A 141,536-nucleotide genomic window follows, 5' to 3' on the forward strand; every position below is an offset into this window, starting at 1 on the left:
ACACACACATAGTATTTCCCCCCTTTCTGATTTATTTTGTTGTTTTTTCTGCATATTTGTCACACTTACATGTTTCAGATCACAAAAAAATGTTAACACTACACAATAAATACAAAATGCTATTTTCAAATGATGGTTAAGGGAAAAAAAATGACCTTCTGTCCCTTCTTTTAAACCTAATAAGTGATTATTCCCTTGGCAGTGAGAGATAAATTCTGATAAGCGGCAATATGTTTTTCAAGTTGCTTCTTTAGATTTAAGTCTGGACTTTGACTGGGTCACTCCAAAACGTTATTCTTTTGTTGTTGTTTGTTCTTTATGCTGGAGTGTTTACATAACCCCAGTACTCTTGAGTTTCAGTTCAATTCAGTTTTATTTATATTGTGCCAAATCACAATAATAGTTGTCTGAAGATGCTTCATATTGCACGCTAAAGACCCTAAAATAACACAAAGAAAACAGAGAAAACCCCAACAATCATGTGACCCTATGAGCAAGCACTGTGGTACAGTGGGACGGAAAAACTCCCTTTTAACAAGAAGAAACCTCCAGCTGAACCAGGCTCAGGAAGAGGCAACCATCTGCCATAATCAGCTGGGGTTGGGGAGGAAGACAGGAAAAGGGCCAGGATAGTATAAACTGCATTCTGTACTTCCTCTGGCTGGTCTAACGTTAAAATGAATTTGATTGTCTGTAAGATGTAAATGTGAAAAATATGCAAAAACACAAAACTGAGAAGGGGACATATACTTTTTCACGGCACCATATATTTACACAGTACACTAAACATAGTTTATGCAGAGGGCAACTACAAAACATCAATGTTTATCCCTCTATATTGCCAAATGTTCAGCTGTCCTTTTCCATTACTCTACGTCCAATTACGTCCAATAACTGATCAGATTTGTGCATTTAAATGTAAATTTTTAGTCATGCTAAAATATGCAGATTGCAGGAATGTGTGAGTGGGAGTCATACAGAGGTCTTCTTTCTCATCACTGCCGTCTCCACAGTCGTCCTTCTTATTACACAGCACTCCAGCATAGACACAGTAGCCGTTGTCACAGCGGAACCGAGATGGCATCTCACAGGTGATGTTCACTGGTTAAACACAAGCAAATGCGACTTGAGCCCAATGTCTATATCTATGTGTGTGTGTGTGACTTTCATTTAAAAGAAAGTCACATATATATACACACTCACACATCTATCTACCTATCTATATAGATATACATAAAAATAAATAACAAGCTTCTCACAGCATAAGTTGAGTTGCTCATCAGATCTGTCCCCACAGTCATCAATGCCATCACACACCCAGCCTTGGTTCACACAGATGTGGTTCGCACACTGGAACTGGTGCTCAGGGCAGTAACGGCCTCCAGGGTATCGAGTAGCTGGAAAGATCGGAAAAATAAGAGAGATAGTTTGCACATTATTACTAAAATCAGTTGATTTATTTTCCTTTCTTTACCAAGGTCGTGTTTTAAACTGTCTTTCTTAAAGAGATATATCAGTGGAGAAATAAAACCAACCAGCACTGCACACCATTCTGGTCACTGTTTCTCTTAAAGCTGCCCCTTTTCAAAGTTGGTCCACTTCTTTTAACTTTCTTTTTAATGCCACAGTTATTTGAATTATCGCTGGTAACTTTTCTCTGATTTGTGCCGTCTTTGGACATGCTGGTGGGTAGATTTTTCTATTTTCTACAAATATGTTATTACCACTTTCCTTCCACAGCCCTGCTGCTGTTGCTGCTGCTGCTGCTGCATGGCAACCAGAAGAACAAAAACTGACATGTTCCCAGAAATCAAAGGACGACATGCAGAGAAAGCATAGGGGAACCAAGTGATGAGGCAAAAACAGATGGGTCCAAGCGGCAGAGAGTTTTCTTCAATCATCACAGACAATCTGAGATTGCTGGATGCGAGAAGAGCTGAGGGGACTTTTTTTTCTTTCAGTGTATGGTTACATATTTTACAGAGACAAGGATACAGCAATTACTCTGAATTCCCACTGTTACCATTTCAGAGGCGCTTTGGGCAAACAGGAATAAATCCAAGTGTGGAAAGTGAAGACACGGATGGCTTGCAGCTTTCATCAACAGCAAATGAAGCCACCCTGGTTACATTACCTTGGAGGAACATATCAACAGACATACACTCAACAAAAATATAAACGCAACACCTTTGTTACTGCTCCCATTCCCCATGGGATGGACGTAGAGACCTAAAATTCATTCCAGATACACAATATAACCATCCCTCCCAAACAGTGGTCACAAATCAGTCCAAATGTGTGGTAGTGGGCACATCTGCTATATTGAGATAATCCATCCCACCTCACAGGTGTGCCACATCAGGATGCTGATCTGACATCATGAGTAGTGCACAGGTGTACCTCAGACTGCCCACAACAAAAGGCCACCCTGGAATGTGCAGTTTTGTCTCACAGCAAAATGCCACAGATGCCACAAGCAATGAGGGAGCGTGCAATTGGCATGCTGACAGCAGGAATGTCAACCAGATCTGTCGCCCGTGCATTGAATGTTCATTTCTCAACCATAAGCCGTCTCTACAGGCGTTTCAGAGAATATGGCAGCACATCCAACCGGCCTCACAACCGCAGACCTCGTGTAACCACACCAGCCCAGGACCTCCACATCCAGCAGGTTCACCTCCAAGATCGTCTGAGACCAGCCACCCAGACAGCTGCTGGAACAATTGGTTTGCACAACCAAACAATTTCTGCACAAACTGTCAGAAACCATCTCAGGGACGCTCAACTGCATGCCCGTCATCCTCATCGGGGTCTTGACCTGACTCCAGCTCGTCGCCGTAACAGACTTGTGTGGGCAAATGCTCACATTCGATGGCGTCTGGCACGTTGGAGAGGTGTGCGCTTCACGGATGAATCATGGTTCACATTGTTCAGGGCAGATGGGAGCTGAGAATGTCCCAGTTCTTGCATGGCCAGCATACTCACCGGACATGTCACCCATTGAGCATGTTCGGGATGTGCTTGACCGGCGTATACGACAGCGTGTACCAGTTCCCACGAATATCCAACAACCTCGCACAGCCATTGAAGTGGAGTGGACCAACATTCCACAGGCCACAATTGACAATCTGATAGACTCCATGCGACGATGTGTTGCACTGCATGAGGCAAATGGTGGTCACACCAGATACTGACCGGTTCTGGGTCCCCAGACCCCCAATAGCGCAAAAGACTGCACATTCCAAGGTGGCCTTTTGTTGTGGGCAGTCTGAGGTACACCTGTGCACTACTCATGATGTCAGATCAGCATCCTGATGTGGCACACCTGTGAGGTGGGATGGATTATCTCAATATAGCAGATGTGCCCACTACCACACATTTGGACTGATTTGTGACCACTGTTTGGGAGGGATGGTTATATTGTGTATCTGGAATGAATTTTAGGTCTCTACGTCCATCCCATGGGGAATGGGAGCAATAACAAAGGTGTTGCGTTTATATTTTTGTTGAGTGTATCTCTGACTTTAAACTGTTAGCTGAAAGAATACCTTAACGCTCCACCCAAAAGGGTGTTCTGATGGATGGAATGCTTGTATAATTGTCCAACTTTCATATATTCAAATAGCAGTTACAATTTATCTAAGGTATTCTGGATTTAATCTTAATATCTGGGAAAATTGGCATTTACAGGATGCACATAACAAAGACTGGTTTTCAGTCTACAATCAATTTGGAAGCATGTTATGGCTTTATTGGATAATAGTTAACAAAATGACTGGAGAGAAAAGGAAAGAATGCAGGGAAATGACTGCAGTTGATGGTTTGATCTCACTTCCTGGATGACCAGAGCCCTACAGGTGCAAAGTTCAACCACACCAAATTATTCAATGTGTGTTCAAATGTGAAAAAAGGATAAATCTTGTATAGCTACTCTGTGGTTTAATTACTGGGGTAAACTAATATGCAGTTTTAAACCATCTTATTGTGTTTCTCACCTCATTTAAGCTTTAAGCAAAAACTGTATATCCCTGTCTGCTGTTAGACTGTTGTGCCACATTTTCATTCTTTTGAAGCCTTAAAGCCTGAATAATTACCTCACACACATATAAACAGAAAAAAAATAAATAAATAAATCTGCGGGGGCCCAGAGTGCCATTAATTTTCACGCTGTAAACTTACGACAGCTGGTCTCATCTGACAGATCCAGACAGTCGGGTCGGTTGTCGCACTGCAGAATAGCGGGGATACAGTGACCCGAGTCACATTGGAAAGAACCTGGACGACATGTCTGCAACTCTGGAAGAGAGCCAAGATGTTATGTTGATGTGTGTGTTTGCGCCCGTGTGTGTTTTGTTTACGGCTGGATGTAATTTTAAGGAGGCCGAGGAGTTAGCATGAGGAGGAGGCGTCTGCTCACCGCAGTCTCGCTCGTCCGAGTTGTCCCCACAGTCGTTGACATGGTTACACGTCCAGCTTCCGGGAATGCACTGCTCGTTGTCACATCGAAACTCACTTTCAGAGCACGGCCTTGGCTCTAGAGAGAGACACACACACACACGTGTTCAGTATGAGATGTGTGGCCGCTGTGATATGAGGCTTCAAACTACATGAGTAAAAAGCAGTCAGAAGAAACATTTTTAATAAGAAGACATTTTTTGAAACAGATTGCACTGAAAAACGTACGGCAGTTTCTCTCGTCTGAGCTGTCGCCACAGTCATTAGAGCCATCGCACTGCCAGCGGATGGGAATGCAGCGGTGATTGTCACAACGGAAATCTCCCAGAGGGTCACAGGTCACTTCCTCTGTTATAAAGCAGCAGCACAAAAGGTGTTTGAACATGTGGTCATGAGAACATTTTGGGAAATAAGATTTTTAACCTGCTGAAACCAAAGACTTAAAGGTAAAGTGTGTCAATTTTTAGGTTACTTAATAGAATAAAAGAAGGTTGTACTCATAAATATAAATTGATCAGTGTGTTATTACAGCTTCCAACAGATTGATGCATTTTCATAAACTTAGAATTAATCCATTAAAAATACATAGAAGTCGGCGCCAGTTTGTGGAAGCCCCACAATCTTGCAAATAGTGGCCAAGATGTCATCGCGGTCAGGGCTCTGAGACATGGAAATATAAATAAAAGGACGCTTATTTATTCCTGACATTGTCAGTAGACTGCAATCTGTATTCTACTGACATCTGGTGGTGATATCTTATACACTAGCTTTAACTTCATGAGTTTTTAGCCTTTTTAACACAGCTTGATACATTTTCACTAATAAATACTAATTGTGTGTGACCACCTTCTTACAGTGTAATTTCTGTCTATATAGGATGATGCATCTTTGCTATTTGTTTCTACTGTTCTGCATTACACCCATTATTATTTAATCTTTGGAACCGGAGCTTTAAAGTCGTCTACAGCCAAGGCTGAAACGAATAAATATGTTATTTAATGATTGAGTGGTGCAAATGATCTGTAAAGGTATTCAGATTTCTTTTTCTGGATTAGAAACTACAAGCATTGCAGAGCTTGAACTTTTAAAGTACACCACAATATCATCAGATCTTTAGGAACTAATTTAAGATTTTGACACATGTGCAGTATGCAGCTGGTCTGACAGCCCCGACACGTCTGCTGACACATGAGCACTGACCGCAGCCTTCCTCGTCGCTGTTGTCGATGCAGTCGTTTGAGCCGTCGCAGCGGGCCCACTGAGGAATACAGCGGTAGTTTGTCTTGCAGGAGAACTCTGTATCCTCATCGCACTTGTAGTCTGGACCCACTGTGGAGACAAGGCGACAGAGACATCAGGCAAAGGATGGAAGGAAAGTGGTGAGATTAGTAGTAAGATCGAAAATAAAGTCTGCAAGGTGACAAGAGGGTGAGAAATAATGAGGGAGGATGAGTTGAGACAGAGCCAGACAGACAGTAATTAGAAGCAGACGGAAGAGGGGGAGGAGGGATTGACTGTGCAACTTAAATTTAGAAAAATCAACACTACGTGCAGCTTCATTAATTCACCCAGGTTACACCTGCGCTGTGTCTGAATCGATTGTATATCTCTGAAACAGATAAGTCGTTGCTTGATTAAACAGTCGTGCGGTTCTGCAAAGTGCACGGCTATTATCAATTAAGCTGCTCCTTTTGTGCTCATCACAGACAGACATGGGGGAAAGAAAAGGAAATCATGGTTGGCACATATTTAATTCGCGTGACAGTAACACTCACTGCAGACTTCATACGGCTCATCAGATCCATCACCACAGTCGTCCTGGGCATCGCACACATACATTGACGGCACACAGCGGCCGTTTGCACACGTGAACTCTCCCGGTTTGCAGGTCTTCTGGGAGCAAGTCTCCGCATCCTCATCGCTGCCATCTGTACAGTCAACTATTCCATCGCAGTGCCAGGACACAGGAATGCACCTTTTGTTTTTACACTGGAACTGGTTTCCAGCGCAGCGGTGATCGCCTGTGAGGACAGGAAACAGGTTTAACATTGAACCCTCTTCCTGAAAACAGGCTTTCATTTTCAGCAGAAAGAAAGAAAGAAAAAAAAAGAGAAAAAGGAAAAAATAAAGGCCTAAAAGAATCATAGTTAAAAACTTGAATCTGGTAAACGTAAAGTATTTTTTTCTGTTCAATTTTTATTTGATTGAGTTATTTAGAGTTCGTATTCAGGATTCAGGAAACTGTCATACTGCAGAGAGCAGCATCCTCATCTGAGCCATCAGGGCAGTTTTGGTGGCCGTCGCAGAGGAAGCCAGGGTAGGTGCAGTTGCCATCTTGACACTGGAACAGGCCAGCTGAACAGTAGCGAGGTGGGCAGGTCTGAGGTTCATCCGAGCCATCACCACAGTCCGACTGACCATCACACTTCCACCATATCGGAACGCACCTAAGAACAAGAAAATGTACAAAATTTTTTTACCCCTAATGATGGTTAATAAGCAGTACAGTAAAGTATCATGACTTTCTGTCACACTGACTTCTCATTGTCCCCACAGCGGAACTGGGTACTGGAGCAGTCAGCAACACACTGGATCTTAAATCCAACAGCCACACCAATGAAGTGATCGGGACACTCGCAGGTAGCTCGCTGCCCTCCAGGCGCGATCAGACACAGATGACTGCAGGTCAGGTCATGGGACGAGCAAGGGTTCTTACCTGGGGAATAAGACGATTAAATATAAATTATCTTCTGCCGTCCATTGTGATGCCGGGAATATAATAGCACACAGCTGTCATATACTTACTTTGAGGCTGCCTGTAGGGATGGTAGACGTGAATGTCATAGGGGCGATGGGTGTTGTTTCCCATAACTGTACGCTCCTCGCCAGTGTACTTATGAGCTTTTTCCACAGTATGCGTGTTCCAGTCTGTCCAGTAGACCCAGTCCTCAAATAGAGAAACAGCAAATACATGGGGAAGCGAGCCAGCGATGGCCCGGTGCCGATTCTGGCCGTCCATGTCTGCAAAGCTAAGATGCACAGAATAGGGAGGTTTATACACAATGTGATTAATTCACATGTAGAAACATAAAGAGAAATCAATGTTTAGATAATTCAGTGCAACACAGAATAAACGTTCTGTGGGATACTTCATGAACTCACTCCAAAAAGTTAAGGTGGGAATCAGCAAAGAAGATCTTGTTGTTGGTGTAGTCTATAGTTAGAGCATTAGGCCACTCCAGCTTGGTTGTGATAATTGCACTGATATTTGTTCCATCCATGCCAGCTCTGCCGATATATGCTGCGTCACCCCAGTCGGTCCAATACAGCCATCTGGGCAAAAGAGGGCAGGAATGAAGGAATGAGGGATGAGGAAAAGTCGAAGCAAAGGAATGGGAACAACTAAAAACCGGGAGGCAGAAACAACTGCACACGTTTGGTTTTAGAGTCAATCATAGATTTTCTCTGTATGTGTGTGTGCGTGTGTGTGTGTGTGTCTGTGTGTGTGTGTGTGTGAATACCCATATTTAGGGTTAACAGCCACAGCACGAGGTCTGGTGATAACGTAGGTGTGATTTCTATCTGTAAAGTGTCCCGACAGCAGTTTCTTCTGGTAGCGCCCATCCAGCTCCATCACATGAACTGAGCTGTAATACCTGTCCACCCAGTACAACTTCCTGCAGGAGACAGGAAGGAGAAAAATTAAATAAATATATAAATTAAAAAGATGTTGTTTGTGAAACACATAGATGCAAAGTTAATAAAAATTACCCCATTCATATTCTCTTTTTCTTTATTTTATATATGGAAGTGTGCGTGTGTGTGTTTACTCAGGATGTATTTTGTGCTCTGAGAGCGATTTGCTAGTTATAAAAACTAAAATAGGAGTACATGTGCAAACAATTGTTTTCCAATTGTGCGAATCACTTCTTGTTACTTAATGACCTAAATACTTATATGTAACAGATTATTATCTATTAGGTTTCTCCTGTTTTACAAACCTGCCAACCCAGTCCAGCGCCAGGCCTTCAGCTCCTCCTATATCGTTGCTCACCAGCGTCTCCCTGTCGCTCCCATCGAAGCGCATCCTCTCAATCTTTCCTGCCCCTACATCCAGCCAGTACAGCCTCTTCTCATAGTGATCAAATTCTAATGCCACCACATTTGTCAGGCCCTGCAGGACTATGCTCAACTGTAACCCGTCAGTGGTCAAATTGCGGATGTAGTAGCGATTGGTATACAAGAGGTATGGGTTGATGCCGCTGTTCTGACGGCAGGTACGTCCATCCGGTTCGCGGATGTACCCTGGGGCGCATTTGCAGTGGTATGAGCCAAAACTGTTCTCGCAGATCTGGCTGCAGACGGCGGGTGTGCTGACACACTCGTCGAGGTCCTCGCAGGCTTTGCCATCTGGCATGAGCTGGTAGCCTGGGTTGCAGGAACAGTAATAACCGGTGAGGGTGTCAGTGCAGATTTGGGCGCACTTGTGGACTGCTGGGTTGAGACACTCATTAATTCCTAAAGAGAATAAAGAAAAAGTGAGAAGCTGAGCAAAGACAGAATATGGATGAGGTTTTAAGACCTGCAGCAAAAATACAGGTAACAAGAGCACTCAAAGAGCACAACTCTGCATGAAGGGCAAGAGCTATACTAAAACTCTGATGGTTTATCATAGTGAAATTGTATAATTTTGTATTGAAACAAGAATGTTTTAAAAGAGCTCAAACAATGACAGTGCTTATGTTTTCCACTGACTAATATATTGCTTTAAAATGTGGAGATTAACCAATGGAATCTCAAATGAGCCTTTTTCCTCATTTGTGTCACCCTGACCTTTGACTCATGACTTTAAAGTATTGTGTACTAAAATTGTGTATTTTATTATCTTTGCCCACATGATTGGAGGTGATTGGAGGTGATTGACTGAAATCTTTGGTTTCTATAAACTGTAAAAAAAATTCGATTCAATTTAAATTAACTTTTGGTGCAAACATTGAAGGTCAAGATTGGCCTGCTTAGCCAACCCAGGTACTCACGTCCCCCAAGGCCCTCTATATTATTGTACAGTTTAAGGACAATCCATAAAACATTTTCACAGATATTCATATTTGACGTGACCTCTGATTTTCACCAAAATTAAATCATCCTGAGCTGTTTTTTGTGTCTACTGTCACAAAATCTGCAAATGTGTATCTTGAAAACTGTGGATGTTGGACTGCTAACAAACAAACAGACAGACAGACAAATACGTCTCATTACATACTCCATCTTTTCAGAATAAATCATCAGTATTTATAATATGTAGCACAAAGAAACCTGTATAAATATACATATATTTATAAAAGCAAACATTTTCATAAAATATGAAAGCACATAGGCTTGGTCTGATTGACAAATATACTTTTTGTGACACCTTATCTTTTTTCATTAAATATACTTTAACCATATGCATGTGAAGATTTGTGCAACCAAAGTTTCTTTTAGATGCTGTATGACAAGGAAATACAGTTCATAAATTCTATCAAAAATGTCCCACAGTTTTCCATATTTGTTTGCCTCTTACCGCAGCCTTTTTCATCACTGTCGTCCTGACAGTCCTTCTGTCCATTGCACACCTTATTGGAATCGATGCACTCTCCCGACTTGCACATGTACTGTTGAGGAGAGCAGGTGGGCTGAGGCGTGAGGCACAAGCTGTCCGCCTCGTCCGAACCATCCAAACAGTCGTTCTGTCCGTCGCAGATGTAGAAAGAGTAGATGCAGGCTCCGTTACTGCAGGTGAACTGGTTGCTGCTGCAGGTATCATACGTACAGCGCAACTCATCGCTGCCATCTCCGCAGTCATTCACGCGATCACAGCTACAGAAGAGTAGTGATTAATTACTTGCCTGACAATAGAATTTGTCTCGAGACCAGTAAACGCATCTCTACTTTTATTCAATCACACATGTGCCACACTTACTGGAAGGGGATGAGGATGCAAAGCCCGTTGGCGCAGGCAAACTCATTCATGTGGCAGGTCCGGTTGGGACAGTTCTGGAGCTCATCAGCTGCATTGGCACAGTCTTTCTCCCCATCACACACAAAGCTTAAAGGCACACAGCGTGGATGGCCCGGGTACCAGGTCGGACAGGTGAACTGGTCAGAACTACAGGTTCGTTGGCCTCCAGGTGACAATATGATATTAAAAAGCAAAATTGATGAAAGTGTGTGAGAATGCTAACCTGAGATTATATAAACGAATCAAAATATTGAGAAGCCTAACGCTGCACAAATAATGACGACATATCTAACTGGTGTCTCACCACACTCCAGCTCAGGAGCCTCGTCACTGTTATCCCAGCAGTCATTGTTGCCATCGCACACCAGTGACTCAGGGACGCAGTTTCCATTGGTACAAGTGAAATGGTTTGGACTGCATGTTCTGATTATATCTTCTGCACAGTAGAAAACACAGAATCACATTTTAATGACGATGGGAAGTGTGAACTGAAAGAGAAAAAAAGGGCTGGCTTGCTTCATACAAGTGTGTCTTCCTTATGCAAAACACGAGTCACTATGGAAACTCACATCAAACCTAAAGTATAAAAGTCTTTGAATTTAAGTTAGCTGCACTAATGTTGAGCACTCACCACAAGAGGGAGGTTCATCTGTCCCATCAGTGCAGTCTTTGATGGAGTCACATACCCAAGTCTGAGGGATACACTTTCCTACATCACAACGGAACTGATCGGGAGCACATGTACGCCCCGCTGTAACACACATAAGCGCAAGTTTGCATAGATTTACATCTTTATTGATGTGCAGTTCAAATCAGCTGAAGCTACATTCTTTGACTCAGCTCACCACAGAAGAGAGGATTCTCATCACTGTTGTCTCCACAGTTGTTAAAGCCGTCACATAGGTTTCCAGGGTAGATGCAGATGTTGGTGTTGTCACACTTGATCTGGCCATTGGGACATGTACGATCAGCTGGAGAGATGTTGTAAAGACACCAGATCGGATCATTCACCCAAGGCCACTGGCAGCCCTTTGACACTACATACGTAACATTATTTATAACATTATTATTTAGCAATATAGAATCATTTTAGGTGTGAGTACGGGCACAGTATTTGACTTGAAATTGTCCAACTTTAGTTTCTGGGGAGGAACGGATGGAGAAAACAGTGACTTCAATCTCATCTTTTTTTTATTTTTTTCTGTGTTTGCAGTAACCATCTCATTGTTTAACATAATCAAATCTTAAGCCCAACAATTAGTCTCGTCATTACTCACGGCAGTTGATTTCGTCGGAGGTAGCGTTGTCCCGACAGTCGTTGTAGCCATCACAGACAAAGCTGGCGCTGATGCAGCGTCCGTTAGCGCAGGTGAACTCGGTAGCAGGGTTACATGTGGGGAAGGGGCAGCCCTGTTCATCACTGTTGTCACCACAGTCATTTGTGTAGTCACAGGTGTAGCTGAGTGGGACGCAGCGCCCATTGTCGCAGGTGAAGTCTGTGGCTGAGCAGGTGTGAAAGGCTGGGGAAGGGTTAAAAGAAACATGAAGGCTTTTGCAGATGTTGGTATAGCTGTTTGCTTCTTGGCTGGCTAAGTTTGTCTGTTTAAATAAGACAATTTGAAAAAAAATGTCCGGATTTCTCACCACAAACTCTCTCGAGCTCATCACTGTTATCGTGGCAGTCATTGTAGCCATCACACTTCCAGCGTGCTAAGATACAGTTACCATTGAGACAGGTAAACTGATCTGCCTGACAGCGTTTCCCCGTGTCTTGTATACAGTCTTTGCCATTGTTTGCCAGATACCAGTTCCCCTCATGAGGACACTGGCACTCAGGGCCGACGGGACCTGAAAAACCACAGGTAACACAGATACCTGAGGTAAGATTCCTTGTATATTTGCTGTCTTTTTCCTGTTGTCTATTACACAACTTAAGGTGGGATTTGGTGCCTTTTTGTGCATCAAAAAGCCTGCTCTTACCAGAAACACAGACATGACTGCAGCCACCGTTGAACTGCTGACAGAAGCTGGAGCAAATCTCCTGCTTTGATTCAGCATGAACGTGAATGTCTTTTGGTAGGTACTCCAGATTCTGGGCTAGCACTGTAAAGCCAGAGCCATCATTCTTACTAGCCCTGAAGACACCTCTTTCAGTCCAGTCGGTCCAGAAGATATCCTGCTTGTAGACAGTTATACCAAATGGATAGCTGAGCCCTTGCATGATCACTTCTCGATTCTCACCAGTCAGGGTCGACCGCTCAATCTTGTCTCTGTAGAAAGAAATTTAAAAAAAGAAAAGAAAATCTGCTGCATAATCTGTCTCTCTCCTAATTTTTAATTTATATGAGAATAACTAGACATACTGTGAAACATCGACCCAGTAGAGCATCCTCTCCTCATAGTCTATAGACAGTCCGTTGGGTGATGTCAGACCCGTGCTGATGATGACAGTCCGGAAGCTTCCACCCAGTGTTGCCCTCTCAATCTTAGCTGGAGATCCCCAGTCAGTCCAATATAAGTAACTGGAAAGTGAGAAGCATCAGACAGAGTAATAAGAGGGAGCTCAAAGCTATACTTGATAGCATGTTTAATATCTGAAAGTCATCTTCAATCTTTGGACATTTGAGAATATTAGTTTGCTTTTACCCATAGCATGGATCAACAACGATGCCTTTGGGCCAGTTTGCAGGGGCTATGATTGACCGGTTACCTCCATCTACTCCGATCGACTGGACATTACGTTTAAAGTAGTCGGTGAAGTAAAGACGCTTGTTTATCCAGTCAAATGCCAAACCCTCTGGATTGTCCAAATCTAAGCAGCATTTAGAGGATTTGAAATTAAATAAAGTCACAAATGAGAAAAATGAAATGATGAATGTGAAGAGTGATAATGCTTAACTCACTTGAGATGATAGTGACAGGGGGGCTGGTGACAGATGTTGTGGTGATGTAGCCAATCCTGCTCCGACCTATCCCGACATACTGCATGAAGAAAATTCGTTTCTCTCGGAAGTCATAATCCAGGCCCATTACGCCATTGCCCAAGGTCACAGTTGGATAGGGTAGACTATGATCCGTTGGGTCTAACCTCTGGCTATTTAGCGTGTAGCCTGTGGAGAAAACTAAGAACTCATCCGGTTCATAACCACATGATACTCCATTACCAAGAAGTGTCCCGTGGGCACAAGCGCATTTAGGTCCTTGCTTGTCTGGAATGGCAAAGCAGAGCTGCTGGCAGCGTCCGTTGTCTTCGTGGCATGGGTTAAATCCTACCAGATTGGCAGATGTAGGCTGGACATGTGCGTCAAAGATGGTGACGTCCATCAGCTCATCGAGATTGTCTCGGATTACCTGGTAACACCAAAAGTTGTTATTTCTTTGTCAGATAGCATAGGCATAGCACAAGTGAAGAATGATTGTTAAATGCCCACAACTAATTCCAACTGCTATCACAAAAAGTATGCCAATTTTTTGCTCGCTGTTAGCTCAAACTTTCTCTTACAATACTACAGACAGAAAAACGGTTCTTATGTACCCAAGCTAAATTTGACGAGCACTATTATATTATATTATGTTATATTATAGCTTAACTATTAAGCAAGTAAACCAAAAACTGACATCAGATGTATTTAATTTCCAGATTCTTAAAAGAGGATTTTCTGTTTACCTGTACTTTATATTATTGTAAGCTATCACTGGAGAGAATGACAGCTAAAACTACAACTGTGTGCTAAATTAGGCAAATTCAATGTTCACCTCTGGCTGGTCGGTATTGGCTGGGTCCTTACTGGCTTGGAAGAGCTTTCCAAGCCTTTTATCCACCCACAGAATGTAGTTTCCTAATATAGCTAGTCCCATTGGAGATGGATACCGGCTCCCATACCGAATAATCTGCCTCTCTGTGCCGTCTATGGCCATGCGTGAGATCATATCAAGAACATCATCTGTCCAGTAGAGGAAGTTATTACTGTAATCAACTGTTAGGCCACGAGGTGACGCTAAGCTCTCTGATGCCAACACTGTGCGGTTTGTGCCATCCAGCAAGGCCCGCTCAATCTTCGGTGTCTGACCAGCATCAGTCCAAAAGAGGTAGCGAAGTTTAGGGCTGACAGCCACATCCCGGGGCTGATCCTCAGAGGACTTAATGAGAATCATTCGGAAGGTCGTGTTGATGGCCATCACCTCCAGGTAGGTTTCGGTTTTATGAGCATTGGTGAAATACAAGTTATCTGAAAAAGTAAATAGAGAAATTCTACATTATTTTTGTAGATTCTTTACATTTTACATTAATGCTAGTGGAGGTGGATGGATAAAATTGTTGGTGGATGTTGCCACATACTTGCAATCCAGTCAACAGCCAGACCCTGAATGCCTCTTACGCCAACTCCTGTAGGGAGAACTCTGGTGTAATGCCCTCCATCAGTTCTGGCTTTGAAAATACCCTTGTATGTGGAGTAGGTGCTGTTCTCAGTCCAGTACACATAGCCAGATTTAATGTGGGCATCCACCTTATCATGAATGACATATGATGCTGAGAAAAATATCAGAGAGGAACTTGGGTTAACGGAAAGTTGATGATTATAATCTATGCTATATAATATGAAAACAGGTTTGAACTTCATATTTCACAACAATAAGAAGCCAACATACATCCGCCAACAGGCACCATAGCTTCAGAGTGGTCAGAGCTGTTTACGTGGAAGCCACGGATATATGAGCGAGTGGAGACAACGGCGAAAGATTCATACTCTTGGCAGCTGGAGCCATCTGGAGATGGGTGAAACCCTGTAGTGCAGGCACAGGTCTTCTTATTGTCGGGTTTGGGCAAACAGAGGTGCGGACAGCCGCCGTTGTTGGAGCTGCAGGCATTAGTGGTTCCTGCTGAGTCTGAGGTGGAAAAGACAGGGTGGCGAAGGCCAGCGTTACTGGATGCCCATATTTGACTGGAGAATAAGAATTTATACCAGATCTCCTGACATGAAAAGGGTTTGACTGATATTATACAAGTAATTTTTGTGTTGTGCCGAATCTGTGACTTTCAGCAAGAGAAAATCTTTGATCATATAAACTAAGTTTGGACTTTTTTTTTCTTTTAATTAAACCTGCTTCCCAATATCCTCACATACTTGTCTTCTTCGTATTCTGCGATCTATCTCAAACACAGAGGTGACGCACCCTTTTTTGTCAGGAGTCCTAGACTTAAATGCATCTTAACATAGACAAAGACATAGATGTAGACTTGATTTACACAGTGGGGAAATTCACTTGTTCCAGCAGCACAAAGAACAGGAACAAAAAGTGAATTAGAGATATATTAGAAAAAGTGAAAAGTGAAAAAAAAAATGAGTAAGAGAATAGAAAAAAGGCCAAAATATAGTACTACGTACAGATATGTTCAATAAAAAAACCCCCACAAACATAGACAGTATTGTATATTCTAGTATGCACACACAAGTGAAATCTCCCAAAATGAAAGATCATTTACTTTTTGTGAAAAACAAGAAAATGTTATGAGCAAAACACAAAAAGCTAGATTCAGAAAAAGAAATAAAATTAGCCCTAAATATCATTCCCTCAGTCACTGGCTGGTATTAATTGTTATATAATCTAACCAGTCTGCATGAGAACACCAAAAACCCAAAGAACGGACACTTCTGTAGTTATTTGAAAGACACTTGATTCACATACTGTCTCTTGCATGCACTTTGAGACCATGGAGGCCAGACATGCCGCTCCTCATCACCACCATATTGGCGCCAGTGTCCTTCTCCACCCTCTCAATGACCTCATAGTCCAGGTCAGTGTAGTAGAGGTAATTTTGGTAAATAGTCAGCCCCCATGGATGGGACAGACTGCTGACCACTGTCACACGGCTTGCCCCGTCCATAGTGCCACGCTCAATCTGGGAAAATAAGAACGAACTGAAAATATTAAAGTGATCACATTTCTAGTTAAAGTCTACATATTAAACAGGTAACTTGTACTCACCACCCCTGTGCCAGCCACGCCCCAGTACAGTTTCATGGTGGAGATGTCAGCAGTGATGAACCCTATGTTAGCCATGCTGCCTGTGTAGAGGTTCACAAGGTTGCTGCCATCCATGTCAGCGCTGGCGACCTTTGGAGGAACTCCACTGTCCGACCCCTTGTCTGACCAAAATAACTTTCTGTGGATGGAAAGGTTAAACATGACAAGTGATGTGATCTCAGCGAGTCATACCGCCAACTTCTCCTCCCATTCAGTCAAACGTCACACCTATGCGCAAGATTTGCTGCTGGTGCCACACTAATGCTGATAGGTAACAGGATGTTAAAGTCCAAAAAACAGAGATTTCTTAGATTTTACGCTAAAAAAGTTACATTAGGTTAGTTTCACTAAAATGGAAAAATATTCTAATATCATGAAATAAAAAAATCATGTAGACATTCAGTTAAATGACGTCTTGGACCAAGTTACTGTTTTAATTGGGTTATATATGTCACAGGAAGCAAAAGTGAGGGGAATATATTGCCAACATATTCACCAGCCAACTATTGTCTTCTTAATGGTAATGAGGGTGCTGTGTGCTGTGTACTATCTACACTAACTAAAACTAAATAGCGCTGATCAAGGTAATTATATGTATTTATTAATTTTTATGAACATGTGATTTACCCTCGGGCTGGATCCAGCACAATTCCAATGGGCTCTCCTACTCCCTCTGGTTTTCCGTTAGAGGTGATAAGGATCTTCCTGTAATGCTCACTTCCATCAACACGGATAACCTAAGTGCGACATTGTATTTTATTTACGTCTACTAAAAAAAAAAATCCCCCAATAAATAATAAATGCAAAAGAACAAAAGGCAAATCATAACCTGCAATCAAAAAGATACAAAACCTCTGAGTTAACCATGCATAGCATTTTTAATTGTAGGTTGTTGTAATAATTTGCTAAACTAAACTTCTTCAAGTAACAAAAATTTGAAAATATATCAATTTAATAAATAATAAAAATAAAAATAAAATAAAATAGTAATATACCACAATAATATCCAACAAAAAAGGAAAAAAAAGGAAATGAGTATATTTGATTTGGGGTATTTTTGGTAATTAAACACAACATCATGACGACATCTGTATTTAATCTTTTTTGCCACGGTGTTTTCTGATCTCTTCTAATTCAAGTGTTGTTTACTTGTTTGCAGGTACAAGTGAGCCTAGGCATGACAGCATCTTATCAGTAATTGATAATCAAATGATTCTGTGTCTCACTATGCTTACTTCAATGGTTTTGGCAGTGGGATTGGTGTAATACATTATTCGGCCTATCCAGTCAAAAGCCAGACCGGCCGGTGAGCCCATGAAAGCAGCTGGAGCAAACTGAGTTTTGTTTGTTCCGTCGGTTTTCACTCTCCAAATCGAATCCTAGCATGAGAACAAAAGAGTCAATTAATTTAAAATAATTATTCAGAATCTGCAGGTACTATTGATGTGCACTGATCTCATTTTTCTTCTGTTTTAAACTTATTCAAATTTAAAATGAAATACAATTTCCTTCCTAATATAATGAATTGATTGTAATAAGACATCTTAGAATCTATGCATGTTTCACACTCAAATCTATTGCATGTTATAAAACTCTTTCCGCCTCTTCAGTTTAAGACCTCCACTCACAGTGCTCTGCACCCAATAGACAAACTGCTCCTGATCATCAAAGTCAATATCCTGCCCCTGGCTGATGCCAGACACTGGGGTCATTGCATTGTTGGAAGGGTCTGTGGGATCCAGGGGAATGCCAAAAATCACAGTATCCCTAACCACCATTAAGAAGGGAGTCTCATCTAGAAATGAATGGAGAAGAACAAAGAGATGCACAGTTGTAGGAGAGATTTTTTTTTAGCAAAACATTTACAAAAGGAATATTAACCATGAGCAGAAAACTCATTACTGACACTGATTTGTATTCAGCACTGTTAAATTCTGCGAACAGTGAGTCAGAGAAAGGTGTAAAACCAAAATTACCTTTAACACAGGTGCGCTTGTCAGCATCCAGCTTCCAACCTGATTGGCAGTGGCAGGTGTAGTACCTGGGTCTCAGTGTTGACAGCAGGCACAGCTGAGTGCACAGGTGTTCGCTGCATGGGTTGATGGCTAAACACAAAAGCGCAGAGTCACTTTCAGCCTTGAAATCGGATTCATTAAACTATCACACTGGTATCATTAAAATAAGAATTTAGTGAACAAACAGATGACAAATGAAAGGAACAAGCTGAGCCTTCCACGCTCACAGTGAAGGGATCTGGTGCCTCTGGGAGCATTTTGCTGGCATGATTTGATCCACCTATTTTCTTTAGGGTATCAAAATTGTGCCCCAGGGGACCAGAACTGATAAGGACCTCCTCCATATCCATTCATACTACCCCAAAGTAACCAAGTAATACATAAACATTTACATGACAGAAAGTTGTTGTTTATTCACTATTTACAATATAAATTTCTACTTTTATAGTGGGTTCACAATAGAAAGGAAAAAAGAACATTCTCTGTGAAGAGTTAAACTTTGTTTAACTATTACAGTAGAGCATCACTGTAGTGTGTGTGTGAAACTCATGTACTCAGTTATTATAGACATCAACACATTTTAATACACTTCTTAAAGCTACAAGTATCCAAGTAAGATTTGTTTTTTATTTGAAAACTACCTGTGGGTTGTTTGATGGGATGAGCCATCACAATGCCCATGGGCTGGTAGACATTGTTCATGTGAGTAGTGATGTTGCCACCATGGAACTTGTTGGTACTCATCACCTTGCTGGTATAATGTTCTGACCAGTATATGGTGTCTTCAAAGATGGTCATACCATATGGGTGCTGGAGAACCTGGTGTTAGACACACAAAGGATAAAAACTTTTTGTGAACAATGATTATATTTTAAACGTAACACTCATTGTATTTGAATGGTTTATGCCAGTAACCTCCAATAACAGACATGATAACACCCCTGGCTTTAATGCATGTGGTGAGGAGTGACACCAAATTGTCTCAGTTCTCTAAACAGTGTTGAAAAATGATTAAAAGGGTATAAACTTTAAACAAGTAGTAAATATTTCCTCCTTATAATGAAAAACAGGAAAAACTAAACTTACCACATCGCTTGCCATAACCTGATATCGGTTGTTTCCATTATAGTCACAGTAGTCAATATATCTGAGATAGGCATCTGCAAAGTAGACTCTTTGTGTGGTGTAGTCCAGGGCCAAGCCATTGGGCCAGTAGATCTTAGTGCTGACGATGACTTTTCTCATGGTTCCATCCATGCTGGCCTGCTCAATCCTGGGGTTCTGGCCCCAGTCTGACCAGAACATCAGGTTGGTACTGGCATGAATGAGAAAGACAGAGAGGTCAATGATGTACTTCTTGAGTATGGTAAAAAAGGGTGAAAATGTATTTATAAAGGGCATTTTGCTTAACTATTAAATTAAATAATGTAATACTAGCATAACATCCATGTAACTTGAGTGTACTTACTGGTTACGGGGGTCCAAAACCAATCCACGGGGGTTGGTAATATTTCTACTCATGAGGACCTTGCGATAACGACCATCCAGAGTGGAAACCTCAATGTTCTCCATGACAGAGTCTGTCCAATACAGATTCCGACCAACCCAGTCGACAGCAATACTCTCTGTTACCATCAGACCAGATGAGAACACCTAAAACAACAGGGACATATTGAGCACTCACAAAATTAAACCGTTCATTTAAATGTTGAGATTATAAAGCAAGAAACTCTGTTGTTAGCCTTACCGCTTGTTTGCCAGTGCCGTTCTGGTAGGCACTCCATATCTTTTTCTCTTTGGTATCAGCCCAGTAGATTTTGGAAGTGACACTGTCAAAGTCTACAGTCACAATACTTAAACCGGTGATCACTGGACTCATCAGGGGTGGTCTTATGTTGACTCGGTTGGCAATGATCTGGCTACGTTTGGCAAGCAAAAGCACAGCTGCACTTGGGTCTAAAGATGGAAAAAGAGCTTGTTGGTCACTGAAAGAACTGTAGTATCTTTATAAGTATCTATATAAGTTACACAGTTCCTGTATTGTGTTGCTTGTTGCTTACTCGTAGCTTTGCAGGTCCGTCCATCTGGCTCTAGGAGGTAACCATCAGAACAGTGGCACCTGAAGCTTCCTCTTTCATTGTAGCACTGCTGGCTGCAGAAACCAGGAACCACACACTCGTTGATGTCATCGCAGGTCTTTGAGTCATTGAGGAGCTGATATCCTGGTGGACAGGTGCATTCAGCCCCAAATGGGCCTTGAATACAACTGTCGCTGCAGCCCCCGTTGCTGAGTGAACAGTCATCTTCATCTACAGGAGTTAGTAATATAATGTATTAGTAATATAATGCATTTGTGTCTTAAATTCTAGTACATTTGTCATTTTGTCTTACTTATACCAGTTTTTAAGTAATATAAAGCATTTTAGCTATCCTTAATTTCTTTTCTTTTTATGTCCATTTAGAGATTTAAATGTTATACACAATGCATTTAACTCACTGCAGATAGGTGACTCATCTGCTCCATTGGGACAGTCCCTTTGGCCGTCACACACCTTGTCCTGGTCGATGCACACCTCACTGATCGGACACAGCCACTGTCCGGAGGGGCAAGTAAACGGAGGGGTGGGGCAGTTCAGTTCATCACTCATGTCCCGGCAGTCATTTTCGCCATCACACAACCAACTCATTGGAATGCATATCTTGTTGGCGCATTGGAAGTAGTTGGATCTACAGGTGACAGGTGGGCAGGAGTTGTGTTCATCAGACCCATCCTCGCAATCTGAGTGACCATCACACTCCCACTCATCTGGTACGCAGAAACCGTCGCTCTGGCACTGAAACTCATCATCGTGGCAGAGGCCTGGACCTCGGGTGGCTGGAGTTGTCAAAGAAAATAAATAAATAAATAACTAAAACTTCATTGACTTTCTCTGATAAATTTGAGCAGAGAGTGGAATTCCCAATCTATAATTATACAAAACATTATTCTGTGCAGGTAACATACGGCAGCCTTGTTCATCAGAATGATCCCTGCAGTCAAACACTCCATCACACCGATAACTTGAATAGACACACTGGTCCCCACTGGCACAGGCAAACTCAAAGGAGGAACAGGAAAACTCTTAAAACACAAAGGAAACAGAAAACAAAGAAAAGACGAGTAAACTTTTATGGCACAACAACAAACATATGTTCAATATGCCAACTACAATCAGTGGCTTGCAGCTTTTTGCTGCCATCAAACTAGTTGCATTAAATATACGATATTGCTCCAAAGATCTAAAAAAATTACTAAAACATGGATGATTTTCCAGATACGTACCACAATCTTTCTCATCAGAGCCATCCAAGCAGTCTTGGTCTCCATCACAAACATAGAAGCTACTGATGCAGCGATGATCGGGACACAAGAAGTAGTTTGGAGGGCATGTGGTGATGGTTGAATCTGATAATCACAAACAGAGCTCATTTATTTATTTATTTTTAAACATGTATGTTAATATGTAATAACATAATAGCTGTATGTGCAGCAATTCAAGAAGACTTGTGGGATCTGTGCTTACTGCAGTTGTGCTCATCAGAGCCATCCCCACAGTCATTTTCACCGTCGCACACCCATTTTGCAGAGATGCATCTGTTGTTGTTGCAGGTGAAGTAGCCGGATGAACAGCTGGTAGGGACACGAGTGGGACAGTTAATCTCATCTGAGCCGTCTCCGCAGTCGTCCATGCCATCACAGCGCCAACTGGCATAGATGCAATGCTTGTTGTTGCAGGTGAAGGCGTACGGAGAGCAGGTCGCTCCTGATAAAGATAAATGAGGCGATCAGTTGGATTACTTAAAAATATCTTCTTACACTAACTCCTAAGCATGTGTGTTTTTCTTTTTCATTCACCTGAATCTGTGCAGTTGGCCTCATCAGTCTGATCTATGCAGTCAACAATCCCATCACAGCGGTCAGAGTTAGGTCGGCAACGTCCTTCGTCACACTCGAAAGAGTAGTCCCCGCAGATGTTGTCAGGTGGAGGAACGGAATCGTCCTTGATGCAGTCCCTCTGATTTGACTGAAGTTTCATACCATATGGACAGCCACACACTCGACCAAAGTTGGGAGTTGGAAAACAGAAGTGGCTGCAGTGTCCATTTGGCAGCATGTTACATCGGCTATTGAAGGCTGTCAGAAAGATCACAGAGAAGAAGTCAGTAGGGTCCTCGATTGCTTTATCACTGCTCATGTGTTGTCTTGACCCAGGAGATCATTTACTTCCTACCGCCACTCAAAACTCCAAAGTCCTGGTCCTACAGCACTAAACTGCACCTCTAAGCACTTTCCAGAATCCAGTGTCTTTCTTTGGATAAACTTACTGCTGTGGAGGTCAGCTGTATAGGCCTTGATATTCATGATGCCGGTGATTCCTTGTCTGACCATAATGTTCCCACCACCGTCCCTCTTCCTCATCTCGAATATAGCACTGGTCCTTGTATCAGACACATACAGGTAGTCTACAAGATAGATATTGCTGCGTTACAAGCAGTTGCATATGTAACTAAAATACATTAAATGTTATAAATGTGATTTAGTGGTTGTTACAAGCTGGTAGAGTGGGTCAGCTACCAATCACAAGGTCGGTGGATCAATCAGTTCCTGTATCCTCCAGCTATGTGTCAAAGTATTCTTGAGCAAGAAACTGAAACCTGATTTGTCCCGATGCATCCATTGGAGTGTAAATGCATGTGCTCTTGGGCATAGATAAAAGCACTGCTTGATTGTGTATTTGTTTTGGTAAGTGAGATTTGCAGTAGAAAGTACTTTGAATACTAAATTGAGTAGAAAAGTGCTATGTAAGTTCCAGTCCATTTACCAATTCCATTTTTGGAATTGGGGAATATCGAATAGATGCATACTGTAGAAGCCAGAAGGTAATCAAATAACAATAATAAGGCTAACCTTGGTTTCCTTAAGAGCTTGCTTATGGTGAGTATGGTGTGTTTGTGTTTTGTGCAGTATTCTGAATGAGTGTACAGTTGAATTAACCTGTATAAACTGTCAAAGAGTAGGGCTGAGTGATCTGGCCGATGTTGGTAAATGTCTGTCTGTCACTTCCTTCAACATCAATGTGGCCAATCTGATCAAGAAGGGTATCGACCCAGTACAGCCTGTTATTCCTGTCAAAGAGAAATCCACAAAGAAGAAGTGTAGCTGAGTCATACAATATACTGTTTATTATTCCTTAAATGGAGCCAAGCAGGTATTCTCATAACTGACATAGTTGACCACTCTACTTACATATAGTCAACAGCAAGCCCAAATGGCCATCCCAGTGTTGTGTTGACAAGAGGGACAGCATTGCTGCCATCAGTGAAGCCTCTCATTATTACTGCTGGACGATACCAGTCAGACCAGAACAAGTAGCTGTGGAGAAATGTTTGGTGAAGTAATGCAGTAGACTACAGTGAATAATGATAATTGTTATCCTGAATATAAAGGGTGGAGGCCCATGTGATGGCTGTGGTTTAGGAAGTAGTAGTGTAGAGTAGTGAGTATAGTAAAAGTGGTTTGAATAGACAGCATTTTTCTATGATCAGAAAAATCGGAATAAAAAAATATTCATTACCATTTATTGTGTTTAATTTCCTTCCTGTGTCTACAAACTAAAACCTGCTCAGGCAAAGTATCTTTCAGGAGTTATTTGTGATAAATCTGATAACTCACCCAGCACTAGGATGCACTGCAATTCCCTTTGGGTTCCCTAATCCCGTCACAATGTCTCGTCTGGACTTGTCTGTGACTCTGAAGGCTACCACTGAGCTGTAGGTGCTTGTGGTCCAAAACAAAACTTTTGAGGTCCAGTCATATGCCATGGCATCAACTATCCCCACTCTGTAGCCTGTCAAAATCTGCTGAACTGAGATTGGATAAATATAATAGGTGAGATCGCTTTGATTAAACACTGTAACTATATCAAGGTTAGGTTATAAAACTCAGCACCCTAAGTGCCACTTTCTTTTTTTTTTACCCAAGTCAAAAACTCACCACTGCCATTGAGGTTCGACTTATAGATGAGGCCTTTGGACCTGTCGTTGTAGAAAACAGTCCCCTCATTGCCGTCAAACTCCATTGCAGAGCCAGAAAAAGACGCCCCGAGGCCTGTGAGGGGCAGAGTGATGTCCTCCTGCGTGGACAGATTCAGTGGGATTCCCCGCACCGCCAGTGAGGAGGCCACCAGCAAGTAGTCCTTCACCTCTGCACAAAAAATTAGTGCCAGGGCTTATTATCATATAAACTTGCTGTTTAAATGATATATTAAAAAAAAACTTAAAATTCCCAGATCTAGCTTACCAGAAAGGATTGTAATTTTTTAAATTGTCAGCACATTATTATACATTTCATTAACTATTTTTTTAACCCAGAACAGAAACACGTATATAAACACATGTATAAGAGAAGGGTAAGGTCGTTTTACAAATTAGATAAACTTACTGAAGCAGGACCGAAGGTCCGAATGGAGGTCATAGCCATGGCGACACTTACAGCGGAAGCCCAAACCATCATTGTCAGTGCGGTGACTTAAGACACAAATTTGCTCACAGCCACCATTGTTTCTCCCACAAGGGTTCTTCACTGCATTACAAGACAGATGTCATCATTTTATGACATCACTCAGTGTAGTATGTAGCTCTTATAGATAACAAAGAATTTTCTTTTTGTGATAAGATAAAAATTTGTTCACAACACAGTTGGTAGATTTTTTTAGTCGAGTAAGCAGTTCACGATATCTGGAGAAATACATTTTTAATATTTTATTTTTTACCATAAATTAAGAGGCATCTTGTTACATTATATTCAAGGGAAAGCAGACATTTTAAAGTTGTTTTCCTCAGACTGAATGTGACTGAATCTCCTTACCCAGAGGCTGCATGAGAGGGTGGGAGACGACAACATGGCCTGGCCGGTTCGCGGCACGATAGAGGAGGGTTGGGTTGCTGCCATTGAAGCGATTTGATCTGATCACACCCATCTTGCTCCAGTCAGTGAAGAATACGTGGTTTTCAAATAAAGCAATTCCAAAAGGATGTGGCGACTGTGTTCCACCATTGAGGACTAATTTTCTATGTGAAACAAGTACGCCTTAGAAAGAACATCAAGGAGGATACAACTGAAGGAGGTCAACAATTTATTTCTAATGTAACCTTTACCTGTCCAAACCGCTGTACGTGACAGTCTCCACTGTGTCAAAGTGGCTGTCAGACCAGTAGACCCTCTGGGTGATGATATCAAGGGTAATTCCTGTTGGCGTGCCGAGCCTGCTCTTTACCAGCTCGAAACGATTGCTGCCATCCATGAAGGCACGTTCGAGCTTAGACTGCACATTGTTACCACCCATGTCTGTGAAGAACATGTAGCTACAAACCAAAAAAAAAAAAAAATGTAAAAGGATGTTATATGAGTTATATGAGCAAAACTCAGGTGAACTCAAAGACTCTTGGACATCCAATCTTTTACACTCAAATTATCTTCAACTCACAAAATTATGATGTTTATCAAACTTTTTTCCTGACACTGAATTTGTAGATGAAAAAATTGCCAGTAATTCAAAAACTAATGCCCAAACCTAAACTCATATTTCAATCTTTTTGTGATTATAAAACCACGTCATTTATTTAAACTCACCCTACTGTTGGGTCCAGGGCGAGGCCATGAGGAGTCCGCAGGTTTTCAGCCACCAGCGTCACTCGATTTCCTCCATCAAAGTCACACACATCAATGCGCTCCACCCTGGCCTCCAGTACATAAAGTTTGAGGTTGATCCAATCAACTGCAATATTCTGGACGCTGTGAACCGAATTATTCAGAATTGCCTTAATGTCGCCTCCGTAATAGTTGGCGGAATAAACCTGGCAAAAGAATTTCAAAGTTTTGGATTAATGTTTGTTGTATAAAAAATAACAATAAAACATAATCAAGAACTTCATCAGACATTAAATTCAAACTGACTTTTTTGGTATAAGTATCACTCCAGAAGACTTTGTCATTGTGCCAGCTGTAGGCGACTGCCACTGCTAAACCTTTTCCCTGGGATGGCACCAGAATCCTGACAATGCGCCCGTGCAGATCAGCTATCATCACATCACCCCCATTGGTGAAAATTAGCTGTGGCAGCCCAGCTGAAAAACACAAATAACAGACACGAGAAAATGTAACCATTGATGTAATTGCAAACAAAATATGAGGAAAAGAATGATATTTGAAGATCGTTGTCACTCAGCTGGACTGTAAACAATAATGTCTTTTTAATTTAATGATTTCAGTCTCATCTTTTAAACAGCAAAATTAAACACAGGTACCATGACATGTGTGCACTCTCTGTACCTGACACATTTGCTCTGCAAACATGACCTTGCTCCAAGACGTATCCATCAGCACAGCTGCAGTGGTGTGTGCCAGGACGATCCTCACACAGCTGGTCACAGATGCCCCAGATCTGACAGTCATTGTAGTCTGGGCAACAGAACAAACAGCCATGTTTTGGATGTATAATGTGAGGGACATTATAGTAAGAGTCTACACAAATGATTTGCAGCTAGAACACACTGAAATTACACAGTTTATGCTTCCTCAAAGCTCTGTGCTTTTTCCAGGACGCAAAACACAAGTTGCTAAAACTGTGTGTGCTGTCGATGTCTGATTCAATTTTAACACTGCCACACATAGAGACGATGTTTTTAGGGAAAAAATACATATAAAAGAACTCACCTACACACGACCGACTGTCATTGGCTACAATGAAGCCATCAGGGCAGTAGCATGCACCACCCTGAGGAGATGGGTGGCAGTAGAACTCACAGCTCAAGGCTGAGCACCTTTCCAGGCCTGTGAGTCAACATCACAGAAATGAACATCATGGACAAATGTAAACAACGGTAAAAGTGTAAAATTAATCCTATTCTAAGAAGCTTGGATGCCAGGACGTTATTGGTATCGTAATAAGCTTTATAGGCCTGAAAATGACCTGCAAAAAGTTAATATTAAACCAAGTGTGTGTTAAGGCAGTGATAAGGAATGCAAAAGTTATGATTATAGTATCTGAGCAGCTGACATCTGGTAAACATTTGTGATTACTCGACACTATAGCCAAAGCCCTTACACCCAAATTTATCAAATTGCGGTTCTGAAAACGTGAGACATTCTACACTCGACAAGATCTCGATCACTTCAATTCCTTCAGATTCATCTCATTTGTTGTTGTTGTTGTTTTTTAGATTAAAGGCAGGTGTGACATGATATTATCATAAATGGTAGAATTCTTAGTGCGGGACTTGTACACGTCAGGCTTACCGCAGGTTTGCTGTGCAGTGGTGTTGGTCTCATCTGTGCCTCCAGGACAGTCAGGCTTGTCATCACACACGTTTCCCACTGGTATGCACATGGTCGAGCCTGGGCATCCCCACTCACCGGGGTAACAGTCTCGGGAGTTACTATCTGAAAAACATTGAAAGACGTATAATTATGTTAAAAATATGCAAACATTCTTTCATGTTGTTGTGAGGAAAAAATCTTTCTTGATTTGTTATGATGGTATAATTTGAGCTTTAACTCTTGAAGAGTGATTTCAAAACTCAATGAACCTTCTAATACGTCTAATAGTTAAACTAATCTTGACATTTTCATGAACTTTTTAAAAATTATTTTATTGAAAGTCATAAACAATGTCACATATTAGTAAATCAGTCAAGTTTTCTCACCACATCCTCTCTCATCACTGTAGTCCCCACAGTCGTTGAACTTGTCACACACCCACTGCTGAGGAATGCAACGGCCACTGGCGCAAGTGAACTGGTTGCCACTGCAGCTCTGGTAATCTAGACAACCAGTAAGTTAAATGGCAGCCTGTGCTTATTGAACACAATTTAAAATGTAAAAGAGGCTCATAATTAGCTAGCATGTGTGTTCGGTCTCATTCACCCGTACCACAGTTTTGCTCATCACTGTCATCCCCACAGTCATCCCAGTGGTCACACACAAATGACATCGGGATACAGAAGCCATTTGCACATTGGAACTGGTGGATGGGGCAATGCTGAGTTGCTGAAAATAAAACAGAGACTGGATTTACAGGAGGTCCAGCAATATGTTAATTATTAAAATGAGTTATGACTCACAAAAACTAAAGTAACAAGTGAACACATCTCAATTTAGGTTCATCAAAATCACGAGGAGTCCAGACTGATAAAGATCCAGAGGTACAAAGGTTGAGACTTTACTGCTCTCTGGCACCATAGACTGCTAAACTATAATAATGCATAGCTGGGCTATCATTACCTGTAAACCAAATAAAATTAAAATACTTCATAGCCATTATGCAGAATAAAACTGGCTAATTAGGAGTTAAGCATAACTATCAAAATATATAATATGAAAATAATAAAAATGAACTTTAAAAACTTTTAGTTGCTTTAAAACACGGCAACCGTTTTGTGAATATGTTCTTTAAGCAACTGGGATGAAAACATTCTGCAATGTTGCTGCACAACATCATTTCATGCATCATCTTAACACCCCATGCAGGACCTACCATTAGAGGCCAAACAAATATGGTGTCTGGAAATGGCTTTTTGCTATGTTTATACAACAGGAGAACACTAATAAAATTTAGGTAATAGCATATTTTAAAAATATAATTAATAGAAAAAGTATAAATATACATAAATTTATTAGAATTTTTGTTAAATTAGACGCAGAAGAGACTACAGAAGCCTATTTCTGCTACTGAAGAATTTTTTTGCCGTCCATGAGGCCCAACATCAGGTTGGTATCTCAAGTATCTTGAAATTCTGAGTTTAGTGTGACAAAAGTTTGACTTGCTCACAATTAACCTGAAGTTTTGAGTCGAACTTTTGAGACATGTAACTCAACATGTTGACTTAGCTGTGCTCGGCACTTTAAGGCATGTAAAGGTAAGATAGGTAAGAAAAGTGTTGAATTTTAAAGGTGCAGACAAGACAATGGAAGCTAGTTTCCACAACTGAAAAATGTTTTTCTCCTGTTGGTGAGTTCAAATTTCAGATTGGTATCTTAAAATTCTGACTCACTAACTCAGAATTTTAAGTTGTCAATCTCAAAAGTTCAAGTTACATATCGCAAAGTTTGGATTGACATAGTAGGTGGAAATCTTGAGTTCAGTATGTTGAAAGTCTGACTTGCTCAGACATAACTTGAAATTTTGAGATAAATAAAAATTTTTTTCCTACTTTGGTGGAGTTGAAAACAAGAAGAGTAGAAGCGTTATCTACTCACTACAGTTGAATTCATCAGAGCCGTCTCTGCAGTCTTCTCGTCCATTGCAGTGCTGTGAGTTGTTGTAACAGGCCCCGTTGGCACAGGTTTTCTCAGTGCATTGTGGATAGTCTGCAAACAACAAGTAGTTCCTCCATTACAATTAGAATACTATCATCTAGTAAAGTAACCATGGCCGGTTACATCTAGATCTAAAACTCTTACTGCAGTTATTCTCATCAGAGTTGTCCACGCAGTCCTTTACGTGGTCACATCTGTACTTGCTGGGGATACACTGGCCCTCCCGACAGGTGAACTGGTTTGGGCTGCAGGTCCGTCCACCTGAACCAAAAATATGAAGCTAGGCTTGTTTCAAAAATCCACTTTGTGGGAGAATTAGACTTCTAACAAGGAGCGTAATGTGATTATAGAATTACTTCTTGGTTCAATAAGTCTTTGCCACACTGAAAGCCAAACACAGACTTTACAAAAGAAATGGTTCATAATGTAGATTGTCTGTTATAACGGGTTTGTGTAATGAATAAACCACAGTGTTAACTTTAAATTCATGAATATTGGAAGACCTAAGTTTTAACATTAGATACTTGAAATGCTTAGTTTAGATAGCTTCTTTTACAGATCATTTAAAGAATCAACTTTTTTTTTATTTTGTATAGTTTCTGTTCCTTTTGAAATTATGAACAATACCTTTAGAGGCCACCTAGTTTAAGTCTTCATTACTTCATTATAAGTACACATTTTTTTTGTCTTGTGATTATGACAGTTTTCAGGACAAACAAAAGTGTTTGTTCATTTCTCTGTTCTTTGACGCCACGTTCAAGCATTCATTCTGCATACCGCAGGTTCTTTGCTCATCTGAGCCGTCGATGCAGTCCTCCTCCCCATCGCAGACAAATCCTGATGGGATGCATTCACCGCTTGTCACACATTTAAATTCCTGTGAGGTGCACGACGGAGGTGCTGCAACAAAAGGAGCAAAACAGTTGTTTAGGATACAAAAGAAATGTAAGTCATACAGTTTATGCTTGGCTTCACATTTCTTCTCTTTGTTTTATTTTTGTTACATTAGCAAGAGCACATGTACCAACATATGTCTGACTTCTTAAAGGGATTTTTTTCTGTGATTGTTTGCGATGCTTACGACAGTTCAGCTCATCTGAATCATCTGTGCAGTCTTTCGTTCCGTCACACCTCCAGCCTATGTCGATGCATTGTCCATTGTTGCACTGAAACTGATCACTTCCACAACTTCCTGTAGAGAGATAAAATATCTTTCTTTCTTTTTTTAATGGCCAGCATGTGTGCTTCACATGCACAGATTTGGTTAGAAATCGTTTACAAAATATACATATAAAAAATAGGTGGAAATCAGGCAGCTAGCTGATATTTAATTGCTTGAAGTCCACGTTTCTTAAGTAAGATGAACATGTTTTATAGTTTTCTTCACAAATGAGTTACTATGTTTATGAGAGCTACTTCCTCCGTGTGCAGCTTCTGAACTTTAAACATGTGAGTCGGCGTTTTAAACATGACTAATTAACACCTCAGCAGTCCAACTTATGACCCAGGAGATTATGAGACCATCATTTTAAACTCATTATCAAACTTTAATTTAGCACAACGTTAACTGAATTCGTGTACTTAGTAGAAAAGCTAGCTATTTTAATTCTGCTTCATTTTTCTAAATGAAATTTGTGGTTAATCATTTAGTTTTGATTGCAGTTTGGTTTTAGTTAAGAATGAGTTTGCTCTGTTGTTGTTTAAAAATGTTAAAATTTATTAGATCACCCTGGATCACTTCGCTCTTAGACTGAAGGCTTACTTGTTGTTCCCAGAGTATTTAAAAGCAGAATGGGAAGCGGAGCCTTCAGTTTTCAGGCCCCTCTTCTGTGGAACCAGCTTCCTGTTTGGATTTGACAGACAGACACCCTCTCTACTTTCAAGATTATGGTTAAAACTTTCCTGTTTGATAAAGCATATAGTTAAAGCTGGATAAGGTGATTCTCCCTTAGTTGTGCTGCAATAGGTGTAGGCTGCTCAGGGCTTCCCATGATGCATTGTGTGTTTCTTCTTCAGTCACCTTTCTCACTCACTGTGTGTTTACACACCTCTCTGCATTTAACTATTAGTTATTATTAATCTGTGGCTCTCTTTCTCCCCTCACACCAACAGGTTGCAGTAGATGGCCATCCTTCCCTGAGCCTGGTTCTCCCAGAGGTTTCTTCCTGTTAAAAGAGAGTTTTTCTTTTCCACCAACACCAAACCTCTTGCTCATGAGAAGGTGATATGATTTTGCCACATCTTTTCTTTTTTTTTCTCTCTTTGTATTAATATGTGGTCTTAAGCTCATGATATAAAGCACCTTGAGGGAACTGTTGTTGTGATTTGGTGATTTATAAATAAATAGGAACTGAAGTTATTAGACTGGATTAAACCAAACTGCTAAAAATTAAAACCAAAAACATACAGTAGTTTCTTGTTTTTTAAAAAATATTATTTTAGTTTTGTAAGTACACAACATGTTTTCAGATTTTTAAAAATTTACTTTTTGTTTAAGTTCAGTTAACTGAGATTTTTACATTAAATTATAGCATTTATTTTAGGTAGTGGTTAAAAGTATTAACTTTTTTCAGATTTTAGAACTCAAATCACTTACAGAAATTACACATTTTGGTGAAAAAAATCACTGGTATGACACAGTTTTCCCCTTTTTATTGTACTACTAGTGTATTACTTACCTAAAAGTATGCTTTCTTGAAATGAAGAGTGCACACCTACCTTGAACAAGTTTAAATCCCTGGAACAGCAGCAAAAGAATTAGAAGATGAAGACCTTTAAGGTCCATAATTTAAAGCTCTATTTTCTTTTGGAGTGATCTTGTCTTCCTCAGGTCTGGCGTTAGTTTGACAAAGTATGTATGCTCATGTTAAATCTGTGCCCTTACTCTCCCAAACCCAAAAGAGAATGACTTCAGATAGTAGATGTATGGCTCAGACCAATCAAGGAAGGAGTGATCTGAGATGGAGTTATACAGCTTTTTATGGCCAGCTATTTTACATAAACTTGATCTAAGATTAACTTTTAATTGTTGGAATGTTGTCTATGTCAGCAAGAAAAAGCAACTTGTCATATTTGTGTAAGATTATTAAAAAAAAAAAAAGGTTAACTAAGTTAAAGCATCGATTATTGGTTCCTTTTAAGTAGCTGGAAGTAGTTATTTTTTAGTTCTATATAAAACATTAGGAATTTATACATTTTAAATGTTGTTGGAAATGTAATGACTATGATTGAGGCATGGTTGATGCTGCCAGGCAGGTTGAAATTAGTATGTCAGAAACTGCTGATCTACTGGGATTTTTTTTCAAAGATCTAAAAAAGAGAAAATATCCAGTGAGCAGCAGTTCTCTGGGTCAGAATGTCTTACTGATGTCAGAGGAGAATGACCAGACTGCTTTGAGCTGATAGGAAGGTAACAGTAACTTCAACTGTACCTTAAAGCAAATTGGCTTTTGGAGCAGAACAACACACCAGGTGCCACTCCAGTCAGTTTAGAGCAGGGAAATAAATATTGTCTGATCAAGCTTGTCTTCTGCTGTGACATTTAGATGGTAGGGTCAGAATTTGGCATAAATAACATGAAAACATGGATCCATCCTACCTTTATGACCTCAGTGTACACATCTACAATTTTTCCAGCACCCTGTTGAATCTACACTACTGGTCAAAGGTTTAGGACCACCCTAATATTATGCTGAAATGAAAGCATAATACAAATAAGCAGTTGGAGTTAAAAAAGAAATCATGTAATCAATTTATAGACCAAAGCATATTCTAAACTTTTGACTCGTAAAAGTAGCCACCTTTGGCACATATAATAGCTGAACACACCTGTGACATTCTTTCAACAATAGAAATCAAATATTCTTCAGAAAGTTCTTCCCATATCTGTTGGAGATGTTCCCATAAATGTGTGGCACTCATAGGTTTCTGTTCCCTGAAAAGGGCCTTTTTGTATAATTCTGTTAGGATGCCTGGGTCGTTGACCCAGGGTTTTGAGTTTATTATATTATTTATCCTTTCTAGTCTTTGGTTTCTTTGTTAGAGTTCTATCTTATGGTTTATGTCTCTGTGTTCTCTAGTTGCTCTGTCTCCCCTGTCAGCTGTATCCCTTTGTCAAGTTCGCGTCTCTGTGTTAGGTTTCCTGTTTTACTTTGAAAGTCCATGTCTCATGTAAATGCGTCTGGTTTTGCTTCCTTTGTCTCGTTAGGCCTGATTTGCCCCAGCTGTGTTTCCCTCCTGTTACCCATTCCCTGATTGCTCCCTCTGTGTATTTAAGCCCTGTGTTTCTCTGTCTGCATAAGTTTACCTTAGAGTCTCAGTTTTGTTACTTTTGGAGTTCAGCCTTAAAGCTGTATTTAAGTTCACCTTTTGTCTCAGACTGTCTGCATTTTAGGTCCTTTTCCTGCCTGCATACAGCCTTCACATAACAAATTCTGATTTGTACACGTTTCTTCAGTTTTGGGAAACCTTACCTTACCTCTGGCAGTTCACCACTTACCTTTGTACCATTTCCAGCTATTCACTGGACTTGAACAACTTAAATTGGAAAGAATAGCTGGAAAAATTGGGGTGTTCTAAAACTTTTGACCAGTAGTGTATGCCACAAAGAATGACGGAAAAGGGGGGTTTAGCTTAGTACTACCAAGATCTAATTAGTAAAGTGTCTAAGTGTATATAAAAAAATTGTGATTTGCATGAGATTTAATCATGCAAGATACAACATCACACAGCATCAGTATTAATCATAGTTAATGCTGTTGCATTTTGACAGTTGTATTTTTTGCACAATATACACTATTAAATATTGTCAGCAATTTTTGCACAATCAAAACAAGCTAACAATTTTTCACACAGGTCTTTCATGTCCCTAAATCCCCTCCCTTCCAGCACACACAAACAACAATAAGTCAAAGATGCTGCCTTAGTGTCAAATGGTGCCACATCACTGAAACATCATCACATTTTCTGACAGTTTCTGCCAACTTCTTTATTGCACTTTATTACTACAGTGTATGACCTTGTCAAAGCAACTCTGCTCAATTGCTTTATAGCACAAATGGATGTCTCCTTGCAGGAGAAATATATAATGATCAATGTTCTTCCAGAATAAATGAAACTAAGCCTAGTGAACAATACTGCATGAGTGAGAGGTCTGTGAGAAAAGCTTCTCTCTGAAATTGTTAAAATTATGTCAATCCCACATTTAAGATTGAAGCCTACCCCTAAAAAGAAAAAATAACAGAAATTGACATAATTTAGTATTTTGGAATTATAATTAACTCTTTCTCTGTCCACACACACACACACACACACACACACACACACACACACACACACACACACACACACACACACACACACACACCTTTCTATAACGGTTCCTCTTCTTGCTCCTGTTTTTTCTCGGGTCTGCTGACGGAGGTATTCACTAAGCACATCATCAGTTGTGGGGATCTTCATGATGTACTCATAGATCATAGTTCTGACACTCTAGTCCTCAACCTGCTTCACTTCTGCTTGATGTACACTCTTAGGGTGAAACCCTCCGTGCATGGTAAGGAGCTTCCTTGTCTTGATATCAGTGGCTTCTATCGCCTTCTTTGACCAGCTGATTATCCCAGCAGGGTATCTGAACACCGGCAGGGCATGGGTGCTGATTGACCAGATTTTGTTCTTCACATTCAGCAGACTTCTCAGGACTTGCTTTACCTTGTTTGGTTTTATAATGTTACACAAATATAATGTTACACAAATAAACACAAATGTTTATAATGTTACACAAATAGGAGCAAGAACCCAGTGGTTCTTGGGCATATCCTTGACTAATGCCCTTCTACCCCGAATGTTCAGATTGCCCGGGCAGCCAGCTCTAGGAAAAGTCCTGGGGGTTCCAAACTACTTCCATTTACACATGATGGAGGCAACTCTGCTCATTGGGACCTTCAATGCTGCAATTTGTTTTTTCTGTACCCTTCCCCAAATCTGTGCCTCAATACAATGTCTGCAGACATTTCTTTGGACCTAATTGCTTGGTTTGTGCTCTGATCTGCATTGTCAATGCCATATGTACATATGCAGGACCTTTCCAAATCATGTCCAATCAACTGAATTTACCAGCGCTCGAAATATCAGGTTCTGAATTATTTCAAGACAAATGAGGAAATCATGTGGTTTTCCAATTGGTACATCTGCTGTGCATAAAGTTACTGTTTTTCTGTTGTTGTACGTTGCTGTTATAAATTATATTACAGTGTTTGTTGTTAACTTTTAGTACAGCTGCAGAAATACTCTAATTCTGATTCTACAGTGGTTGGATGTATTAGTGATGGGCAGGAGGAGGAGTCCACATCACTAGTGGATGATTTTGTGGAGTGGTCTGGGAGGCATCCAAAGCCTCTGAGTGTGAAAAACATCATCTTCAGAAGGAAGAGAGTGGTGACATGACCCATGTACATGCTGGATGAAGATGTTGATGTGGTAGAGAAATATAAGTATCTGAGCTTCCACACCAACAACAGACTGAACTCGAATACCAAGACAGGGAACAGGCTCAATTTCCACAGGAAGCAGAGATTCCTTAGTAGCCACTGGCTTGCAAAAGTATTTGGCCCCTTGAACTTTCCCACATTTTGTCACATTACAGCCGCAAAAATGAATCAGTTTTGTTGGAATTCCACGTGAAAGACCAACACAAAGTGGTGTTCACGTGAGAAGTGGAACGAAAATCATACATGATTCCAAACATTTTCTACAAATACGTAACTATAAAGTGGGCTGTGCGTAATTATTCAGCCCCCTTTGGTCTGAGTGCAGTCAGTTGCCCATAGACATTGCCTGATGAGTGCTAATGATTAAATAGAGTGCACCTGTGTAATCTAATGTCAGTACAAATACAGCTGCTCTGTGATGACCTCAGAGGTTGTCTAAGAGAATATTGGGAGCAACAACACCATGAAGTCCAAAGAACACACCAGACAGGTCAGGGATAAAGTTATTGAGAAATTTAAAGCAGGCTTAGGCTACAAAAAGATTTCCCAAGCCTTGAACATCCCACGGAGCACTGTTCAAGCGATCATTCAGAAATGGAAGGAGTATGGCACAACTGTGGCACCACCTAAACTCACAGGCCGAACAAGGAGAGCGCTGATCAGAAATGCAGCCAAGAGGCCCATGGTGACTCTGAACGAGCTGCAGAGATCTACAGCTCAGGTGGGGGAATCTGTCCATAGGACAACTATTAGTCGTGCACTGCACAAAGTTGGCCTTTATGGAAGAGTGGCAAGAAGAAAGCCATTGTTAACAGAAAACCATAAGAAGTCCCGTTTGCAGTTTGCCACAAGCCATGTGGGGGACACAGCAAACATGTGGAAGAAGGTGCTCTGGTCAGATGACACCAGAATGGAACTTTTTGGCCAAAATGCAAAACGCTGTGGCGGAAAAATAACACTGCACATCACTCTGAACACACCATCCCCACTGTCAATATATATATATATATATATATATATATATATATATATATATATATATATATATATATATATATATATATATATATATATATATATATATATATATGTTGTTGTACGCCACATCCCCATTGAGTTCCTGATGAAGGCAGTTATACAAGTATAACACACAGTGAAATGTAGCCTGACACGCTCCTCGACATGTGCAAACATTGGGGGGGGAGGGGGGGGGGGTGTAGAGGAAGAACATATATATATATATATATGTTCTTCCTCTACACCCCCCCCCCCCTCCCCCCCCAATGTTTGCACATGTCGAGGAGCGTGTCAGGCTACATTTCACTGTGTGTTATACTTGTATAACTATGCATGTGACAAATAAAGAACCTTGAACCTTGAAATATGGTGGTGGCAGCATCATGCTCTGGGGGTGCTTCTCTTCAGCAGGGACAGGGAAGCTGGTCAGAGTTGATGGGAAGATGGATGGAACCAAATACAGGGCAATCTTGGAAGAAAACCTCTTGGAGTCTGCAAAAGACTCGAGACTGGGGGGGGGAGGTTCACAAAGACCCTAAACATAAAGCCAGGGCAACAATGGAATGGTTTAAAACAAAACACATCCATGTGTTAGAGTGGCCCAGTCAAAGCTCAGATCTAAATCCAATCGAGAATCTGTGGCAAGATCTGAAAACTGCTGTTCACAGATGCTGTCCATCTAATCTGACTGAGCTGGAGCTGTTTTACAAAGAAGAATGGGCAAGGATTTCAGTCTCTAGATGTGCAAAGCTGGTAGAGACATAGCCTAAAATACTGGCAGCTGTAATTGCAGCAAAAGGTGGTTCTACAAAGTATTGACTCAGGGGGCTGAATAATTACACACACCCCACTTTTCAGTTATTTATTTGTAAAAACAATGTTTGGAATCATGTATGATTTTCGTTCCACTTCCCACGTGTACACCACTTTGTATTGGTCTTTCACGTGGAATTCCAATTAAATTGGTTCATGTTTGTGGCTGTTATGTGACAAAAGGTGGAAAAGTTCAAGGGGGCCGAATACTTTTGTAAGCCACTGTATGTGCAGCAAAAATTATGGAGAATTTTTATCAGTCAGGTAAGGTTAGTGGTGTGTACTTTGCTTTGGTCTGCTTGGAGCTGGTTGAGAGAATTAACATGGATAATCCTAACCACCCCAGTGTTTACAGGATATAAGAAACAAGTGCTTCTTCTTGTTATTATTATCATCTACAGACAACATGCCTGGAAAGGAAAGCTGACATCCCGTGGATGCACAAAGCATGACACTTCTTTACTTCATGAGTAGCACGGATGCTTCAAAAATGTTTGTCAGTAAAACTCTGGTGCCCTCCAGTGGTTAAAACAAACACAAATTACAAATAGAATTGTCACAGATTGATGATGAATTGTGTGGGAATATTGTGTGTGCCCTTATGCTTTATCTGTATGTAAATTAAATAAATATGACTTAAAATGATTAAACTCTTCCTAAAGCATCCATCCTATAAAAGGATTCAGATGTGTCTTTTCAGCCAAATCACTGAAAAAAAAACAAACCACCTTTATATTTATACCAGTGAACCCCCAATATTTTAAGGTGTCGCGTATAAATACAACAAAATTAAATCTGTACATGTACCAAAATAAAAGAAGATTTATTCATAACATGCGGGAAAAGACCCAGGGAAACCGAGTTAACGATAAAAGCAATAAAAAAATATTACCGCCTAAGCACTATAATACAGGTAAGCTGTGTGTGCGGAGTACAATGGAGGGAGCAGAAAGAGTGAGAAGTAGAGGAGGCCGAGGAAGAGGACGTGGAGGTGAAGAAGTAGGATGAAGAGGACGACAAGGACAAGGAGGAGCAAGAGGAAGACGAGGAGGGGGAGAGGAAGATGAGGAGGGGGGTGACGAAGGGTAGGAAGAGTAAGAAATAGAATTGCTGATGATATCAGAGCTACAATAGTGGACCATATAATCACACAACCCAGGATTCAAATCATGACTACAGTAACTAATTACTGATTACTTCCCCCCAAAAGTAATCCCGTTACTTTACTGATTACTTATTTTCAAAAGTAATTAATTACTTAGTTACTTTTTAAAAACACGATTTACAACCTGAATAGGTGATAAAGCGATAGATCTTTCAGCCCAATTCTACTTTTTCTACATAATCCATCATACAAAATGTAAACAAATGAAAAAGTCTCTTTTTAAAACTTGTTTTATTAGTTTTAATCTTTTAACTTCATGCATCAAGCAAAAAATTTATTATATGCAACATTCTCTGACTGGAAGAAATTTGTTTAATATTTAAACCTATTTTCTGCACATTCCAGCACATAAAAGAATTTTTTTTGTTTACACTCACTCTTTCAAATAGATGCAAGTAAAACACAGCAGAAAATAAATAGAGACAAAGACTAGCGGTCCTGTTGCTCTATTATCACCTGTAAAGCAGGAGTAGGGTAGGCGGAGGTTTACCCTGGTGCAGGTGTGCAGCAGCGGTCAGTTGAAGAATCCGCGAGTTTCTCTGTAAGTTTCCCATTACGTCATAGCGCACTCGGTGCTTGCTTGGAAGTTTAGGGGTTTTTTTTTCACTGTAAAAAGAAGTTTTCTTCCCACGCACAACGGACACTAATGTTTTTGTCACTTTTTATGGAATCAAACTCAAAGTAAGGTCAGTACTTCCACGCTTTAAACGCTGCACGCTCATACTCTCTCCCGCACTCGATATATTATCCATTGTTGATCTGCACACAGCTGTTGTCACGAACGTCGCACTTGCGAACGTCACTGTCATGAGACATTCTACTAAAATCACGGTTTTAGTAACGCAGTAACGCAGCGTTCCTGCGGGAAAGTAACGGTAATCTGATTACCGTTTTTGCAATAGTAATCCCTTACTTTACTCATTACTTGAAAAAAGTAATCGGATTACACTAACACATTACAAGTTACTGCGTTACTGCACATCTCTGCTGTAAATTATAAATTTTAAATTGTTATTGATCCCTTTACTCCTAGTCCTAAAGTATATATTTATTTTCTTACTCTTCTTATATTTATTGTTTGTTTACTTGCACTGATGTAACTTGGGCCTCGCCTGTATATAGCAGAGGTCACAATAAAGTTTACTTTGACTTCAGCACAGCAGCAAGCAGGCGTACCGAGGGCTCTCGTGCTCTCTTTATTGAATTTCGAAAAAAACACGTGTATCATAAAAATCTGTATCATAATGTCTGCTGCTTTGGTGTTTGTTTGTTTTTATTTTGTTTTATTTTGCGAGTTGGTTATTAGATGTTGTTCCAGCCAGCGAATCCCCTGCCACCCCACCCTCTCCTCCCTGTGCCGCAAGCAGCAGGCGCACCTCGCAAATGGAGGGCGCCCTTACTCCCAGCAAATGGGCGGCAGAAAACCGACCGGTGCCTATGCCATCTCCAAAACGCTCGCTGATGTCGGGGCAGTATGAGTACCAGCAACTTTTTTTTTGGAGATGCCTGTGATGCCACCCCCACCACGATGTCGCCCTGGGCAACCGCCCATGTGGCCCTATCAATAACCGCTAGTGAGTAATAGTAGTTCCTCTCATGTTTTCAAGTGCCCTGTTCCTTTGAGTCTTTTTATGCTGATTGAATGTTGTTAGGAAGCCAATTGACTGCACGGGTGTGGTGTCAAAGCTAAATGGTTAATTACTCTATATGCTGTTCTCACTAAAGTTTGTTGCAGGCAACATAATTTCATACAGCTAGCTTAACATTCTTTATTCACAGCACCTCATCCTCCAAGAAACAGGCTACTTGTTGTGTTTGGCAGGATTTAATGATGAAAATAAAGTCTCTCTCTCTTTCTTTTTTGTAAAACTGTACAAAGTAAAGGAATACAAAATGTTCCATTACACTGAGAGAATAACATTGCTCTAGTAAAAGATATAACCACCACATAACCACTAGGGGTGCAACGATAAAATTCATGGTTCGGTTTGGTTCAATACTTTGGTGTCACGGTTCGATATTTTTTCGATACAAAAAAATGTTCATGCCTTTTTTAATTTTTCATTCATTAAAATTATAAATATATATTTTAACTCAAAAGTACAGTTTTTAAATTTAATGTTGCTGAAACAACAAAATAATAAAAAAAATAAATCTATCTGATCAAGAAATCACTCATCTTTGGAAAAGAGAGTTTATTACAGATTTATTTATTACGGTCAGTCAAAAATTTAAAAAGAGAAATGAATGAACTTTCCAGGTTGCCCGATCTCTTCACATATCTTCCTCCAAGCTCGGTCCTTTATATTCCTGTCTCGGTACAGAAAGCAGCTGGGGTCGTACAGCTCCGGGTTGTTTGCTACGCCGTTGATTAGCCTTCCCTCCATTGAAGAATGAAGGGCTTTGGCTGGATCTGCCCCTTTGACCTAAAGAGGGGACCTGAAAGAGGGGGTAGGGGCGGTAGTTACACTCGCAGTAGCACAGAAACAGAGTGGGAGGGAGAGAAAGAGAAAGAGAGCCGGGACAACAACGTCACATTAGAAAGGTATAGTGATCATCCACAACTATTTTCAGTTGATAAAGGATTCAGAATTTTATTTATGCAGGCCCATATGACAGAGAATATGCATGTTCTTTTTGTTTTCATATTGTAATTTATATTTAATTGTGTTGTGGTTTGCAGTGTTTTGTGTTGTTTCACTTTAAAATTGTTTAAAAGGAAAATGCTGAAAATTTAAATAGCTAAAAGTTGAAATGTGAATAAATGTTTTTTGAATTATATGATTTATTTATAAAATTTTATGTGGAGTGAATAAATAAAGTATATTTATGGTGCTCCAGGATGCTGGGCGCAGTGTTGAGCTTTTGTTACCTAGTGGCACACAAGCCAGGAAGTACCAACGACCGGATTTGGTGTGTGGTAGTAACAGGTAAATGAACTTTTTAAAAAAAAATTATTTGAATATATATGAGTGCTTGTGTATAAATACACAAACAATACACATATGCTTTCAATTGTGTAATTTAAGTGATGTAGGGAGCTCTGTTTTGGAAGTTCAGTTAACGCTAGAAATGTTTTTTGGTGTTTGTACGTGCTTTGTCTCAAGGGGGCATAAAATATATTTATATATAAACATTTATAAAGAAAACCACTTTTTTTTTTACATTAGTAATTCCTTTTGTGCATAACTTTATATTATCGTTAATAATATATATATATATACATATACACACACATATATATATATATATATATATATATATACACACATATATATATATATATATATATATATATATATATATATATATATATATATATATATATACATAATAACACCCAGCACGCCCCTGCGGGCAGTTTATCCTTGGCCTGGGAGCTTGAGGGTCCTGCGCAGTATCTTAGCTGTTCCCAGGACTGCGCTCTTCTGGACAGAGATCTCCGATGTTATTCCCGGGATCTGCTGGAGCCACTCGGCTAGCTTGGGAGTCACCGCACCTAGTGCTCCGATTACCACGGGGACCACCGTTACCTTCACCCTCCACATCCTCTCGAGCTCTTCTCTGAACCCTTGGTATTTCTCCAGCTTCTCGTGTTCCTTCTTCCTGATATTGCTGTCATTCGGAACCGCTACATCGATCACTACGGCCGTCTTCTTCTGTTTGTCTACCACCACTATGTCCGGTTGGTTAGCCACCACCATTTTGTCCGTCTGTATCTGGAAGTCCCACAGGATCTTAGCTCGGTCATTCTCCACCACCCTTGGGGGCATCTCCCATTTTGACCTCGGGACTTCCAGATTATACTTGGCACAGATGTTCCTGTACACTATGCCGGCCACTTGGTTATGGCGTTCCATGTATGCCTTGCCTGCTAGCATCTTGCACCCTGCTGTTATGTGCTGGATTGTCTCTGGGGCATCTTTACACAGCCTGCACCTGGGGTCTTGCCTGGTGTGATAGACCCTAGCCTCTATGGATCTTGTGCTCAGAGCTTGTTCTTGTGCTGCCATGATTAGTGCCTCTGTGCTGTCTTTCAGTCCAGCTTTGTCCAGCCACTGGTAGGATTTCTGGATATCAGCCACCTCCTCTATCTGCCGGTGGTACATACCGTGCAGGGGCCTGTCCTTCCATGATGGTTCCTCGTCTCCCTCCTCTTTCTTGGGTTTCTGCTGCCTGAGGTATTCACTGAGCACTCGGTCAGTTGGGGCCATCTTCCCAATGTATTCTTGGATGTTCGTTGTCTCATCCTGGACTGTGGTGCTGACACTCACCAGTCCCCGGCCCCCTTCCTTCCGCTTAGCGTACAGCCTCAGGGTGCTGGACTTGGGGTGAAACCCTCCATGCATGGTAAGGAGCTTTCTTGTCTTTATGTCAGTGGCTTCTATCTCCTCCTTTGGCCAGCCTATTACCCCAGCAGGATACCTGATCACGGGCGTGATGATGGCCCGGATCTTGTTCTTACATATATATATATATATATACATACATACATATACATATATATATATATATATATATATATATATATATATATATATATATATATATATAAAAATATACATATACATATATATACATATATACATATATATTAGGGGTGCAACGATACACAAAATTCACGGTTCGGTTCGATACTTTGGTGTCACGGTTCGATATTTTTTCGATACAAAAAACATTCATGCATTTTTAATTTGTCATTTATTAAAATTATAAATATATATTTTAACTCAAAAGTACAGTTTTTAAATTTAACCCTAACCCTTGTGCGTGTTTTTTATTTTGACAGCGAATGCGCACCTGCGGACCACTTATGTGCAGCCCTGGTTATTTAGCTCGTCATATTGCAGCCACAGAAATTCTTTTGTCCATGAAACCATAAAGCTGCACTTTCTTTTTGCCTTATAGTCTGATTTGTCATAACTTCTCCGTTTTGTGGTAAGCTTTTCTTTGGCTGTCACTTCTTCACCCTGACCTGTCTTATTTGGCTCAGCAGAACTGAAATGCTTTTACACACGCACTCACATAAGCTCAGCGATTCTCTGCGCGATCAACCTCTCACATGTTTAAGCTTGCTGCGGGAGATTTCACTTGTCATGTTTGCATAGTAAGCTAACGATTAATAAGACGATGTCAGAGGAATTGGTGCACAAATTATCATCACTCACAGATCAGTGCTGTCGCTCTCTATACACAGTTCGCACGATTGCAAAGTGAAAGCAAAAAAACAAGCGCAAATTCAAACGCGACTTCAATATGTCACATATTGACAGTGGCTCACCGATGCCAATGACATAATTACCCAGCTACATTTCCGAAAGAATGCAAAAGCATTGACATATATTTTTCCTACAATAGCCCGACGGGCAGGGAAGAGATAGATTTTGGTAGCCCGACTGAAAAAATCGCTAGCTCCGGGACGTCGGGCTAGCGATATTGCAAGCCCTGTATCTGATTGAGGAATCACTCATCTTTGGAAAAGAGAGTTTATTACAGAGAAATGTCTCTTTCCAAAATAAAAGCTATACTATCCGCTTCTTCTGGGCTATATTCTCAGCAGCATAAGGAGAATCATGTGCTAACAGCTGTCTAAATGACTCGGCTAAAGTTAGTAGCATGCTTGCTTTTTTTTGTCTGCTTCCACTTGTCTTTGCACTAGGATGATGTCGGCGTAAATGTGCAGTCATATTCGTTGTGTTCCCACTAGTGCTTTCAGGTTAATCTCGTTGAAATGACCTTAACGCCACAACACGGCAAATCTCCGTTAACGAGCTACCGCCGATCGCTCCGTGCATGGGGCTAGACGGCCAACACGTTAACGAGCTAACTGCGCTAACACACTAGTTCACACCAATGTAATTGAGCATTGCATGGCACATCCAACATACTGTTTTACTTTAGTCCATGACTCGCTTACCTTCAGGGTCATACGTCACATGAAAACCAAAATAATTCCAAACGCCAGATCTGAATGAGGTTCAATTTGCCTGTTGCAAGGAGAGCTTAACTTCTGTCTCGCTAGCTTGCCCTGCGCTCTTCCTTCTGACTATGCTGTCTGTGTTGAGCGCTCAGTGGATCTGCGCTCGACAGTGCAGCCTAGGCGGAGTAGTCGAACACAGATTCACTGAGCGCTCAACACAGACAGCATCGTCAGAAGGAAAATTGATAAAATAAATTACAAATGTTGTATTGTTCGATACATATGCGTACCGAACCGAAAGCACTGTATCGAACGGTTCAATATCGATACGAATATCGTTGCACCCCTAATATATACACACACACATGTGTGTGTGTGTGTGTGTGTGTGTGTGTGTGTGTGTGTGTGTGTGTGTGTGTGTATGTATGAAATGTACATGTATGCATGTAATTTTAATAAATATTAAATATTTAAAGAAATATTTAATTTAATATTTAAATAAATTCCCCTTTCACACTGTGGACAGTCTATTCTTTAGGCTCAGAGCTTGAGGGCCCTTCGCAGTATCTTTGCTCTTCCTGGGATTGACCCTTACTGGATACCGATATCCTTGTTGTAATTGGAAGTGACCAGATTTGACAAAAAGGCTACATCTTTGACACACACGCACACACATGTGCAACAGGTTCTTATAATTTTATTAGAAGAAACTCGTGTCATTCACAAAAACTGAATTAAACATCAAATTTCAGTTCATTACAAAAAATTTTTACATGAAAAAAAGAAATTGTGAATTCATACATGAAGGAAGCATTAATCGTATAACACAACAATATTAAGCAGCTCCTCATTATCGCATTATATTTGGACATGAACGTCCAGGTTTCTCATTCAGTTTGAATAGACAACTCTTCAGTAATTCATACTTCAATGAACCAAAACAGATTAAATAAAAAAAAAAAAAAAAGAGACTAATCCTCAAAATCATGCCACCAACTTGATATAAAGTAGTCACGATCAGACATGACTGGTTTATGACTGTTTGTACTGTAGTCAGATACATAAGATTCAATAAGGTTCATTACATACAGTAATTATAAAATACATTTAAAAACATAAACCTGTCATTGTATAGTGAGCCTTTCTGATTTTGTACTACTAGTAGCGTCTTCCATCATCGTGTGTGTAGTACGGGTTGCTCTGGCCTTGGTTCTGAGTATACGGGTTCATTGTAGGTTGATTCTGGGCATAAGAGTTGTTCTGAGATTGAGCCTGATCGTATGATTCATCATATAACCGCTATAGAGGAAAAAAAGAGAGAGTGAATTTAATGCCAAACACTAAGAAACCAAAAAGCCTGATGAGGGTATTTCTTCTCTATACACACAGAGACATACTCACCGAACCACTGTTCATATGTCCAAAGTTTTGTCGGCCATTGCTTGGTTTCATCTCCAGGTTGGTCCTGTTGTCCCAGCTGTTGGTGGTGGTGGCAGCTCGTGGGAACACAGGCGCCCCACCATTCTGAAAACCTGAATTGCCATTGCCTGACCTGTTAAATGAGACTCCCTGGCTGTGGCCCAACTTGTTGCTAGCCATCGGTTGTGCGGCAGAACTCGGGTTAGTGTAGGGTTTTTCCATTTCTGCACTTTTGCTCTTCTTGAAGCTTATGTTTAATTTTCTGAAATCACAGCAGTAAAATAATATTTGAATTCACTATTGTGTCTGTCAGACATGAACAAATTCTCTTGATTTTAATTGCATTTGCATCTAAAATAAAGCCTAAATCAAAATGAGGAAAAACACTTTCTCACATTTATGGGGGCAAATGAAAGATGTTATTGTTATTGGTAAGAAACTTACTGGGTAGCTACTACTGGTAGAAGGATGATGGCTATGAGCAGCAGTCCTCCAAGCACAGAGCCCACAATTACCAGAATGAGCTGCCAGTCTAATAAAACACAATGAAGAGGACATCAAGGCAGGTTATTTAAAAACTTTTATTAAATTTTCCAGCTTTTGAATAACCTTTCTACCTATTGTATCATGTGTTATATTTTATCTTGTGAGTTTTTTCTTTAAATAGCTGTCATTAAGTAACCATGCTTCTGCTTTCACTTTAAAAACATGCAGTATACTCACTTTCTGAGCAGTTAAAACCAGAATAACCAAACGAGCATCTGCAAGACAAGAAGAAGGTTGATTTTAAGATTTATATTTAAAAGCAACCTTACATCAACAGAGGACATACAGGAGGGGAAGGAGTACTTACGGCACGCACTCATTATCCTTCAATTCTTTCCCAAAGGGACAAGCTGTAAAAAATAAAAATTGAGACACTTTGTCGTTTGCTTACATAAGACACACAGACACACACACACCACTTACTTTGCTCAGGAAATTGTCTTACCAATGCACATTCTATTACTGTAGTCTGTTTGCATGTAGCCTTTGTTACAAATACAGCTGAAAGTTCCATCGCCTGATTTGCAGTTTGTGGAGTGTTCATCACAGGGAGTGTCATCACACAGGTTTGTAACTTTAAATGACGGAGAGAAAAAAAGCCTCAGTACTCAAGGACATGTTTCGCAACATGTACAACAGTAAAATAAATGAATCACTAATATGCCATGAAATGAACCCTGGACTGAAATTAACAGCATGACTTCATCTTCAAAATATCATGATCATCAGAACATCATAAATCACCGAATTATAAATAAAGATTACAATACATGCAATGGCAGCAGCTGCCCTGATTGTGACATCCATTATATTTTTATTACAACTAAATTATCTTTGACAGATGGTGGAAATAGTTTCATTTAGACAGAAGTGTAGATTTAGTACAAAGGATTCTGAAACACATCTTGTCAATTATATTCTTTCTGAAAACAAATCTATTCCTACTGTGAGTTTTATTCTAGATACATATCGACATAAAACAATGTGCTTGTCATGGCTGTGTTGTGTGGCAGGCAGGCAGGAAAAAGGACCCAAAATGCAGGACTCTCAAAACGGGACTGGAACTCAAAACGCAGCTTTATTGCTGGCAAAAGTTCCTCATAAAGTAATACTCAAAAAAGCAAAACAAAACCAAGACTCACAACAGAGGCGCTAGAGGACTGACCATGACAAACACACAGCATGTTGAGGGTACAACACGCGAGAGAGCAAAGGCCAACACAGGGCTTGTATACACAGGGGAGTAATCAGGGAATGGGAAACAGGAGGGGGACACAGCTGCGAGAAATTAGGCTAACGAGACAGGGGAGAAGTAAAACTGAGCACACTGACATCAGACATGAACATGTAAAACAGGAAACAAGAAATACTTTACTAAGACACGGACTTGACAGAAAATATAACCCGTAATACAAAATCAGACCAGCACAACTCAAGATTCAGAACATAAATATAATGAACATAATCTAGAAAAACACCAAAATATAAGAAACAGAAAAAGCTGGGTCAAAATGATTCAGAACCGTGACAGTGCTAGAGTACAGGTAACAAACTTACTGTTAAATGTGTTGTCAATCACGCTACAGTCCATACACGCTTTTAAAGTTTGTACAACTTGATCATCTGTGATTTCAGAACTGGCCTTGAAGATGATCTGTACTGATGCAATGACCTCTGAGCTTGCCCTTGACACACGAGTGGTTCTTGGACTGTAAAGACAGAAATCACATTTAGTGATGATTGCATCATTTATTTGTGCAGTATAATAACATGTTAATGTACATTGATGTGAAACAGGCTGAACGATTTTATAGTAAAAGCTGTTGTCAGTCTGAGACTTACAGGAGTTTCAGCACTATAGATTTGGAGTAACCGTTCGTCTCGTTATAAACTTCATCCAGCTGTGTTTTCAAAAGAAAATATGTTTTGCTCAGTATGACTATTAAGATTGATTAAATAACTGATGAAATTGTTTTTAGTATAACTTGTAATGTCAAGTGCATTTTCAAAAAATGTCCATAAAGACACATTTATTGATAGAGAATACTACCTAATTACTTACCTCAGCAATGATTTCATTAGCAGTTTCTATAAATTCCTTTGATGTGGTGTTTGTCATTTCATCTTTAAATGGTTTTTTCACTTGAAGATTTCCAGGGAAGACTTTGGCTGAAAACAAGAAAATATCAGAAGAAAGTGAAAATCTAATAAAATGATATTTTATATCTCTCATTTTCTTGCTGAAAGGAGGGAGATTGATGCCAGTCTCATACAGTGTCTGTCTGTTAAATATCAAGCTACAACTAGCAGGTACTTAACTAAGATTAAGACAGGAGGCTAGCTGGGTTAGTCCCAGACATAAACCCCAGAAAAACAAAAAAAACAAAATCCAATTTGTCATTCTTACACTTTATTTTTGCATGGATAAAGTAAACCAAATCTAAAATGTTAACATTAAAATGTATTTCACAGATTGCATTAAGTTGGCTAAGCCAGGCTAACAGTCAACATTACTCACTTACTGTTTATGTCCGACTAAATCAGGGCTGCCCAATCCCAGTCCTCGAGAGCTACTATCCTGCAGCTTTTAGATGCATCCCTACTCCAACACAGCTGAATCAAATGAATGGCTTGTTATCAGGCCTTTGCCAAACACGATGGCATGCTGAAGAGGTAATCAAACCATTTGATTCAGCTGTGTTGGAGTAGGGATGCATCTAAAAGCTGCAGGACGGTAGCTCTCGAGGACTGGGATTGGGCACCCCTGGACTAAACTGATTAGGAGATAGCTAGTTCAAGAGGTACATATTGTTTTGAATGACCTGTCCTTCAGTGATCTACTAATCTTCCTCCAGCCAACGTAGTGTTATATACTGCTATATAATCTTCATTCATGTCACTGTTAAATAAAGTAAAATCTTCATAGCGGCACACAAACAAATACTTACAACGTTCACAACTGTTTGAAACATTGTTGTAGGAATCACCAGCGAGGCACAAGCATACATATGTGTTGTTATAACGGACCTCACAGGTGCTTCCAGTGCCACAGGGATTTGGGTTGCAGGGATCTTCAAAGTGAGAAACAAAACAAGTGCGAGCACACACACACACACACACACACACACACACACACACACACACACACACACACACACACACACACACAGAGAGACTTAGAAATAATATTATTAATAATGGATTGCATTTATATAGTGCTTTTACAGACCCTCAAAGCGCTTTACTATTCCTCTATTCATTCACACACTGGTGGAGGCAAGATACAGCAGAGTGACAGAAGTGAAGCTGCCATATCACACCATCAGCCCATCGTGCCATCACCAGTAGGCAGTAGGTGAAGTGTCTTGTCCAAGGATACAACGACCGAGACTGTCCGAGCCGGGGCAACCTTCCGATTACAAGACGAACTGCCAACTCTTGAGCCACGATCGAAACACTATATCAGCATTATAACCAGTGAACATTTAGATCCAGGGGGATCGAATTACCTTTAAATGGAGTTGTTGTTGTTGCAGTTGCAGGACCTGTTGTTGTTGGAGTTGCAGGGCCTGTTGTTGTAGTTGCAGGGCCTGTTGTTGTTGGAGTTGCAGGGCCTGTTGTTGTTGTAGTTGGAAGGCCTGGTGTTGTTGTAGTTGGAAGGCCTGTTGTTGTTGTAGTTGGAGGGCCTGTTGTTGTTGTAGTTGGAAGGCCTGTTGTTGTTGTAGTTGGAAGGCCTGTTGTTGTTGTTGTAGTTGGAAGGCCTGTTGTTGTTGTAGTTGGAGGGCCTGTTGTTGTTGTAGTTGGAAGGGCTGTTGTTGTTGTAGTTGGAAGGCCTGTTGTTGTTGTAGTTGGAAGGGCTGTTGTTGTTGTAGTTGGAGGGCCTGTTGTTGTTGTAGTTGGAAGGCCTGTTGTTGTTGTAGTTGGAAGGGCTGTTGTTGTTGTAGTTGGAGGGCCTGTTGTTGTTGTAGTTGGAGGGCCTGTTGTTGTTGTAGTTGGAAGGGCTGTTGTTGTTGTAGTTGGAAGGCCTGTTGTTGTTGTAGTTACATCGTCTCCTGAACCTGAAATTTCAGGATCTTCTGCTCTTGTTGAAGAGGCTAATAGTTGTGTTAAAACGCAGTAGTTAGTATATGATTACCTTTGTTCACAACTTTGAAATTTGATACCCAGGAAGCAAGCCAGAGAAAAAAATTATATCAAAGTTATTAAAGCAGGATCATATAGTCTATGTTTAATGATGCAAGACATCAGACAAAGAGCTAAGTAGGGTCATTTCTCAGTCTCAGTAAGAGAGCACCAGCAGTGACACAGACTCTGCATGGAAAACATAAAGTTCACTCAACCATCATTTAGGATTCAGACATGTAAAGCATTAAACAGTTTGCAGGATCTGAAGTGAACAAAGAGACTTCCTTGATCGTGGCCTTGCCAGAAGGATGTGGTATAACAACAGGGTCATAAAATAATAAAATGGCAATTAATGTCAGACTGTTGACATGAACACACTGGTCAAATTTGCTTATATATGTGCTAAACCAGCCCAGATACACAATGGTTGCAAAGGAAGATGTGCAAGTTAGACCATTATTAAAAACATATGAGTACTGGACAAGTGTATAGAATTTGTATGGAAGCAAAACAAAAGGGGAAAGGAACTAGTAACTGTTAATCATGAAAATGATATTCTCATATTCAAGCTAATTTGAGATATTTTGATTGGAGGACATTTATCCAGGCAGTCTTACGTCATGGCTAGCTCTCCATTTTGCTGTTACAGCTGTAATCTTGGATCAGGAATGACTGCAAAGTCTTAAATAACATAATCCATTTATCTACTATTTACATAAAGCCTATTAAAGCTCCACCTGTGTGCATAACAGTTTAGACTGAATTAAACTGAAAGCTTAATTAAATAAATTAAAAAAACAACTATATTAAAATGAATATTTCACCTCTAAAGTTTATCTGATGTTTTAATTTGTTAACATGTGCTCTACCCTGTCACTCTATCATACACTATCAAACTGACAAAAATAAGGATTTTAAAGTTGTTGCAATAAAATCAGGCTACTTACCAAAAATGGCTACAACAAGCCAAATGACAGACAGGAGGATGAATTTTTGAGCCATTGGATGAATCAAAAACAACTTTACCACAGGGTGGAAAAAAGTTAGTGAAGGCCAGAAGTGGCCGAGTCTGTAGTTCTTTTAATCTTTGAGCTTGAAACTGCCAATTGTTCTCCACTGGCGGTTTTAATCAGCAGCCACTCCTCCTTTAGTGTGCTAAGTGCAGGTCACACCCAGAGACGATGACCAGGAAGCCCACTTTTCAAGCCTTTTATCTACTAATCAATTTTCCATGACTTTACCAGCTGGGTTATCTAATGGATATTTTAAAGGCTGGTCCAGACCAACATGGTGCTGATCACAAACATATGTGCTCTATGAAGTGCAGAGAAAAATGATTCTTTTAGAATTAAAATTACTGTGGACCATTTGGATTTATTGGCAGTTAAAACCAAAGAAAGTGAAGAGAAGGAAGAAATTCACAAAACATTGCCCCAAACCTTTTATTTTCAGAATTTTTATTTGTATTTTTCTATGCGTATGCCTTATTTACAGCATATATCATAATTAAACCCATACAGAATGAAGATAAATCACAGTTATGGTTAAATTAGGTGCTACAATACTAAAGATTAATGAAATTCAAATATATATATTTTTTGTTTGTACTTATAACCGGGGGGATCTCTTTTCAAGTAAAGTTTGATCCTAGCATACCAAATTATGGAAGCTTCTTTCCAACACTGACCACCAACCCCTGACCTATGAATACCAAAACTTGAGATTAATTTTGTTTTTATTAAGTTGTGAGCCTAGCACAAGAAAACATGTGAGTTTGTTTCTACCACTGAAAAAAAGAAAAACAAATTACCAGGCAGAGTTTAATCAAGGTTTTGAGTTACTATTTCAAAATTTTGACTTCTGGATGGCATCTTATTGGATCATCAAAAACATTATTAAAATTACCCTTTGCTATTCCTCATTGTATGTTAGTTAAAACCAAAGAAAGTGAAGCAGAGAAAGAAGAGTTCCTGAAAAAAGCTGCCCCAAAATTCAGCCTGGTTATATCTTTGTAGAAAATGTTCTATTTTTCTATGGTTATACCTTATTTGGAGCAGATTTCATAGTTAAAGTTAAACTAAGGGCTATATAACTAAAGAGTAAAGCTTATTTATAAGATTATTTGTTTCTTAAATTCTGGAAGGATCACTTATCCTTAATGGATGGTTTTATTTTGGTGTTATTTTTCGTAAAAACATTTAACTTAGGTGGATCATTGTTATGGTTGTATTACATTATGCAGGAAAAGACTGAAGAGATTTAAAAAGGAAAGGAAACTATAGTTTCCTTTCCTTTTTATGTGTATGTGTACTTCCTCCCTATAGGGAAGAAGTACACATGACATCTTATCAAAGATCAAATGCCAACTTGAGCCTGTGTCCTTTGTACCCGCTAATAGAGTTTGATTTACAGTGGAACAGCTACCCATGGAGGTTATTATCATTGTGCAATATAAAACATGTCACAGTTGCTCTGAGCGACGCCCCACATGCTGCTATTTTTCTTGCTGAACTTATCTCCATATAGCTGATGCTTTCAAATATGTGCAAAGAAACCAAAAGACAAAAATAATGCTTCAATATTTATGTGGCACTGCAATGTTCAGTGTCAGGATTCGGCTGTGTGGCAAGCAGGAAGTGGACCCAAATGCAAGCTCACAGAGGCAGGAATGAACTCAAAACACAGCTTTATTGCTGGAGGGAAACGGCGAAACAAACTGATAAGAAGCTACACTGTGAAGCAATACACTAGCATACAGAGAAACACACGGCCATGAATGAGGGAGAAGGCGACACTGAACAGAGGGAGACGCAGACATAAATAGACAGAGGTTTAACGAGGGAGGTGGGAGCACACGGGGAACACAGCTGACACAGATAATCGTAACGAGACAGGGCAGGAGCAACACAACATGACACATACTGACGGGAGACTGTCAAAGTAAAACAGGAAGTACACAGAGGCGCAGACAGGAGGAGAGAGGGAGCACGGGGAGAGCACAGACATAACGGGCTGGGGAAAACATGGAATAAAACACGAGGGGAAACGGGGGCTCACAGATACACAGAGGGGCACACAGGGGGTAAAAGTCACAAGGGGAAGTCAAATAAGGAACAAAATACAAAAATACATGAAACTAAGAATGCTGGGCCAACATGGCCCAGGATCATGACAGTTCACCTCATTTTCTAGTAAATCTCAATTTCAGGCTTTATCTGTTATTTATAGGGGCAATAACGAACTTGAGGAACAAAGATAAGATCCCTGCCCAGTCATTTTATAAATTTATGACACTTTGGTCAGTGTTTTATTTATCCCTCTTTAAGCGTCTTCACAATCCCCAATAAAACATAGGTACATTTACACAACACTACAAAAGAAACTATGCCCATGAAATCCAATGCGATTACTAAAAAACATTTGAAATGGTTGCTTGATTAGATGGTTCACCCCACTTATAAGGTGTGTGGGAAACTAGGCGGGTTGTAAAACAGTGAAGGCTAAAGTGACCTTTGATTTTTAGATGTCATGTGATGTGAGATAACACAGTTGGGGCTAAACAACAAAGATTACAAGAGGTTAAAAAGACTTGAACAGAAGATTCTGAAGTTTTAAAATTTATTAAGAGCCATCATTATTATAGCGTTACATCACATCACTTTCACCATGGGTACCAATGTAAAACAAAAATAGTTTTAACCAAAGTCAGTACTACTACTACTAATTATTATAGTAACATATCAACCAACTATTCACTTCTTGAATTGAATTAAAAGTCCTAAACAGGGGTGGATTGAGAGAAACTTTCTTAGGGTGGCATGGAAATCAGACAGGGTGGCAAAATCTCGCATATGGAAGCTTGTCTCCACCACTGAAATACATAAATAAATAAATAAATTTACACTCCCATGTTTTGACCTATGGATGCAAAAGCCTGAGATGCAGTGCAGAAAAATGCTCTTCTTGGTCTTCAAAGCAACCAATAATTTGTTTTTGTTTTAAAGACTTCTTACTTTTAATTTTTTCCTTTATACTCTGACTTCTTGATGTCCTTGTCCATTCCTTTATGAACACACTGTGCCCATCTACTGATGGCTGCTTCCAGCAGGATGATGCACCATCTCATGAAGCTCAAATCACCTCAAATTTGTTTCTTGAACATGACTCAAATGGACTCCACCAGATCTCAGTTCAATAGAGCATCTTTGCTAAATCCCCCTCCCCTCCAGCACACACAAACAACAATAACTCAAAGATACAGCCTTGATGTCTGCAATTTTGCTCAAAAGCTTTATTGCACAAATGTGGATTACATTGCGGGAGAAACATAAAATGATCAATGTTCTTCCAGAATAAACTAGAGCTTAAAAACCTCATGACAAATGCTGCACAATTGAAAGCTCTGTATGAAAAACTTTTCCGTCAGATGTATTCTTCAAATTAAGTTTATTCCACGTATAAGATTCAAGCCTCGCTCACATGTTGCAAAAAAGGCAAAATAACAGATATTGACATAATATAGTTGTCTTTACCCCAGTAAAGACCCAGATTAGTTAGCGTACTTGTTATGGTTTATTTTTTATTCACAACAACGGAGTTTTACAGTCCATATTGGATCGGCTGGAGCCACTGTCGAGTCCCCATGGTGACCATTGTTGCCACTGTTCCCTTCACCTCCTCACATCTTCTCATGCTCCTATCTCAGCCCTTGGTACTTCTCCAGCTTCTTGTGTTTCTTCTTCCTGACGTTGATATCACTCAGTATGGCCACATCTATTACTACAGCCGTCTTCTTCTGCTTGTCCACCATGACTAAGTCCTGTTGATTAGCCATCACCAATTTGTTCGTCTGTATTTGAAAGTCCCACAGCAACTAAGCTTGATCATTCACAACCACCCTATTAGGCATATTCCACTGATTCTGAATTGTCTCTGGGGCATTTCTGCACAGTCTGCATATCGGGTCTCGCCTGGTGTAGTAGACAAGTGCTTCTACCAATCCTGTGCTTAGAAATAGTTCCTGTTCTGTCAGGATAAGTGCCTTTGTACTGTCTTTCGCTCCAGCTTTGTCAAGCCACTGGTAGGATTTCTTGATATCAGCTACTTCTTCTATCTGTCGGTGGTATATGCCGGGCAGGAGCCTGTCTTCCATGACGGTTCCTATTTTTGCTCCCCCTTTTTCTTGGGTCTGCTGCCTGAGGCATTCAGTAAGCACATCATAAATTCTTTTTTTTAAATGATGTGACTAAGGCAATTCTACCACACTTGTTCAGATTGGCAGGGAAGCCAGCTTTAGTAAGAGTCCTGATGGTTCCATTTATACATGTTGGAAGCAACTGTGCTCCCTGGGACCTTCAATGCTACAATTTTTTTCTGTACCGTTCCCCAAATCTGTGCCCCAACACAATTCTGTCTCAGATGTTTGCAGACATTTCCTTGGACCTAATGGCTTGGTTTGTGCTTTGATCTGCACTGTCAATTACGTGACCTTATATGTATCTTTACAAATCATGTCCAGTCAACTGAATTTACCAGCTGTAAAGAGATCAGGTTCTGAATCATTGCAAGATAAATGATGTGTTTCTTAGTTTCCAGTCTCTGAAATTTCATGAGGAACTCGTGTGGATTTCTCATTGGTACATGGGCTGTGCATAGAGTTACTGTTTTTCTGTTGTTGTACGTTGCTGTTTTAAATTATATTATAAATTATATTACAGTGTTCTTTCACTATACTGTTAATCTGGAACACCTCAGACTTTCAGAGCAGCCACAGAAATACTCTAGTTCTGTTTCTACAGTGGTTGGATGTATTAGTGATGGGCAGGATGAGGAGTCCAGATCACTAGTGAATGATTTTGTGGAGTGGTCTGGGAGGAATTATCTTCTTCTGAGTGTGAATAAGATCGTCTTCAGAAGGAAGAGAGTGGCGACATGACCCATGTACATGCTGGATGAAGATGTTGATGTGGTAGAGGAATACAAGTGTCTGGGCTTCTATATCAACAACAGGCTGAACTCGAATACCAAGACAGGGAACAGGCTCAATTTCCACAGAAAGCAGAGATTATTTAGTACAGGGAGTGCAGAATTATTAGGCAAATGAGTATTTTGTCCACATCATCCTCTTCATGCATGTTGTCTTACTCCAAGCTGTATAGGCTCAAAAGCCTACTACCAATTAAGCATATTAGGTGATGTGCATCTCTGTAATGAGAAGGGGTGTGGTCTAATGACATCAACACCCTATATGCATAATTATTAGGCAACGTCCTTTCCTTTGGCAAAATGGGTCAAAAGAAGGACTTGACAGGCTCAGAAAAGTCAAAAATAGTGAGATATCTTGCAGAGGGATGCAGCAGTCTCAAAATTGCAAAGCTTGTGAAGCGTGATCATTGAACAATCAAGCGTTTCATTCAAAATAGTCAACAGGGTCGCAAGAAGCGTGTGGAAAAACCAAGGCGCAAAATAACTGCCCATGAACTGAGAAAAGTCAAGTGTGCAGCTGCCAAGATGCCACTTGCCACCAGTTTGGCCATATTTCAGAGCTGCAACATCACTGGAGTGCCCAAAAGCACAAGGTGTGCAATACTCAGAGACATGGCCAAGGTAAGAAAGGCTGAAAGATGACCACCACTGAACAAGACACACAAGCTGAAAGGTCAAGACTGGGCCAAGAAATATCTGAAGACTGGTTTTTCTAAGGTTTTATGGACTGATGAAATGAGAGTGAGTCTTGATGGGCCAGATGGATGGGCCCGTGGCTGGATTGGTAAAGGGCAGAGAGCTCCAGTCCGACTCAAATGCCAGCAAGGTGGAGGTGGAGTACTGGTTTGGGCTGGTATCATCAAAGATGAGCTTGTGGGGCCTTTTCGGGTTGAGGATGGAGTCAAGCTCAACTCCCAGTCCTACTGCCAGTTTCTGGAAGACACCTTCTTCAAGCAGTGGTACAGGAAGAAGTCTCCATCCTTCAAGAAAAACATGATTTTCATGCAGGACAATGCTCCATCACACACGTCCAAGTACTCCACAGCGTGGCTGGCAAGAAAGGGTATAAAAGAAAAAAAACTAATGACATGGCCACCTTGTTCACCTGATCTGAACCCCATTGAGAACCTGTGGTCCATCATCAAATGTGAGATTTACAAGGAGGGAAAACAGTACACCTCTCTGAACAGTGTCTGGGAGGCTGTGGTTGCTGCTGCACGCAATGTTGATGGTGAACAGATCAAAACACTGACAGAATCCATGGATGGCAGGCTTTTGAGTGTCCTTGCAAAGAAAGGTGGCTATATTGGTCGTTGATTTGTTTTTGTTTTGTTTTTGAATGTCAGAAATGTATATTTGTGAATGTGGAGATGTTATATTGGTTTCACTGGTAAGAATAAATAATTGAAATGGGTATATATTTGTTTTTTGTTGAGTTGCCTAATAATTATGCACAGTAATAGTCACCTGCACACACAGATATCCCCCTAAAATAGCTAAAACTAAAAACAAACTAAAAACTACTTCCAAAAACATTCAGCTTTGATATTAATGAGTTTTTTGGGTTCATTGAGAACATGGTTGTTGTTCAATAATAAAATTATTCCTCAAAAATACAACTTGCCTAATAATTCTGCACTCCCTGTAGTGTTGAAGCTCACTGCTTGAGGATTACAGAAAACTTGACATTAACCAAACAACTGCAAATAATCTTTTAAATCTTACTTTATTGACCCTTTTATTTTGTTTAAGAATTTCAGGATGCATGGTTATCCGTTACAGAACCCATAGGCCAGCAACTGGATTTCTGGAGGAGTGTCGACCAAATGTCAAAAAAAGGCTTTGTTATATCAGGAAGAAGAATTCAGCACCAAAGGAACCCCAAGAAAATGTTCATCTTGCCTGGTACTAGAAGATAGATTTGTTTCTGCTTTTTGCAGCAATCTAAGGTCTGTTGATGGCTGCTTCAAAGCATTTTTTTGTTTTTGATGCAAGTTATCCAAAGTTATGCGCCCAGGTTTGGGAATTCCTTCACACTGTCATCTATTCCAGGAATAGATGAATCCCAGGACATGAATCAAATATGATCAAATTATTGATGGCTCATTTAGCTATGATGGAAGTGTGAAATGTTGCTCATAAATGTGCATGAAATAATCTGAGATTCCCTCTTGACACTTTTCCAAAGTGTTGATGTATGTGAATGGTTTGTGCTCTGATCTGCATTGTCAATTCTGTGACATTATACATGTGCCTTTCCAAATCATGTCCAATCAACTAAATTTACCAGCTGTAGAAACATCAGGTTCTGAATTATTGCAACAAAAATGATGTGTTTCTTAGTTACCAGTCTCTGAAGCTTCATGAGGAAATCATGTGGTTTTCTCATTGGTACATGTGCCGTGCATCGTCAGGGTTCTAGGTCCTTCTGACCCAGCATTTTGTGTTTCCTTGTGATATTTCTGTATTTTGGGTTATGTCTTGGTTCTTTAGTAGTCTTTAGTTATATTCTCTCTTTCTGTCTCCTTGATTATTTGAGTATTTTTCCCTTGTGTCTTTGCCCTCTGTGTCTCCCTCAGTGTGTCTGTGTTTTTATTGTGGTGTGAGTTCTTGTGCCGTGTTTCCCTTTGTGTTTTAAGTCTGTTCTGCTTTCCGAAAAGACCAAGGAAAACCGAGTAAACGATAAAAACTATAACAAAATAACGCTGAAAAACTGATAAAAACCCTGAAAACTATACATTTCACACCTGAGCCTCAACTCTCGCAACCCGGTACCAAACGACTCACGGACCAGTACCGGTCCGAGGCCCGGGGGTTGGGGACCGCTGTGGTAGAGGAATACAAGAAGCAGAGATTCCTTAGTATGTGCAGCAAAAATTATGGAGATTTTCTATCAGTCAGGTAAGGTTAGTGGTGTGTACTTTGCTGTGGTCTGCTAGGAGCTGGTGACACCAACACAGTGATTGGCTGCAAACTGCACACTTTTGAAACTATGGTTGAGAGAATTAACATGGATAATTCTAACCACCCCAGAGTTTACAGGATGTTGGATAAACAAGTTTTTCTTCTTCTTCTTCTTATCATCTACAGACAACATGCCTGGAAAAGAAAGCTGACATCCTGTGGCTACACAAAGCATGACACTTCTTTACTTCCTGAGTAGCACGGATGCTTCAAAAATGTTTGTTAGTAAAACTCTGGTGCCCTCCAGTGGTTAAAAAAACAAACACAAACTACAAATAGAATTCTCACAGATTGATGATGAAATCTGCGGGAGGATTGTGTGCTATTATGCTTTATCTGTGTGTAAATTAAATAAATATGGATTAAAATGATTCAACTCTTCCTAAAGCATCCATGCTATAAGAGGAGTCAGATGTGCCTTCTCAGCTGAATCACTGAAAAAAAACAAACCTTTCTTTCAAAACTAGGTTAGTGTATTTAGCTACTATATAATGTATAAAATAAACTAAACACTAATATACTTATATTTATTATATGAGTGATAATAAAACGATACCACACAAAACTGGGAAAATATATATTTACTTTGCCTATAAATTACTGACTTTAATCAGTTATTGAAGTCAAAGATAAAATACACTCTGTATATACAAAAACAGGGCATCATCCAATCTGCAACTTATACATAGAGTAGCAAGATCAATTTAAATGATCCGTGTGAATGATTTATAGGGACTTGTTTATTTATATTTACATAAAAAAAAAAAAAAATATATATATATATATAAAAACACACCCAGCACGCCCCTGCGGGCGGTTTATCCTTCAAGCTCGGGTCCTCTACCAGAGGCCTGGGAGCTTGAGGGTCCTGCGTAGTATCTTAGCTGTTCCCAGGACTGCGCTCTTCTGGACAGAGATCTCCGATGTTGTTCCTGGGATCTGCTGGAGCCACTCGCCTAGCTTGGGAGTCACCGCACCTAGTGCTCCGATTACCACGGGGACCACCGTTACCTTCACCCTCCACATCCTCTCGAGCTCTTCTCTGAGCCCTTGGTATTTCTCCAGCTTCTCGTGTTCCTTCTTCCTGATATTGCTGTCATTCGGAACCGCTACATCAATCACTACGGCCGTCTTCTTCTGTTTGTCTACCACCACTATGTCCGGTTGGTTAGCCACCAGCTGGATAGCAGCTGGATAGCGTAGTGGTTAGACTACACGCCTTTGGAACAGAGGATTGCAAGTTCGATTCCTGCCTGGGGCGTCTGTATCCAGTAAGGGTCCTAAGGCTAGACCCCCTATGCTAAGCAAGCCTACCGCAGACATGAGCGAGACAGATAAATATGAAGGCATGCTGGCTCGGATGTCGCCCGGATCAACAAGGTCTGCGTCAGGTGTTGAGGAACCAGGGCACCCTGACGAAAAGTGGGCTACTGGAACAAGAAGGCATTGGTGGGCAAGAGATGAAAACAGGGCGTTGTTGGAATGCTACTATGCAAGTAACCCTGGCGGAAGGGGCTACATGAATAGGATGAGGGACCTATGGATGGATGGATATATATATATTAAATTCCCCTCTCACCCCTGTGGACAGTCTATTCTTCAAAATCAGAGCTTGAGGGTCCTGTGCAGTACCTTTGGTGTTCCTAGGAATGTGCTTTTCTGGACAGAGACCTCAACACCTGACACCGACCTTGTTAATCCAGACGATGTCTGAGTTGGTATGCCTTCAGTTATCCATCTCTCACTCATATCCAAGGTAACCTGGGTTATCATGGGGTGTTTAGTGGAGGGACCCTTACTCAGTACATACAGTCTGGATGGCAATTGAACTGACCGGGTTTGACATCAAGTGTACATCTTTGAGTTTCCTTTTTTGAGACACACACATATATGTGTGCAACCTCACCGCTTGATGCTAATATATACTACACACAGGTTCTTATAATTTTATTAGAATAAACTCGTCTCATTCACAAAAACTGAATTAAACATCAAATTTCAGTTCATCACAAACATGTAACGTATTTACATGCAACAAATTTGTGAATTCACAGACGAATGAAGCATTTATCAGACAAAGGAACAATCATAAGCAGCACCTCATTATCGCAATATATTTGGGCATGAGTGTTCAGGGTTTTCATTCAATTTAAATAGACAACTCTTTAATAACTCATAATTCATTAAATCAAAACGGATAAAAAATGAGACCAATCCTCGAAATCATGTCTCCAACTTGATATAACGTAGTCACAATCAGACAAGATTGGTTTATGACAGTTTGTACTGTTGTCAGTCACATAAGATGTATGTAATGAACATACAGGAAATATAAAACAAATTTAAAAACATAAACCTTCAAAAATGTCATTGTATAGTGAGCCTTTCTGATTTTGTACTAATAGTAGCGTCTTCCATCATCGTGTGTGTAGTGCGGGTTGCTGTGGCCTTGGTTCTGAGTATACGGGTTGATCCTGGGCTGATTCTCGGCATACGGGTTGTTCTGAGGTCGAGTCTGAGCGTATGGGCGTATGTCCTCTGGTTCATCATATAACCGCTACAGAGAAAAAAAAGAATGAGAGTAAATTTAACAGCAAACACTAAAAAATCCAAAAATCTGATGAACGTATCTCTTCTTTATACACACAGAGGAATATTCTGAGCCACTGTTCATATGTCCAAAGTTTTGTCGGCCATTGCTTGGTTTCATCTCCAGGTTGGTCCTGTTATCCCAGCTGTTGGTGGTGGTGGCAGCTCGTGGGAACACAGGCACCCCACCATTCTGAAAACCTGAATGGCCATTGGCTGACCTGTTAAATGAGACTCCCTGGCTGTGGCCAAACTTGTTGCTAGCCATCGGTTGTGAGGCAGAACTCAGGTTAGTGTAGGGTTTTTCCATTTCTGCACTTTTGCTCTTCTTGGAGGTTTTGTTTGATTTTCTGAAATCACAGCAGGAAAAAAATATTGTAATTTACTATTGAGTCTGTCAGACATGAACAAATTCTCTTGATTTTAAATGCATTTGCATCTACAATAAAGCCTAAATCAAAGTGAGAAAAACACTTTCTCACATTTATGGGGGCAAATGAATTGCTAAGAAACTTACTGGGTAGCTACTACTGGTAGAAGGATGAGGGCTATGAGCAGCAGTCCTCCAAGCACAGAGCCCACGATTACCAGAATGAGCTGCCAGTCTAATAAAACACAATGAAGAGGACATCAAGGCAGGTTATTTAAAAACTTTTATTAAATTTTCCAGCTTTTGAATAACCTTTCTATCTATTGTATCACATGTTGTCATTAATCTTGTGAGGTTTTTCTTTAAATAATTGTCATTAAGTAAGCATGTTTCTGCTTTCACTTTTAAAAACATGCAGTATACTCACTTTCTGAGCAGTTAAAACCAGAATAACCAAATGAGCATCTGGAAGACAAGAAGAAGGTTGATTCTAGGATTTCTTTTAACGCAAGCTTTATAACAATAGAAGACATACAGGAGGGGAAGGAGTACTTACTTCACACACTCATTATCCTTAAATTTTTCCCCAAGGGGACAAGCTGTAAAAAGAAAAATTGAAACACTTTGTCGTTTGCTTACATAAGACACATACAGACACACACACCACTTACTTTGCTCAGGTAATCATCTTACCAATGCACATTCTAGTACTGTAGTCTGTTTTCTTGTAGCCTTCTTTACAGGTACAGCTGAAAGTTCCATCGCTTGATGTGCAATTTGTATTTTTTTCATCACAGGGAGTGTTATCACACAGGTTCTTAGCTTTAAATGAAGGAGAGAAAAAAGTCTCAGTACTCAAAGACATGTTTCATAACATGTACAACAGTGAAATAAATGAATCACTAATAATCCATGCAATAAACCCTTGAATGAAATTAACAGCATGACTTCAGTTTAGAAATATTATCATCAGAACATCATAACTCACTGAATTATAAATGCAAAGATTAGAATATATGTAATGGCAACAGCTGTCCTGATTGTGACATCCATTATATTGTTATTACAGCTAAATCATCTTTGACAGATGGGTGAAAGAGTTTCATTTAAGATTCTGAAACACATCTTGTCAATTGTATTCTTTTTGAAAATAAATCTATATCTACAGTGAGTCTTGTTCTAGAAATATATCGATAAAAAACACAACACACTAGAATACATGTAATAAACTTACTCTCAAAGGTCTTCCCAATCACGGTACACTTCACGTCCGGACACTCTTTTAGTGTTTCCTCAACTTCAGCTACTTTGATATCAGAACTGGCTTTGAAGGTGATGTCTACTAATGCATCGACCTTCAAAGCCGTATTCCTTGACCTAGAAGTGGTTCTTGGCCTGTAAAGGAAAAATCACATTTAGTGATAATTGCATCCTGTATTTACTCAGGATAATAACATAGTGTTCTGTGATGTAAAATAGGCTGAAAAATGGTACGGTAAAAGTTGTTGTCAGTCTGAGACTTACAGGAGTTTCAGCACTATAGATCCAGAGTAACCATCCTTCCCATTATAAACGTTATCAAGCTGTGTTTTCAAAGGAAAATATGTTTTGGTCAAGATGAGTAAGATATAATTGTTTTCAATTTTAGCTTAAATTTATCTTGTAATGTCAAGTGCAATTTCAAAAAAAATGTCTATAAAGATACATTTATTGATAGAGAGTACTACATGATTACTTACCTCAGCAATAATTATATCTGCAGTTTCTTTAAATTCCTTTGATGTGTGGTTTCTCATTTTGTCATTAAAATCTTTATTTAGTTGAAGTTTTCCAGGGAAAACTTTGGCTGAAATCAAGAAAATAACATTATATGTTACTATATAATCTTCATTATGTCACTGTCACATAAACTTAAAACTTCATAGCGGCACACAAACAAATACTTACAACGTTCACAAATCTTTGAAACATTGTTGTAGAAATCACCAGCCAGGCACAAGCATACATATGTGTCGTTATAACGGACCTCACAGGTGCTTCCAGTGCCACAGGGATTTGAATTGCAGGGATCTTTAAAGTGAGAAACAAAACAAGTGCGTGCACACACACACAATTTGAAACACTATATAAGCAGTATAACCTGTGAACATTTGGATCCAGAGCAATCGAATTACCTTTAAATTGAGTACTTGGTGTTGCAGTAGTTGAATCGCCTGTTGTTGCAGTAGTTGAAATGTCTGTTGCTGCAGTAGTTGAAACGTCTGTTGTTGCAGTAGTTGAATCGCCTGTTGTTGCAGTAGTTGAATCGCCTGTTGTTGCAGTAGTTGAATCGCCTGTTACTGCAGTAGTTGAAACGTCTGTTGTTGCAATAGTTGAAACGTCTGTTGCTGCAGTAGTTGAAACGTCTGTTGCTGCAGTAGTTGAAACGTCTGTTGTTGTAGTAGTTGAAACGTCTGTTGTTGCAGTAGTTGAATCGCCTGTTGCTGCAGTAGTTGAAACGTCTGTTGTTGCAGTAGTTGAAACGCCTGTTGCTAAGAGGTGTGTTTAAATGCAGTAGTTAGTACATGATAACCTTTGTTCATAACTTTTGAAATTTTATACCCAGGAAGCAAGCCAGAAAAAACTCAATCAAAGTTATTAAAGCAGGATCATACAGTATATGAGCAGGCATGAAACGCAGGAGAAAAAGGAGAAGTAGTTTGTGGGGGTGTCAGTGTCAAACTCACTGAAAATGTTCTTTTCTGATAAAAATGCCATTTCACATTTATATGGATAATACATAAATAACTCTAACTAAAACATGAAGATATATTAATTATTTACTGATTTTATTTTTAATTAGGAAACACAGAGTTAAATTGGATTATTTCTCAGTCTCAGTAAGAGAGCACCAGCAGTGACACAGACTCTGCATGGAGAACATAAAGTTCACTCAACCATCATTTAGGTTTCAGACATGTAAAGCATTAAACAGTTTGCAGGATCTGAAGTGAACAAAGAGACTTCCTTTATTGTTCCATGCCAAAAGGATGTGGTACAACAACAGGGTCATAAAATAATAAAATGAAATATTGTGGGACTGTTGACACAGACACACTGGTCAAATTTACTTATGTATGTGCTAAACCAGCCCAGATACACAATGCTGCAAAAGAAAGCTGTTCGAGTTACACAATTATTACAAACATATGAGTGTATAGAATTTGTATAGAAGCAAAACAAAAGGGGAAAAGAACTAGTAACTGTTAATCATGAAAATAATATTCTCATATTCAAGCTAATTTGAGATATTTTGATTAGAGAACATTAATCCAGGCAGTCTTACGCCATGGGTATCTCTCAATTTCGCTGTTACAGCCGTAATCTTGGATCAGGAATGACTGCAAATTCTTAAAAAAAAAAAAATCTATTCATCTACTATTTATATAAAGCCTATTAGGCCCCACCTGTGTACATAACAGTTTAGACTCAATTAAAATGAAAACCTAATGAAATTAAAAAACAACAATATTAAAATGAATATTTCACCTCTTAAGTTTATCTGATGTTTTCATTTGTTAATATGTGCTCTACCGTGTTACTCTATCATCATCATCATCATCACTATTAAACTGAAAAAAAAGAGGATTTTAAAGTTGATCCAATAAAATCAGGCTACTTACTGAAAATGGCTACAACAAGCCAAAGGACAAACAGGAGGATGAATTTTTGAGCCATTGGAAAAATTAAAAACATCTTTACCACAGGAAAAAAAAGTCAATGAAGGTTAGAAGTGGCCACGTCTGTAGTTCTCTAAATCTTTGGGTTTAAAACTGATAATACTCCTCCACTGGCGGTTTTAATGAGTAGCCACTCCTCATTTAGGCAGTGTGCTAAGTGCAGGTCACGCCCAGGCCAGGAAGCCCACTTTTCAAGCCTTTCGTCCACCTATCAATTTTCCATGACTTTTTTTGCCAGCTTGGTTATCTAGTGGATATTTTAAAGGCCAGTCCAGAACAGCGTGGTGCTGATTACAAACATACAATTCACACGCTATTACTTTACCATATGAGCTCTATGAAGTGCAGAGAAAAAGGATTATGTTAGGTTGTGCAAAAACAACATTAAAATTACTGTGAACCATCAGGATCGATTGGGAGTTAAAACCAAACAAAGTGAAGAAGAGAAACAAGACTTTCATGAAAAGTGGCCCCAAACCTTTTATTTTCTATGGTTATGCCTAATTTACATCATATATCAAAACTAATCCCATAAACAGTGAAGATAAATCACTTTTATGGTTAAATCAGGTGCTATAATAGTATAACAGATTTTAAAAATTCAAATAGATTTTTTTGCTTGTACTTATAATTGTGGTGACCATTTTCCACTGTTGAAATTTAATCCTAACATATGAAACTATGGAAGCCATTTCCAACATTGACATAAATAAATTTCCAGGTAGAGCTTAGTCAAAATGTCACATTTTTGAGATTGTGACCCAAAATATTGACCTATGAATGCCAAGAGAGTGCAGAGAGAAATGTTCTTCTTGGTCTTCAGGTTCAAGTTTTCTTTTTTTTTTTTTTATTTATTTATTTTTTTTAGTTGTGAGCCTAGCAAAATAAAACATGTGTGGTTGTTTTTACTACTGAAAAAAGAAAGAACATTTCCTGGCAGAGCTAAATTATAGCTTTGAGTTACTATTTCAAACTTTTGACTTCTGGATGGCATATTATTGGATCATCAAAAACAATATTAAAATTACCCTTTGCTCTTCCTCATTGCTTGTTAGTTAAAACCAAACAAAGTGAAGCAGAGAAAGAAGACTTCCTGGTAAAAGTTGACCCAATATTCTTATATTTTTGTAGAAAATTTAGAGATAGATTTGATAGTTATTTTTAAACTAAGGGCTATATAACTAAAGATTATGGTTCATCACACTTATAAGGTGTCCTGGAAACTAGACGGGTCGTAAAACAGTGGCGAGAAGGCTAAAGTGACCTTTGATTTCTAGATGTCATATGATGTGAGATAACAGTCGGTGTAAATTACTAAACAACTAAAATTATACAAGACTGAAAGACTTGAAAAGACTTGAACAGAAGATTCTAAAGTTTTAAAGTTTAATGAGAGCTATCATCGCAGCACCACCCATGAAATTACATTATTGCCAAGTTAACCTTGAACACATTTGAATTGTTATAGTTTTACACAACATCACTGTCACCATGGTCACCAATGCAAAACAAAAAAAAATAGTTTTAACCAAAATTCATACTAATAATAAGAATAAGAATAATAAGAATTATTAGAATAGAATAGAATAGAATTCAACTTTATTGTCATTGCACATGCACAGGTACAGGGCAACGAAATGCAGTTTGCATCCATCCAGAAGTGCTTTAGTGATATAGATATATTACAATATATATTAGCAATAATATAGATATGTGAGTATATTACAGAAATGGGTCTATTATGGTATGTTATAATGTACACGGTATGAAGTATGTTGTGAATATTCTATAACTATAAGTATGTACAGGCTGTAGTGAGTACAAGCTATGTACAGGATATGAACAGGATATAAATATGAAAAACTATACAGAATATGAAATAAATAACTTTACAGAATCTGGGATATACAGCTATACAGAAATGGGAACTATGCAAGTTGTAAACAGTTGTAGGATTAAAGATTATCGAATGTACAGAATGATTATTTACACAGAGCTATACAGTAGTGCAGTTAAGATAAGTGAGGGTGTAGATAGTTTCTACAGAGGCTATATAAAGTGCTAGTGGTTGTGAGTGGTGGTTCAGTCCATGTTATTATTGTGTTTGAGGGTACAGTTGTCCATTGTGGGTGTGTGTATGTTCAGTCCATGAGTTTAACGTGGGTCAGATGTCAGGAGGCAGAGTTCAGGAGTCTGACAGCTGTGGGGAAGAAGCTGTTCCGGTACCTGGTGGTCTTAGTCCAGAGGCTCCTGTGGCGCCTCCCAGAGGGCAGGAGGGTGAAGAGTCCATGTGATGGGTGACTGGGGTCTTTGATGATTTTCCCAGCCCTTTTCAGACACCGCTTCCTGTAGATGTCTTTTATGGCAGGAAGTGGTGCTCCGGCGATGCGCTGGGCAGTTTTCACGACCCTCTGCAACGCCTTCCGGTCCGAGGCAGAGCAGTTCCCGTACCAGACTGTTATACAGTTGGTCAGGATGCTCTCGATGGTGCAGCGATAGAAGTTCACCAGGATGTCTGAGGACAGGTGGTTCTTCCTCAGAGTCCTCAAGAAGAAGAGGCGCTGGTGAGCCTTCTTGACCAGCTTGGAGCAGTTGGTCGTCCAGGTGAGATCCTCGGAGATGTGGACTCCCAGGAACTTGAAGCTGCTCACACGCTCCACAGCCGTCCCCTTAATGTGGATGGGTGGATGTGGGTCAGCATTCCTCCTGTAGTCCACGATGAGCTCCTTGGTCTTCTCGGTGTTAAGCAGCAGGTTGTTTCTGTCGCACCACTCAGCCAGACGATCCACCTCCTCCCTGTAGGCGGCCTCATCGTTGTCACTGATGAGGCCAATCACCGTGGTGTCATCTGCAAACTTAATGATGGTGTTGGAACCATCAGCAGGTCTGCAGTCGTGGGTGAAGAGGGAGTAGAGGAAAGGGCTCATCACACAGCCTTGTGGTACACCGGTGTTCATTGTGATGGTAGATGAGCAGCGGTTATCCAGCCGGACATGTTGGGGGCGGTTGGTCAGGAAGTCCAGTAACCATTTGCAGATGAGGGAACTGATACCCAGGTCTGTCAGTTTCCTGATGAGTTGTGAGGGGTGGATTGTATTGAATGCTGAACTGAAGTCTATAAACAGCATTCTGGCGTAGGTGTTGTTGTTGTCCAGGTGTGAGAGGACAGAGTGCATTGCGATGGAGACTGCATCCTCTGTGCTCCTGTTCCGGCGGTATGCGAATTGGTGGGGGTCCAGGGTGGGGGGGAGACAGGATTTGAAGTGTGCTAGGACCAGTCGCTCTAAGCACTTAGTGATGATGGGGGTGAGTGCTACTGGGCGGTAATCATTGAGGCAAGATGGGTATCGGGGTATCGGGACGATGGAGGTGGATTTGAAGCAGGCCGGTACCACAGCGTGGGCCAAGGACAGATTGAATATGTCTGTGAGCACTCCTGCAAGCTCCCCAGAACACGCTCTGAGAACATGCCCGGGGATGCCATCAGGGCCTGCAGCCTTGTGGACATTGATCCTGCTCAGCACCGCTCCTACATCGGTGGGGGAGAGAGTCATAGGTTGGTGGTCTGGCGTCATGTCTGCTTTGGTTGTGGTTGTGGGGTTCCCTCGCTCAAAACGAGCATAAAAGTTCTTGAGCTCGTTGAGGAAGGAGACATCAGAGGATGCGGGGGAGGGTTTGGTGGTCCTGTAGTCTGTTATTATTGTTATTATTATTATAGTAGCATATCAAACAACTTATCATTTTTTAACTGAATTACAAGTGCTAAACAGGGGAGCATCTAGAGACATTTTCTTAGGGTGGCATGGAAATCACACGGGGTGGTAAAATCAAAGCCATTTCTTTACAACTATACAGGTGTTACTTTCTGTAATGTGAACTATATGTGGTTAAAATACATCAAATGCAGCAAGTATACACACGTTTCAAATTAACATCCTCTTGAACTTTCTTTTTGGCTCTGGCCCAAATAAAACATTTTAGTTACATTAAAAAAAAGGTGATCTTTATTTTGAAGTACTCTATAGCCTATATAATAAATAAATATGTAGCCCAAGTATAAAATCCAGAAAACTGCACAACATGAGGTGGTCAGTTAGATATACAATTGTTACATTCATAAATTTAAGCAAAATGTCAGAAAACTGCACTGTTGGTTGCTACTGACAAAACTTCGATGCCACCCAATGCAATCACAGTAGATCCGCCCCTGGTCCAGAAAAAATATGAACTGACACTGAAAGTGTTTCCTTATCACAAAGGTGGGTCAAGGGGCTGGGGGTGGACACTTTAACACCCAGTGCATTATTAAACAATAAAGTACTGTTTTCCCATAGTGACTGGTACTTCGGTGTTAAGAAATGAGATTTGCTATGACAAAAAAAAATCTATAAAGCAAAAATGACTTTGTCTTATTGCCAATATAAAATTATAACAAGTCAGGTTAGAGTAGGGATGTCAAACTCATTTTTATGTCGTGGGCCACATGCAGTTTTTGTTAATTCAAACAAAATGTTTTTTCTTCTTTTTTTACTGGGAACACATTGTGGACAACACACTTCCCACACACACACAGAAATGTCTATAGTATATATTAGTGAAAAAGCAGGAAACTTTTTCTGTCATTTACCTCTTATTCTATCAATTATTCTGTTCTATCAACTACATAAGTGTAATATGAACTGCCCTGGGTAAATGGTAAATGGCCTGTATTTGTATAGCGCTTTACTTAGTCCCTAATTATCCCAAGGCACTTTACACTACATTCAGTCATTCACACACACAGCCACACACTGGTGATGGCCAGTTACATTGTAGCCACAGCTGCCCTGGGGTGCAGTGACAGAGGTGAGGCTGCCAATACTGGTGCCACCGGGCCCTCTGACCACCACCAGTAGGCAACAGGTGAAGTGTCTTTGCCCAAGGACACAACGACCGAGACTTTCCGAGCCAGGGCTCGAACTGGCAACCTTCCGATTACAAGACGAACTGCCACGAGCCATGAGGTCTTTCTCAGTAGGATAAGCTATTCAATTCAATCTTTATTGGCAGACTACATGTCCATAAAAACAAGACAAGAAACACACACACACAACTCCCCCCCCCCCACACACACAACACAAGGTATACCATTAAATATATATATGTATATAAATAAGTATATAAAGCATTTGTAAAAATATAAAACCATAATATACATAAAACACAATTACTTAAAATAAATCAATAAATACACAAACACTTTAACCAGTGCTTTCTGAGACTGGATGAGTAACGGGAACCACTCACTGTCGGATCTGTAAGTGCTAAAATTATACTGTTACTCGAACCATCCAGTCGTTCTCTAAAACTGAACATTAACTTTCTTAAAAGTGCTTTAAAAGTCCAGACACCCACAGCTACAAACATCTGACTGGCACTACCACTTCTAGGTATCCTGCAAAGGATTCTCCTATTAAAATATATTTTTAAGATTCCAAAATTCACACGGTCCTTCATGTTTTTCGAAGCTGTCTTTTTGGCTGGATTGGAGTTTTTACCACTTTATTATTGCAAACCATGCCAACCCCAAAATCGAAGTCTACACAGACATTCAAGCAGACTTTCTGCCTTTATTTAGATAAATACATCAATTTTGTACAAGACTGATATATGCAAGCCATTATATATATGTGTGTGTGTATATATCCTACATCCTAGGAGAGCGTGATCATGGAGCAAACTAAATCATGAAAAAAGCTGATAGTAAGTCGACAAAACAAACCTAATACTAGAAAACAAATATGTATATGAGTTTATAAGTATGTAAGTATGAAAACCTATTATTTTATAGTGAAAGGTTAATAATTTTGTTTAAAAAATGACTAATTGCCTGTTCTATTTTTTTTCTAGGCCCCCATTAGAAACGTCATCACTTTTCTCCCCCTTACAGCACCCCTGATCATCATTACAATGTCTCCTGTGATAAAGGATTATTTTTGATGGTTCATCAGAGCTGCACCTCAGCAACCAAATTCTATAAAGCAATGGTTTAATTTTTAACTTTCTGCCTGCAGTTTGGATTAGTGTCACAGTTGTTTATGGAGCAAGTGAATGACCTTCTCTTGGAATATTTTGTTAGCAGGATTTATGAATATGTTGTCTTGAGAAGGGTCAATAGAGGTATGATCACAGAGCAATAACTGACTGCTGTCAAAGTCCAAAGACCTCATCCAACTTCTTGTTCCTGGCAGTGATGCATTGCCTGCACATAACAACTGTAATTAAGCACACATTTTTTTTAAAAGGGACCGATTGAGAATGATAACAACTTTGTAAAAAACCCAAATAGTACAGTTCTTGTATTTATCCAAAGGAACCTGAAACGACTTCTTCCAAAGTTTCCACTGAAATAAAACCAAAAAAATGTGACCTAGATGAGAGCATCAAACATTGCAGGAAACTGTATGGCTATTCGAGGCTGACTATAAAAGTGAGTCAATAAGCAAAAAGAGAAATGCCCAAATTTTGGCACATAAATCAACTTAATTAGCGACTGTTTCTAAATAAGTAAAAAAGCTATAGCTAATATTCATGGGGCTTTTTTTTTTTTTTTAATTGAGCCATTAAAATGTTTATATTGTGTCAAAACGTAAAAGTCAGGCTTTTTTAGGAGAGCAGTGTTAGAATTTTATGCATGGATTAAGCTGCTAAATGTCCTGTTTGTCTGTTAAGCTGGACCTCAGCTAATTAATGTCACTAAGTTTATGACACTTTTTTCCCAGTTACATATGAAACTATTTGGTTTGTAATGAAGTTAATTGTTCTAAATCATTCAAGAAATCTGTTCTCGGGCTTTAAATTCTAGAGTTTTATTTTCATATAAGGACTTATTAGCAAATATCTGGGTCTGTGTAATGCAGTTTACCGATTGGCTAATAGCTTGGCACTTTGCCTTATTTTCCAAATATAACCATTTCTAATTCCAAACATGTCAGCTGTGTCTGTCTTTTTATTATTATTATTATAATTAATTAATTAATTAATTAATTAATTAATTAATTTATTAATTTATTAATTTATTAATTTATTAATTTATTAATTTATTAATTAATTTATTAATTTATTAATTTATTAATTTATTAATTTATTAATTTATTTAAATTATGCTAATGGAGAGCCTTAATATATTGTTCTATAATCTCATATAGTTGTGATTAGGTGAAGATCCAAAATACATGCTTTATAAGTGATTCATCATATACTCTATGGAAGCATCTTCAGCTAGTGAATTAGGTTTTTCCTGTTAATTTGTCAAGTAAATGCTGTTTTACACAAATGTGCTAAAGGTATTCACATTCTGACACTAAGACAGGGGTGTACAGCTCCAGGCCTGGTGTCCTGCAGGTTTTAGATATCACCCTGGGTCAACGCACCTGAATCAAATGATTTTATTGTTCATTACCAGACCTCTAGAGAACTTCAAGACATGTTGAGGAGGTAATTTAGCCATTTAAACCAGCTGTTTTGGATCATGGACACATCTAAAACCTGCAGCACACGGGCTCTTGAGGCCTGGGGTTGGACAGCTCTGCACTAAGACATAAAGTCATCCTTCTGGGTACATGGATCATTGATTACAGAAGCTCTATTGGATGTGGGTTTGTTTTTGGCAAGACAAGAATATTATTCTTTAACAATCTTGGATTATAAACTTATTTCACACAATCACTGGGATATTGGTGTGATCCTGGACCTGATTTCGATATATTAGTATTGGAACAATACTGAACAAAAGGCGGACCACTGTTATGGAAATGTACCTGGAGCTTGTATCTCTAAAGCCTGCCCTCCCCTTGGTTGCTCAGACTACAATATTATTCTCTTACTTCCTTCTCTTACTTCCTCAGACAAAAACACAAAACAAACCAAATCCAAACAGAAACCATCAAGATATGGGACAATGAGTTGGTTGAGAAACTAAGAACTGACTGACTGGAATGTGTTTTTCAAAAACAATGATTCTGATCTTAACCTGCTAACTGACTCAGTTTCTTCTCACCTGATATTTTGTACTGATTCTTTTATTTTATCTAAGCAGGTTGTACCAAAATGACAGGCCTTGGGTCTCAAAAGACCTGAAGATGTATCTGAAATAAAAAAAAAAATATGGGCATTTTTTAAGTGGTGATTCACAAAAATTAAATGAGCTAGGAAAGCAGTTGGCCAAAATCCACTACAAGAACAAAATGGAGGAAAAGTTTACAACCGGGAATGTGAGGGAGGACTGGTAAGGACTCGACACCATGATGAGCAGAAAGCAGAGGCCAGTAAACTGGTCTGCATACTTTCTTGGATAAACCCACTTGAAGGTGTCATGACCCAACTATTCTAGCTGCTTCTGGCTTTGTCCCACATGCATGAAAGGAATCCACCATCATACCGAGACCATAAATCACAAAAACTATGACCCATGGCACTTACAGGCCCACTCCAGCTTAACTGTCTCACAAAATAATAGATAAACTCTTGTCTATTGGTTAAATGGATCAGATATTTCTTACAGGAAAAATCCTCAAACAGTGTTGTAAACACAGGGTGTTGTATCTCCCATTTTATTCTCTCTTTACATAAATAATATAACCTGTAATCTCAACAATATGACACTTCTGAAATATGCAGACGACATGGTCACGCATCTGACTGACGCTAATAGCCTGGCAGCATATCATCAGCAAGTAGATTTACTCATCACTCTCATAAATGAAAGCTCCTTGGAGCTGAATGTTTCTATAACCAAAAAGCTGTGCTGCTGTTGGAGAGTGACACCTGATAATGCGTTTCACATACTGTTTCAACCAGTGGAGATCAAAGTGCAGGTGGTAAAGCCCACACCATTATGCATGGTTTGTCAAATCTGCAGCACAACTCATTCCAACTCTGGCGCTACAGTAGATGGTTCCTGCACACATTTTCACAAAATAATTAATCTCAACTGCTATTAACATGATTAACAATTCATAATGATTTTTATATGTGCATGTATATATCCAGGGATATATGTATGTATGTATGTGCATGTGTTTTTACGTTTTTTGTTTGTTTTTTGTTGTTGTTTGTTTTGTTTTGTTTTTTACGAATTATCTGGTTGTTGTTCTTTACCTGCATTTGGCTACCATCAAAAACGAGTAAACTGGCAAAATCTACCATTAAGTTATGTTTGAGGTCAGGAAATGTGATTATGTTCTGGTTAGAACTGGTAGTGATGTTTGGGCTGAGTCTTATATTTTTATTTATACAATCAAGTGAAAACAAAATCTACTACATTTATTTGACAGAAACTAGCCCCTTCCACACAAAACAAAACACTTAGAGTTGTTGATATGTACCATACAGAAGATACAGAATCAGGGCCCACTCTAGCGCGTGTTTAGTATCTAGGATACACAGGCTTTTCAGAGCAATCAATATTGTCTGAAGTCAATGTGAAAACCACAGACATTGTTGACATTACATTCCACTTTGTCATGATAAAAATCTATGAGCTGTGATGGAGAGCTTCCCAGAGATTCTGGTTTATTTGGTAGAGCCTATTGCACAGCAATACTGTAATAAAAACCAGGGCTCTAGACTAACTTTTTGCCATAGGCGCACCGGTGTGTCTAACTTTATTGCAGTCCATACAGACAATATTCATTTCTAAATTACTAACTAACAATCTTGTGTCCAAAAAGTTGATTCTGTTCATCTGGAAGTAGCGTTTTGTGGGATAAATGTTTTGTCACTCATCCAAGTGAAGAAGTCACTTGGATGAGTGACTTCTTCACTTGGATGAGTGACGAAAACACTAATTTCCTTGCAGGGATCATATGACTATAAACTAGATATGCCAACAGACAGTATGAATGAATATAATTATCTTTCATATTGTTTGTTGTCAAAGCAAGATGTATCTATTCTTGCCCCATCCACTTCCACATTTGCTGAAATGGAAGCTTCCACAATATAAAGGTCACAGTCTTTCAGAGATAAATTTTTGGTTGTTAGCTGGCAAAACTATTATGCCAGAGCAGCACTAGTTAGCTAGGGCAGTAATTTACCTCGCAGGCAGAGTGTGGACCCAAGTGAAGGACTGAAATGCAGATCTAAAATCTAATCCCAGCTTTCTTACTGGAACTCTAGGGAAAACTTGAATAAAATGCAAACTATAGAACATCAGAACTCGAAATGAAATTACTCAGCAACACAGAGATGACACGAGAGAGACACACAGCATCATGGAGGATGTGACAAAAGACAAAGGGAAACTACAACAACATAAACATGCAGTAGTTATCCCGACAAAATGTTACCTCTGCATCAGGAGCAGCCTGTCCAAATCACGGACAAATAGTATCCCACATTCTTGATTTTTAGTTCAAACAGTTCTTATAATAACTTATTACTCTTGAAATTTTGGAGGTTTTAGCTGTTTGTACAGCAAAGTTACAGGAGAATACAAATAATTATGAGTCAGTCAAAATGTCCTCGGTTTGTGGAAATAATACCACATAACACATGAAAACAATAATGTAATGTATAATTTTCTGTTGTAACCCACAAACTGAACGGTAATGTGACAACACTCTTTTACTATTTTACAAAAGTAAAACATCACTGCTTCCATGTCTACCTGGTTGTAAAGGAGGAGGAGTTTACTGGATACTCCAAGGGTAGGCAACCTTTCTGATGGCGAGTGCCATTTAAAATTTCCTCAGATGTTGGCAGCTATAAGTGAATAGTTATGAGCTATTTTGAAACAAAAAAAAGACACTTTTTATCCATAACAAGAACTCCATAACGGCTACCTGAGGACACTCATATGAGAGAAAATCTGCTCACACAGATATGTAGAGCCAAATACTGTCAGTAAGGCCTCTGCAATGTTCTGAAGACAGTTAAGCGCCATGAACACACACAGCTGTGGATTCCAGCTGCTTCGATGTTGCATTAACTCAGCCAGTTAATGCAAGACAAATCTAGCTGCTCATTAAAGATTTCTGGTTTGATCAGAAAATAAAACATTTGGTCCACACACAGCTGTGGGTCCCAAAAATGCATTGTGTCTCGAGTCTACGGATGTATCCGTGTAACTCCGTGGTGCTGATGCTGTGCTGAGCAGACAGCTCCTGAAGCTTTTGAAGTGTCGGACTGTGGAAAGCTAACAATGTCCCTCTCACCAGTAGGCTAAGCTATTTTTAGCCAATTACAAGTTGAACCTGGTACTTGGGGTTGTTAGTTAAGATACCGTCATTAAGAAGAGGCACAACTAATGTGTCTATGCGAGCTGATTTGCGATGTGCACCGCTGGCGCGGCCATTTATTTTTTGATGCACCTTCTCAGATTAGTACACAGCGTGTCGTGCCCAGGACTGGACTGGGACAAAAAAAAAAAAACAGCCCCGGCATTTTGACTAAAGACCGGCCCACCAGGTATTAAACCCATAAAGCCTTTGAATGAAAACAAATGGCCTGCCTGGCCTGCATTTGTATAGCGCTTTTCTAGTCCCTAAGGACCCCAAAGCGCTTCACACTACATTCAGTCATTCACCCATTCACACACACATTCACACACTGGCAATGGCAAGCTACATTGTAGCCACAGCTGCCCTGGGGCGCACTGACAGAGGCGATGCTGCCGGACACTGGCGCCACCGGGCCCTCTGACCACCACCAGTAGGCAAACATGGGGTTAGTATCTTGCCCAAGGATATTTGGCATGCAGCCAGGAAGCAGCCTGGGATCGAACCACCGACCTTCTGTCACAAACGCTGTTGTGACAGTGATGTACAGTCTGGTTGGTATATGTATGATTTCTATACATTTTACATCAGATAAAAACTTTGGTTGTAAGCTTCAGATGTCACGGCTGGCGGAGTGAGCCGTGTGGTGTTGGAGGAAAAGGAGGACCCAAAATGCAGGCAGCCGACTGATGATATGAGTGAGGGTTTATTTACAGGTGACAGTGGCAGAAACAGACAACGAAGCATGAGAAAACAACTGAAGAAACCTAAACTGGGAGAACTAAATGACAAACCTGAGAGCATACAAAAGGGTGCGGGTCAGCGCGACGCAGAGACAGGAACGAAACACCATAGAACGCAGACGAGCTGACAACGAACACAGACCGACACCCACTAAATATACACACACAAGGTAATCGGGTAATCACACACAGGAGGGAAGAACAGCTGAACCCAATACACATGATGAGCGGAGGAGACAAGCTGAACACAATGACAGACAGACAGAGACCTTCAGAACAAAACAGGAAATCTAGAACCCGAACCGGACACAAGGGGGGAGGACACAGAATAACTAGAACAGAGGAAAATAATCACAAACCAAAAACCCTGGGTCAACGACCCAGGACCATGACATCAGATAATTATTTAATAACAGCCAGACATTTTAAATGAAAATAAGAAAGTATTTCTTTGTGATCCCCTCTCCCTGTTAATGCCCCACCTGGCCCCCCTGGCAAAACTTTGCTAGACCCGCCCCTGCAAAGTTACCAGCTGTCAGCTACTTAGAAAAGGATCCTGGTGTTATTTGTCCCTCAGAAACAGTTCATAACTTCCCTTCAACTCATTCATGTCACCTAAAAGGTAAACCTGTTTCTCTATCACCTGTTCAGCTCTGATGATTCAGTAAGGACATCTCCTGGTTTCATCTTCATGTTTCCCACTCACCACATATCTAAACCGATATCATGACCAGCAGCTTTTACAGCTGTGGCTCCAGCAAACATCAGCTGATACTAGAAATTAATGTTAAATAAATTCTAACAACAGCTGATCAAGCTTAAACGTGCTGCTGTTGTTTAGTGCGACATCCGCTGGTTTCCTCTTTCTGGCGCAAAGTGGGCGATAAACAAACAAGAGAGAAAAGCCGATTAGCTGATCATTGATCAGTTTCATGATTGAAGTAGAAACAGGAGAGAGAGGGGAGAGAATGAGAGAAGAAGAGGCAGCTGTGGAGCAAAGACAAAGAATAACTCCACCTTTGTGTCTTTTTCATTCTAGCTGAAATCCGGGACAAACTGCGTCCCCTCTCAGCTCAACACGAAATAATTAATATTATTTATTAATAATTTCTCTGAATGCAGGACAATTCCGTCTTTTTACGGGACGGTTGGCAACTCTACAAACTAACCTTATGAATTAAATAAAGTTCAACATCAGTAACATCAAAGCACCCACCCAGCTGTATAGAAACTCCATCATGCTAGCTAGCACGCAGTACGAGTTAGTGGTGTGCAATACTGCATATTTTGGTATCGATCTGATACCAAGTAAATTCGGGCCAGTATCGCCGATACCAATACCGATACGATACTTTTCAATAAATAAGGTGGATGCCTCATTGAATTGCTAAATCGCAATTAATTTTCACCACCTTAAGTGTTTTTTGTGATGTTTCCTTTGGTATTATTAATTAGTTAAAACCCAGGACATAATTAGGAGAAATAATTTATTTATAATTAAATAAAAAAATGTTTTATTTTTGTGGTGGGCCGTGGTCTGCAATGCTGCTGCAGGTGAGATGGACTCACCTTCACTGCATCTACAATGATGCCTCACCGGCTTAAAACCTGTGCGCTGCTTGTGCTGTTGTTGTTTTTGGTGTTGATGTGTACAGCTGGCAGCAGGAGGGCTGCAGCCATTGAATGTAGGCTACTGTTACAGCAACCGGGTGATCACTGTAAGAGTGGACAGCGCGCAGCTCGGGGTGAGCTGGAGGCTGGCGCGCCAGCGAGACCTGCCAAGCTGGAGATGGAGGTCGAGGTGCGCGGGGGTCCTGCCTGAGGGCGGCGTGCTGTCCACTTCGGCACGCAGGACCATGCAGCCTGCGTGCCGGCCGTCTGCCCAGCTGCCTCTGAGCCCCGGCTCACTTCCACTCTGCATGCCATACGGGTGGCCATCAGGCCAGCTCCTGGGCTTCCGCTGGAGGCGCGGGCAACCGCCAGAGTGGACACTTCCCCGTCGCTGGGCTGGGCCATGGGGTGGCGATGGTCCAGGCCGATTCCCTCGCCTGCTCGCGGGGTGAGGTGAAGCGAGCGATGGGTGTATGTGGTAGGGCGTGTTCTGCGATGCCGCTGCAGGTTTGGTGGTGGTGATGTGCACGGCTGCCAGCGGGAGAGCTGAAGCCGTTGAATGTACTGTTACAGCAACCGTGTGATTATTGTAAGAATAAATCATGCTGCGAAGCATGAAAATGCCATCGGGTCTGCCGTGGTGGCGATCTTTTTTTTTTTTTTTTTTTAAATCTTAAGTGCACGCAAACCAGTAAACAAATTAAAACAAATACTGGTGATAAACTATAATACAAAAATTACAATTAAAATTCTCAACAACGGGGCTTCCGCTTCCGGCCGATGGAGTAAGTAGCAGCGAAAGGCAGCTCCGCTAAGATTTTTGATTATCCAAACCTCCTGGGACACATATTGACTTTGATTTGGACCAAGATTCAACTGTACAAACTCCTCCTGACCAAAGCGAGTCATGAAGAGTAGTCGGAAATACACGCAAAAAACTTTGTCATCAGCTTCTGCTACATCTGGCGGCGAAGAGCCAGAACTCGCCAATCTCCGTGAGGATCCTTCGGAGCGAATTGCAAGCCTACCGAGACGGTATGATGAACGATATTAAGACGCAGATAGATAATATGCATGAAAACTTACGTGAGGACATTTCCTCGCTAAGAGAAGAAGCTAAAGCAGACACCAATAAGCTTCGACATGAGCTATCACAGAAAATAGAGGCACTGCACGAAACTCATGCAGAAACAACAAGTATACAGAAGGACATGGAGCGGGCCCTCTGCGACACTACAGACAGGTTAACAGCCTTGGAGAAAGATCACGAAACCCTAAAGAAAGATTACAACAAGCTACACGACAAATGCCTGGATTTAGAAAATAGAAGCCGCAGAAACAATCTGTGTGTGGTGGGCATTAATGAGGACGCAGAGGGGGGAAACCCCAGCCGTTTCATGGCAGAATTTTTCTCAGAAGTGCTTGGGAAAGAAAATGATGATTCGCTTATCATGATAGACCGAGCCCACAGAACCCTTGCCCCGAAACCACGGACAGGGGAGCGCCCAAGAGCCATGATAGTCCGCCTGCACTACTACACCGACAGAGAGAAGATTTTACGATTGTCCAGGGAAAAAGGCCGCCTCTTCTACAAAGGATCACCTGTACACATCTTCCCGGACATGAATCCTGAGGTCAGCAAACTTCGAGCGTCATTCAACCCCGTGAAAGGGAAACTGCGGAATGCTGGCGTCCCGTACAGTCTGTACTACCCCGCGAAGCTGACTATAACGGTGAACAACGCTAAGCACTCATTCACAGATCCGCGCGAAGCAGAGAAGTTCATCAGTACCCACGTCCAGAGCCCAGCCACATCTACCGCTTAGCCACATCTTTACAAACATGACCCAGGAGGGAATAGCATATAATAATAGACAATCTTAAGGAGTTTAGTGGTGAGTCTGATGTCTACAGCCTGTAAAAAGCTGGACAAAAATTGTTTTTCTTTTCTTTTCTTTTCTTTGCAAATGAAGAAAGGGTTCCGGTTTGAGTTCATGAGGTTGTTCTTTAGTTTGGTTCAAGAAAGTTGTGAATTTCAGAGGATCACTTTTAGAAAGCTCAGAGTAAGATCCATCAACCACTCAGTAACAGTTAATAACTATTGGTACCTCTACTGAGAGAGCACCACAAAATCTTGTCAACTTTGTAACATGGAACTGTAGGGGACTCAGGGGACCAGTGAAACGAGGAAACATTTTAGCTCACTTAAAAAAAGTAAACGCGGATATAATCTTTTTGCAAGAAACGCATCTAAAAGTACAAGATCACAACAGATTACGATGCAAATGGATAGAACAAATATTTCACTCTACATTTAATGCTGGAAGCAGAGGCACAGCCATACTGATCAAAAAATGAGTACCATTTACAGCAGCAAAAATACTACCAGACACTCAGGGTAGGTATGTTATTGTAACTGGCAAACTTTATGGTCATTTAGTTATGTTAGTAAATATTTACGCTCCGAATGTGGATGATGAGCAATTTATACGGTCGATAATATCAAAGCTTCTGGATATCGATACTCATCAATTAATCATAGGAGGTGATTTTAACTTTGTGTTAAATACTAACCTTGATAGATCATCGAGTAAACCTGCCAAAATATCTAAATCGGCAAAGGCCATCCAGGAATTTATGGGAAACTATGGAATAATTGATCCGTGGAGAGTTCAGAATCCTAATGTGCGACAATATTCATTCTATTCTCCGGTCCACCAGACATATACCAGGATAGACTTTTTTTTAATCGATTCTAAATTTCTACCATCAGTAAAGCACTGTGAATATGGCACAATAATGTTGTCGGATCACAGCCCCCTCCTTTTGCAACTAGCCCTCGGGTTCAATCACACAACAAAGATATGGAGATTTGATAATAGTTTATTATCAAATAAACAGGGGATAGAAGACATTAAGAACCAAATTGATTTCTACCTGTCAATTAACAACACTCCAGATATTACCAAGTCTACCTTGTGGGAAGCACTAAAAGCGTACATTCGGGGGCAGTTAATTTCGCGGAAGAGTCTAATGAATAAACAACGAAGAGAAGAAGAGAGACGTATAAAAGGCAAGATACAGGAAGTAGATAGACAACACACAGTGCGGCCCTCAACAGTCTTGCACAAGAAGAAACTGTCCCTGCAAGCTGATTTACAATTGATGTATACCACAAGAACAGTCAAGCTTCTAACCAGGGCAAAATATAAATATTATGAACAGGGGGAAAGGATGGGTAAAGTTCTAGCACAACAAATCAAGAGACAAGCAGCAACAAGGTTGATCACAGAAATTCGCACCATTACGGGACAAATAACGAGGGACCCAAAGGAGATAAATAGTATATTCAGAAGTTTCAATGTAGACTTATACGCCTCAGAATCAAAAAAGAACCCCGCACTATTTGAGATGTTCTTTAACAAGTTTAGTGTACCTGTGATCAACCCAGACAAAGTAGAACAACTCGAAAAATCCATAACTATACAAGAGATACAGCAAGCAATAGATAATTTACAGAACTCCAAAGCTCCGGGTCCAGACGGTTATACTTCGGAATTTTACAAGGCCTTTAAAGACCATATCTCACCCCTGTTACTAGAAGTATATAATGAGGCGCTGGACAAAAAAGCCCTACCGCCGACTTTGTATCAGGCAAGCATCTCTTTGATCTATAAAAAAGATCCTTTAGACCCGGCTTCATATAGACCGATCAGCTTAATTAATGTAGATAATAAGATACATGCAAAGATTTTGGCAACACGCCTGGAAACTGTTCTGCCAACAATTATATCTCAGGACCAAACAGGATTCATTAACCCTTTAAGACCTACCATAGAACCAAGTCCGCCAGAGCTTATATTATATTTTTACATGGTGTGGTGCCATTTTTGGGAGCATTTCAAGTTGTTATACATCAATACAACCATTATAGCCCAGATTTTAATAATATGTATTCATTAAGTGCATAGTAATTACATAAATTGCAAAAAAGTGCAATAAACTACAAAAAAATTGAAAATCGTTTTTGCTTTTTTAGCATATATTTGTAGTTAGAGAAATTTAAGAGGCTTATCCCTCAACACTGTAAATACAAAAAAGTTGCACAAAATAGTTTCCCACCACAGGAAATTTATTTTGAGGGTCTTCATAGTTTTATTTTTGAAATACACCAATTTTTATACACTGCAGGAAAAACGAAAATAAATATTATACTGCAAATTTGCAAAAAAGCAGCATATGCATCAAAATAAACTATTTCCAGCAGTGCAATATGAGTCCTAAGCATCCCAGAAACGACACAGAAAGTCATAAAGTCAAAGATAACTTTTAAAAAGACCAGTATAGGCCCTGAGGCCCTGATGGTAAAAAAGACTACATTTCCTTTTTTTTTTTTTTTTTTTTTTTTTTGTCCATTTGATTCACCTTTTATTGTTTATTTTATTTTCACTTACTGAATATGGGACAGACTTGACTGGGGGAAAGAAGGGGAGAAAGAAAGAGGGAAAGAGAAACAGCTGAGAAGAGGGACGGGGGAGAAGGGCAAAAACCAAAAACCAACAGAATGAGCAGAAAAAGAAAAAAGAAAGAAGAAAAAAAGAAAAAAAAATGCATATATCAATCACCTGGGTCACCTGCTGAGAAAGAAAAAAGAAAACAAGCAGAAGAGAACAAGAGTAATAGAATAAACAACATCACAATGATATATGGGAATATGACAGTAAATACTAAATATTAAACATTATTGTGCAGCACATAAGATCAACAGAACACAGTGTGCTTTGAGGTAGGAGCCAAAAAGGGTGTAGTTTGTGGGTGTGATCACCCGTGTGTACACCTGTGAGCATGGACGCGTTTGTTTTTTGTTTTTTAAAAGGTTCCTTCATGTAATGATCTGCTAGAGGGTGTGGGGGGGCCACAGCCCCGTCCTCCAGGGCATGAAGCAGGTATGGAGGAGATCAAAACTCCAGACATCCAGAGGCCCCCAGAATACAAGAGACCAAGGAAGACCAACAGAGGGGCAGCCGCGCCACTGTCCCAGAAAGAGCTGAGGAGAGTCCCAGATGAGGGCTCACTCAGCAGCCGCGGAGCAGAAGCCAGGGGGAGTTGCAGTGACGCGCCCGTGAGCTCCACCGGCAGCCAGCCGTGCCTGAGTGACCGAGCCCCAGGCCGAGAGGCCGGGGGCACCCCACCTCCGAAGTGGCCCGAGCAAGCCCCAGGCTCCAGGCCCCGATAAGCGTCCGCCAAGGAGTGAGCCGGTGTGTACCTGGACGCCCATCCCCGGACACAAAGACTACATTTCCACGAAAATGACATCACTTCCGGTTTCGGGCAGGTAATGGCGGACATGCAAAAGTTCGCGCTGACGTCTATTCCAACGTAGGAAGTGTTATGAACAGCTGATCGGATCGGCAAAGCGTGTTTCTGGAATATTGTGTTTTTGTTCCTGCAAGCCTTTTTTATGCAGTTTTTGCAAAGCTTTATGTGGAAGGAAACCGTGACCTAGGACAAGTTGATGGCATAAGATGTAAGTACAACTCCTCCGGTTTCATATGCAAAAAAATTTATTGCGCTAGCTTACATGATTGCAGAGCTACCGGGATTTAAAAATAGTTACGTAAAACAGAGCGTGCCCGCTCCGACCGGCTCTAAAGGGTTAAAGACAGGCAGCTGTTTTTTAATATTAGAAGACTTTTAAACATTATCTATATGCAAGACAAGCATAATCCTAATCCTGAAATTTTGCTTTCTTTGGACGCGGAGAAGGCCTTCGACAGGGTCGAGTGGGATTATCTCTTCTCGACCCTGTCGAGGTTCGGATTTGGCCCTAAATTTATTTCTCTGGTTAAACTACTATACATCCAACCAAAAGTGTCGGTACAAACAAATAATGTCCACTCCGACTATTTCGATCTGAATCGTTCAACAAGACAAGGCTGTCCACTTTCACCTCTGCTTTTTGCGTTGGCTATTGAACCTTTAGCTCTTCTACTGCGCTCAACAGACGAATATACAGGGATCAGAAGGGGAAAAGCAGAACATAAAGTCTCGCTTTATGCAGATGATTTACTACTGTATATTTCTAACCCTGCAAAATCAGTCCCAGTCATCATGGAAATTTTGCAGAATTTTGGAGAAGTGTCAGGATACAAATTGAATTTATCTAAAAGTGTGCTATTCCCAGTCAACTCTAAAGCAATAGGTAACCCAAGTTGTTTCAATACCTTGCCATTTCGGGTTTCTAATCAGTTCCAATATCTTGGAATAAATATCACTCAGGATTATTATGGTTTATTTAAACACAATCTCTCTAAACTATATGATGAAACCAAAAATAACATAGACAAATGGATTAATCTACCAATTTCACTAGCAGGGAGGATAAACATTGTTAGAATGAATATTCTTCCCAAATTCTTATTTTTATTTCAGTGTATCCCTATTGTGATTAATAAAGTCTTTTTTAATAAATTGGACTCCTTAATATCCTATTTCATATGGAACAGAAAGAATCCAAGAATCAAGAAAAGCTACCTACAGAGACCGACACGTCAGGGAGGGATGGGGTTACCATGCTTCCGCCTGTATTATTGGTCATGTAATGTTCGTTCCATGTCGTTTTGGTTGCGGACTAAGGGGGCCGACTGGACAACGATGGAGAATGAAAGCTGCTACCCCTCCTCATTAGAAGCTATGATCTATTCAGCTCTCCCTATCCCTAAACATGACTTTAAAAATCCTGTAGTATCTCATACAATTAAAATCTGGACACAGATAAGGAAACATTTCGGGTGGAAGGGAGCTTCCATACTAACTCCACTCATGAATAACGCATCATTCACAACATCACTTTCAAACATTTCATTTCTCCAATGGAACCACAAGGGGCTGCACTCAATAAAGGATTTATTCATCAACAAGGTTTTTCCCACATTCCGGCAACTGCAAGAAAAATTTGACTTGCACAGTAATGACTTTTTCAAATACTTACAGATCAGAAGCTTTGTAAGGAAGCTTTTTCCATCTTTTCCAGGTCGGCCCCCAGACTCTGCCTTAGATAACTTATTTCAGTTTGATCCACTCAAGAAAGGACTAATAACAAAAATTCACAACGCTTTGTCACAACTGGATGGAACTGTCACACTTGACTATCTGAAAGAGGCCTGGCAGTGTGACCTTGGTACGAGAATTACAGACAATAAATGGACAAAAGCCCAGGAAAATGTACACTCTTCCTCTTTTTGCATTCGTCATGGACTCTTACAGTTTAAAGTGCTACATAGACTCCATTTATCAAAGTTGAAACTGTCAAAAATGTTCCCCAATGTAAACTCGTCCTGCGAAAGATGTAAACAGCAACCTGCTTCACTGGCGCATATGTTTTGGAATTGTCCCTGTATAACAACATATTGGAATAATGTCTTTCATATCTTGTCTAAAATTCTAAAAAAACCCACTTAAGCCAGACCCAATCTGTGCTTTATTTGGAGTGAAGCCGGTTGTTGTAGACCTATCAGCCACTCAAAATAATGTGATACGTTTTGTGACGCTGCTGGCACGCCGTTTGATTCTACTAAATTGGAAACAAAAGGTGCCTCCTACCACATCAGCGTTAATACAAGATGTATTGAGACACTTGCAGCTGGAAAGAATTAAACTTGTTAGGATGCCTGGGTCGTTGACCCAGGGTTTTTGAGTTTATTATATTATTTATACTTTCTAGTCTTTGGTTTCTTTGAGTTCTGTCTTATGGTTTATGTCTCTGTCTTCTTTAGTTGCTCTGTCTTCCCTATCACCTGTATCCCCTTGTCTAGTTCGCGTCTCTGTGTATCCTTAGTTCCTATATCCCCGTGTTCAGTCAGTGTTTGTGTCTGCCCTGGTCCCACATCTCTGTTCCCTCTGTAGTGCCTGCATGTGAGTCTGTGTTATGTGTTTCCTGTTTTACTTTGAAGGTCTCTGTCTTATCTCAGTGTGTTCAGTTTACGCTTCTTTGGTCTCGTCAGTTCTGATTTGTCGCAGCTGTGTTTTCCTCCTGTTACTCATTCCCTGATTGCTCCTTCTGTGTATTTAAGCCCTGTGTTTCTCTGTGTCCGTGTTGCGATCTACCGTTTACCTTGCTGTGTGTTCTGTCATTCCTCCAGTTTAAGTTTATTTTGAGTTTTTCCAGTTATGTTATATTTTGAGTATCACATTAAAGCCATTTAGGGTTCACGACTGTCTCCGGAGTCTGCACCTTGGGTCCTATTCCTGTCTGCACACAGCCACACCCATCAAAACTCCTACTAAAGGGGAGGTTGGAGGAATTCCATTCAACCTGGCAACCTTTTATAAATTTCTTCAGTACTGTACAGATATAAATGGTCACTGAGCCTCATTGTTAGTTCGATAAATAGCATCCTCTGTCCAACGTTGTTTGTTGTTGCCTTTTTTTTTCTTTTCTTTTTTTTTCTTTTTACTTTGTTTAATTTCTGTTGTATATATGTAATCATTTATATTTGAATCTTAGTTGCCTTTATGATAAAGAACACTGGAAAACCAAATAAAGAGATTTGAGAAAAAAAAAATTCTCAACAACAAAAACAATTGGTAAGAATATAATTAATGTGTAAACAACTTAATAACCCCCAAAGTGTCTAAGTCACGTGATGTGTCAGCGCAACACCGAAACATAAGAGAGAGGGGGGGGGAGCAAAGTGTGCCTGCTCTCCGCTGACAAAGGAGCAGCGAGTCCAGTGACCTGGCTGTTTCGTTTTTGCCGAAAGCACAGCATAGCAAACAAGCAGAACTCAAAGTAAAGAATCGATCTAGCCAGGCTAGTATCAATCCGATATCGATTCTGACTTGGGATCGATACTATCGATATTTGGATCGATCCGCCCACCACTAGTACGAGTTTTTGTAACTGACTGTAAAAAGTCAGCACAACGAGCAAATGCCCGGTATGCCCGATGGCCAGTCCAGCTGTGGCCGTGGCATCAGTTAACCCTTTGCATGCCAACTGTGACACGCGTGCCTAGGGTTGCCGACCCCTGGGATACGCCCTCCCTGCCCAGTGCACGCTCCCGACGCAGGGGGAACAATTCTGTTGGGGATACCTATCTTGGCACAGCACCAGTAACGAGGGAGAAGGAAACTGGTGGGAGCACAGCTGACACTAATCACAGGAAGGAGACAAGGAACATGCACAGGAAAAGGGACTGTCAAAATGACACAGGAAACTAACACTGAGACAAGCAAGAACAGAAACGTAAACAAGCACAGAGATAAGACTGAAAGGGGAACAAAACATCGGGAAGAGACGTGATGTAGTTTCCAGCCAAAGAAAACTTAAGCCTGAACCAGGCACATGCAGAGGATGGCAGGGGGCAGAAGGGGCTTGGGCACCTTCCCCTTTCCTGATGGGCGCTCCAAGTGCCCTTTTCTTGAGCCTTTTTTTTTATTCTATTAAAATGTTTTTCATGTGTGTGTGTGTGTGTGGGGGGGGGGGGGGGGGGGGGGGTCTTGCCTGTGCCCTTCAACAATAACATAACTATTAATCTCAGTTTTTCTAAATAAAAGGATCTGGCTTGCATCAATCACATGATGACGCTGACTACGAGCATGCTGTGTGTGAAACAGTACGACAAACATTACCTGTCCTAGATCTGATATTTAGCGTATGTAATTCTATTTTAAATCCTATCTGTTGAAATTAAAAACAATATACTTTAGATTCCAGTTATTGCTATTTTTGACAAGGAGAGAAACCTCTGTGCTTTATATAGATGCTACATGCTTAATCCAACAATTAGAGATTTATGGCTGATCATTAAGAGCCACCAAAAAGAAATCTTTTTGCAGCTGTAGCTGAAACAAGCAGAACAGATATTATTTAAAAAAAAATACACACCTTAATTTGAGGTAGTCTGAAGAGGGCGGTAGAGACCTGTGGCAGACAGAGTTCATGTCCTCTTCTGTTACCTGTCCTATGCCCTTTGCTGCAGAAGTAGCTACACTGTGAAATCTAACTGTACAATTTCCAGAAACAATAAAATATTTATCGTTCTTTGAAAACGTTGTGTATAATTCATCAAATGAAAAGAGTACACTTAAATGACTGTTTATAATCTCTAGTCAGTATTACTAGTACATATAAAAGCTGAAAGTAACAGCAGGACAACTGGAAAAGGGTGTTGTTTGGTGCTTGCTAAATAAGCAGCTAAGATTCTTTTGCTATTATAATTGTTTTATTTTTTACAAATAATAATAATAATAATAATAATAATAATAATAATAATAATAATACTTTATCTTTATCTTACTCCTCTCTGGCAGCCAGAATGGGTTTCATTCTTCTGAAACTTATTTTTATTATTTACATTTTTAAAATTATTTTGAAAATAAATTTTTTTTACTCTGAATTAAGAAACTGCTTTATTTTAAATTCGATTTTTATTCAGTGTTCAGTGCTATTTCTGCCAATTCCTTTTCCATTTAAACTTTTGTTAATTTTCTAAACTTTATTTAGAAATACTCTATATATTGTGTGTACTGTTATATAACATTTTTTCTCATTGGTACATCTGCTGTGCATGTAGTCACTGGTTTTCTGTACTAAATTCTAGCAAGACCTACAGTGGAATTCTTTTTGCATAAATCTTTAATTTCTACTGATATAAAACCAAGAAGAAAACATTGGTCAAAAAGTAATATACAATGGTAGAGTTTGAAGAAATTCAGCAGTGTGTGCCGAACAGTTTCTCCCTTCTTTATGACAGTAACCTGGGTAGGAGCAAAATGTGCCAAGCACGACATTACTCTACTGCATGCCAGCTTCACAAATGTTTGTCAGCAAAACTTTTCTGTACTACAAATAAAAATCAATCTCATAACAGAGATGGATGAATATTATGGATAAGTTAAATAAATTAGGGTTAAAAATTATGTAATCGTTCATGTAACAGCCATAATTTTAAAAACAAGAACAACAGCCTAATGCATCTTCTCAATTATTTCAACTCAGGAAGAGTCTGACAAAGAATATGAGTATTTAAAAGCTCTTTATTTCAAAGTGGGGTTTTGTGTATTTAACTACTATATAGTATAAACATGAATTAACCATTAAATAAATATCATACTATAATAAATATACAAGTGACAAAAAAGTGATGCAAAATGAAAGTGATCAAAGACATTCAAATAATAATATCATGTTGAATAACACAATGTTTCAGTAAGGAAGGCCAGAAATAAAACAAATAGATACTTATCAAACTGTTTGAAGCATTAAAGAGTCAACAAGTACTTAGCCTTTTTGTTTTTTACAAATTATAATAAAATATATAGGTGACTCTAACATCCAATAAGTTGGACTGTGACTTAATAATATAAATGGAATAGTGTTTTTATTAATTGTTTTAAGTGATATGGAATCTCTTGGAGCCACAAATTGCTGTGTCTTTGCTCGCTTAGAACGAGCCCTAAACAAATACAAAAACTAGGTAAATATCAAGCTGTGACTAATTACAAAAATCAAACATAGTCAAGTGAACAAGTGAAGCATTAATGGGAAAAGAAAGCAACATCAAGAAGCTCCTCATCAGTTTAACATGGATGTCCAGGTTTCTGGTTCATGTCCAATAAATAATTCATAAGCCATTTTTCAGGAAATAAAAAAAACAAACAACAAAGGAAAAACAATGAATACTTTTTTAAATTCCATGTGATATAATCAAGAACAGTTTATGCACAGAAAACAATTCCTGTAAAAAATGGTGAAAAGCCAGATCGCTCATTAAGTTTCGTTGTGTGCAGTAACTGGAATACAATTCCAAAAAAACACAAAACAAAAAACAAGTCATTGCCATTGTATGGTCAACTCTGTGAGTTTTTACTAACTGAAGTCGCTTTCACTGTCGTACTGGTAGTAAGGGTTATCGTAGCCTTGGCTCTGAGCGTGTAGTTTGATCTGGGGTCGTTTCACAGCGTAGAGGTTGTTCTGACGTTGAGCCTGGGAGTTTGTGTTATTTTGGTCACTATATAACTCCTGCAGAGGGAAAACAATACAATTACTTTCACAGTGAAATGAACAACAAACGACATAAAAATGAAAAGCTTCATAAAATCAGGGAGAAATGCAAATCGAAGCCTACATCTCTATGGACACACAGAGACATACTGTCACAATCCTGGGTCTTTTGACCCAGCGTTTTGAGTTTTAGTTTATGGTTTATGTTTAAGCCCTTCAGGTTTTCTAGTTCATTTTTTATCATGCCTAGGTTGTTATAGTTTGTTATTAGATTCCCCTTGTGTCTTCCACCCCTGTTAAGTCTCCCTTGCCCTTCATGTGTTTCATGTCTGTGTCTTACGTTGTCAAGTTCAGGTTGTGATGTCTGCGACTTATGTTTCTTGTTTTATTTTGAAGAGATCTTGTGTTCCTGTGTTCATCGCGTTTAGTTTTACTCCTTCCCTGCGAGTTCATTATGTTCATGTGGGTTGTGCTGTTTTGATCTTTATAGTTATTATTTCCTTTAGGCTTAGTTCTTGTAATATGGCTTCACTGTGTTCCATGTTGTGTCTACTGTGCCTTTCTGTACCATGTTTCAGGTTCCTATGTTCTGTCTCCCCAGTTGCTGTTAAGTTTACATGTTTAGAGTTCAGTCAGTGTGTTTCCTGTTTTATTTTGAAGGTCTCATGTCAGTGTTTCTGGTTTTGCTTCCCTTGTCTTGTCCAGTCTGATTACTCCCAGCTGTGCTCTCCTTCTGTGTCTCAGTTCCTCGTTATCCCTCAGTGTATTTAAGCCCTGTGTTTCTCTTTGTCAGTGTCGTACTCTCCCTCATAGCTGTATGAGTTGCCATGTGGTTTCATGTATGATTTATTTGTAGTTTTCCCAGTTTAGTTTTGTTCTTTGTTTCCTTTCCAAGCCAGCAATAAAGCAGTGTTTTGAGTTCACTTTTGTCTCGGTGAGTTTTGCGTTTGGATCCTTCTCTTGCCTGCACACAGCTGAAACATGACACATACTCACCGAGCTGTTGTCCACAAAGACAGGGCTTTGTCGACTGTTTGAAGTTATCTCCAGGTTGGTTATGCTGATGGTGGTGGTGGAGTTGGTGGCTCGTGGGAGTTTGGGCGCACCATTGGAAAAAATTGGCAGGGTAATGAACCCTTTAAATGTGAACGAATCCTGGTTCACGTATGGGTTTTCTATATCTCCATCTTTGCCGGTTTTGGAGATTTTCTTTGAGGATCTGATAACAAAATGGTAAAAAAGCATTACAGTTTACTATTACAGTGTTCATCGGGCATTTGCAAACTTTTACATTTAAAATTTGTAATAAAGATGTGGATAAATTAATGTTTAAAGTGAGGGGATGGGTTGGTGGGAAACTTACATGGTAGAGACTATTGGTAGAAGGATGAGGGCTATGAGCAGCAGTCCCCCAAGAACAGAGCCCACAATTACTAGAATGAGCTGCCAGTCTAATAAAACACAACAAAGATTTAAGTCCTTAACTAATTTAAATCCTTTGACTCTTTGGCTGAAAGCAATAAAGCATCATCAGAAGAAACTCAAAATCTAATAAAATGATACTTTATCCTGTCATTAACTTGCTGACAGGAGGAAGATTTATCCCAGTGTCATACAGTATCTCTGTTAAATATGACGCTACAACTAGCAGATACTTAGCATTATGACAGGAACTGATAGCTAACATAAAATCTTCTCTGCTTGCCTGGCAAATACAAGGCAACAAGAATATAGTTCATGATGTCACTGCTCCTGCCCGAAATTAATCCCAGACAAATAAAAGATGAAATAAAACATAATCTTTCATTCCTACTTTGCATGGAATAAGTAGACCATTTTAAAATTAATCAGTGAACTAGCTGTTTGTCAGATTTTATAATTTTGTCACTAAGCTAGGCTAACAGTTTAATAACCTTACTTATTGTTTGTGCTGGGAAATGGTTAAGGGCATTTTCATATCTATAGTATGTTTACTCTGGTACAAATTGGTTAATACTTTTGTAAACTTGGAGATTTTTCCCTTGGTTTGGTTTATTTTCACGCAGAAAGAAATCCAAGTCCATGGGACATTTTATGACAAGGGAGAAAAAATCTTTGGTGTAATCTTGACAGCAAAGATGTGAAAACACCTTAAGAGAGCTCTGTTTAGTTCAAACGGTGCTTATGGTTTTGAATTACCTATTCTTAACTAACACTAGGTAAGACTTGTAAGAAGTTGACAGCTGTTGTAGACAAACAAATAATTACCATTTTCACATCTCAGGGTGATATTATTGTAAAAATCACCAGGCAGACAGATGCATACAAATGTGTGGTTGGCACGGGCTTCACAGGTGCTACCAACACCACATGGATTTGAATGACAGGGATCTTCAAAGTGGAAACAAAAGAAAAAATAATATAAGCCTTGGAAGCATTATGTAAATACTTGGACTGGATACAGATAACATTATACTTTTTGTACAGGCTACTGGCCACATTACCCGGAGATGCTGAAGTAGGTGGAACCCCTGTTGCTGAACTAGATGGATCCGATGAAGTAGCTGGGGCGTCTGTTACTGCAGGTGTAGGATCTGATGAAGTAGCTGGGGCACCTGTTGTAGGATCTGATGAAGTAGCTGGTGCGACTGTTACTGCAGGTGTAGGATCTGATGAAGTCGCTGGAGCGTCTGTGACTGCAGCAGTAGGATCTGATGGAGTCACTGTGTCATCTGTTACTGGAACTGTGGGATCTGACGAAGTCGCTGGGTCGTTGGTTACTGCAGCTGTGGGATCTGACGAAGTAGCTGGGGTGTCTGTTACTGCAGCTGTAGGATCTGGTGAAGTAGATGAGGGGTCTGTTACTGCAGCTGTAGCATCTGGTGAAGTAGCTGGGGCTTCTGTTACTGCAGCTGTAGGATCTGGTGAAGTAGCTTGGGCGTCTGTTACTGCAGGTGTAGGATCTGGTGATGTAGCTGGGGCGTCTGTTACTGCAGGTGTAGGATCTGGTGAAGTAGCTGGGGCGTCTGTTACTGCAGCTGTAGGATCTGGTGAACTAGCTGGGGCGTCTGTTACTGCAGCTGTAGGATCTGATGAAGTAACTGGGCTGTCTGTTACAGCAGGGGTGGGATCTGATGAAGTAGCTGGGGCGTCTGTTACTGCAGCTGTAGGCTCTGGTGAAGTAGCTGGGGCGTCTGTTACTGCAGGTGTAGGATCTGATGAAGTAGCTGGGGCGTCTGTTACTGCAGCTGTAGGCTCTGGTGAAGTAGCTGGGGCGTCTGTTACTGCAGGTGTAGGATCTGGTGATGTAGCTGGGCTGTCTGTTACTGCAGCTGTATGATCTGGTGAAGTAGCTGGGGCGTCTGTTACTGCAGCTGTAGGATCTGGTGAAGTAGCTTGGGCGTCTGTTACTGCAGCTGTAGGATCTGGTGAAGTAGCTTGGGCATCTGTTACAGCAGCTGTAGGATCTGTTGAAGTAGCTGGGGCGTCTGTTACTGCAGGTGTAGGATCTGGTGATGTAGCTGGGCTGTCTGTTACTGCAGCTGTAGGATCTGTTGAAGTAGCTGGGGCGTCTGTTACTGAAGGTGTAGGATCTGGTGAAGAAGCTGGCACGTCTGTTACAGCAGCTGTAGGATCTGTTGAAGTAGCTGGGGCGTCTGTTACTGAAGGTGTAGGATCTGGTGAAGAAGCTGGCACGTCTGTTACAGCAGGTATAGGATCTGGTGATGTAGCTGGGGCGTCTGTTACTGCAGGTGTAGGATCTGGTGAAGTAGCTTGGGCGTCTGTTACTGCAGCTGTAGGATCTGGTGAAGTAGCTGGTGCGTCTGTTACTGCAGCTGTAGGATCTGGTGAAGTAGCTGGGGCGTCTGTTACAGCAGGTGTAGGATCTGGTGATGTAGCTGGGGCGTCTGTTACTGCAGCTGTATGATCTGGTGAAGTTGCTGGGGCGTCTGTTACTGCAGCTGTAGGATCTGGTGAACTAGCTTGGGCATCTGTTACTGCAGCTGTAGGATCTGTTGAAGTAGCTGGGGCGTCTGTTACTGAAGGTGTAGGATCTGGTGAAGAAGCTGGCACGTCTGTTACAGCAGCTGTAGGATCTGGTGAAGTAGCTTGGGCGTCTGTTACTGCAGGTGTAGGATCTGGTGAAGTAGCTGGGGCGTCTGTTACTGCAGCTGTAGGATCTGGGGAACTAGCTGGGGCGTCTGTTACTGCAGCTGTAGGATCTGATGAAGTAACTGGCGTGTTTGTTACTGAAGGTGTAGGATCTGGTGAAGTTGCTGGGGCGTCTGTTACTGCAGCTGTATGATCTGGTGAAGTTGCTGGGGCGTCTGTTACTGCAGCTGTAGGATCTGGTGAAGTAGCTTGGGCATCTGTTACTGCAGCTGTAGGATCTGTTGAAGTAGCTGGGGCGTCTGTTACTGAAGGTGTAGGATCTGGTGAAGAAGCTGGCACGTCTGTTACAGCAGCTGTAGGATCTGGTGAAGTAGCTTGGGCGTCTGTTACTGCAGGTGTAGGATCTGGTGATGTAGCTGGGGCGTCTGTTACTGCAGGTGTAGGATCTGGTGAAGTAGCTGGGGCGTCTGTTACTGCAGCTGTAGGATCTGGTGAACTAGCTGGGGCGTCTGTTACTGCAGCTGTAGGATCTGATGAAGTAACTGGGCTGTCTGTTACAGCAGGGGTGGGATCTGATGAAGTACCTGGGGTGTCTGTTACTGCAGCTGTATGATCTGGTGAAGTAGCTGGGGCGTCTGTTACTGCAGCTGTAGGATCTGGTGAAGTAGCTTGGGCGTCTGTTACTGCAGCTGTAGGATCTGGTGAAGTAGCTTGGGCATCTGTTACAGCAGCTGTAGGATCTGTTGAAGTAGCTGGGGCGTCTGTTACTGCAGGTGTAGGATCTGGTGATGTAGCTGGGCTGTCTGTTACTGCAGCTGTAGGATCTGTTGAAGTAGCTGGGGCGTCTGTTACTGAAGGTGTAGGATCTGGTGAAGAAGCTGGCACGTCTGTTACAGCAGCTGTAGGATCTGTTGAAGTAGCTGGGGCGTCTGTTACTGAAGGTGTAGGATCTGGTGAAGAAGCTGGCACGTCTGTTACAGCAGGTATAGGATCTGGTGATGTAGCTGGGGCGTCTGTTACTGCAGGTGTAGGATCTGGTGAAGTAGCTTGGGCGTCTGTTACTGCAGCTGTAGGATCTGGTGAAGTAGCTGGTGCGTCTGTTACTGCAGCTGTAGGATCTGGTGAAGTAGCTGGGGCGTCTGTTACAGCAGGTGTAGGATCTGGTGATGTAGCTGGGGCGTCTGTTACTGCAGCTGTATGATCTGGTGAAGTTGCTGGGGCGTCTGTTACTGCAGCTGTAGGATCTGATGAACTAGCTTGGGCATCTGTTACTGCAGCTGTAGGATCTGTTGAAGTAGCTGGGGCGTCTGTTACTGAAGGTGTAGGATCTGGTGAAGAAGCTGGCACGTCTGTTACTGCAGGTGTAGGATCTGGTGAAGTAGCTTGGGCGTCTGTTACTGCAGCTGTAGGATCTGGTGAAGTAGCTGGGGCGTCTGTTACTGCAGGTGTAGGATCTGGTGAAGTAGCTGGGGCGTCTGTTACTGCAGGTGTAGGATCTGGTGAAGTAGCTTGGGCTTCTGTTACTGCAGCTGTAGGATCTGGTGAAGTAGCTGGGGCGTCTGTTACAGCAGGTGTAGGATCTGGTGATGTAGCTGGGGCGTCTGTTACTGCAGCTGTAGGATCTGGTGAAGTTGCTGGGGCGTCTGTTACTGCAGCTGTATGATCTGGTGAAGTTGCTGGGGCGTCTGTTACTGCAGCTGTAGGATCTGGTGAACTAGCTTGGGCATCTGTTACTGCAGCTGTAGGATCTGTTGAAGTAGCTGGGGCGTCTGTTACTGAAGGTGTAGGATCTGGTGAAGAAGCTGGCACGTCTGTTACAGCAGCTGTAGGATCTGGTGAAGTAGCTTGGGCGTCTGTTACTGCAGGTGTAGGATCTGGTGATGTAGCTGGGGCGTCTGTTACTGCAGGTGTAGGATCTGGTGAAGTAGCTGGGGCGTCTGTTACTGCAGCTGTAGGATCTGGTGAACTAGCTGTGGCGTCTGTTACTGCAGCTGTAGGATCTGATGAAGTAACTGGGCTGTCTGTTACAGCAGGGGTGGGATCTGATGAAGTAGCTGGGGCGTCTGTTACTGCAGCTGTAGGATCTGGTGAAGTAGCTGGGGCGTCTGTTACTGCAGGTGTAGGATCTGATGAAGTAGCTGGGGCGTCTGTTACTGCAGCTGTAGGCTCTGGTGAAGTAGCTGGGGCGTCTGTTACTGCAGGTGTAGGATCTGGTGATGTAGCTGGGCTGTCTGTTACTGTAGCTGTATGATCTGGTGAAGTAGCTGGGGCGTCTGTTACTGCAGCTGTAGGATCTGGTGAAGTAGCTTGGGCATCTGTTACAGCAGCTGTAGGATCTGTTGAAGTAGCTGGGGCGTCTGTTACTGAAGGTGTAGGATCTGGTGAAGAAGCTGGCACGTCTGTTACAGCAGCTGTAGGATCTGGTGAAGTAGCTGGGCCTTCTGTTACTGCAGCTGTAGGATCTGGTGAAGTAGCTTGGGAGTCTGTTACTGAAGCTGTAGGATCTGGTGAAGTAGCTGGGGCGTCTGTTACAGCAGGTGTAGGATCTGGTGAAGTAGCTTGGGCATCTGTTAAAGCAGCTGTAGGATCTGTTGAAGTAGCTGGGGCGTCTGTTACTGAAGGTGTAGGATCTGGTGAAGAAGCTGGCACGTCTGTTACAGCAGCTGTAGGATCTGGTGAAGTAGCTGGGCCTTCTGTTACTGCAGCTGTAGTATCTGGTGAAGTAGCTTGGGCGTCTGTTACTGAAGCTGTAGGATCTGGTGAAGTAGCTGGGGCGTCTGTTACTGCAGCTGTAGGATCTGATGAAGTAACTGGGGCGTCTGTTACTGCAGGTGAAGGATCTGGTGATGTAGCTGGGACGTCTGTTACTGCAGCTGTAGGATCTGGTGTAGTAGCTGGGGCGTCTGTTACTGCAGCTGTAGGATCTGGTGAAGTAGCTTGGGCGTCTGTTACTGCAGGTGTAGGATCTGGTGAAGTAGCTGGCGTGTTTGTTACTGCAGGTGTAGGATCTGGTGAAGTAGCTGGGCCTTCTGTTACTGCAGCTGTAGGATCTGGTGAAGTAGCTGGGGCGTCTGTTACAGCAGGTGTAGGATCTGGTGATGTAGCTGGGGCGTCTGTTACTGCAGCTGTATGATCTGGTGAAGTTGCTGGGGCGTCTGTTACTGCAGCTGTAGGATCTGGTGAAGTAGCTGGGCCTTCTGTTACTGCAGCTGTAGGATCTGGTGAAGTAGCTTGGGAGTCTGTTACTGAAGCTGTAGGATCTGGTGAAGTAGCTGGGGCGTCTGTTACAGCAGGTGTAGGATCTGGTGATGTAGCTGGAGCGTCTGTTACTGCAGGTGTAGGATCTGGTGAAGTAGCTTGGGCGTCTGTTACTGCAGCTGTAGGATCAGGTGAAGTAGCTGGGGCGTCTGTTACTGCAGGTGTAGGATCTGGTGAAGTAGCTGGGGCTTCTGTTACTGCAGCTGTAGGATCTGATGAAGTAGCTGGGGCGTCTGTTACTGCAGCTGTAGGATCTGGTGATGTCGCTGGGCCGTCTGTTACTGCAGCTGTAGGATCTGGTGAAGTAGCTTGGGCGTCTGTTACTGCAGCTGTAGGATCTGGTGAAGTACCTGGGGCGTCTGTTACTGCAGGTGTAGGATCTGGTGATGTAGCTGGGGCGTCTGTTACTGCAGCTGTAGGATCTGATGAAGTAACTGGGCTGTGTGTTACAGCAGGGGTGGGATCTGATGAAGTAACTGGGGCGTCTGTTAGTGCAGCTGTAGGATCTGGTGATGTAGCTGGGGCGTCTGTTACTGCAGCTGTGGCATCTGGTGAAGTAGCTTGGGCGTCTGTTACTGCAGGTGTAGGATCTGTTGAAGTAGCTGGCGCGTCTGTTACTGTAGCTGTAGGATCTGGTGAAGTAGCTGGGGCGTCTGTTACTGCAGCTGTAGCATCTGGTGAAGTAGCTTGGGCGTCTGTTACTGCATCTGTAGGATCTGGTGAAGTAGCTTGGGCATCTGTTACAGCAGCTGTAGGATCTGTTGAAGTAGCTGGGGCGTCTGTTACTGAAGGTGTAGGATCTGGTGAAGAAGCTGGCACGTCTGTTATAGCAGCTGTAGGATCTGGTGAAGTAGCTGGGCCTTCTGTTACTGCAGGTGTAGGATCTGGTGAAGTAGCTTGGGCGTCTGTTACTGAAGCTGTAGGATCTGGTGAAGTAGCTGGGGCGTCTGTTACTGCAGGTGAAGGATCTGGTGATGTAGCTGGGACGTCTGTTACTGCAGCTGTAGGATCTGGTGTAGTAGCTGGGGCGTCTGTTACTGCAGCTGTAGGATCTGGTGAAGTAGCTTGGGCGTCTGTTACTGCAGGTGTAGGATCTGGTGAAGTAGCTGGCGTGTTTGTTACTGCAGGTGTAGGATCTGGTGAAGTAGCTGGGCCTTCTGTTACTGCAGCTGTAGGATCTGGTGAAGTAGCTGGGGCGTCTGTTACAGCAGGTGTAGGATCTGGTGATGTAGCTGGGGCGTCTGTTACTGCAGCTGTATGATCTGGTGAAGTTGCTGGGGCGTCTGTTACTGCAGCTGTAGGATCTGGTGAAGTAGCTGGGCCTTCTGTTACTGCAGCTGTAGGATCTGGTGAAGTAGCTTGGGAGTCTGTTACTGAAGCTGTAGGATCTGGTGAAGTAGCTGGGGCGTCTGTTACAGCAGGTGTAGGATCTGGTGATGTAGCTGGAGCGTCTGTTACTGCAGGTGTAGGATCTGGTGAAGTAGCTTGGGCGTCTGTTACTGCAGCTGTAGGATCAGGTGAAGTAGCTGGGGCGTCTGTTACTGCAGGTGTAGGATCTGGTGAAGTAGCTGGGGCTTCTGTTACTGCAGCTGTAGGATCTGATGAAGTAGCTGGGGCGTCTGTTACTGCAGCTGTAGGATCTGGTGATGTAGCTGGGCCGTCTGTTACTGCAGCTGTAGGATCTGGTGAAGTAGCTTGGGCGTCTGTTACTGCAGCTGTAGGATCTGGTGAAGTACCTGGGGCGTCTGTTACTGCAGGTGTAGGATCTGGTGATGTAGCTGGGGCGTCTGTTACTGCAGCTGTAGGATCTGATGAAGTAACTGGGCTGTGTGTTACAGCAGGGGTGGGATCTGATGAAGTAACTGGGGCGTCTGTTAGTGCAGCTGTAGGATCTGGTGATGTAGCTGGGGCGTCTGTTACTGCAGCTGTGGCATCTGGTGAAGTAGCTTGGGCGTCTGTTACTGCAGGTGTAGGATCTGTTGAAGTAGCTGGCGCGTCTGTTACTGTAGCTGTAGGATCTGGTGAAGTAGCTGGGGCGTCTGTTACTGCAGCTGTAGCATCTGGTGAAGTAGCTTGGGCGTCTGTTACTGCATCTGTAGGATCTGGTGAAGTAGCTTGGGCATCTGTTACAGCAGCTGTAGGATCTGTTGAAGTAGCTGGGGCGTCTGTTACTGAAGGTGTAGGATCTGGTGAAGAAGCTGGCACGTCTGTTATAGCAGCTGTAGGATCTGGTGAAGTAGCTGGGCCTTCTGTTACTGCAGGTGTAGGATCTGGTGAAGTAGCTTGGGCGTCTGTTACTGAAGCTGTAGGATCTGGTGAAGTAGCTGGGGCGTCTGTTACAGCAGGTGTAGGATCTGGTGATGTAGCTGGGGCGTCTGTTACTGCAGCTGTAGGATCTGGTGAAGTAGCTTGGGCATTTGTTATTGCAGTTGTACGATCTGGTGAAGAAGCTGGAGCGTCTGTTACTGCAGGTGTAGGATCTGGTGAAGTAGCTGGGCCTTCTGTTACTTCAGCTGTAGGATCTGGTGAGGTAGCTGGGGCGTCTGTTACTGCAGCTGTGTTATCTGGTGATGTAGGTGGGGCGTCTGTTACTGCAGCTGTAGGATCTGGTGAAGTACCTGGGGTGTCTGTTACTGCAGCTGTAGGATCTGGTGATGTAGGTGGGGCGTCTGTTACTGCAGCTGTAGGATCTGGTGAAGTAGCTTGGGCATTTGTTATTGCAGTTGTAGGATCTGGTGAAGAAGCTGGAGCGTCTGTTACTGCAGGTGTAGGATCTGGTGAAGTAGCTGGGCCTTCTGTTACTTCAGCTGTAGGATCTGGTGAGGTAGCTGGGGCGTCTGTTACTGCAGCTGTAGGATCTGGTGAAGTAGCTTGGGCGTCTGTTACTGCAGCTGTAGGATCTGGTGAAGTAGCTGGGGCGTCTGTTACTGCAGGTGTAGGATCTGGTGAAGTAGCTGGCGTGTTTGTTACTGCAGGTGTAGGATCTGGTGAAGTAGCTGGGCCTTCTGTTACTGCAGCTGTAGGATCTGGTGAAGTAGCTGGGGCGTCTGTTACTGCAGCTGTAGGATCTGATGAAGTAGCTGGGCCTTCTGTTACTGCAGCTGTAGGATCTGGTGATGTAGTTGGGGCGTCTGTTACTGCAGGTGTAGGCTCTGGTGAAGTAGCTGGCGCGTCTGTTACTGCAGGTGTAGGATCTGCTGAAGTAGCTTGGGCGTCTGTTACTGCAGGTGTAGGATCTGGTGATGTAGCTGGCGGGTCTGTTACGGCAGCTGTAGGATCTGGTGAAGTAGCTGGGGCGTCTGTTACTGCAGGTGTATGATCTGGTGAAGTAGCTGGGGCGTCTGTTACAGCAGCTGTAGGATCTGGTGAAGTAGCTTGGGCGTCTGTTACTGCAGGTGTAGGATCTGCTGAAGTAACTTGGGCGTCTGTTACTGCAGGTGTAGGATCTGGTGATGTAGCTGGTGGGTCTGTTACGGCAGCTGTAGGATCTGGTGAAGTAGCTGGGGCGTCTGTTACTGCAGGTGTAGGATCTGGTGATGTAGCTGGGCTGTCTGTTACTGCAGATGTATGATCTGGTGAAGTAGCTGGGGCGTCTGTTACTGCAGCTGTAGGATCTGGTGATGTAGGTGGGGCGTCTGTTACTGCAGCTGTAGGATCTGGTGAAGTAGCTTGGGCATTTGTTATTGCAGTTGTAGGATCTCGTGAAGAAGCTGGAGCGTCTGTTACTGCAGGTGTAGGATCTGGTGAAGTAGCTGGGCCTTCTGTTACTTCAGCTGTAGGATCTGGTGAGGTAGCTGGGGCGTCTGTTACTGCAGCTGTGGCATCTGGTGAAGTAGCTTGGGCGTCTGTTACTGCAGGTGTAGGATCTGTTGAAGTAGCTGGGGCGTCTGTTACTGCAGCTGTAGGATCTGGTGAAGTAGCTTGGGCGTCTGTTACTGCAGCTGTAGGATCTGGTGAAGTAGCTTGGGCGTCTGTTACTGCAGCTGTAGGATCTGGTGAAGTAGCTGGGGCGTCTGTTACTGCAGCTGTAGGATCTGGTGAAGTAGCTGGGGCGTCTGTTACTGCAGCTGTAGGATCTGGTGAAGTAGCTTCGGCGTCTGTTACTGCAGGTGTAGGATCTGGTGATGTAGCTGGGGCGTCTGTTACTGCAGCTGTAGGATCTGGTGAAGTAGCTGGGGCGTCTGTTACTGCAGCTGTAGGATCTGATGAAGTAGCTGGGCCTTCTGTTACTGCAGCTGTAGGATCTGGTGATGTAGGTGGGGCGTCTGTTACTGCAGGTGTAGGCTCTGGTGAAGTAGCTGGCGCGTCTGTTACTGCAGGTGTAGGATCTGCTGAAGTAGCTTGGGCGTCTGTTACTGCAGGTGTAGGATCTGGTGATGTAGCTGGCGGGTCTGTTACGGCAGCTGTAGGATCTGGTGAAGTAGCTGGGGCGTCTGTTACTGCAGGTGTAGGATCTGGTGATGTAGCTGGGCTGTCTGTTACTGCAGCTGTATGATCTGGTGAAGTAGCTGGGGCGTCTGTTACAGCAGCTGTAGGATCTGGTGAAGTAGCTTGGGCGTCTGTTACTGCAGGTGTAGGATCTGCTGAAGTAACTTGGGCGTCTGTTACTGCAGGTGTAGGATCTGGTGATGTAGCTGGTGGGTCTGTTACGGCAGCTGTAGGATCTGGTGAAGTAGCTGGGGCGTCTGTTACTGCAGGTGTAGGATCTGGTGATGTAGCTGGGCTGTCTGTTACTGCAGATGTATGATCTGGTGAAGTAGCTGGCGCGTCTGTTACTGCAGGTGTAGGATCTGCTGAAGTAGCTTGGGCGTCTGTTACTGCAGGTGTAGGATCTGGTGATGTAGCTGGGGCGTCTGTTACTGCAGCTGTAGGATCTGATGAAGTAACTGGGCTGTGTGTTACAGCAGGGGTGGGATCTGATGAAGTAACTGGGGCGTCTGTTAGTGCAGCTGTAGGATCTGGTGATGTAGCTGGGGCGTCTGTTACTGCAGCTGTGGCATCTGGTGAAGTAGCTTGGGCGTCTGTTACTGCAGGTGTAGGATTTGTTGAAGTACACTCTAAAAAGTAATTAATGTGACCTTTAGTCATTACTTACATATATATGTTGTTGTGAAATGAAAAATCAAGTTCATAAATACTGTTAGACTTCCTAATTAAAATTTTTATTTTATTGAGTTCGGGTGACACATAAATTATGCCTCTTTACTCAATATATAATCGTGATTTGTCTGAATTTAAAATCTTCTTTTAATCAAAAAACAATATAATTTTAAGTTCTGTCAATGTAAAATACAACTTGATGACGTGTAAACAGCTCACAGTTCCCTTCTTCTACTCAAGCGGACATATTCAACAGCACGTGTTCAAGGTTTATCAAGAGCTGTGTTCGTCGCGAACGGTGAGTAATTTTATGCGAAATTACACATATTTGCAGTCGCTCTGGATTTTGTTAGTTTACTTTAAAACAACGACGTAACATACATAACATACATCTTAGCTTGCCCCCGCGTTTGTGTGTTTTAATATACACACAGCAGCTAATTCCACGATAGCATAAATTGTTGGGCTCTTTTTGGAAAATTTAACACTGACGTTATAACGTCAGTGTTAAATTTTAACACTGATGTTATAACGTCAGTGTTAAATTTTAGAGTATACTCTAATGCAGACAACTGTAATTGTCTTATAATTTTTAAAAGATAGCGGACGTTGTTAGCCCCGGCGCAAACTACTATGCTAACGTAGCTAGCCAAGCTAAGTTGTGTTCACTGTGATTTTATTTTTGAAATGTGAAATTTATTTTTTGAAGGGAAGCATTTTATGTTAGTAATTGTTAAGAAACGCTTCTAAATTTTCGTAACGTTACGGGGTGAAGTTGAACCCCATTGGCTTCTGCGCAGGAAGTGCCGTCGCTATTAGTCCGGTGTGTCTGTTGACCGCTAAGAGCGGTTCTTCACCGGCTGCTCGGCCTATTTTCACAGGTAAAAGACCAGACTAAAGTGCACTGTGCCGCATATGGTAGGGTAGTTAGCTGTCCCTAATTTTTGGGGACTTTCCGTGTTTTGTAGAGACGTAGAGGCGACGTGCATTGGCACTGGCTGTAACATTGATATGCCTCAATAAAGTTTGAAAGTAAGAAAAAAATCAATAGCGGGCCACCATCTTGGTTGGGTCCCCATTCGCCGCCAGTGCATTTTTTTTCTACTGAGGAATGTATTCACCCATGGTAAATAAGGAAAATGTTTAAATATTTTTCCAAACAGATAAGGCAAGAAAGGTCAATAATCCCACATATGGTTTCAGTAGTATGCCAGTTTTTGCAACACTAGGGTGCACAAAAATGACCATAGCTGCTGACTCAGCACTGATTCTAATTTGGTTTTGGAAAATGAAATGAAAACAGATCAAGTGGGATTATTGACATTGTAGCTTGTGTATAAAAAGTTTGGGTTTTTTTTCGTATTTACTGTCAGAAATGATTCTGTCCTGTCATGCCACACCTTATGTTTGCTTTTGTTGATAAAAAAAAAAATATATATATATATATATATATATATATATATATATATATATATATATGTATATGTATATATGTATATATGTATATGTATGTATATGGTTTTTTCTTTTTGAGTTAACATATTCCTCAGTAGAAATACATGCACTGGGGGCGAGTGGAGACCCCTCCAAGATCGCGGTCGGTGGGGATACACGCTCCAACAGACTGGCCCAGTCCATGTCACCTCTATGTATATTTGATCTATGGAAAGCCACGTTAGGCTTTCCAGCACCCAGTGTATTCAGGTTTATGTAGTTTTGAATGTTTGGTTCTAGCTTACACAGCTTTGACAGGTGAAACTGATTCACTGTATTGAAGACTCACAGGTGAAGTTGAAAATACCATCTTTTGTATTTTTGTGCAGGCACGACTTTCTGGTGTTATACACTGTCCTGGCGTTGCAGATCTAGGGGTTCCAGTTAAGACGTGGTCAGCCTTCTAAAGAAAGTGGGAATCTCACCAAAATATTCAGTTACTTTGCTGTGTTTCTTGCCAGGACAAAGGCTCAAACCATCATCTTCTCCTGGTATCGAATACCAAGGGACCTTCTGAAGTAAGCTTTAACAAGTAAGCTTGAATTGAGTAATTCAGAATCATGAAGTATGGATTGGCCTTGCAAAATCTGTAAATTTGCAACCTCCACTAAGGAAGAGCTGATGAAACATTATAGGTTACGCCATATCCCCAGTGTACAGCCTCTGCCATGTCCTTACCTAGATTGTTTTTGTTCATTTAAGTCATGGGGTAGCCTAAAATCACACATATCAAGGAAACACTCAACTCACTCAACAGTGAGAACCTCTGAAATACTCAGTTTCTGTTGCCAGTTCTGTAATGTGGGCACATTTTCCACTGAAAAAGAGTATTTTGAACACCTTCGTCAACATTTGAAAAAGCAAGAAACTGTGTCCTGTGTTTTCAAAAATTGTAATTTCAAAACTAACATTTATGGAACATTTGCGTCACATAAACATCGCAAGCACACTCCCCACTCTTTAGATGAGTTTAAAGAAGACGTTTTAAAGAGGTTTGAAAAGCCTTTACAAACAGATCAGTGCAGCGATGTAGTTAATCAGGAGGGTGAACAATCTGACATTGAGGAGTTTAGAGATGATGATGTGAATGTACTGCCAAAGTTGATTGAAAGAAGCTTGGCTCATTTGATGTTGAAATTAGAGAGTTCATTTCATGTTCCCAACCAATGCATTGATGAGCTTGTAGAGTCATTGCATTTTATTTGTCATTCAGCTTCCGCTCCCATCATGAAAGACATTTTACAGTCCTGCTTGAAGAGACACAACTGTGAAGTTGATGAAGCCATTGTGTCTGAAATGGTGAACAACATATGTGTTGCTAACCCTGTTAGCGCTGCCCTTTGTGATGGTGGTCCTCTCTCTTCTGCCTTCAAAAGAAGAAAGTATTTTAATGAACACTTTTCTGTCGTGGAGCCGATTGAGTATATTCTTACTGGAGAGAGTAGCTTCCAGTATGTTCCCATTCTAAAGTCTTTACTTCAGGTTCTTAGCAGGAAAGATATACTAGACCTGATCTTGAGTGAAGCAGAGGTGCAGAGAACTGTGTACAACTCATTTCATGACGGCACCTTTTACAAAACCAACGAGTTGTTCTCAAAAAATGACCTTACAATTGCGCTAAATCTCTATGTGGATGACTTTGAGATTTGCAATCCTCTCGGTACATCCAGGAAAAAACACAAAATCACATCTGTATATTGGGTGTTAGCTGATGTCCCTTCATTGCTCAGATCTGAGCTAAACTCAATCTTCTTAGCAATTCTTTGCAAGGCTGAGGATGTAAAGAGATTTGGTTACAGCGCTGTGTTAGAGCCACTGCTCAAAGATCTTGTGGTCTTAGAGGAGGAAGGACTGTATGTTCCATCACTGGGTAGAAGAGTCAAAGGCACAGTGTTTAGTGTAGTTGCAGACAACCTTGGTGCCCATTCTATGGGGGGATTTGTTGAGAGCTTTTCCAGTTCATATGTCTGTAGGTTTTGTCTTGGTGAAAAGTCACAATTTCAAGATGGTGAAGTGAGAAATAAGGCATTCCCACCCAGAACAGCGGAACAACACACACTGCATGTCCAGGCTTTACAGGAAAATAACAGTTTGATGCATGTTTATGGAGTGAAGAGACAGTGTGCACTGACGGCAAAACTTAAATATTTTCATGTTTTGTCTGGATATCCACCTGATGTGTTGCATGATCTCTTTGAAGGTGTAGTGCCCCTAGAAATAGCACTGTGCCTAAGACTATTCATTCACAACAAATACTTCACTCTTGAAGAGCTGAACAAATGCATCAAAGAGTTCCCCTATAAATGGTCGGACAAAACCAATGCACCACAGCTTGTTCCTGTGAACTTTGCCCAACGGAAAAGTGTGGGGGGCAATGCCCACGAGAACTGGGCTTTGCTTCGTCTCTTGCCACTCATGGTTGGATCAAAAATCCCTGAGGCTGACCCAGCATGGGAATTGCTTCTTGTGCTTCGAGACATTGTTGAGCTTGTTGTGAATCAAGTGCACACAGAGGAGACCATTTGCTTCCTGGACAGTAAGATATCTGAGCATAAACACAGGTTTCTCATGGTTTTTCCAGAGCAACGCCTCATTCCAAAACACCATTTCCTAGAACATTATCCAGAACTTATCAGGGCTTATGGTCCTCTGGTGTCACTGTGGACAATGCGGTTTGAGGCAAAGCACAGCTTTTTCAAGCGTGTTGTCAGACATACTCGTAGTTTTAGAAATATTCTGCTGTCACTGGCCATGAAGCATCAGTTGTTGCTTGCTTATAACCAACATGATTCCAGAGCTGTCAGACCATTACTACAGGCTACAACACTGTCTACAATGGATGTTAGTGTGCTGCGAGAGGATATCCAAGAAGCACTGCAGGCTAAGTTTCCTGGTGAGACATGTGTCCAGATAGCCAAAAGTGTGTGTTACAGAGGCACCAAGTACACTAGTGGAATGATCCTGGCTTATGGTTCCACTGGTGGTCTACCAGATTTTGGGGAGTTGATCCAGATTGTGGTTTTGAAAGGCAATGTGGGATTCATAGTGAAAGGTGTAACTGCTTGGTCAATTGAACATCTGAGGAGCTATGTGCTTGAGAAAACTGGTACAGTGAAAGTCATAGAGGCAGCTGAGTTATCAGACACGGTCCCCTTGATTTCTTACATTTGTGGCGGAACAACCATTATGACTCTTAAGTGCAGCATTTATGTTCCATAAATGATTTCCATACTTTGTGTGGAGATTTTCAGCTGAAAAAAGACAAACCCAAATCTCAGTCTTTCTACTATTTTCAGAGATGGCATATAGTTAATTGGCTCCTAGTTTCCATACATGGAGATCAAATTTTATTATATTATGCACTATTTCGCTGTTACTAAGAATTACAGAAACATGTCAAAAATTTGGTCTACAGGTTACCTAATGTCACAACCGTCTCAACTTCGAGTGATCCTTGCAGATCATGATGTCCGTAAAGTTGTACTACCATCTGGAATCCCAGAAACGGTGGATGACCTTTATTCAGCCATCCGTGATACCTTTTCCATTACAAGAGACTTCTGTCTTCACTATAAAGATGCTGATTTTGGTGATGAGTTTTTTACCCTTGTTTCGACAACTGACCTTAAGGACAAGGACACAATCAAGATTGTGTTTCTCCAGGACCAGGAGCCTACAATAACCTTGACCTTAAGTGATGTGACCAACGTGACTGATAATCCATCTGAGGAGGACTCTGTTGACACCTCATCTGTGTCAACTAATGACACTCTGATTCTTTCCACATCTGAAGATAGTCCAGGGCACCGTTACCAGCGCTGGCCTGTTCAATTTCAGATTCCCAGGTTTTCTGACCTCACAGAGATCCAAATTCGGTCAGCCAACGAGCGCTTCCAAAAAGATGGGACTCTTCTCCCTACAAAAGATTTAATTCCACTGCTTCCTGACATACTTAGAAAACTAGCAGAAGCTATTTATAAGTATACTGCTTATCCATCCAGTCTGCAGATCAGTGAGGTTGCAGAGGCCCTGACTCTAAAGCATCCCTGCCTGAAAGAACCAGGGTCCTTCAATGGATGCTATGGGTGGGCGCAGCGTCTAAAGTACAAGATGAACAATTTCAGAAGCAAGCTTAGAGGTCTCGGCTGCCCTGAAGTTGAAGTAAACTCACTTAAGAGGAAAATGACATGTGACCAATACCCGGCAAAGAATGTCAAAAAACCAAAGAAGGCTGAGGTGAACTACCTACCCCCTCATGCTCAAGGTGAAACTAGTGAAAGTTTGGAAAAAGAGAGAATCGAGCTACTGAGTGAAGTGATGAAAAGGGACAACTCCAGAATGGTAGCTCAGAAAATGGACAAGACGTTCAGCCTTCGTCGGGAGGAAATAGTGAAAGAGGCCCCTGCCATCAGTGACTTCATGAAGCGCTGGCCTGCTCTTTTTAGCGAAGTACAGGTGAGATAAAATGTTTATTAAACCAGTGTTTTTGTGTTGGGGATTGATGAAATTACAACTAGAAGTCAGATAAATAAAAAATTTAGAAATGCATATATTTACACCTAATACATTTAAATGTTTACAAATGCACATTTGGATTTGGAATTATTTATGCTTATGTCTCTTGTTGTATTTTATTCTGGTGTGCCCTGCAGATATGTGAAGAATTTAAGAGGATAACAACAGTCAGCCTTGAATCAACCTTTCTGGCCAGGCTTGACCAATGCACCCCAAAACTGATGGCCTTGACCCTGTCAAAAGGAGGAGCTGCAGGTCTGAGGATGAGGCAGATTAAGGACATGCTTCTGCAGGTATAATGAATAACTTTATGAATAGACCTTTATTTGCATCTGCCTTACTTTTTTCATGTGGGTGGCTGTAGCTCAGGTGGCAGAGCAGGTCAGCCACTAATCAGAAGGTCGGTGGTTCGATCCCAGGCTGCATCCTGGCTGCATGCCAAATATCCTTGGGCAAGATACTAACCCCATGTTTGCCTACTGGTGGTGGTCAGAGGGCCCGGTGGCGCCTGTGTCCGGCAGCCTCGCCTCTGTCAGTGCGCCCCAGGGCAGCTGTGGCTACAATGTAGCTTGCTATCGCCAGTGTGTGAATGTGTGTGTGAATGGGTGAATGACTGAATGTAGTGTGAAGCGCTTTGGGGTCCTATGGACTAGAAAAGCGCTATACAAATGCAGGCCATTTACCATTTACCATCTCAAATGTTGATATGGCTGCTTTGAAGAAGGTCCATTGTATACTAACACTATTTTTTTCCAAAATTGTTCATATTTTGGTTACACTTGCATCTAGGGCAGGGCAAAAGAAGAAAATATGTCGTCTGTACAATATACACTTTTTATTATTTTAAAATAAAGCTCTATGATTTACATAAAGTGTTTCACACGCGCAAGAACGTTAACAATACATAACATGGAGGAAGACTGTATCTGTGCCAGTTACATTGTAATTGAATGAATGGATATTTATTGTTATTATACAAGTTCAGAGCACAAGTACAACAAAATGTATCTTTATTTTAGTGTTTTTACTTATGAAGAAGGAATGTCCAGGTTACAAGCGCAGCGTTTCTCAGGTCTCCGCAGAGTGAGACAGCCATGCCCCCACTGTGTGCGGAGTAAGCAGGTCCCAAACAATAAGAAACTCAGGAGAATAGCCAGATCACCTTTTCCACCTTATTCCAAATGAACTTTTTTATTATTTAATTAAAAAAAATGCTATATCATTATGGATATAATTTTCAGTATATGAAGTAAGCTACTTACATCTGATTTTTTTTTAACACATCTATTTTTTTCTATCAATCAGGACAACACAGTTGAAAAGCGCAGAGAAATTGCTATTCGCTGCCTCATAGTCTATCTTGGAGAGAAGGAGGAGGATCTTTTCAAACAATACAGCGTAAGTACTTGAGTTGGTTTTTAATTTTTTGTTTAGTTTTGAATGCATGTCTCTGTAGGGTCTTTGTGTTTTGTTCATTGGATTTTCTGTTCAGGGTTGAGTATTTAAGTCATTCAGTGCCATAGACGTCTTTAGACGTCAAAATGAATCCGAACGCTCAGTGCCATAGACGCCTCTTGAGCTTTTTATTGAATTGAGAAGGTGGTGGAGTTGATTACATGGATAAAATCCCACCAGCGTGACAGTCGGCTCTACTGAGAACGAGTATTGTGGCACGATTTTTGATCCAGCTCGTCATTTCGAGCTTGAGGTGTCTGCAGCCTGACGTCATGGTTTTTCTAGCAATTCCAGTGAACATGAACCGGATTTATCTGACCAGTATCTCCTGTTAGAAACTTCTGAAGGCGTGAGGTTCTGGGGGCGATCCGTCTCTGGGCCGGGGCCCTGGCCGGGCCTTGGGTCCTGGTTTGTGTGTTGCCGGGGTTGTGGGCGGGTGGGTGCATGGGGGCCCATCCCTGGCGCAGGGTGCCGCCGGTGTGTCGAGCCGCCTGTGGGGCTCTTCAACCGGTGGGGGAGATTGCCACACCTTGCAGGAGCTTTCCTCCACTCAGGAACTCTCTGCAGGAGGGGGAGATACAGGAGAGGTGGAGGAAGATCTCAGCCTGGGCGTCTATTGTCTCATGTAGTCTGGAAGATGAGTGGATGGTGGGGTGGGTGCAGTTTTCTCTGTGGTGGGGTTGGGTGGACTGTCCCGGGCTCTGTGGGGCCGGGGGGCGCTGCTGCGCTGGGCCCCGGTCTGGATGGGCCTGGGCCCCCTTTCCCTGGCGGGTCGCGGAGTATGGGGGTGCCTACTGGGGTCAGCGGGGGAGCTGGCCCCAGGGAGGGGTCACCTGCCCCTCCCTTCCTTCCCTCCCCATCTCCGGCTGCCTCCCTCTTCCCGCTCCACCACAACCACCCACACATGCAGGGCCTCGGAGTAGGGGTATGTCACTAGGGTGCAGAGGAGGCTACCCCCCCCCCCCCCCCCCCCCGTCTGGCTACCTCTGCCTCAATTTTATCCCACAACTTAGACATTCACATTACTCACACCCTCATTACACATACATATAGGATCTTGGGGGTGGGCACGATACACGGAGTCCAAGTTATCATCAGGGTGTACACCTCACCCCTGGCGTCGTTGCCCACCTCTCAATTTTAAATACACGTAGACATTGAGGGCTAACAGGAGGGACTATGCGCTTACCTGCTGCTCTCTGGCAGGTAGCTCCATGCCCTCCTGGGTTTTAATTGCACCTTAGAACACACATGCATCAACACTACAATGAGCGGGTGGAGGGAGGTTTGGAGTCTTCTCTCACCCCCATTCTCTGCGGCCTGCTGGAGCGGGGGGGCTAGGAGGAGTTGGCCGTCCGACTGCGGTCTGGGGTGTGGGGCCTCCCTGCTGCTGCGGAGTCGGGGCGGTCTGCCTCTCCCCACCGCAGGGAAAAGGGTAACACCACCTGGGTCTGGGTGCAGTTCCCCCCTCCAGGGGCAGGGGTACCTAGACCCGGTTTGTAGAGTACGCTTGGGGAGTGTGATCGTGTGTACAGCGTCTCTTTATGTCTGTCTCCACGTCGATTGAGTGTGAAGTGCACATGAGAGCATGAGGGTGGGAATGGATGTTTGTGTCTGTGTGTGCCTGTATGTTTGTGTCTATATGTCAGGTTGGGTATCAGACGCCACCTCTCTGGGGACATCTCGGGCCCTCCAAGGTTTGGAGGCCTATCTCCACCCACCACCACTTCCCCTGCCGGTGGCGGACTCCCTCAGGTGTCGGTGCGTTGGTGGTTCTTTGTATCTGGGGGTGGGCGTCCGGGTACACACCGGCTCACTCGTTGGCGGCTGCTTATCGGGGCCTGGAGCCTGGGGCTCACTCGGGCCACTTCGGAGGTGGGGTGGGGAAGAGAGACTCATTTTTGTCATGGTGGTTTCAGAATTCACATAGTCATAGAACAAAATATTCTGTGAGCCTTCAAAATCAGCGAAAATGCTAAATATCTCTGGCACTGAGGGGGGTATGAAATCTGAGAGTGGCTGGCACTGAATGAGTTAAGGGACATTCCAACCCTAAGTGAAGATATGTCTATTGCCATGTATAAGTGAGAAAAAAGCATTTCAGAATTACAATCCAAAGATGTTTATTGCCATTGTCATTGAACATAATTTGCTGAATAGAAACCTGTTTCCGTGATAAGGTGCAACATAAACACACAGGATAAAAAATTTTGTAGCCAGCGCAGTCATTTTCCTGATCTGGCAGCAGCTTTAGCAGAGCATAAACAATGGAAGTGAATGGCAGGTACTAGCATTTTGTGTGCAAAAGTGATTAAAATCACTCAATAATGATACCAAGTATTCCTGGGGAGCTCAACAATCATGCTGACTGCAAATGAAAAGTATGAATTGACATGAAGGATTTTCAGGAGCCGATTTAGACTTGGGACTACATTACGACAGAGCACTGCTGTAAGCCTCCACATGGTTATAACACAGCAGTTGAAGCCACTGCCGACCAGTGTCTATAAACCAACATGCTATTTGTGCAATATTTCTTCAACAAATCAAAGACCCATCCATTGTTACTGCAGCTTACTATGCTTGTATAGTAGTGGCTGTGTGTGTTTGTTTATGGAAGCTGGAGGCTTTTTCAACTGTTGCGTTATATCCATGCACCATGCAGTGGATGTTTACAGCAGTGTTTGTCGTAACTGCAATGTAGTCTCAAGTCTAAATCAGCTTCTGCAAATCTTCTGTGTTACTTTTGCACTTTTCATTTGCCGTGAACATGATTACTGAGCTCCCAAGAAATATTTGTTTTCATTACTGAGTCATTTTAATCACTTTTGCACACAACATGCTAGCACCTGCTATTCACTTACATTGTTTATGCTCTGCTAAAGCAAATGGATTGCTTCCGGATCAGGAGAATTAGTGTGCTGTTTACAAAAGGCTTGTTTCTCACTTTCTAACTGTGACAATATGGCAATAGATAAAATTTCACTTAGAAGTGGAATAACCCTTAAAAATGATTTATTAGATTTTCTTTTCAAAGTGGAAAAACAAAACTGTGAAAAACAAGACATTTTTTATTTTAAACGTGGATTATGGTTTAATTTAGCTTTTAAAACTTACAGAATGACAAAGTAAAATCACTGAAAAACACAAAAGACAACCTGTTTTAGCTTATTTTCCTACCTATAGTGGTTCATTCCCTTATGCACGTCATCCTGAAGTGCTTGAGCTATGTATTTTATACATCCTAACATTTAATTTCTCCTACAAGGATGAGGAGGAGCTCAACGCAGACCTTGCAATGCAAATCATGAAGATTGCTATCATTGGTGATGGGCCTGCAACCATCATCGTTGAGGGATCCAAGATCCTGGAGAGGATTGATGTTGCCAGATCCTGTGCTTTGATGATGGGAGTAATCTACGCTCTGAACCTTACCTATCCCAAGCAGCTGAAATTTACCTTTGAGGTATTTCAAAAACTATGCCTTGAGCTTGATGGACAAAAAGCCAGCTCTAAAGTAATGAATCTTAAGTTTGGTATTTTCTAGAGCAGACTTGATAGACCATTCGTGAGTGAGTTTCACAAATCCTTATTCCTGCATTTCTGGCACTACTTGAATGTGTTTTACTAAATTTTAAAGCGCTGTTCTTAAGTCTTCTGAGTTAATGTTTTGCCGTGTCTTAAATGCTGTTATTTGCACATTTTTAAGGAATGCGTTTAATTTCTCCCATGACCTGTGTTCTGAGGGTACTGGTGTGTTTTAAAGTTTGTGTAATACCCTCTTTAGCTGGCCTTAATCTTGAGGGTGAAAAGTCAAATATAGAAGAGAATCAAGAATACTTTGTAAGAGTGCTGACAAAGTTGAATGAAAGAAGCTTTGATCATTTTATGTTTAAATTAGTGCATTTAATGTATAGCGGCCTGTCATCTTTTGTTTTGATTCACTGTCACATGTTAAAGTAAAAAAAAAAAAAAGAGGATTCAAGTAGTAGGTTGTATTACAATTTCAATAAACAGTTCCTTAAGTTTCAGCGGGCAATTTGTGTTCTAGGAAACTGAAGCCCACAAATCTTGCACTTCGCACACACGTTAAAGAATTGTGATGTTTGTTATTGTAATTAAATGGGTCTAACTCATTTGAATACATCTGTCTGAATTTCTATTCTTTCTAAGCACCAGGTACGAGTCCCTTAGCTGATGTCCAGGTATTTGGCATCACATCTGCCGCATTCAAACAAATACACACAACATCCATTTCTTTTTCTGAAGGTCATGACACAAGAGCACACAGAGCGCATGTTAAGGCTGACCTTCGTTTGGGGAAAAAAGTGATCGACAAGTTTCTAAGGTCTTAGAACCTTGACTTCTTTGTGGGCAGGCACCACCATGCATGAGCCTGCCCACGCGGTAGTCATGGTTATAAGACACAGCTTTTGATCAAGGTTGTATTTTGGAGCGACTTAGCCTGCTGGGAAACAGGTAAATGCCCTTATAGAATCTCCTGTAGGACCAAAACATTACTACACTGTAACCAAAATATCATATTTGACCAATATAAATACTATTTATGCCGACAGTTAAGTTCATTTTAATTATAAATGTGTTTTATTTTGTTCAAAAAGTTACTTCACCATACATAAATATAATCTTGGATCAACTTAAATTCCTGTGTATTTGTTGACAATTATTAAGTTCATGTTACTCAGAATGTGTTTTTTTTTTTGTGGCCAAAAAGTAACTTCACTATACATAAAATTCACGTTGGATGAACTTAAATTTTTGTGTTCTAGTCGAAAATTATTAAGTTAATTTTACTTAAGAATGTTTTTAATTGTGGCCAAAAAGTAACTTCACTATACATAAAATTCACGTTGGATCAACTTAAATTTTTGTGTTCTAGTCGAAAATTATTAAGTTAATTTTACTTAAGAATGTTTTTAATTGTGGCCAAAAAAGCTACTTCACCATACTCAAAAATATTGCTTTGAATTAATGCTATTCTGCCAGAAGTTGGCTTAACTCAAAAATTCTAGTGGAAAACGTTAACATGTTTTTTTTATTTGAACCAATGTTTTATTTATTAGAGTGTAGCTGGCGCGTCTGTTACTGTAGCTGTAGGATCTGGTGAAGTAGCTGGGGCGTCTGTTACTGCAGCTGTAGGATCTGGTGAAGTAGCTTGGGCGTCTGTTACTGCATCTGTAGGATCTGGTGAAGTAGCTTGGGCATCTGTTACAGCAGCTGTAGGATCTGTTGAAGTAGCTGGGGCGTCTGTTACTGAAGGTGTAGGATCTGGTGAAGAAGCTGGCACGTCTGTTACAGCAGCTGTAGGATCTGGTGAAGTAGCTGGGCCTTCTGTTACTGCAGGTGTAGGATCTGGTGAAGTAGCTTGGGCGTCTGTTACTGAAGCTGTAGGATCTGGTGAAGTAGCTGGGGCGTCTGTTACAGCAGGTGTAGGATCTGGTGATGTAGCTGGGGCGTCTGTTACTGCAGCTGTAGGATCTGGTGAAGTAGCTTCGGCATTTGTTATTGCAGTTGTAGGATCTGGTGAAGAAGCTGGAGCGTCTGTTACTGCAGGTGTAGGATCTGGTGAAGTAGCTGGGCCTTCTGTTACTTCAGCTGTAGGAGCTGGTGAGGTAGCTGGGGCGTCTGTTACTGCAGCTGTAGGATCTGGTGAAGTAGCTTGGGCGTCTGTTACTGCAGCTGTAGGATCTGGTGAAGTAGCTTGGGCGTCTGTTACTGCAGCTGTAGGATCTGGTGAAGTAGCTGGGGCGTCTGTTACTGCAGGTGTAGGATCTGGTGAAGTAGCTGGCGTGTTTGTTACTGCAGGTGTAGGATCTGGTGAAGTAGCTGGGCCTTCTGTTACTGCAGCTGTAGGATCTGGTGAAGTAGCTGGGGCGTCTGTTACTGCAGCTGTGGCATCTGGTGATGTAGGTGGGGCGTCTGATACTGCAGCTGTAGGATCTGGTGAAGTAGCTTGGGCATTTGTTATTGCAGTTGTACGATCTGGTGAAGAAGCTGGAGCGTCTGTTACTGCAGGTGTGGGATCTGGTGAAGTAGCTGGGCCTTCTGTTACTTCAGCTGTAGGATCTGGTGAGGTAGCTGGGGCGTCTGTTACTGCAGCTGTGGCATCTGGTGATGTAGGTGGCGCGTCTGTTACTGCAGGTGTAGGATCTGCTGAAGTAGCTTGGGCGTCTGTTACTGCAGGTGTAGGATCTGGTGATGTAGCTGGCGGGTCTGTTACGGCAGCTGTAGGATCTGGTGAAGTAGCTGGGGCGTCTGTTACTGCAGGTGTATGATCTGGTGAAGTAGCTGGGGCGTCTGTTACAGCAGCTGTAGGATCTGGTGAAGTAGCTTGGGCGTCTGTTACTGCAGGTGTAGGATCTGCTGAAGTAACTTGGGCGTCTGTTACTGCAGGTGTAGGATCTGGTGATGTAGCTGGGGCGTCTGTTACTGCAGGTGTAGGATCTGGTGATGTAGCTGGGCTGTCTGTTACTGCAGATGTATGATCTGGTGAAGTAGCTGGGGCGTCTGTTACTGCAGGTGTAGGATCTGCTGAAGTAACTTGGGCGTCTGTTACGGCAGCTGTAGGATCTGGTGAAGTAGCTGGGGCGTCTGTTACTGCAGCTGTAGGATCTGGTGAAGTAGCTTGGGCGTCTGTTACTGCAGGTGTAGGATCTGCTGAAGTAACTTGGGCGTCTGTTACGGCAGCTGTAGGATCTGGTGAAGTAGCTGGGGCGTCTGTTACTGCAGCTGTAGGATCTGGTGAAGTAGCTGGGGCGTCTGTTACTGCAGGTGTAGGATCTGGTGATGTAGCTGGGCTGTCTGTTACTGCAGATGTATGATCTGGTGAAGTAGCTGGGGCGTCTGTTACTGCAGCTGTAGGATCTGGTGATGTAGGTGGGGCGTCTGTTACTGCAGCTGTAGGATCTGGTGAAGTAGCTTGGGCATTTGTTATTGCAGTTGTAGGATCTGGTGAAGAAGCTGGAGCGTCTGTTACTGCAGGTGTAGGATCTGGTGAAGTAGCTGGGCCTTCTGTTACTTCAGCTGTAGGATCTGGTGAGGTAGCTGGGGCGTCTGTTACTGCAGCTGTGGCATCTGGTGAAGTAGCTTGGGCGTCTGTTACTGCAGCTGTAGGATCTGGTGAAGTAGCTTGGGCGTCTGTTACTGCAGCTGTAGGATCTGGTGAAGTAGCTTGGGCGTCTGTTACTGCAGCTGTAGGATCTGGTGAAGTAGCTGGGGCGTCTGTTACTGCAGCTGTAGCATCTGGTGAAGTAGCTGGGGCGTCTGTTACTGCAGCTGTAGGATCTGGTGAAGTAGCTTCGGCGTCTGTTACTGCAGGTGTAGGATCTGGTGATGTAGCTGGGGCGTCTGTTACTGCAGCTGTAGGATCTGGTGAAGTAGCTGGGGCGTCTGTTACTGCAGCTGTAGGATCTGATGAAGTAGCTGGGCCTTCTGTTACTGCAGCTGTAGGATCTGGTGATGTAGGTGGGGCGTCTGTTACTGCAGGTGTAGGCTCTGGTGAAGTAGCTGGCGCGTCTGTTACTGCAGCTGTAGGATCTGCTGAAGTAGCTTGGGCGTCTGTTACTGCAGGTGTAGGATCTGGTGATGTAGCTGGCGGGTCTGTTACGGCAGCTGTAGGATCTGGTGAAGTAGCTGGGGCGTCTGTTACTGCAGGTGTAGGATCTGGTGATGTAGCTGGGCTGTCTGTTACTGCAGCTGTATGATCTGGTGAAGTAGCTGGGGCGTCTGTTACAGCAGCTGTAGGATCTGGTGAAGTAGCTTGGGCGTCTGTTACTGCAGGTGTAGGATCTGCTGAAGTAACTTGGGCGTCTGTTACTGCAGGTGTAGGATCTGGTGATGTAGCTGGTGGGTCTGTTACGGCAGCTGTAGGATCTGGTGAAGTAGCTGGGGCGTCTGTTACTGCAGGTGTAGGATCTGGTGATGTAGCTGGGCTGTCTGTTACTGCAGATGTATGATCTGGTGAAGTAGCTGGCGCGTCTGTTACTGCAGGTGTAGGATCTGCTGAAGTAGCTTGGGCGTCTGTTACTGCAGGTGTAGGATCTGGTGATGTAGCTGGGGCGTCTGTTACTGCAGCTGTAGGATCTGATGAAGTAACTGGGCTGTGTGTTACAGCAGGGGTGGGATCTGATGAAGTAACTGGGGCGTCTGTTAGTGCAGCTGTAGGATCTGGTGATGTAGCTGGGGCGTCTGTTACTGCAGCTGTGGCATCTGGTGAAGTAGCTTGGGCGTCTGTTACTGCAGGTGTAGGATCTGTTGAAGTAGCTGGCGCGTCTGTTACTGTAGCTGTAGGATCTGGTGAAGTAGCTGGGGCGTCTGTTACTGCAGCTGTAGGATCTGGTGAAGTAGCTTGGGCGTCTGTTACTGCATCTGTAGGATCTGGTGAAGTAGCTTGGGCATCTGTTACAGCAGCTGTAGGATCTGTTGAAGTAGCTGGGGCGTCTGTTACTGAAGGTGTAGGATCTGGTGAAGAAGCTGGCACGTCTGTTACAGCAGCTGTAGGATCTGGTGAAGTAGCTGGGCCTTCTGTTACTGCAGGTGTAGGATCTGGTGAAGTAGCTTGGGCGTCTGTTACTGAAGCTGTAGGATCTGGTGAAGTAGCTGGGGCGTCTGTTACAGCAGGTGTAGGATCTGGTGATGTAGCTGGGGCGTCTGTTACTGCAGCTGTAGGATCTGGTGAAGTAGCTTCGGCATTTGTTATTGCAGTTGTAGGATCTGGTGAAGAAGCTGGAGCGTCTGTTACTGCAGGTGTAGGATCTGGTGAAGTAGCTGGGCCTTCTGTTACTTCAGCTGTAGGAGCTGGTGAGGTAGCTGGGGCGTCTGTTACTGCAGCTGTAGGATCTGGTGAAGTAGCTTGGGCGTCTGTTACTGCAGCTGTAGGATCTGGTGAAGTAGCTGGGGCGTCTGGTACTGCAGGTGTAGGATCTGGTGAAGTAGCTGGCGTGTTTGTTACTGCAGGTGTAGGATCTGGTGAAGTAGCTGGGCCTTCTGTTACTGCAGCTGTAGGATCTGGTGAAGTAGCTTGGGCGTCTGTTACTGCAGGTGTAGGATCTGCTGAAGTAACTTGGGCGTCTGTTACTGCAGGTGTAGGATCTGGTGATGTAGCTGGTGGATCTGTTACGGCAGCTGTAGGATCTGGTGAAGTAGCTGGGGCGTCTGTTACTGCAGGTGTAGGATCTGGTGATGTAGCTGGGCTGTCTGTTACTGCAGATGTATGATCTGGTGAAGTAGCTGGGGCGTCTGTTACTGCAGCTGTAGGATCTGGTGAAGTAGCTGGGGCGTCTGTTACTGCAGGTGTAGGATCTGGTGAAGTAGCTGGCGTGTTTGTTACTGAAGGTGTAGGATCTGGTGAAGTAGCTGGGACTTCTGTTACTGCAGCTGTAGGATCTGGTGAAGTAGCTGGGGCGTCTGTTACAGCAGGTGTAGGATCTGGTGATGTAGCTGGGGCGTCTGTTACTGCAGCTGTAGGATCTGGTGAAGTTGCTGGGGCGTCTGTTACTGCAGGTGTAGGATCTGGTGAAGTAGCTGGGGCGTCTGTTACTGCAGCTGTAGGATCTGGTGAAGTAGCTGGGGCGTCTGTTACTGCAGCTGTAGGATCTGGTGATGTAGCTGGGGCGTCTGTTACTGCAGCTGTAGGATCTGGTGAAGTAGCTTGGGCATTTGATATTGCAGTTGTAGGATCTGGTGAAGAAGCTGGAGCGTCTGTTACTGCAGGTGTAAGATCTGGTGAAGTAGCTGGGCCTTCTGTTACTTCAGCTGTAGGATCTGGTGAGGTAGCTGGGGCGTCTGTTACTGCAGCTGTGGCATCTGGTGAAGTAGCTTGGGCGTCTGTTACTGCAGGTGTAGGATCTGGTGATGTAGCTGGGGCGTCTGTTACTGCAGCTGTAGGATCTGATGAAGTAACTGGGCTGTCTGTTACAGCAGCTGTAGGATCTGGTGAAGTAGCTGGGGCGTCTGTTACTGCAGCTGTAGGATCTGGTGAAGTAGCTGGGGCGTCTGTTACTGCAGGTGTAGGATCTGCTGAAGTAGCTGGGGCGTCTGTTACTGCAGGTGTAGGATCTGGTGATGTAGCTGGCGGGTCTGTTACGGCAGCTGTAGGATCTGGTGAAGTAGCTGGGGCGTCTGTTACTGCAGGTGTAGGATCTGGTGATGTAGCTGGGCTGTCTGTTACTGCAGCTGTATGATCTGGTGAAGTAGCTGGGGCGTCTGTTACAGCAGCTGTAGGATCTGGTGAAGTAGCTTGGGCGTCTGTTACTGCAGCTGTAGGATCTGGTGAAGTAGCTTGGGCATCTGTTACAGCAGCTGTAGGATCTGTTGAAGTAGCTGGGGCGTCTGTTACTGAAGGTGTAGGATCTGGTGAAGAAGCTGGCACGTCTGTTACAGCAGCTGTAGGATCTGGTGAAGTAGCTGGGCCTTCTGTTACTGCAGGTGTAGGATCTGCTGAAGTAGCTTGGGCGTCTGTTACTGCAGGTGTAGGATCTGGTGAAGTAGATGACGGGTCCGTTACTGCAGCTGTAGGATCTGGTGAAGTAGCTGGGGCGTCTGTTACAGCAGCTGTAGGATCTGGTGAAGTAGCTGGGGTGTCTGTTACTGCAGATGTATGATCTGGTGAAGTAGCTGGCGCGTCTGTTACTGCAGGTGTAGGATCTGCTGAAGTAGCTTGGGCGTCTGTTACTGCAGGTGTAGGATCTGGTGATGTAGCTGGGGCGTCTGTTACTGCAGCTGTAGGATCTGATGAAGTAACTGGGCTGTGTGTTACAGCAGGGGTGGGATCTGATGAAGTAACTGGGGCGTCTGTTAGTGCAGCTGTAGGATCTGGTGATGTAGCTGGGGCGTCTGTTACTGCAGCTGTGGCATCTGGTGAAGTAGCTTGGGCGTCTGTTACTGCAGGTGTAGGATCTGTTGAAGTAGCTGGCGCGTCTGTTACTGTAGCTGTAGGATCTGGTGAAGTAGCTGGGGCGTCTGTTACTGCAGCTGTAGGATCTGGTGAAGTAGCTTGGGCGTCTGTTACTGCATTTGTAGGATCTGGTGAAGTAGCTTGGGCATCTGTTACAGCAGCTGTAGGATCTGTTGAAGTAGCTGGGGCGTCTGTTACTGAAGGTGTAGGATCTGGTGAAGAAGCTGGCACGTCTGTTACAGAAGCTGTAGGATCTGGTGAAGTAGCTGGGCCTTCTGTTACTGCAGGTGTAGGATCTGGTGAAGTAGCTTGGGCGTCTGTTACTGAAGCTGTAGGATCTGGTGAAGTAGCTGGGGCGTCTGTTACAGCAGGTGTAGGATCTGGTGATGTAGCTGGGGCGTCTGTTACTGCAGCTGTAGGATCTGGTGAAGTAGCTTCGGCATTTGTTATTGCAGTTGTAGGATCTGGTGAAGAAGCTGGAGCGTCTGTTACTGCAGGTGTAGGATCTGGTGAAGTAGCTGGGCCTTCTGTTACTTCAGCTGTAGGAGCTGGTGAGGTAGCTGGGGCGTCTGTTACTGCAGCTGTAGGATCTGGTGAAGTAGCTTGGGCGTCTGTTACTGCAGCTGTAGGATCTGGTGAAGTAGCTGGGGCGTCTGGTACTGCAGGTGTAGGATCTGGTGAAGTAGCTGGCGTGTTTGTTACTGCAGGTGTAGGATCTGGTGAAGTAGCTGGGCCTTCTGTTACTGCAGCTGTAGGATCTGGTGAAGTAGCTGGGGCGTCTGTTACTGCAGCTGTGGCATCTGGTGATGTAGGTGGGGCGTCTGATACTGCAGCTGTAGGATCTGGTGAAGTAGCTTGGGCATTTGTTATTGCAGTTGTACGATCTGGTGAAGAAGCTGGAGCGTCTGTTACTGCAGGTGTGGGATCTGGTGAAGTAGCTGGGCCTTCTGTTACTTCAGCTGTAGGATCTGGTGAGGTAGCTGGGGCGTCTGTTACTGCAGCTGTGGCATCTGGTGATGTAGGTGGGGCGTCTGTTACTGCAGCTGTAGGATCTGGTGAAGTAGCTTGGGCATTTGTTATTGCAGTTGTAGGATCTGGTGATGTAGCTGGGGCGTCTGTTACTGCAGCTGTATGATCTGGTGAAGTACCTGGGGCGTCTGTTACTGCAGCTGTAGGATCTGGTGAAGTAGCTTGGGCGTCTGTTACTGCAGCTGTAGGATCTGGTGAAGTAGCTGGGGCGTCTGTTACTGCAGCTGTAGCATCTGGTGAAGTAGCTGGGGCGTCTGTTACTGCAGCTGTAGGATCTGGTGAAGTAACTTCGGCGTCTGTTACTGCAGGTGTAGGATCTGATGAAGTAGCTGGGCCTTCTGTTACTGCAGCTGTAGGATCTGGTGATGTAGGTGGGGCGTCTGTTACTGCAGGTGTAGGCTCTGGTGAAGTAGCTGGCGCGTCTGTTACTGCAGGTGTAGGATCTGCTGAAGTAGCTTGGGCGTCTGTTACTGCAGGTGTAGGATCTGGTGATGTAGCTGGCGGGTCTGTTACGGCAGCTGTAGGATCTGGTGAAGTAGCTGGGGCGTCTGTTACTGCAGGTGTAGGATCTGGTGATGTAGCTGGGCTGTCTGTTACTGCAGCTGTATGATCTGGTGAAGTAGCTGGGGCGTCTGTTACAGCAGCTGTAGGATCTGGTGAAGTAGCTTGGGCGTCTGTTACTGCAGGTGTAGCATCTGCTGAAGTAACTTGGGCGTCTGTTACTGCAGGTGTAGGATCTGGTGATGTAGCTGGTGGGTCTGTTACGGCAGCTGTAGGATCTGGTGAAGTAGCTGGGGCGTCTGTTACTGCAGGTGTAGGATCTGGTGATGTAGCTGGGCTGTCTGTTACTGCAGATGTATGATCTGGTGAAGTAGCTGGCGCGTCTGTTACTGCAGGTGTAGGATCTGCTGAAGTAGCTTGGGCGTCTGTTACTGCAGGTGTAGGATCTGGTGATGTAGCTGGCGGGTCTGTTACGGCAGCTGTAGGATCTGGTGAAGTAGCTGGGGCGTCTGTTACTGCAGGTGTATGATCTGGTGAAGTAGCTGGGGCGTCTGTTACTGCAGCTGTAGGATCTGGTGAAGTAGCTGGGGCGTCTGTTACTGCAGGTGTAGGATCTGGTGAAGTAGCTGGCGTGTTTGTTACTGAAGGTGTAGGATCTGGTGAAGTAGCTGGGACTTCTGTTACTGCAGCTGTAGGATCTGGTGAAGTAGCTGGGGCGTCTGTTACAGCAGGTGTAGGATCTGGTGATGTAGCTGGGGCGTCTGTTACTGCAGCTGTAGGATCTGGTGAAGTTGCTGGGGCGTCTGTTACTGCAGGTGTAGGATCTGGTGAAGTAGCTAGGGCGTCTGTTACTGCAGCTGTAGGATCTGGTGAAGTAGCTGGGGCGTCTGTTACTGCAGCTGTAGGATCTGGTGATGTAGCTGGGGCGTCTGTTACTGCAGCTGTAGGATCTGGTGAAGTAGCTTGGGCATTTGTTATTGCAGTTGTAGGATCTGGTGAAGAAGCTGGAGCGTCTGTTACTGCAGGTGTAAGATCTGGTGAAGTAGCTGGGCCTTCTGTTACTTCAGCTGTAGGATCTGGTGAGGTAGCTGGGGCGTCTGTTACTGCAGCTGTGGCATCTGGTGAAGTAGCTTGGGCGTCTGTTACTGCAGGTGTAGGATCTGGTGATGTAGCTGGGGCGTCTGTTACTGCAGCTGTAGGATCTGATGAAGTAACTGGGCTGTCTGTTACAGCAGCTGTAGGATCTGGTGAAGTAGCTGGGGCGTCTGTTACTGCAGCTGTAGGATCTGGTGAAGTAGCTGGGGCGTCTGTTACTGCAGGTGTAGGATCTGCTGAAGTAGCTGGGGCGTCTGTTACTGCAGGTGTAGGATCTGGTGATGTAGCTGGCGGGTCTGTTACGGCAGCTGTAGGATCTGGTGAAGTAGCTGGGGCGTCTGTTACTGCAGGTGTAGGATCTGGTGATGTAGCTGGGGCGTCTGTTACTGCAGGTGTAGGATCTGGTGATGTAGCTGGGCTGTCTGTTACTGCAGCTGTATGATCTGGTGAAGTAGCTGGGGTGTCTGTTACAGCAGCTGTAGGATCTGGTGAAGTAGCTTGGGCGTCTGTTACTGCAGCTGTAGGATCTGGTGAAGTAGCTTGGGCATCTGTTACAGCAGCTGTAGGATCTGTTGAAGTAGCTGGGGCGTCTGTTACTGAAGGTGTAGGATCTGGTGAAGAAGCTGGCACGTCTGTTACAGCAGCTGTAGGATCTGGTGAAGTAGCTGGGCCTTCTGTTACTGCAGGTGTAGGATCTGCTGAAGTAGCTTGGGCGTCTGTTACTGCAGGTGTAGGATCTGGTGAAGTAGATGACGGGTCCGTTACTGCAGCTGTAGGATCTGGTGAAGTAGCTGGGGCGTCTGTTACGGCAGCTGTAGGATCTGGTGAAGTAGCTGGGGCGTCTGTTACGGCAGCTGTAGGATCTGGTGAAGTAGCTGGGGTGTCTGTTACTGCAGCTGTAGGATCTGGTGAAGTAGCTGGGGCGTCTGTTACTGCAGGTGTAGGATCTGCTGAAGTAGCTTGGGCGTCTGTTACTGCAGGTGTAGGATCTGGTGATGTAGCTGGCGGGTCTGTTACGGCAGCTGTAGGATCTGGTGAAGTAGCTTGGGCGTCTGTTACTGCAGCTGTAGGATCTGTTGAAGTAGCTGGGGCGTCTGTTACTGAAGGTGTAGGATCTGGTGAAGAAGCTGGCACGTCTGTTACAGCAGCTGTAGGATCTGTTGAAGTAGCTGGGGCGTCTGTTACTGAAGGTGTAGGATCTGGTGAAGAAGCTGGCACGTCTGTTACAGCAGGTGTAGGATCTGGTGATGTAGCTGGGGCGTCTGTTACTGCAGGTGTAGGATCTGGTGAAGTAGCTTGGGCGTCTGTTACTGCAGCTGTAGGATCTGGTGAAGTAGCTGGTGCGTCTGTTACTGCAGGTGTAGGATCTGGTGATGTAGCTGGGACGTCTGTTACTGCAGGTGTAGGATCTGGTGAAGTAGCTTGGGCGTCTGTTACTGCAGCTGTAGGATCTGGTGAAGTAGCTGGGGCGTCTGTTACTGCAGGTGTAGGATCTGGTGAAGTAGCTGGCGTGTTTGTTACTGAAGGTGTAGGATCTGGTGAAGTAGCTGGGCCTTCTGTTACTGCAGCTGTAGGATCTGGTGAAGTAGCTGGGGCGTCTGTTACAGCAGGTGTAGGATCTGGTGAAGTAGCTTGGGCGTCTGTTACTGCAGCTGTAGGATCTGGTGAAGTTGCTGGGGCGTCTGTTACTGCAGCTGTAGGATCTGGTGAACTAGCTTGGGCATCTGTTACTGCAACTGTAGGATCTGTTGAAGTAGCTGGGGCGTCTGTTACTGAAGGTGTAGGATCTGGTGAAGAAGCTGGCACGTCTGTTACAGCAGCTGTAGGATCTGGTAAAGTAGCTTGGGCGTCTGTTACTGCAGGTGTAGGATCTGGTGATGTAGCTGGGGCGTCTGTTACTGCAGGTGTAGGATCTGGTGAAGTAGCTGGGGCGTCTGTTACTGCAGCTGTAGGATCTGGTGAACTAGCTGGGGCGTCTGTTACTGCAGCTGTAGGATCTGATGAAGTAACTGGGCTGTCTGTTACAGCAGGGGTGGGATCTGATGAAGTAGCTGGGGCGTCTGTTACTGCAGCTGTAGGCTCTGGTGAAGTAGCTGGGGCGTCTGTTACTGCAGGTGTAGGATCTGATGAAGTAGCTGGGGCGTCTGTTACAGCAGGTGTAGGATCTGGTGAAGTAGCTGGGGCGTCTGTTACTGCAGCTGTAGGATCTGGTGAAGTAGCTTGGGCGTCTGTTACAGCAGCTGTAGGATCTGTTGAAGTAGCTGGGGCGTCTGTTACTGAAGGTGTAGGATCTGGTGAAGAAGCTGGCACGTCTGTTACAGCAGCTGTAGGATCTGGTGAAGTAGCTGGGCCTTCTGTTACTGCAGCTGTAGGATCTGGTGAAGTAGCTTGGGAGTCTGTTACTGAAGCTGTAGGATCTGGTGAAGTAGCTGGGGCGTCTGTTACAGCAGGTGTAGGATCTGGTGATGTAGCTGGGGCGTCTGTTACTGCAGGTGTAGGATCTGGTGAAGTAGCTTGGGCGTCTGTTACTGCAGCTGTAGGATCAGGTGAAGTAGCTGGGGCGTCTGTTACTGCAGGTGTAGGATCTGGTGAAGTAGCTGGGGCTTCTGTTACTGCAGCTGTAGGATCTGATGAAGTAGCTGGGGCGTCTGTTACTGCAGCTGTAGGATCTGGTGATGTAGCTGGGCCGTCTGTTACTGCAGCTGTAGGATCTGGTGAAGTAGCTTGGGCGTCTGTTACTGCAGCTGTAGGATCTGGTGAAGTAGCTGGGGCGTCTGTTACTGCAGGTGTAGGATCTGGTGATGTAGCTGGGGCGTCTGTTACTGCAGCTGTAGGATCTGATGAAGTAACTGGGCTGTGTGTTACAGCAGGGGTGGGATCTGATGAAGTAACTGGGGCGTCTGTTAGTGCAGCTGTAGGATCTGGTGATGTAGCTGGGGCGTCTGTTACTGCAGCTGTGGCATCTGGTGAAGTAGCTTGGGCGTCTGTTACTGCAGGTGTAGGATCTGTTGAAGTAGCTGGCGCGTCTGTTACTGTAGCTGTAGGATCTGGTGAAGTAGCTGGGGCGTCTGTTACTGCAGCTGTAGGATCTGGTGAAGTAGCTGGCGTGTTTGTTACTGAAGGTGTAGGATCTGGTGAAGTAGCTGGGACTTCTGTTACTGCAGCTGTAGGATCTGGTGAAGTAGCTGGGGCGTCTGTTACAGCAGGTGTAGGATCTGGTGATGTAGCTGGGGCGTCTGTTACTGCAGCTGTAGGATCTGGTGAAGTTGCTGGGGCGTCTGTTACTGCAGGTGTAGGATCTGGTGAAGTAGCTAGGGCGTCTGTTACTGCAGCTGTAGGATCTGGTGAAGTAGCTGGGGCGTCTGTTACTGCAGCTGTAGGATCTGGTGATGTAGCTGGGGCGTCTGTTACTGCAGCTGTAGGATCTGGTGAAGTAGCTTGGGCATTTGTTATTGCAGTTGTAGGATCTGGTGAAGAAGCTGGAGCGTCTGTTACTGCAGGTGTAAGATCTGGTGAAGTAGCTGGGCCTTCTGTTACTTCAGCTGTAGGATCTGGTGAGGTAGCTGGGGCGTCTGTTACTGCAGCTGTGGCATCTGGTGAAGTAGCTTGGGCGTCTGTTACTGCAGGTGTAGGATCTGGTGATGTAGCTGGGGCGTCTGTTACTGCAGCTGTAGGATCTGATGAAGTAACTGGGCTGTCTGTTACAGCAGCTGTAGGATCTGGTGAAGTAGCTGGGGCGTCTGTTACTGCAGCTGTAGGATCTGGTGAAGTAGCTGGGGCGTCTGTTACTGCAGGTGTAGGATCTGCTGAAGTAGCTGGGGCGTCTGTTACTGCAGGTGTAGGATCTGGTGATGTAGCTGGCGGGTCTGTTACGGCAGCTGTAGGATCTGGTGAAGTAGCTGGGGCGTCTGTTACTGCAGGTGTAGGATCTGGTGATGTAGCTGGGGCGTCTGTTACTGCAGGTGTAGGATCTGGTGATGTAGCTGGGCTGTCTGTTACTGCAGCTGTATGATCTGGTGAAGTAGCTGGGGTGTCTGTTACAGCAGCTGTAGGATCTGGTGAAGTAGCTTGGGCGTCTGTTACAGCAGCTGTAGGATCTGGTGAAGTAGCTTGGGCGTCTGTTACTGCAGCTGTAGGATCTGGTGAAGTAGCTTGGGCATCTGTTACAGCAGCTGTAGGATCTGTTGAAGTAGCTGGGGCGTCTGTTACTGAAGGTGTAGGATCTGGTGAAGAAGCTGGCACGTCTGTTACAGCAGCTGTAGGATCTGGTGAAGTAGCTGGGCCTTCTGTTACTGCAGGTGTAGGATCTGCTGAAGTAGCTTGGGCGTCTGTTACTGCAGGTGTAGGATCTGGTGAAGTAGATGACGGGTCCGTTACTGCAGCTGTAGGATCTGGTGAAGTAGCTGGGGCGTCTGTTACGGCAGCTGTAGGATCTGGTGAAGTAGCTGGGGCGTCTGTTACGGCAGCTGTAGGATCTGGTGAAGTAGCTGGGGTGTCTGTTACTGCAGCTGTAGGATCTGGTGAAGTAGCTGGGGCGTCTGTTACTGCAGGTGTAGGATCTGCTGAAGTAGCTTGGGCGTCTGTTACTGCAGGTGTAGGATCTGGTGATGTAGCTGGCGGGTCTGTTACGGCAGCTGTAGGATCTGGTGAAGTAGCTTGGGCGTCTGTTACTGCAGCTGTAGGATCTGTTGAAGTAGCTGGGGCGTCTGTTACTGAAGGTGTAGGATCTGGTGAAGAAGCTGGCACGTCTGTTACAGCAGCTGTAGGATCTGTTGAAGTAGCTGGGGCGTCTGTTACTGAAGGTGTAGGATCTGGTGAAGAAGCTGGCACGTCTGTTACAGCAGGTGTAGGATCTGGTGATGTAGCTGGGGCGTCTGTTACTGCAGGTGTAGGATCTGGTGAAGTAGCTTGGGCGTCTGTTACTGCAGCTGTAGGATCTGGTGAAGTAGCTGGTGCGTCTGTTACTGCAGGTGTAGGATCTGGTGATGTAGCTGGGACGTCTGTTACTGCAGGTGTAGGATCTGGTGAAGTAGCTTGGGCGTCTGTTACTGCAGCTGTAGGATCTGGTGAAGTAGCTGGGGCGTCTGTTACTGCAGGTGTAGGATCTGGTGAAGTAGCTGGCGTGTTTGTTACTGAAGGTGTAGGATCTGGTGAAGTAGCTGGGCCTTCTGTTACTGCAGCTGTAGGATCTGGTGAAGTAGCTGGGGCGTCTGTTACAGCAGGTGTAGGATCTGGTGAAGTAGCTTGGGCGTCTGTTACTGCAGCTGTAGGATCTGGTGAAGTTGCTGGGGCGTCTGTTACTGCAGCTGTAGGATCTGGTGAACTAGCTTGGGCATCTGTTACTGCAACTGTAGGATCTGTTGAAGTAGCTGGGGCGTCTGTTACTGAAGGTGTAGGATCTGGTGAAGAAGCTGGCACGTCTGTTACAGCAGCTGTAGGATCTGGTAAAGTAGCTTGGGCGTCTGTTACTGCAGGTGTAGGATCTGGTGATGTAGCTGGGGCGTCTGTTACTGCAGGTGTAGGATCTGGTGAAGTAGCTGGGGCGTCTGTTACTGCAGCTGTAGGATCTGGTGAACTAGCTGGGGCGTCTGTTACTGCAGCTGTAGGATCTGATGAAGTAACTGGGCTGTCTGTTACAGCAGGGGTGGGATCTGATGAAGTAGCTGGGGCGTCTGTTACTGCAGCTGTAGGCTCTGGTGAAGTAGCTGGGGCGTCTGTTACTGCAGGTGTAGGATCTGATGAAGTAGCTGGGGCGTCTGTTACAGCAGGTGTAGGATCTGGTGAAGTAGCTGGGGCGTCTGTTACTGCAGCTGTAGGATCTGGTGAAGTAGCTTGGGCATCTGTTACAGCAGCTGTAGGATCTGTTGAAGTAGCTGGGGCGTCTGTTACTGAAGGTGTAGGATCTGGTGAAGAAGCTGGCACGTCTGTTACAGCAGCTGTAGGATCTGGTGAAGTAGCTGGGCCTTCTGTTACTGCAGCTGTAGGATCTGGTGAAGTAGCTTGGGAGTCTGTTACTGAAGCTGTAGGATCTGGTGAAGTAGCTGGGGCGTCTGTTACAGCAGGTGTAGGATCTGGTGATGTAGCTGGGGCGTCTGTTACTGCAGGTGTAGGATCTGGTGAAGTAGCTTGGGCGTCTGTTACTGCAGCTGTAGGATCAGGTGAAGTAGCTGGGGCGTCTGTTACTGCAGGTGTAGGATCTGGTGAAGTAGCTGGGGCTTCTGTTACTGCAGCTGTAGGATCTGATGAAGTAGCTGGGGCGTCTGTTACTGCAGCTGTAGGATCTGGTGATGTAGCTGGGCCGTCTGTTACTGCAGCTGTAGGATCTGGTGAAGTAGCTTGGGCGTCTGTTACTGCAGCTGTAGGATCTGGTGAAGTAGCTGGGGCGTCTGTTACTGCAGGTGTAGGATCTGGTGATGTAGCTGGGGCGTCTGTTACTGCAGCTGTAGGATCTGATGAAGTAACTGGGCTGTGTGTTACAGCAGGGGTGGGATCTGATGAAGTAACTGGGGCGTCTGTTAGTGCAGCTGTAGGATCTGGTGATGTAGCTGGGGCGTCTGTTACTGCAGCTGTGGCATCTGGTGAAGTAGCTTGGGCGTCTGTTACTGCAGGTGTAGGATCTGTTGAAGTAGCTGGCGCGTCTGTTACTGTAGCTGTAGGATCTGGTGAAGTAGCTGGGGCGTCTGTTACTGCAGCTGTAGGATCTGGTGAAGTAGCTTGGGCGTCTGTTACTGCATCTGTAGGATCTGGTGAAGTAGCTTGGGCATCTGTTACAGCAGCTGTAGGATCTGTTGAAGTAGCTGGGGCGTCTGTTACTGAAGGTGTAGGATCTTGTGAAGAAGCTGGCACGTCTGTTATAGCAGCTGTAGGATCTGGTGAAGTAGCTGGGCCTTCTGTTACTGCAGGTGTAGGATCTGGTGAAGTAGCTTGGGCGTCTGTTACTGAAGCTGTAGGATCTGGTGAAGTAGCTGGGGCGTCTGTTACAGCAGGTGTAGGATCTGGTGATGTAGCTGGGGCGTCTGTTACTGCAGCTGTAGGATCTGGTGAAGTTGCTTGGGCATTTGTTATTGCAGTTGTACGATCTGGTGAAGAAGCTGGAGCGTCTGTTACTGCAGGTGTAGGATCTGGTGAAGTAGCTGGGCCTTCTGTTACTTCAGCTGTAGGATCTGGTGAGGTAGCTGGGGCGTCTGTTACTGCAGCTGTGTTATCTGGTGATGTAGGTGGGGCGTCTGTTACTGCAGCTGTAGGATCTGGTGAAGTACCTGGGGTGTCTGTTACTGCAGCTGTAGGATCTGGTGATGTAGGTGGGGCGTCTGTTACGGCAGCTGTAGGATCTGGTGAAGTAGCTTGGGCATTTGTTATTGCAGTTGTAGGATCTGGTGAAGAAGCTGGAGCGTCTGTTACTGCAGGTGTAGGATCTGGTGAAGTAGCTGGGCCTTCTGTTACTTCAGCTGTAGGATCTGGTGAGGTAGCTGGGGCGTCTGTTACTGCAGCTGTAGGATCTGGTGAAGTAGCTTGGGCGTCTGTTACTGCAGCTGTAGGATCTGGTGAAGTAGCTGGGGCGTCTGTTACTGCAGGTGTAGGATCTGGTGAAGTAGCTGGCGTGTTTGTTACTGCAGGTGTAGGATCTGGTGAAGTAGCTGGGCCTTCTGTTACTGCAGCTGTAGGATCTGGTGAAGTAGCTGGGGCGTCTGTTACAGCAGGTGTAGGATCTGGTGATGTAGCTGGGGCGTCTGTTACTGCAGCTGTAGGATCTGGTGATGTAGGTGGGGCGTCTGATACTGCAGCTGTAGGATCTGGTGAAGTAGCTTGGGCATTTGTTATTGCAGTTGTACGATCTGGTGAAGAAGCTGGAGCGTCTGTTACTGCAGGTGTAGGATCTGGTGAAGTAGCTGGGCCTTCTGTTACTTCAGCTGTAGGATCTGGTGAGGTAGCTGGGGCGTCTGTTACTGCAGCTGTGGCATCTGGTGATGTAGGTGGGGCGTCTGTTACTGCAGCTGTAGGATCTGGTGAAGTAGCGTGGGCATTTGTTATTGCAGTTGTAGGATCTGGTGATGTAGCTGGGGCGTCTGTTACTGCAGCTGTATGATCTGGTGAAGTACCTGGGGCGTCTGTTACTGCAGCTGTAGGATCTGGTGAAGTAGCTTGGGCGTCTGTTACTGCAGCTGTAGGATCTGGTGAAGTAGCTTGGGCGTCTGTTACTGCAGCTGTAGGATCTGGTGAAGTAGCTGGGGCGTCTGTTACTGCAGCTGTAGCATCTGGTGAAGTAGCTGGGGCGTCTGTTACTGCAGCTGTAGGATCTGGTGAAGTAGCTTCGGCGTCTGTTACTGCAGGTGTAGGATCTGGTGATGTAGCTGGGGCGTCTGTTACTGCAGCTGTAGGATCTGGTGAAGTAGCTGGGGCGTCTGTTACTGCAGCTGTAGGATCTGATGAAGTAGCTGGGCCTTCTGTTACTGCAGCTGTAGGATCTGGTGATGTAGTTGGGGCGTCTGTTACTGCAGGTGTAGGCTCTGGTGAAGTAGCTGGCGCGTCTGTTACTGCAGGTGTAGGATCTGCTGAAGTAGCTTGGGCGTCTGTTACTGCAGGTGTAGGATCTGGTGATGTAGCTGGCGGGTCTGTTACGGCAGCTGTAGGATCTGGTGAAGTAGCTGGGGCGTCTGTTACTGCAGGTGTATGATCTGGTGAAGTAGCTGGGGCGTATGTTACAGCAGCTGTAGGATCTGGTGAAGTAGCTTGGGCGTCTGTTACTGCAGGTGTAGGATCTGCTGAAGTAACTTGGGCGTCTGTTACTGCAGGTGTAGGATCTGGTGATGTAGCTGGTGGGTCTGTTACGGCAGCTGTAGGATCTGGTGAAGTAGCTGGTGGGTCTGTTACGGCAGCTGTAGGATCTGGTGAAGTAGCTGGGGCGTCTGTTACTGCAGGTGTAGGATCTGGTGATGTTGCTGGGCTGTCTGTTACTGCAGATGTATGATCTGGTGAAGTAGCTGGGGCGTCTGTTACTGCAGCTGTAGGATCTGGTGATGTAGGTGGGGCGTCTGTTACTGCAGCTGTAGGATCTGGTGAAGTAGCTTGGGCATTTGTTATTGCAGTTGTAGGATCTGGTGAAGAAGCTGGAGCGTCTGTTACTGCAGGTGTAGGATCTGGTGAAGTAGCTGGGCCTTCTGTTACTTCAGCTGTAGGATCTGGTGAGGTAGCTGGGGCGTCTGTTACTGCAGCTGTGGCATCTGGTGAAGTAGCTTGGGCGTCTGTTACTGCAGGTGTAGGATCTGTTGAAGTAGCTGGGGCGTCTGTTACTGCAGCTGTAGGATCTGGTGAAGTAGCTTGGGCGTCTGTTACTGCAGCTGTAGGATCTGGTGAAGTAGCTTGGGCGTCTGTTACTGCAGCTGTAGGATCTGGTGAAGGAGCTGGGGCGTCTGTTACAGCAGGTGTAGGATCTGGTGATGTAGCTGGGGCGTCTGTTACTGCAGGTGTAGGATCTGGTGAAGTACCTGGGGTGTCTGTTACTGCAGCTGTAGGATCTGGTGAAGTAGCTGGGGCGTCTGTTACTGCAGCTGTAGGATCTGGTGATGTAGGTGGGGCGTCTGATACTGCAGCTGTAGGATCTGGTGAAGTAGCTTGGGCATTTGTTATTGCAGTTGTACGATCTGGTGAAGAAGCTGGAGCGTCTGTTACTGCAGGTGTAGGATCTGGTGAAGTAGCTGGGCCTTCTGTTACTTCAGCTGTAGGATCTGGTGAGGTAGCTGGGGTGTCTGTTACTGCAGCTGTGGCATCTGGTGATGTAGGTGGGGCGTCTGTAACTGCAGCTGTAGGATCTGGTGAAGTAGCTTGGGCATTTGTTATTGCAGTTGTAGGATCTGGTGATGTAGCTGGGGCGTCTGTTACTGCAGCTGTATGATCTGGTGAAGTTGCTGGGGCGTCTGTTACTGCAGGTGTAGGATCTGGTGAAGTACCTGGGGTGTCTGTTACTGCAGCTGTAGGATCTGGTGAAGTAGCTGGGGCGTCTGTTACTGCAGCTGTAGGATCTGGTGATGTAGGTGGGGCTTCGGTTACTGCAGCTGTAGGATCTGGTAAAGTAGCTTGGGCATTTGTTATTGCAGTTGTAGGATCTGGTGAAGAAGCTGGAGCGTCTGTTACTGCAGGTGTAGGATCTGGTGAAGTAGCTGGGCCTTCTGTTACTTCAGCTGTAGGATCTGGTGAGGTAGCTGGGGCGTCTGTTACTGCAGCTGTAGCATCTGGTGAAGTAGCTTGGGCGTCTGTTACTGCAGGTGTAGGATCTGTTGAAGTAGCTGGGGCGTCTGTTACTGCAGGTGTAGGATCTGGTGATGTAGCTGGCGGGTCTGTTACGGCAGCTGTAGGATCTGGTGAAGTAGCTGGGGCGTCTGTTACTGCAGGTGTAGGATCTGGTGATGTAGCTGGGCTGTCTGTTACTGCAGCTGTATGATCTGGTGAAGTAGCTGGGGCGTCTGTTACAGCAGCTGTAGGATCTGGTGAAGTAACTTGGGCGTCTGTTACTGCAGGTGTAGGATCTGGTGATGTAGCTGGTGGGTCTGTTACTGCAGCTGTAGGATCTGGTGAAGTAGCTGGGGCGTCTGTTACTGCAGGTGTAGGATCTGGTGATGTAGCTGGGCTGTCTGTTACTGCAGATGTATGATCTGGTGAAGTAGCTGGCGCGTCTGTTACAGCAGCTGTAGGATCTGGTGAAGTAGATTGGGTGTCTGTTACTGCAGCTGTAGGATCTGGTGAAGTAGCTGGCGCGTCTGTTACTGCAGGTGTAGGATCTGCTGAAGTAGCTGGCGCGTCTGTTACTGCAGGTGTAGGATCTGGTGATGTAGCTGGCGGGTCTGTTACGGCAGCTGTAGGATCTGGTGAAGTAGCTGGGGCGTCTGTTACTGCAGGTGTAGGATCTGGTGAAGTAGCTGGCGCGTCTGTTACTGCAGGTGTAGGATCTGGTGATGTAGCTGGGGCATTTGTTATTGCAGTTGTAGGATCTGGTGAAGTAGCTTGGGCGTCTGTTACTGTAGCTGTAGGATCTGGTGAAGTAGCTTGGGCATCTGTTACAGCAGCTGTAGGATCTGTTGAAGTAGCTGGGGCGTCTGTTACTGAAGGTGTAGGGTCTGGTGAAGTAGCTGGCACGTCTGTTACAGCAGGTGTAGGATCTGGTGAAGTAGCTGGGCCTTCTGTTACTGCAGCTGTAGGATCTGGTGAAGTAGCTTGGGCGTCTGTTACTGAAGCTGTAGGATCTGGTGAAGTAGCTGGGGCGTCTGTTACAGCAGGTGTAGGATCTGGTGATGTAGCTGGGCAGTCTGTTACTGCAGCTGTAGGATCTGGTGAAGTAGCTGGGGCGTCTGTTACTGCAGCTGTAGGATCTGGTGAAGAAGCTGGCACGTCTGTTACAGCAGCTGTAGGATCTGGTGAAGTAGCTGGGCCTTCTGTTACTGCAGCTGTAGGATCTGGTGAAGTAGCTTGGGCGTCTGTTACTGAAGCTGTAGGATCTGGTGAAGTAGCTGGGGCGTCTGTTACTGCAGGTGTAGGATCTGGTGAAGTAGCTGGGGCGTCTGTTACTGCAGCTGTAGGATCTGGTGAAGTTGCTGGGGCGTCTGTTACTGCAGGTGTAGGATCTGGTGAAGTAGTTGGAGCGTCTGTTACTGCAGCTGTAGGATCTGATGAAGTAGCTGGGCCTTCTGTTACTGCAGGTGTAGCATCTGGTGATGTACCTGGGACGTCTGTTACTGCAGCTGTAGGATCTGGTGAAGTAGCTGGGGCGTCTGTTACTCCAGGTGTAGGATCTGGTGAAGTAGCTGGGGCGTCTGTTACTGCAGGGGTAGGATCTGGTGAAGTAGCTGGGGCGTTTGTTACTGCAGGTGTAGGATCTGGTGAAGAAGCTGGCGGGTCTGTTACGGCAGCTGTAGGATCTGGTGAAGTAGCTGGGGCGTCTGTTACTGCAGGTGTAGGATCTGGTGATGTAGCTGGGGCGTCTGTTACTGCAGGTGTAGGATCTGGTGAAGTAGCTGGGGCGTCTGTTACTGCAGGTGTAGGATCTGGTGAAGTAGCTTGGGCGTCTGTTACTGCAGCTGTAGGATCTGGTGAAGAAGCTGGGGCGTCTGTTACTGTAGCTGTAGAATCTGGTGAAGTTGCTGGGGCGTCTGTTACTGCAGGTGTAAGATCTGGTGAAGTAGCTGGGGCGTCTGTTACTGCAGGCGTAGGATCTGGTGATGTAGCTGGGGCGTCTGTTACTGTAGCTGTAGGATCTGGTGAAGAAACTGGCACGTCTGTTACTGCAGCTGTAGGATTTCGTGAAGTAGCTGGGCCTTCTGTTACTGCAGGTGTAGGATCTGGTGATGTACCTGGGACGTCTGTTACTGCAGCTGTAGGATCTGGTGAAGTAGCTGGGGCATCTGTTACTGCAGCTGTAGCATCTGGTGATGTACCTGGGACGTCTGTTACTGCAGCTGTAGGATCTGGTGAAGTAGCTGGGGCGTCTGTTACTGCAGGGGTAGGATCTGGTGAAGTAGCTGGCGCGTCTGTTACTGCAGGGGTAGGATCTGGTGAAGTAGCTGGGGCGTTTGTTACTGCAGGTGTAGGATCTGGTGATGTAGCTGGCGGGTCTGTTACAGCAGCTGTAGGATCTGGTGAAGTAGCTGGGGCGTCTGTTACTGCAGGTGTAGGATCTGGTGATGTAGCTGGGGCGTCTGTTACTGCAGCTGTATGATCTGGTGAAGTAGCTGGGGCGTCTGTTACTGCAGCTGTAGGATCTGGTGAACTAGCTTGGGCATCTGTTACGGCAGCTGTAGGATCTGGTGAAGTAGCTGGGGCTTCTGTTACAGCAGGTGTAGGATCTGCTGATGAGGCTGGGGCGTCTGTTACTGCAGCTGTAGGATCTGGTGAAGAAGCTGGCACGTCTGTTACAACAGCTGTAGGATCTGTTGAAGTAGCTGGCGCGTCTGTTACTGCAGCTGTAGGATCTGGTGAAGTAGCTTGGGCGTCTGTTACTGCAGGAGTAGGATCTGGTGAAGTAGCTGGGGCCTCTGTTACTTCAGGTGTAGGATCTGGTGAAGTAGCTGGGGCCTCTGTTACTTCAGGTGTAGGATCTGGTGATGTAGCTGGGGCGTCTGTTACTGCAGCTGTAGGACCTGGTGAAGTAGCTGAGGCGTCTGTTACTGCAGGTGTAGGATCTGGTGAAGTAGCTTGGGCGTCTGTTACTGCAGCTGTAGGATCTGGTGAAGTAGCTGGGGCGTCTGTTACTGCAGCTGTAGGATCTGGTGAAGTAGCTGGGGCGTCTGTTACTGCAGCTGTAGAATCTGGTGAAGTAGCTGGGGCATCTGTTACTGCAGGTGTAAGATCTGGTGAAGTAGCTGGGGCGTTTGTTACTGTAGCTGTAGGATCTGGTGAAGAAACGGGCACGTCTGTTACTGCAGCTGTAGAATCTGCTGAAGTAGCTGGGGCGTCTGTTACTGCAGCTGTAGGATCTGGTGAAGAAACTGGCACGTCTGTTACTGCAGCTGTAGGATTTGGTGAAGTAGCTGGGCCTTCTGTTACTACAGGTGTAGGATCTGGTGATGTACCTGGGACGTCTGTTACTGCAGCTGTAGGATCTGGTGAAGTAGCTGGGGCGTCTGTTACTGCAGGTGTAGGATCTGGTGAAGTAGCTGGCGCGTCTGTTACTGCAGGGGTAGGATCTGGTGAAGTAGCTGGGGCGTTTGTTACTGCAGGTGTAGGATCTGGTGAAGAAACTGGCACGTCTGTTACGGCAGCTGTAGGATCTGGTGAAGTAGCTGGGGCGTCTGTTACTGCAGGTGTAGGATCTGTTGAAGTAGCTGGGGCGTCTGTTACTGCAGCTGTAGGATCTGGTGAAGTAGCTGGTGCGTCTGTTACTGCAGGGGTAGGATCTGGTGATGTAGCTGGGGCGTTGGTTACTGTAGCTGTAGGATTTGGTGAAGAAACTGGCACGTCTGTTACTGCAGCTGTAGGATTTGGTGAAGTAGCTGGGCCTTCTGTTACTGCAGGTGTAGGATCTGGTGATGTACCTGGGATGTCTGTTACTGCAGCTGTAGGATCTGGTGAAGTAGCTGGGGCATCTGTTACTGCAGGTGTAGCATCTGGTGATGTACCTGGGACGTCTGTTACTGCAGCTGTAGGATCTGGTGAAGTAGCTGGGGCGTCTGTTACTCCAGGTGTAGGATCTGGTGAATTAGCTGGCGCGTCTGTTACTGCAGGGGTAGGATCTGGTGAAGAAGCTGGCGGGTCTGTTACGGCAGCTGTAGGATCTGGTGAAGTAGCTGGGGCATCTGTTACTGCAGGTGTAGGATCTGGTGATGTAGCTGGGGCGTCTGTTACTGCAGGTGTAGGATCTGGTGAAGAAACTGGCGCGTCTGTTACTACAGCTGTAGGATCTGGTGAAGTTGCAGGGGCGTCTGTTACTGCAGGTGTAGGATCTGGTGAAGTACCTGGGATGTCTGTTACTGCAGCTGTAGGATCTGGTGAAGTAGCTGGGGCGTCTGTGACTCCAGGTGTAGGATCTGGTGAAGTAGCTGGCGCGTCTGTTACTGCAGGGGTAGGATCTGGTGAAGTAGCTGGGGCGTTTGTTACTGCAGGTGTAGGATCTGGTGATGTAGCTGGCGGGACTGTTACGGCAGCTGTAGGATCTGGTGAAGTAGCTGGGGCGTCTGTTACTGCAGGTGTAGGATCTGTTGAAGTAGCTGGGGCGTCTGTTAGTGCAGCTGTAGGATCTGGTGAAGTAGCTTGGGCGTCTGTTACTGAAGCTGTAGGATCTGGTGAAGTAGCTGGGGCGTCTGTTACAGCAGGTGTAGGATCTGGTGATGTAGCTGGGGCGTCTGTTACTGCAGCTGTAGGATCTGGTGAAGTAGCTGGCGCGTCTGTTACTGCAGCGGTAGTATCTGGTGAAGTAGCTTGGGCATCTGTTACTGCAGCTGTAGGATCTGGTGAAGTAGCTTGGGCATCTGTTACTGCAGCTGTAGGATCTGGTGAAGTAGCTGGGCCTTCTGTTACTGCAGCTGTAGGATCTGGTGAAGTAGCTTGGGCGTCTGTTACTGAAGCTGTAGGATCTGGTGAAGTAGCTGGGGCGTCTGTTACTGCAGGTGTAGGATCTGGTGATGTAGCTGGGGCGTCTGTTACTGCAGCTGTAGGATCTGGTGAAGTAGCTGGGGCGTCTGTTACTGCAGGTGTAGGATTTGGTGAAGTAGCTGGGCCTTCTGTTACTACAGGTGTAGGATCTGGTGATGTACCTGGGACGTCTGTTACTGCAGGTGTAGGATCTGGTGAATTAGCTGGGGCATCTGTTACTGCTGGTGTAGCATCTGGTGATGTACCTGGGACGTCTGTTACTGCAGCTGTAGGATCTGGTGAAGTAGCTGGGGCGTCTGTTACTGCAGCTGTAGGATCTGGTGAAGTAGCTGGCGCGTCTGTTACTGCAGGTGTAGGATCTGGTGAAGTAGCTGGGGCGTTTGTTACTGCAGGTGTAGGATCTGGTGATGT

The 141,536-nt window shown here is 43.1% G+C and overlaps 4 protein-coding genes across 7 annotated transcripts in view; 1 reads left to right on the top strand and 3 right to left on the bottom strand.

Moving 5' to 3' along the window:
- The window catches only part of lrp2b (low density lipoprotein receptor-related protein 2b), a gene marked incomplete at its 5' end in the record, with an annotated part of 43,788 nt that extends 11,149 nt beyond the window's left edge, over positions 1-32,639 (bottom strand). The window contains 63 exons of the mRNA XM_080872605.1: positions 979-1,101; positions 1,260-1,397; positions 4,180-4,296; positions 4,418-4,534; positions 4,684-4,803; positions 5,656-5,784; positions 6,231-6,476; positions 6,706-6,902; positions 6,994-7,171; positions 7,261-7,484; positions 7,618-7,788; positions 7,977-8,132; positions 8,457-8,973; positions 10,019-10,314; positions 10,418-10,619; positions 10,761-10,892; positions 11,088-11,207; positions 11,302-11,427; positions 11,734-11,976; positions 12,101-12,304; positions 12,437-12,726; positions 12,820-12,978; positions 13,103-13,268; positions 13,360-13,807; positions 14,213-14,685; positions 14,796-14,987; positions 15,107-15,343; positions 16,145-16,358; positions 16,445-16,622; positions 17,111-17,220; positions 17,719-17,862; positions 18,112-18,278; positions 18,460-18,588; positions 19,140-19,317; positions 19,585-19,813; positions 19,967-20,151; positions 20,246-20,454; positions 20,559-20,807; positions 20,996-21,373; positions 21,503-21,619; positions 21,821-21,943; positions 22,062-22,301; positions 22,394-22,672; positions 22,864-23,001; positions 23,534-23,664; positions 23,786-23,911; positions 24,212-24,404; positions 24,533-24,742; positions 24,980-25,120; positions 25,406-25,608; positions 25,696-25,902; positions 26,171-26,394; positions 26,495-26,664; positions 26,870-26,998; positions 27,254-27,370; positions 27,836-27,979; positions 28,243-28,359; positions 28,469-28,585; positions 29,795-29,905; positions 29,999-30,115; positions 30,632-30,754; positions 30,936-31,046; positions 32,573-32,639. Coding sequence (XP_080728731.1) covers positions 979-1,101; positions 1,260-1,397; positions 4,180-4,296; positions 4,418-4,534; positions 4,684-4,803; positions 5,656-5,784; positions 6,231-6,476; positions 6,706-6,902; positions 6,994-7,171; positions 7,261-7,484; positions 7,618-7,788; positions 7,977-8,132; positions 8,457-8,973; positions 10,019-10,314; positions 10,418-10,619; positions 10,761-10,892; positions 11,088-11,207; positions 11,302-11,427; positions 11,734-11,976; positions 12,101-12,304; positions 12,437-12,726; positions 12,820-12,978; positions 13,103-13,268; positions 13,360-13,807; positions 14,213-14,685; positions 14,796-14,987; positions 15,107-15,343; positions 16,145-16,358; positions 16,445-16,622; positions 17,111-17,220; positions 17,719-17,862; positions 18,112-18,278; positions 18,460-18,588; positions 19,140-19,317; positions 19,585-19,813; positions 19,967-20,151; positions 20,246-20,454; positions 20,559-20,807; positions 20,996-21,373; positions 21,503-21,619; positions 21,821-21,943; positions 22,062-22,301; positions 22,394-22,672; positions 22,864-23,001; positions 23,534-23,664; positions 23,786-23,911; positions 24,212-24,404; positions 24,533-24,742; positions 24,980-25,120; positions 25,406-25,608; positions 25,696-25,902; positions 26,171-26,394; positions 26,495-26,664; positions 26,870-26,998; positions 27,254-27,370; positions 27,836-27,979; positions 28,243-28,359; positions 28,469-28,585; positions 29,795-29,905; positions 29,999-30,115; positions 30,632-30,754; positions 30,936-31,046; positions 32,573-32,639 — 11,746 coding nt within the window. The remainder of the gene's footprint in view (positions 1-978; positions 1,102-1,259; positions 1,398-4,179; positions 4,297-4,417; positions 4,535-4,683; positions 4,804-5,655; positions 5,785-6,230; positions 6,477-6,705; positions 6,903-6,993; positions 7,172-7,260; positions 7,485-7,617; positions 7,789-7,976; positions 8,133-8,456; positions 8,974-10,018; positions 10,315-10,417; positions 10,620-10,760; positions 10,893-11,087; positions 11,208-11,301; positions 11,428-11,733; positions 11,977-12,100; positions 12,305-12,436; positions 12,727-12,819; positions 12,979-13,102; positions 13,269-13,359; positions 13,808-14,212; positions 14,686-14,795; positions 14,988-15,106; positions 15,344-16,144; positions 16,359-16,444; positions 16,623-17,110; positions 17,221-17,718; positions 17,863-18,111; positions 18,279-18,459; positions 18,589-19,139; positions 19,318-19,584; positions 19,814-19,966; positions 20,152-20,245; positions 20,455-20,558; positions 20,808-20,995; positions 21,374-21,502; positions 21,620-21,820; positions 21,944-22,061; positions 22,302-22,393; positions 22,673-22,863; positions 23,002-23,533; positions 23,665-23,785; positions 23,912-24,211; positions 24,405-24,532; positions 24,743-24,979; positions 25,121-25,405; positions 25,609-25,695; positions 25,903-26,170; positions 26,395-26,494; positions 26,665-26,869; positions 26,999-27,253; positions 27,371-27,835; positions 27,980-28,242; positions 28,360-28,468; positions 28,586-29,794; positions 29,906-29,998; positions 30,116-30,631; positions 30,755-30,935; positions 31,047-32,572) is intronic.
- Positions 32,640-46,148: 13,509 nt separating this feature from the next.
- LOC308390678 (mucin-13-like) lies at positions 46,149-50,325 on the bottom strand. Its single transcript, XM_080872918.1, has 10 exons — positions 50,171-50,325; positions 49,285-49,391; positions 49,065-49,123; positions 48,780-48,931; positions 47,668-47,796; positions 47,530-47,572; positions 47,400-47,437; positions 47,121-47,208; positions 46,659-46,938; positions 46,149-46,556 (listed from the first exon to the last, which is right to left on the bottom strand). The coding sequence occupies exons 2-10, from the start codon at positions 49,339-49,341 to the stop codon at positions 46,416-46,418; spliced, it is 987 nt and encodes a 328-aa protein (XP_080729044.1). The 5' UTR covers positions 49,342-49,391; positions 50,171-50,325; the 3' UTR covers positions 46,149-46,415.
- Positions 50,326-62,694: 12,369 nt separating this feature from the next.
- Positions 62,695-66,585, bottom strand: LOC308391146 (uncharacterized protein; the record flags this gene model as incomplete). Its single annotated transcript, XM_080873614.1, has 8 exons — positions 62,695-62,853; positions 62,944-63,235; positions 63,403-63,490; positions 63,683-63,720; positions 63,812-63,854; positions 64,490-64,650; positions 65,445-65,786; positions 66,581-66,585. The coding sequence occupies 8 exons, from the start codon at positions 66,583-66,585 to the stop codon at positions 62,695-62,697; spliced, it is 1,128 nt and encodes a 375-aa protein (XP_080729740.1).
- A 38,415-nt stretch (positions 66,586-105,000) lies between these two features.
- Positions 105,001-117,591, top strand: LOC308391340 (uncharacterized protein). Of its 4 annotated transcripts, none has more exons than XM_080873953.1 (6): positions 105,001-105,341; positions 106,867-107,069; positions 109,953-110,992; positions 111,190-111,345; positions 112,358-112,450; positions 115,776-117,591. In XM_080873953.1, the coding sequence occupies exons 3-6, from the start codon at positions 109,961-109,963 to the stop codon at positions 116,052-116,054; spliced, it is 1,560 nt and encodes a 519-aa protein (XP_080730079.1). In that variant the 5' UTR covers positions 105,001-105,341; positions 106,867-107,069; positions 109,953-109,960; the 3' UTR covers positions 116,055-117,591. The 4 variants fall into 4 exon arrangements, with proteins under 4 accessions (XP_080730079.1, XP_080730081.1, XP_080730080.1 ...); XM_080873955.1 differs by having other exon boundaries at positions 106,867-107,055; XM_080873954.1 differs by lacking the exon at positions 105,001-105,341 and having other exon boundaries at positions 106,570-107,069.
- Positions 117,592-141,536: the final 23,945 nt, after the last annotated feature.

The sequence above is a fragment of the Rhamphochromis sp. 'chilingali' genome (genome assembly GCF_963969265.1).
Source record: "Rhamphochromis sp. 'chilingali' genome assembly, chromosome: 22".
Lineage (NCBI taxonomy): Eukaryota > Metazoa > Chordata > Actinopteri > Cichliformes > Cichlidae > Rhamphochromis > Rhamphochromis sp. 'chilingali'.

Coding starts and splice junctions, on each gene's coding strand:
- LOC308390678 (XM_080872918.1), bottom strand. CDS start 49,341: ATGACAAACACCACATCAAAGGAATTTATAGAAACTGCTAATGAAATC. Junction 47,573..47,667: donor CAGTAATAGAATGTGCATTG/GTAAGACAATTT, acceptor TATTTTTTACAG/CTTGTCCCTTTGGGAAAGAA. Junction 47,209..47,399: donor TGGTTTTAACTGCTCAGAAA/GTGAGTATACTG, acceptor GTGTTTTATTAG/ACTGGCAGCTCATTCTGGTA.
- LOC308391340 (XM_080873952.1), top strand. CDS start 109,871: ATGGAGATCAAATTTTATTATATTATGCACTATTTCGCTGTTACTAAG. Junction 111,346..112,357: donor TTAAGGACATGCTTCTGCAG/GTATAATGAATA, acceptor TCTATCAATCAG/GACAACACAGTTGAAAAGCG. Junction 112,451..115,775: donor ATCTTTTCAAACAATACAGC/GTAAGTACTTGA, acceptor TTCTCCTACAAG/GATGAGGAGGAGCTCAACGC.